This window comes from Hesperophylax consimilis, chromosome 17 (genome assembly GCF_061612785.1).
Source record: "Hesperophylax consimilis isolate HC1 chromosome 17, BYU_Hcon_1.0, whole genome shotgun sequence".
In the NCBI taxonomy this organism is placed as follows: domain Eukaryota; kingdom Metazoa; phylum Arthropoda; class Insecta; order Trichoptera; family Limnephilidae; genus Hesperophylax; species Hesperophylax consimilis.
This window is the reverse complement of record NC_142852.1, coordinates 14,733,701-14,877,879: the sequence shown is the minus strand read 5'-3', so window position 1 is coordinate 14,877,879 and position 144,179 is coordinate 14,733,701. Positions and strand designations below refer to the sequence as shown.

The 144,179-nt window shown below is 35.9% G+C and overlaps 2 protein-coding genes and 2 long non-coding RNA genes across 7 annotated transcripts; 1 reads left to right on the top strand and 3 right to left on the bottom strand.

Moving 5' to 3' along the window:
* Window positions 1–17,921: 17,921 nt before the first annotated feature.
* Window positions 17,922–20,531, bottom strand: LOC149416071 (uncharacterized). 2 transcript variants are annotated; one of them, XM_089641550.1, is made up of 3 exons: window positions 20,178–20,531; window positions 19,861–20,035; window positions 17,922–19,022 (listed from the first exon to the last, which is right to left on the bottom strand). In XM_089641550.1, the coding sequence occupies exons 2-3, from the start codon at window positions 19,994–19,996 to the stop codon at window positions 18,130–18,132; spliced, it is 1,029 nt and encodes a 342-aa protein (XP_089497676.1). In that variant the 5' UTR covers window positions 19,997–20,035; window positions 20,178–20,531; the 3' UTR covers window positions 17,922–18,129. The 2 variants fall into 2 exon arrangements, with proteins under 2 accessions (XP_089497676.1, XP_089497677.1); XM_089641551.1 differs by having other exon boundaries at window positions 19,921–20,035.
* Window positions 20,532–29,063: 8,532 nt separating this feature from the next.
* On the bottom strand, window positions 29,064–86,503 carry LOC149416070 (uncharacterized). Of its 3 annotated transcripts, none has more exons than XM_089641549.1 (12): window positions 86,078–86,503; window positions 66,172–67,755; window positions 65,196–65,417; window positions 63,387–63,480; window positions 57,791–57,906; window positions 56,019–56,183; window positions 46,104–46,268; window positions 42,256–42,429; window positions 40,554–40,668; window positions 39,036–40,030; window positions 38,243–38,338; window positions 29,064–31,499 (listed from the first exon to the last, which is right to left on the bottom strand). In XM_089641549.1, exons 2-12 carry the CDS (start codon window positions 67,747–67,749, stop codon window positions 31,329–31,331), a joined length of 3,891 nt encoding a protein of 1,296 aa, XP_089497675.1. In that variant the 5' UTR covers window positions 67,750–67,755; window positions 86,078–86,503; the 3' UTR covers window positions 29,064–31,328. The 3 variants fall into 3 exon arrangements, with proteins under 3 accessions (XP_089497675.1, XP_089497674.1, XP_089497673.1); XM_089641548.1 differs by lacking the exon at window positions 86,078–86,503 and adding an exon at window positions 84,125–84,195; XM_089641547.1 differs by lacking the exon at window positions 86,078–86,503 and adding an exon at window positions 67,898–68,008.
* Window positions 86,504–90,887: 4,384 nt separating this feature from the next.
* Window positions 90,888–93,912, top strand: LOC149416069 (uncharacterized). Its single transcript, XR_016303516.1, has 2 exons — window positions 90,888–91,238; window positions 92,980–93,912. It is a non-coding gene; the product is annotated as an uncharacterized LOC149416069 (long non-coding RNA).
* Window positions 93,913–124,305: 30,393 nt separating this feature from the next.
* Window positions 124,306–133,657, bottom strand: LOC149416068 (uncharacterized). The gene is made up of 4 exons (XR_016303633.1): window positions 133,602–133,657; window positions 132,021–132,141; window positions 126,258–126,453; window positions 124,306–125,109 (listed from the first exon to the last, which is right to left on the bottom strand). It is a non-coding gene; the product is annotated as an uncharacterized LOC149416068 (long non-coding RNA).
* Window positions 133,658–144,179: the final 10,522 nt, after the last annotated feature.

Below are 144,179 nucleotides of genomic sequence, written 5' to 3'. Positions count from 1 at the left end.
CCCACCATGAAATTAAATTTATTTTTCTCTAGCCACCCCCCCCCCACGAAATTTTTATTTTCACGTAAAAACATCAATTTTAAACATGTCCCACCTAATAGCTAATTCGGCTACTTTATGTATGAGAAACGGCGATATTAGGTCAAGATCCGTTGGCAACACTGAATTACTGAACGGAAATTTCCGAACGTTTGCGTCGGCACAAACAAAATGTATGCAAGAGCTGCGTTCCACATGACGTCATTAGGTTTTTTCCATTCGGTTTCTCCGAACGCCCCGGCTTGCATTCGGAACGTGCGTAAGGAATTTGTTCCGTTCGGAACTAAAACGAACGTGTGCGGCAGTTAATGTATTTTCTACTGATTCCGTGCATTCGGATGTCCGAATACGGAAAACGAATTCGGAAATCGAATACGGAAAACGTATGTATGCGGCCAGCCTTATGATTATTACCAGCATGCACATTCTTTTTCCGTGTTCAATAGGAGGCAGTACTATCCAGAAACACGCACGGGTTTGTTACGCTAATTCTCTTTCTAAACTCGTGTTCAATAGTAGGCGCGCGTTAGTCACACATTGAATGAGGACTGTACAATTCCTATTTCAAATTATTACTAATAAACAATGTCTTAAGGCTGGCCGCATACATACGTTTTCCGTATTCGATTTACCAATTCGTTTTCCGTATTCGGAATTCCGTGAGACTAGCGCAAACGTTCGTTTTTCTTCATTCGGAATGTATAAACGTCAGAACCAGTATTGCCAACAAGGGCGATATGTCGCCATTTAGGCTACTCAGAGCGAGAATCGGTGCCGAAAAAATCCAAAAGGCGACTGGTCGCCAATTAAGCTACTTCAAAAACATCAATTTTAAACATGTCCCGAAATTCTCTAGCCACCCCCCCCCCCCCTTATGTGTGAGAAACGGCGATATTAGGTCAAGATCCGTTGGCAACACTGAATTACGAATGGAAATTTCCGTACGTTTGCGTCGGCACAAACAAACTGTATGCAATAGCTGCGTTCCACATGACGTCATTAGGTTTTTTCCATTCGTTTTCTCCGAACGCGCCGGCTGGCATTCGGAACGTGCGTAAGGAATTTGTTCTGTTCGGAACTAAAACGAACGTGTGCGGCAGTTAATGTATTTTCTACTGATTCCGTGCATTCGGATGTCCGAATACGGAAAACGAATTCGGAAATCGAATACGAAAAACGTATGTATGCGGCCAGCCTTAACCGCGCTGCGAAATAATTAGCAACATTACATTTTGGCTGACTGACGCATGCTGCATCGCTTGTGTTTCCTGGCAAAATGACAGTTTGAATTTGTGATTTGTTATGTGTTATCAAATCATGTTTTGGTTTACATTTTTTACTCTACAACAATGCACTATTACATTAGTATAATATTTATAAATTATTATTTTCCGCCTTTATGTCCGGGTTAAATCTTCTCCACAGGAAAAACTAAACCCTTCCACACACTTTTCCACAAATGATCATCAAGTCAATCCACATTATGCAAGTGCATTATATAAGCAAAATAAATACCAAACAATACAAGAACAACACGTCAACTCACTAGAGATCAAATGGGAAAATAATTCACCGACTCCAGATATTTTCATATTAGAGGGTTCGGCTCGGTAGAACTCCTAACTGGACCTATAAATCCTACTGATCCCTCAGTATAAATGTTTAAAAGTCTTTCGTAATGTTAAAGTGTCATGTTGTGAATTTATTTATTTATCGGAAAAGTGAGGTTATTTCTCACGTATTATTTTCCAAGTGACTTTTACAGCGTGAATTTAGTCTTCCATGAAAGTCAGTTTTTTTGTTGTTCTCTCAGAATTATGTTATAATTTTTAATTGTATGAACGAGCTAAAAAGTAAAGTCACTATTTTCAACAAGGTTTCCTAAAGAAAAGGAATGTTATTTTTGCAAATTTCGTAATCTCTACAATTTTAAGATTTTTGGAGTAAAAATATATATTGTGGTTTATTTATTTTTGCTACTTTGTCATATTTGAAATTAAAATATTCCAATTTATAAATACAAAAATCTGAAAGGTCAATTAAACTAGGAAGTAATAGAAAGAGTAAATAGGAAGTAATAGACTAATATAGAAATATATAGCACATTTAAAATACCTTCGAAATGTTCCAAAAATTGATGAGAAATTATTATTATTTCAAGGTTGTACAACAGACATGTCGAAAAAAATCTCCCAGGTTTTCGCCAAAACTCCCCAGATTCGAAAAATTCGGTACTTCAACCTTGAAAAACAGGCAAAAGTGAAAATATTGTGTTAAAACAGGCGCAACAGCTATGAACGAGCAGGCGGGGGAGAGATTTTTTCAATTGTAAATAATGTTTTATTTCGTAATATTTTGACTTACAATAAAGTAATGGATCAAAAATAAATCTTCCCACAAAACTTTTATAAACTTATTTATCTTAACGAGTGGCGGCTCGTGACTTTTGGGTGTTCTAGAGTGCTATTATTACAAAAAATGGCATTATCAATGTTGTAGCTGAAAAAGATTTTTTTTTTCGGAAAATCGTATTTTGTGTAAAAATTTTCAGGAATACCGCGCGGCGCACGACTAAACTGAAATTTCCTCAAAATCAAATTATCGAAAAAAAAATTAAAAAATCGTTTTCAGCTACAACACCAATAATGCCATTTTTGTATTATTAGCACTCTAGAACACCCAAAAGTCACGAGCCGCCACTGCTTACAACTTCACAGACGTAAATATCTTTCAAGATAAGCTTAATGGTGCTGCCACACGCAAAGCTCACATCAACAGATAATATAAAGCACAATAGCGCTCGCCATACAATCCCATACAGACCCGACACACGTAAAAAGATAACGCGCTATAAGTGTGGTTCTGAACTTCGCTAACCGAATTTATTTTACGTAACCGCTCCCGACGCGATATTTGAAAAGTTATGCGTCCCCCTCTCCGCCGTAAAAAGGAGAGGGGGTCATTTTAATTACGGAGCTACCAACTAAGTTCCGTGTTCCCTTTGACAGCCATGACATAAGCAGCCTAATAATGCATTTCTTATTTATTATGTTAGCTCATATCGTCATGTGTGCTAGTAAATTTAGAAACATAAAAAAAAAACTTTATTTGGCAAACATACTTAACATAAATATATTTAAAATATAAATATAATCAATATTTGAATTTGAAGTAAACAAATTTTCGCCCTTTCAAAATTAATCATATTTTTAATCTCAGTATGTTTATATGGTAATATCATTCGGTTTTTTGATAAAAGTTGGACGGCTTGGACGAAAGTTGATCTTATTTTACAATAATTTATTATATGTCGCTTTCGTCGATCGGCGTGCGAACTGCGAATTTTCTGATTCGACGGAGAGGTTATGTCAGGTTATGTGAAAATGCGCTATTTACGCGCAGATTGTTTAAAATCTAAAAAGTTTATAAATAGCATTTATAATTATATAGTTGGCGGCATCATCATCTGAGGATGAGCTGTCCAACAGATCCAGCAATAGGCGACAAGTATCATCCATTTCGAAAACGTGCTCAAGCTGTCAGTAAGTAAAGTTGTCACTTTGACAGATGAAATTATGTTCCTCGGCCGCTCTCGCATTCAACTGACCCCCTCTCCTACCATAGGATGAAATATTTGATAGCGTCGTGTGTCGGTAGAAAAGATGATGCGCTGTACATTAACTTTTGATGTGAGCTTTGCGTGTGGCAGCACCATTACACTATATGGTCGGGCATTTTACCGCCAAATCGGGGGCGGGTGTTTTTTTAAATTTTAGCGTTAAAATTAGACTTTCCTCAAAATATTCATATCTTATGATCTATTTGATATTTTTCGATGAAACTTTCAGTGTTTTACTTTAAAAAGATTTCTCTATTTCTTTACTTAGCAATATAGGTATGTGTAATTCATTTTTTTATTAACAAAAACTTTCTGCTTCCTTGGGAATCATAGAAAAAAAAGTATTTCACAATCGAAATTTACTCACACAAAATTACAAGATTATTTAGAAATTTTCAATACATATAAAAAAAACTATAACCTAATAGTGCTTCAATGTGTGATAGCGTTCGAAACACTTTCCTTTATGCAGGGGCACATTGCAAAACTTGCACATGTACCGCGTTTCACTGCGTAGTTTGTATTGATAGGTAGATAGATCGGGTACCGCCGACAATAGAAAACACATGACCCCGCACCCTTTTAGAACCCCTTGTTTACAAGTTTCCCACTCCTTACCGCTTTGCGCAACAAAACGAGTAAACTCGTCTCCTGCGTCTTACTGTTTTTACAGCCTTTTTAGGCGTATGACGAGTTTTATCGTTTCCCGCAAAGAATGTGTTAAAATGCAAAAAATGTCCATTTTCTATTCGCTATGAGAGAGATTTACGTCCGTCAGTAGGAGCCCTTGCAAAATATGCCAGATAGCTACATTAGTTTATGAAAACGTTGTAAATCCAACATGCAATATTCCCTAAACACAATCCATTCCAGACAAACAGCTACGTTTATTCGCAACAGCCTATAACACATCGCTCGCAGACGACCACTTAACAAAATGCATGATTACACAAAACTCTCTTCCTCAAAATCCCTAGATTCTTTATTTAAAATAAAAACTCCCTTTGAAGTTCGAAATCCCCCAAATCTGGGAACTTCTCCCCAGACATACCTACACTGTCAACAAATAAAAAACATCCCCGTATAAATAATGTATATCTTGAATACAATTTTCACCACGTTGATTAGTAAGGCTGTGAGGTGGGTGGATTATGGGCTATGGCTGTGAATGTATATGTGATGCTTAGGTCAGTTTTTATAATTTGATTTCGGTACCAGAAAGTACTCTAAAACGTCCTTATTTTAATGCTATAAGTACAGGCGATTTAGATTGATAAAATTGTTACCCATATAATCTAGTTAATCAACAATTAATTTTTATTCTAAAGTGATTTTCTAATTTGACATAGGCACTTCTAGCACTAAGCCTTAGATATATCATTTTTCAGTATGGATATTCCTTCATATATGTCCAATCTACATAATTTATGTATAAAAATTATTGTTTTTTGTTTGTCCCGTACTCGTTCCTATACCATATATCCGATTTCGTTGAAAATTTTAAAGTTTGTTCTTATTAGTGCCAGGAGTGTTTTGCCCTCCGATGGGCAATGTTATTTTACTCCTTTGGATGGGCAATGTGGCCTGACCAGGCCATATAAGAGATGTAGGGCTTTCAAACTAGTTTTAGTTACTATTCAGTATGTCCTTGGCTTTCGTTCTGAGTGCCCGCGCTTAGAAAAATTAACCCTTTCAGACCCTGCGATAAAATGGATGTCCAGCCGATATGTCCCAATTTATTATCACCAATTATAACAAAAAAGGACAGGTACACATTATTTATGTGTAATTTGTATGACTATTCGATTTGCAACAATGCATTTTTATAATTCAAGGATATAGATTGGTAATATATGTATAAAATTTGTGAATATTTGTGTTGAACGGTTTTATTTACGCTGTGGTCAATGGTTAAACAGCATGTCAAAGTAAACAATACATCCTTCAAAATAAGTGAAGCAAACGACTCATGCAAGAAGGTATCGAAAAAGTTACGCCAGAGCATTGGAGTAACTTTGTTCGACATATTAATGGTATTGAAAAAAAAATTGTAACCATTGTATACGCCGGATTTAATTTAATATGATGACAACTGACAAACATTAGAATTGCCAACGTAAATACAAAAAATTGAGTGAAAATTATATATGCCGTACCCGATGGACCACCTTTTATATATGTTTATAACGGGGCAAACACCCTGTTTGCGCGTACAGTACCAACGATGGCAAGTCCCTTTTCCATCAGAATTCTGGCCAAGTCAAGTAACTTAACAAAGTTATCGGAGTATACTGCTCATGTCAGCTAACTGGAACTCCACTCGTGCATCTTGAATTACTTCACGATCAGCATTTTAAAGTTTTCCGGTGTAAATTTGACATCTAAGTGGTTAGTTAGTATCTGAATCGCAGACCCACCAAGACCTTGACGCCAAATTCGATGGCCTGTCCAGGCCAAGTGGTACAGTCCTTGAAGTTTTTCTTTTAATTTTCAAACTCATCGGTAATATTGTATAGTATATTGATACAGCTTGCCAAAAAGTCAACGGAAAAAAGAAAATCACTTTTTAAAATTAAAATGGCTTGGACAGGCCACATTGACAGTTGGAAGGTTAAATCGTGGTTTCAATGGTAGAAGCTCGAGAAAGACGCATTATCTCTACACTGGAATGAGATACGGAGTTGAATTGACGTCGAAATAATTTTTATTTTTTTTACATTATTTTGATATTTATTTATTTATTTTGTAAGAAACAAACAGCTTTTATATAACATACAATAATAGATATAAATATACAAGTTAACTGAAGTCAAGCCACAGAAGTTTCTTATGTTAAAGTGCATTAGAAATGAAGTTTTAGTATCTTAAAATTAATTTGGTGTTAAAGGAAGGGGAGAGGAAGAGGAAAATAGGAAGAGGATAGGAGATGCTCCCGATACATTCCATACTCTCATATTAATAATCGATCGTACGCATTACTTCATATCGATATTTCTTTAGGTTATTACCAAAAATATCAATGCTGTAAAATTTTGTATTATATTGTGCACATATACGAGGAATTGGGGAATTTTTCCGAATGTTTGTTCTACACGAGGATAGATAAAATAAATCAGATTGTCGGATTATCAGACAAAGAGACGATTGAGGTCCTCTTGAAATTTAATGCAGTCGTTGATTGATTTAATTACTAAGTATATTTTTTTATCATCTGCATATGCTAGGTAATTAGCACGTAAAAACATTTGTGAATATCGTATATATACTCTTTAAATAATAATGGGCCTAAATGAGAACCTTGAGGTACACCGGAGGGCACAGAGAAGAAGCTGGACTTTGTTCCCTCAACTAAGACACTTTGAAGTCTATTCCAAAGCTATGAAGTGAGCCACCGGAGTAAGTCACCATGGATGCCTAATTGTTTTAATTTTTGAATTAGAATGAAATGGTTTACCTTATCGACGGCCTTAGAGTAATCAGTGTTGATTACATCGACTTGGTTTCTATTGTCCATATTGCACGTTAAATATTCCGTAAAATTTACCAAGTTTGTTAGTACTGATCTTTTTTGAAGAAATCCGTGTTGTTGGTTTTGTATATTACGAACAATTGTTGTGTAAATTTGATTGTAAACAATTCTCTCAAAAAGTTTACTAAATACCGTGAGTATTGAGAATGGGCGGTAATTTTCAATGTTAATTTTTGACCCTGTTTTATGAATAGGGATTATAATAGCTTCTTTACTTTGTGGGAAATTTACCTTCTTTTAGTGACATTATAAATATGTTAGTTAAAGGGTAAGAAAGATTTGTGGCACATTTTTTGATGAAATATGGCGAGATACCGTCACTACCCTTACTAACATCTAAATTTTTCAGGTATTTATTGATCATTAGATTGTAAATATTTATGTAACCAATCGGAGAATCATTATTTACATAAGTAGAACTATCGATTGTGCTGATATTGTTCGTACCCATATCGCTTACGTAGGTGGACTGAAAGTGTTTAGAGAATAATTGACATACTGCCAGTTGTTTTACTTGTGTTTTTAGCGTAATTCCAGAGTTGTTTATTATTATTCTGAATATTAGATTCAACTAAACATATATATTTATTATAGCAATGCTTCTGTAGGTGTTTTTGTTGTGTACGTTTGATAGCGAACTCTATGTAATCTATTGGATTATTAGAGGATTTCCATTTTAATGTAATTAACAACAGTAAAAATGTGGATTTCATGATAGTACGTCGAGCGAATGGTTGAAACAGTCGGGGATGCCCGAGGAAGGCATGAATGAAATAATTATTTGAGATTATTTTAAGAAAGAAGTGTAACGATAATGTATGATTTGATCAAGTGAAACAAATAATTGTTCAAAATAGAATAATATTATTTCCACCTTAAAAATGCACCCAGTTGTCAAGTACACCAGAATTCACAACTTCGAAACTTTAACACAAATCATTCATAAGTCTCCGAGCTACGCCGGGTATAGGTCAGCTAGTGTGTTGTTAATAATTGTGTGTTCAAATTATTTAATTTTTTTATCACGAGCAACAATTTACAACATTATTAATGTGAAGTATTCCATAATAAGTAGGTCGTGCGTGCGTGCTTAGGTCGTATATAAGATAACCAATTATCCATAATTACACTCATTTCAAATTTATCGTCAATGGTCATTTTCACGTTTAGTATTTTCTTTCAGGTGTTTGTAAGTTACCACAATGTCCAGAGTACCTCAGATTCTTCTACACACCATGGAAACGGGCACGTGTGTTACTTATTTGTTTTGAATATCACGCCCAGCTGGGTTAATTATTATTATTTTATTTAAACAAGGAACATCTAAATAAGCATAACTTCAAAAAACAAAACATTTCAACATGCACATGGCCCTAAAAAGCCCTTGACAGAGTATTTGTGTGATTTTGTACGAATGGCATTGAAGCCAAATCTAGGGTGAGAGGAAATTGCACATGGCCCTAAAAAACGTGGACAGAGTATTTGTGTGATTTTGTATGAATGGCATTGAAGCCAAATCTACGGTGAGAGGAAATTGCACATGGCCCTTAAATGTTCTGGACAGCTGTTTACGCTTTACAAATCTCAAGCACGCACCACAATTGAATTTAGGAGCCACCTCTAGGCTGGAACCCCACAATGCTTGATAAACCCACTTGATTCTGTGCAAAGGAGAGCGATCCGTCTGATTGATAATCCATTGTTAACAGGTCGATTGTCATCTATAATTCACAGACGCAATGCGGATATTCTGAGTCTGGTCTGCAGGTATTTTAATAGAGCTTGCTATTTTATTAGAACCTGGTCTACAGGTATTTTAATTGAGCCTGCTCTATGAAGCCAGCAGCATTGATCCCCGGTTCACCGGTGCGCGTACATAAAACTCGACTGACACGAGCGGAACACCCGTTCTCAGTCGATGTTGGCTCCATGAGAACAGGCTGTTCCTTCGACTTTTAGCAACATGGAACGTATGTGGAACAAGCTACTGGCATCTGTTTTTCCTCCTTCATATAATCCAGGCCTCTTCAAGACCTGCATTAATAAATCACTTCCTACAGCCCCTACATCAACTCGCCTCAGTCATTGTTCCTCTGTCTGAACGCTGTACAGGCAAGGTTACTTTTTTGACACTTTTTTGTGAAACTTACAATATTTTAAAGCATTTCATAAGATCCTTACATCATTGTTAGCTATTTTTATGTGATAGATCATTGTTTGGTATTTTCATGTGATACTTACATCATTGTTAGGTATTTCTATGTGATAGATCATTGTTTGGTATTTTCATGTGATACTTACATCATTGTTAGGTATTTCTATGTGATAGATCATTGTTTGGTATTTTCATGTGATACTTACATCATTGTTAGGTATTTTTTATGTGATACATCAATGTTTGGTATTTTCATGTGATACTTAGGTACTTAATTGTGAGGTATTTCTATGTATTAAATCATTGTTTGGTATTTTCATGTGATACTTAGGTACTTAATTGTGAGGTATTTCTATGTATTAAATCATTGTTTGGTATTTTCATGTGATACTTGTATAATTTTTAGTTATTTCTGTGTGACACATCATTGTTAGGTATTTTTATGTAATACTTACATCAATTTTAGGTATTTTTACGTAATTCTTTTTTATTTATTGTTTAATGTGAAACCGCACAAGAGTCCCAACTGCTCTCAAACGTCTGGAGCCAGTGAGAATATAGCATCCCAATTGGGGTATGTTTTGAGGCTGAAGGGGGAGTGAGGAGGGAAATTAGATGGAGAAGACGAACATTGTGAAGTACCTTGCTATTCATAACGGGTATCCAAACATGGCTAAAGACATTTCAAGCAATGTTTCAATTCTGAATGATGGTCTTACACCAACGGTGATACCGAGTGTCTTCCACTATATATTTTTAAATATGAGAAAATTGTGAAATAACACAAATTAATCAAATAAAATTTACTTGCGCACGCCAGGATTTGAACCCGCGACCTCCGGCTTGCTGGTCGAGAGCCGTGCCCTGTGGCAGTCAAAACATCGTTTTTAGTTATTTTTATGTGATACTTAACATATTAATTGCCTACATAATGTTAATGAATTCCGCTAGAACTAGTAATCGTTCCTTGTCACTTATCACCGTCAGCATTCTGTTCAAATTTTAAATCAAATGGGTACAATAAGATTGGCGGAAATTTAGCTGGGAATTACCTATTCAGTTCTGGACATTACACTAAACATTGCAAAAGTCATTTCTAACAACTTTCCGAATGTGAAAGGTGACGTCTTGCAAGGGCGATACTGAGAGGAATCTACTCAGAAACGATACGCAAATATTCTATGTTGTGCTGTGGATGCTCCGAATCCCTTGCATTTTAGAGTTAAAAAAATTTGGGCTTCTAGCCGTAAACAGCAATACTGCAATTTTAATATTTCTACGGTGACCCACGTCTACAATATAATTATTAATAAATAAAAGTTTGCTTACCTGAACATTTCAACTTATTTTTTTACTAAAAAACTGTTTACTATAGCGTGGAACAGTCGACTTTGTCAGAAAATATACAACTTAAATAAAATACACAACTTTGTCAGAAAATGGCGCGTAATGAAACCGTCACTTTGGGTCGGATTTATAAAATATCTATGCTAAATAGCTTATACATTACAGTGACAATAAGAAACATTATTTTGTTCTCTTTCTGACATAAAAAAATCACAAGTATTCGCATGAGAGGAAGAGAGATATCTAACTTTTACTAATGTAAGATCGCTGAGGGACATTACAGGCTACCTCCACTCGTAACGGATGATGATGATTTGGGACTATTTGGGCCTCGTAATAAACAACGGGTTAGTGTGATTTTTTTTTACAAAAACCGTGCTGTAAAAAATCATACAAATATTATTAATATAAGACATCATGTATATTATCGTCCCGTTGCTTTGTACGCACAACGAACGACACTATACAAACAGCGCGTGCGATTCTAAATACACACACATTCTCAAATACTGCGAAACGCGTAAAAAACACTGGGTGGTGTGGATTAAACCGTATCCAATAATGCTAACGTACGTTCTTTCCGCGCATGCGTACCCGCAAGCATAGACTAAATGAGTATTTCTCAAAAAAAGTGTACATTTTGGAAAAATAAAGTGTGCCTACAAACAGTTCAAAAATTTCACATGTTTTTAATTAATCATACAAAAAAAATATGCACCATTTTGTAGAATAAATATTAGGCTTTAAAATATCGAAAAATAAACATTACAATCGTATCAATTCGCAAACATTTTAATTTTTTTTTAAATATCGATTTTTACCTTCCATACAAAATAAAATTGCCACCCTACCCACTTCATTTGTTTATACTTCATAAAATGCGATAATAACGTTATAATATGTGATTTTTTGTAAGTTTTAGGGTCTTAATTAAATGTAGTTTCTGTAAAAAGGTAATTTTCTATGGGGTTTCATAATAAATTAATAATTTATGCACAAAAAACAAAATGAGACATCACCATTTACTTTTTAGTAACTACTCTTTAGTTACGTTTTATTAGTACTTCCACCGTAATTTTTTAACCCATTTGTAAAATTTAACATGGGCAACACTAGCCTCTTTCTGATTAATTGTTGGTCTGACTTCTCCGCCATAACATTAATTGTTAAAATCAGTAATAACGTGTTTCTTTAGTGGGACCACTATTTCGTAACAGAAAATATTTTAGCCTTTTTTCACAAAACGGTAAGTCTTTTTCTACTCATCTTTTTGTAACATGTGCGGTACGAACATTGCTAAGCTTACATATTAACACTTTTAAATTTTATCAAACCATTGACTTTTTATAACATAAATTCTTATTACAATTTCGTAACGTTTGTTATGAATTTCGTAACGTAACGAAAAAGTTCAATGTAAAGCTGAGTGTACACAGTTACAACGTGATTAAGAAAAGTAAGTATATTGTAAGTGTGTCTAGCATTTTTATGAAAGTCTTATGTAAGTTTAGTAATAATGTAATATATTATGCACAATGCACAAATATACATATGTATTTAGATATAATAGGAAAAAAATAAATATTATTATACCATAGAGCAGATCTGTTGATGGCGCTGGAAAGTAGGTAGGTTGTAATACATAGGATGCGCTGGAAATTCCTGATGGTCAATGGCAGAGCAGGTGTCGTCGGACTTGTATGTTTTATCATCGCGATTATATGGCATTATACATAATGACAAGTACTTGAAGATCAAGCTGAGCCGTCCAATACTGGTTTTATTTTAAATAAGCGTGAGGCACTCATACACACTATCCGTTCTACAGGCGCTCTATACAATATTTATAAGTGCCTTAAGTTTTTTATAAAAGCTTATTTAAATATAAATTTATTTTTATTTACTCTGATAAAACCATAACTACAGCATAATTTTTTTTAAGGAATGCCCCCAAAAACCAATGCCAAAAAGCAAAACGCTTACAGAGAAAGACTGAAAAAGGAAAATACAAATAAATATGAGGAAATCCGAATTAAGCATTTAACAAAAGTTATAGAAAATATCAAAAATAAAAAAATAAATTCTTACAGAAGAAGAAAAAGAAGAGCTACGGGCAAAGTGGAGACAAGCCAATGATAAAAGAGCTGAAAGAAAGAAAAAGGCTAATCCTACGACACAAGACAATAATACATTTGAACGTAGAAAAAATAATAAAAAAATCCTAAAGGAAAGACTACAAAAGCTGACTGAAGAAAATACTCGATTAAAAAGTCGAAATAAGAATTTAAGACAGTGCTGTAATCGGATGAAAAGGCAAGTGAATATTCTGAAAATATTATTGCATAAACAAACTAAGACTAATAATGATGCTATTCCCATTGAAACTGGATTATATAATAAATCGGAGATGTTATAATAGGAAATAATAATGCCATAGAAAATAACACTGATACTGAAAATATGTGAAAATATAGTGAAAATGAAGATTCTAACAAAATCAAAGATAAACCATGTGGAGTGACTATCTTAAAAACGAAAAACTGGAAAATATTCATACAAAAAAGAAAGTGGTTTGTAAGGGCCTTATCTCTAAATCTCTATCACTAAATGACTATATTCATGCGCCAAAGCGGAGTGATAAACCAAAGACTGAAAAACTGACCAAATGTGTCTCGGAAAGATTTCAATTATTATAAAGATGAGGAAGAAATTTATAAAACGCTAATGGATAGTGATTCAAACTAAATAATTGTATGTTATTAATTTTTTAATAGTTTAAACAGTGCCTGTTCTTTAATTTCTTAAGATTTGTTGAATATTGTGTTAGGTACTTCAATTTGGGAGCTGATAATTTGATTAAAAAACATTTATTTATACTCCCTTGTTTTTTTTTAAACCCCTTTGGTATAACAAAATACAAATATTTGGGTCGTGAGTTTATGTATGTTTGTAGTATGTACAATAAATAAAAAAAAGTAAAGGATAATTACTTACATTTAAAAAAGACGACAACTAATTAAATTGAATAAATAATAAAAAAAGTAAAATAAAATTTGCCATTGTGTAAACAAGCCTTATGTTTACTATTTAGTTACGTCTTATGACTATTTCGTAACACTATTTCGTAACTACATTTTCGTTACGTACATTTATTTTGAGAAATACTCATATACGACTAGACACGGCATAACCATTGAAAAATAACCCAAACACAATTTTGGTTTGGTTCACGTGCACATTAATGAAAAGGTGTAAGCCTTGTGTTGCAATGCGAAATGGGCGCTGTAAAATTGCGTTTTACCTTTTGTTGGTCTCGAGTTAAGCTATTTTGCTTGTCAGCTATGCTGGGCAAGTTAATTTTTTCAATCACAACAATAACCCAGTTCCAAATATTTTAGACTGTAGCTATCGCGGACTATATTTTAGAAAATGTAATCAGCTATCTGAATACAAAAAAAAACCTAAGTACCTTACAGATATGTTGTAGGCAGTGTATTAACAAATGTGAAAAATACAACGAGATTAATTTATTTGCTGGTAAAATTCCTGACGTCACATGAATAACACACCCACAAGGAATCCACCAATAGGGTGATTCATGTTAATTATTATCACGTGGGGAGCATACAAATATCACGCAACCAATGCTTGATAATTATTGATGTATTAGTCGTCTAGCGTTGACACGCATTGACACGCGCGACAACTCAAGTGTGTGTGATTTATTTGGTCGGTGCATTTTGCTAATCAGGGTTGTATTAAGTCGTTATTGCCTTTCGGGTAATATCTGCTTCGCCTTTTCGATTTTGTGCAGAAGAATTGATAGAAATAAATTTGCGTCATTTAATGAATTCATTTATTTTAAGTGTATTTTCGCTTAGGTTTCCCCACAAACCGGAAAAAATGGAGAAATGGTTAGAAACAATACGGATTAAATTATGTGACAATAACTGGGTACCATCAGCAGGAAACCGCGTTTGCTCTAATAATTTTCACGCCAAACATATTTATCCAACTGCAAGAGGCCTCCGAGGTGTAGACTGCAAAGCTTTACCTGTTTTTTCGGTAATTATTTTGGTTGATTTTTGTCTGAAAACTTAAGCAAGTTTATTATGGATTGATCAGGTTTTAATTGATAATGTCGTTGTTTTCAGGCTGATATTGGACAGTTGCTGTCCACCATGGCTACAGGTCCTGCAAATAGAGATACCGTCATTGTTTCTTCTCGAACAGGACTGGTTCTCGATCCTGCTGAAACTTATTTTGTAATCGAAAAGCCGGTTGTTCCTTTACCAGAATTGCAACAACCGATGTGCGCAGAGGCGGATTTGCAGTCTTGGCCGCCCTAGGCCCCAGACCATGTAGCCGCCCCTTTCTCAGTAACCATCATACGTGTTGCGAGGGCGGCTGCGGGGCGTGGGGGCGCGCTGTGTGCTGTGTGTGAACACGCTCTTGCATATCGCTATTTCGTACGTAGAATATTTAGGTACTTAGGAAGAAATTTCTTGTTATCATCTGTGTCTTTTTTTTTTTTTGATAAGTAAATTGGTTTAACCGGTAATAAATCATTTTAACTTGGGAGGGGGTAAAATAGAATCATATTCATAAGTCGTCAAAACGTGGCTTAACCACAGTTTGAAAATGGCCTTGAAAGCCGAAACAGCTGTAACAATAACAAAAACCAAAAAATACTTGCAGAACTTAATAATTATATTACTAAATTTGATTTTAATTAAATTTTTAAAAAATTAAATGGAGTTCTACCAATTAAACGCAAAAAAATAAAAATAATAATGTGTCTTTTTTGTCACGATTGGACGCCCCTAATATCTGGCCGCCCTAGGCCCGGGCCTACGTAGGCCTAAGGTCAAATCCGCCTCTGGATGTGCGTGAATGTCGTAAATAATACGTAAAATCCTATTTAACGGGCGTAAATAAATAAATAAGTATAAATTGTGATCATGTAATTTCCAACCCCCTTACCGCTTACCAATACGCTCTCTGAAGCTCTGTCCTCATCATTGTTGCTTATTCATTTGCGAACCGGAACGCGAACCGAACTACGAAGATATATTAGGTTGCTTCGTTTCTTTCCCATAAGTCGTGGTTCAGCTCGCTTGTGAACACGCAACATTTTATGATTTATCTCTCTCTTTATGTTAATCTTACATTATCTTTAATGTAAAGTCGTTTAGTACTTACCTAAGTTAGTTTTCAATAATGCTATCTTGAAGAAGGTTGAGAAACTAGCTGACCAAAACTAATTGACACAATGTCTTAATTCTAACAAAGTGGTTGAAGAAAAAATAACTTTTAATTGAATGATAGTAGTATAATTATTAAATGATACGTAGTGTTGTTCTAGTCTCTATAATTTTTATGTTACTGTTAATTTTTTAACTAATATTATTTTATATTCATCAGCTTTAATTATTTTGTATAATTTTCGATAGCTTACTAGATATATTCTGTTTTAAAATGCTTAAAACCAAATTAAATTAAATTATGTCAAGTCACAAAGTGATTGCTTTCTTCAATAATTATATACTATTGAAATTCTATATATACTATAGTAAATTTAAAAAAAACCTATGCACAATAATAAAAATGTAAAAGTTTTTGGTTCTATAGGACCTGTATAGAATTCAAAAACCAAAATAAATTATTTATCAATTCTTTCCTAATTCAGACCTTATTCAGCACATAAAATTTGCTGTAAGTGTTAGTTTCTTTTTGGCTTTATGTCCATATTACAACACCTCTGACAACAAATTCTCCGTGGTTTCGCTTACGAGTTTGAACGCTTGTACAAGGGGTTTAAACAGAGTTGGGTTGTTAAGTTCATCTCCATATTTGTGAGGTACTCTATGTGGGGTCATTTTAAAAATGAATTTAGCTAGACAGGGCTAATCTAGTATAATACATCAATGCCCGCAAGCCAATATCTTTGTCAACTTTATACGATATTAATGACAGCATTCAACGTACAAAAACCTATTTAATTCTCATATATTATGTATAATGGACAGAATCGTATAATCTATTACTAATCCATTGGATTGATGCGCGCGCTGCTTTGACAGTTTGCTTTGAGCTTGAATACTGAAGTCGAATTCTTATTGAATATTATTAACCTGCGATTTACTTTTTAATCATAATTTAAATAAATAAAAATGAATACCCAAAATAAGATGGATACTTCGCCAACGTGTTCTAAATGACAATAGTGAATTGTGTGGTTGTATAATTGAATCATTAATGCGAAAAAGTTTTGTGCCTCGGCAATACTGGAAATATTGAGTTATGAAGCTTAACGGATTTAAAGAGATAATTTTAGACGGTACCTTAATGTTTTGTTCGTGGGCTAGAGTCTAGATGTGCATATTTGATTATTGTTATTTAAAATATAAGTAATGAAAAAATTCACAGTGTATCTTTAAATGCAAATAGAGACTTTGTTGAGAGATTTTTGCCATCTTTTCACCATTTTCGCTCAATTATTATCGTTTTCTTAATATTAGCGAGCTTCCTCTAATATTCGTATTTACATATCTTCCTTTCAAACCATCTTTAAACGTTTATTACGAGCTCTTAGTCGATGTAATGTAGTTTTTTTAAGAGTAACGTTGTGGTACACAGTAGTGAATGGTGGAAGAAGTCAGATACGCCTGAGAAAGACATAAGCAATAGCGAAGCACTGCGGGGTCCACTTATATATAATTGTTAAATATACTGTTTTGTTAAATACAATGTATTAGTTTAAAAAAGAAATCGGTTTGGTTCGTCAGTTTAGAAATTTCACCTTTGTATAAACCAACTTAGTTGTAATTTTGTTTTTGATTTCCTTTAATAATAAATAAGTAATTTTACTTGAAAAGATGAAAATATAGAATAGAAAAAGAAAAATTTAGAATTTGAAAAGTAAAAAATGAATAACTTATTTTAATTATGTGTTGACAAATGAGTTTATGGTGTTATAGGTTTAATTCCTCGCCTAGCTAAGTACTCCATCATTGCACAATGAACATCTGTCTCTTATAATGATGGTTTGGGGAGTTATCATGTGTATTGTCAGTTTGTGTTTTGTTGGGAAAAAATTTCGGAATATAATTATGTCGATACGAATGTATTCAAATAAATAAATTTGTAATCTAGTTTTTTTTTTTCTTTAAAATATATTGGAAAATTACGTAAAGTATGTACATTCTTTACATTTTATTTTGGGGGGTAAATAAAAGGTTGACCTGTTTTAATATTAGAAACGTTACCATTATATATTTTGAAACTAAATAACATAAACTTGAAAAAGACTGTACGTTATAAACCTATGCAAAGTTTATTCAAAATCAACAAATGAATATAAAAATATTTAAATACTGCAAAACATTTGCAGCAACGGAATGGTTTTCTTGCTTTTTATAAAAGTGATTGTTGTGAAAATTAAGAACTGCCTTTGGAACCTTTTAACAATTTCTCTTCAGCATGTTCACGTTCGTGCTTTAACATTGTTGACTTCTGGGAACACGAAAAACTGCATTCAGAGCATGAGAATGGCTTTACAGCACTATGAGTTCTCATGTGCCTTTTCAGCAAAGTAGAAGTGGTATATGATAAATTGCATTCGGAACACGGAAAAGGTTTTTCTCCAGAGTGAATAAACATATGTTTTTGTATCGAGGACTTTTGGGAACATGAATAATTGCATACTGAACATGCAAATGGTTTGACTCCGCTATGAATCAACAAGTGTCTATTCAAGTGCGACTTTTGAGCACATGAATAGTTGCATTCAGGACACGAGAATGGTTTTTCTCTGGAGTGCGTCAGAAAGTGGTTTTTAAGATAAACCTTTTGTGAACATGAATATTCGCAGTACGAACACGAGAAAGGTTTTTTTCCCGAATGATTCTGTATATGTTTCTTTAAGCTTGACTTGTGTGAACAATTATAGCTACATTCTGTGCAAGAGAATGGTTTTTCTCCGCTGTGAGTCATCATATGTTCTTTTAAGCTTGACTTTTGAGAAGTGATATAGCTGCAGCTGGAACATGAAAAAGGTTTTTCTCCACTGTGAATAAGAAGGTGTTTCTTTAAGCTTGACATCTGTAAACACGAATAGCCGCAGATTGAACATGAGAACGGTTTTTCTCCGCTATGAGTCAGCGTGTGTATCTTTAATGTTGACTTGTTTGAACATAAATAGCTGCAGTTGGGACAAGCGATGTTTTTTTCAGCAGGTGGACCTTTTAAAGTAATATTCTTCCTAGTGAAGTTGGTTGGAAAGTCTTCCTTAGGATTTTCAATTTCTGTCTTAACGATTCCATCAGTTCCCTCTGTAATTAGAAAGCAAACATTAAAATGTTATAAAATGCACCAAATATTTTGTTGTAACCACTAAACTTATCGCGGTAACGGTAATAATAACTGTTCTGACGAAGAATAAAGAGCCAATTAGGAACATTTACAGTTTTCTCATATAACTGATTAGAGATCTGCCAACTTTGAATGGTAGCCACAAATAATCCGAAAATTAGATGCGAGAAAGCTTTCAAACACAAAAATATATTGTACTCGCGTGTAATATCAAAAATTATTTTAGGATTACAGTGACTGCACATTGAAAAACAGGCTCAACCCAAAGCATTCGGTGAAAATATGTGATTTTAACAGTATTGTAAACCTTCCATAAATCAGAAAATCATTTTGATAAACTTACGTATTCCACTTACTGCAAAATACGCCCAAATTATCGAAGTAACACTTTTCGTTTCAACATAATTAAAACAAGAAACCATTATTTAGTCCGGGGGAGATGAAAAAAACATGCGCAACATAGTTGAGTAGGTTCTTAATTTGGGTTATTTAAACATTTTTGCGAACACTGTTGCCAATTTTGAACTTTGATTTAATTGAAAAAATTGAAGTGTAATGCATATTTTACCATCTCACCCGACATTAACAGTTGTTTTTTGTAATAACTACTTTGAAACGATGTGTTATTTAAATAATTTGAGCCTATTAGGTAAGTGGAGTACGAAAATTTAAAAATTTAAACTCATCACTAATTGCCTTATTAATAAACTTGTTTTAAATTATACACAACTGATTATTAGCGGTGCAAAATTAAAATCACAAATGAGTTTTAATATTAGTAATCTACTAATTAGTAACCTGCGATTTGGTTCCCTTGCTCGAAACATTCCACTTTTATCTCCGGAACGACTATATTACCGATCTCTGTGATATATTCATCATATACTCCTGGTTCTGTCTTGATGGTGGGAACATCAGTGTTTATGAAATCCATAGCGCCGCGGAAAATCAACTTCAATAATTCAATAAGTATCTGAAACACAAGTAATAACGTACAAATGAAAGGTATTTCTCCTTTATTAGGGCCCTAGTAGTCGTAAAACGAAAACGATGTAAAAAAAACTGCAATTGCAGTTTTATTTTCGATGAAATTTTGCTGTATAAAAGTTATTTACCAAATTTTATATGGCCCGAGACTACATCAGAATGTTTTATTAAAGAAATTAGGATATATTCAGGGCATTACGGTGTGAATAAAAGCAGGCACCAAACAAAATGAACGTCAAACCAAAATAAACGTGGTTAAATGACGACATAAACCATAAACTTGTCTGATACATAATTTATCTATGGAATTGCCAATTCTTAAGCCTGGTGTACACAATAGAAAACATTTTAGCGCAATTAGGAACTATGACAAAACGTTAAATGTTATTGTTTAAAATTTTTCTTCAAGTTTTGGGTTTAGGTATTATTTTTTTCAAAGGTAGTTTCAATCAAATTAAATTTAGTGGGCGCTGTGAGTGTTGTTGTTGTTTTACTTTTTTCAACATCTAGCAAATTTTTTATTAAATCATAAATATATCATTTTTTAACTATCTAGTTGATATGTCCTTAGGTATATACATGACTTGAATTCACAGAAAGACCAAAGTAAACACGTGCGCCAGCATTTGTCTCTGTAATGCCACACGCAGATGGAGGCGGCAGTTCGGATATTATTAGACCTTAAATATTTACTGAATAGTTTCGCCGGTCCCGCAATAAAAAAATAGAAAGCCAACTTAGAAATACACCCATTAGTCGGCAGATTTAGCTCTAGACCCTCATCAAGTAGTAATTCTGAAATGGGTGTATCGTTAAGCCAGCGACCCGGCAATAAAAAAACCTTCGCCCAAGGCTAGGCTAAATTGTAATTGTTTGAAGGTCATATTTAAAAACGTAATTTTAAAATATTTAACATTAAGTATAAATCTAGATGTAAAAGTAATTGTCAACTTAGATTAGAAATTTAATTGCACCCAGATATTAATTAAGTGTATGCATGCATAATGTTAGATACTTAAATATATATTAAGATTTTGAACCGTAAGTTAATCAGAATCAGCCAGACAGCGCAATCTAGCGGTGAGAATGGCGATGCCAGCGCCACGGACTCAGACAACGTACCGAAGTGGTGTAAAGCGGAACCACTTTAGTTCCAGCACCCCACGACAGGCGCGCTACGGTCGCCGGATTGCGCAGCTGACAACAGATTTCAGTCCTCAACAGTTGATTTTTTGGCACCCGACAGTCATCATCACGCCCCCCCCCTTGGGGCGGTCGCCGAGGCGCTTCCACCCAGTAAGTTGCCCTCTCGGCAGTCACGATCTCGCCTAGTTCTCGACAGTTCCCATTCCGCACTCGACAGTCATCATCTTGGGAGTCATCATCCTGCTCTCCCCCTTGGAGCGGCGCCGAGGCTCTTCCGACCAGGGAGCTGCCCTATCAGAAGTTACCGTCTCGCCTCCGCCGAGAAACTTCCTGTTCTCCCCCTTGGAGCGGCGCTACCAGGAAGCTGTCCTCTCAGGAGTCGCTGCCTGCCGACTCCGCCCTTCGGAGCCTTGGCCCAGGCTGAACTAATTCCGCCCTTCGGATCCAACCCAAGTTGCCGCTTGTGTGTTGTCAGTGATAAGTGCGAACGTGGAGATCCGCGGTTCCAGATAAGAAGTATAATTTAAGACTATTATTAATCCTAGATTAAGACTAACCCTTCTTTATACATTTTATTAAATAAATTTTAAGAGTGTTTTGTAACTAAGTAACTTCTGTTTTTACTCGTTCCTCCTTTTCTTTAACTTGAATAGTATTAATATTAAAATCCCCTTGAGTAGAGTAATAACATAGTTTAATTGTAGAACTCCATTTCGAGATTGCAACAATAACATTTGGCTGTCATCAGTTGTTTTGTTTTGCTCCATCTAAAATTAATTTTTTACCATTCTTTTTTGTTTTCTGGCAAAAAAAAAGTGTAGTGTGTTGTGCCTTGAGGTTTCTTCTCCCTCCTGATCTTCCAGGAGTCACTTTTCGCTGCTGATTTCCAGATATTTATAAACTTTTTTTTTTTCTGTCATTTTTCATACTATTATTGTAGTTGTTTACTGTTGTGAATAATGGAGGAAGATTTCCCTCCTGGACCCCCTACAAAGCCCCCAGATCCCTCTCCAGACCCCCCAGACGGGGAAAATGTAGAAATTTCTGACAGTGATTCTGTCATCTTGACTTCTACCAAAAAAAGGAAATTTACTCCTTCTTCCCCAATAAAACTTGACTCGCCTTCGACTTCACTGTCCCCACCAGCACTTTCTCAACTTCCTCCAACAAACTTTTATTCTCCTCATTCCCGTGGCCCATTCATAGCATACGCCCAAAAAACTGAGCAAGGAAAAACCATCCACCCTCTTGAATTTGGCAAATTCCTATCAAATAGCAAGAATCTTTCAATCAAACCTGGAGGTGTAAAAGCCGAGGGTCGCTTCCGAATCTCCGTCGAATTCCTCTCAGGGCCAGCTGCCAACAGTTTCATCAAAAATATCTTCATTTCATCTAATTCAAAGTTCAAGGCATATATCCCTACTTTCAATGTCACTCGCATGGGCCTGGTCAGAGGTATCTCGACCGATCTGTCCATCCAAGAAATTCTGTCTTCACTTTCAACCCCCCAACACATTGGCAATCCCATAAAAGCCAGGAGGCTAAATTACAAGGACTCCTCTGAGGGTATAATTACCTGGAAGCCCTCCCAATCTGTTGTTATCACCTTTGAAGGTCAATCTCTTCCCTCCCATATATATTTATTCTTCAACTCATTACCAGTTGAAATGTATACATATCCCACCACTCAATGTTTCAATTGCTGCCGTTTTGGTCATACCAAAGCTGCATGCAGATCTCAACCCAGATGTTTTAAATGTGGAGAAAACCACGCAGCTGACCAATGTCCTTCTTCCTCCTCACCTAAATGTTTTAACTGCTCAGGCTCACATACAGCTATCAACACATCTTGCCCAGAACAATCTCGCCAAAAAAATATTAAAATTTCTATGGCCTCTCAGAACTTGTCTTTTCTGCAGGCTTCTAAATTATTCCCGCCTGTCAAAAAATCATTTGCTGAGGCTTTATCCAGCAACTCCTCATCCAACCCTCTTCCCTCCACTACAACAACTTCTTCTCGTTCAACTAAATTCACATACAAAAACGCTATCTCTAAACCGGCTCCTGGATACGATCAGCAACAACACAACTCACTGCTCTTAAATCCCAATGGTTCACCTCTTTCAAATGCCACAAATGGGTGTGCAAATAATTATAATCCGTCCTCAATGAACTCTCTTAAACTTTCTGAAAAACTCTCCCAAGACAATTCTTCATTTATCCAAACTCTTATTATTCTTCTAATTGACCTTATTTCTTCTCAAACTAATCTACCGTCCAACGCTGCTACTATTATTTCCACATTAAAATCATTTATTCAAAATGGCTCTTCAGGATGTCAGAATACTTCAGTGGAATAGCCGAAGTGCTATTTCTAACAAATCTGATCTCCTTAACCTATTAAATTCCAACTTTATTTCTTTGGCTGCTATCTCGGAGACTTGGTTTACTCCATCCACCCACTTTAATGTGGGAGGGTATTCCTGTCTCCGCGACGATCGCCCGGAAGGTTCGGGCGGCGGTGCTGCCCTTTTTATTAAAAAATCCATATCATTTTCCCCAATAAATAATATCAAACCCCCCAATGCTGACTTCCAAATGGTTGCAGCTAAAATAAAGGACACATCCTTTATTTCAGTCTATCTTCCCCCAACAGCCCACTTCAATAAACAAACTTGGTTGCAAATTGTAAGTCAACTAAGCCCTCCTTTCTTTATATTAGGCGATTTTAATGCCCATTCCCCCGTCTGGGGTTCTGCTTTCTCCGACCGAGATGGTCGAAGTGTGATGGATTTCCTAGATCAATCCAACCTTTTCCTTTTGAATGACGGATCTCCTACTAGGATCTCACGCCCCAGCACAAACCCCAGTGCAGTGGATCTCTCGATATGTTCTACTAGTCTGGCTTCTCTCTCCTCGTGGGTGGTGTCCCCCGACCCTTGCTCCAGTGATCATTTCCCGATCATCATTACTTATCAAACTTCTTTCCAATCGGACAAGTCTCATATTTCGACAAAGATTAAAACGAAACACACCAAATGGGATGAATTTAACTCTCATATGGACAAGTTCCTACTAAATTCACCCGCCACCGATATATTTTCCGTCAAAGATGATTATAATAACTTCAAATCAATGCTCATAACTGCAATAAATAAATCAAATCCTCCCCCTAAAACTAAATCTCTCAAAAAACTCCCTCCAACTCCCTGGTGGGATGAGGAATGTTCCAAAGTAGTAAGAATTCGGAAAGCTAAATCTCTTTCCTATCGTTACAATATGACTATGGAGAACTATCTTATATACAAAAACGCTGAATCCAATGCCAAAAGGGTATTGAGGTCAAAAAAAAGATCCGGGTGGTACAACTTTTGCAGTTCAGTATCTCCGAACACTCCAATTTCGGAAGTTTGGTCTATGATCCGAAGATTTCGATCCTCCTTCAGTTCACCATCTCCTCGAGCGTCCCATTCTAAATGGATAGATGAATTCTTGGACAAAATTGCCCCCCCTTCTGTTCCTAACTTAGATGAAATAACGCCCATTTATAATACTCCCATGTCTAATCATTGGCTAGACTCTCCATTCACCTTAATTGAGCTAAAAAATGGTTTATCAACAGTCAAGGACTCATCTCCAGGCAGAGATGGTATACCTTACAGCATAATCAAAAATAGTAATGATAATGTTCTAAACCACTTCTTAAGCATCTTAAATAAAATCTTCCAGACTGGTATAATGCCTGATGACTGGAGTTCTCAAATAATCATCCCTATTTTAAAAACAAACAAATCTCCAAATTTTGGATCCAACTACAGGCCAATCGCTCTTTCATCCACCCTCAGTAAACTTTATGAAAAATTAATTAAAAACCGATTAGAATTTTTTGTCGAGAGTAAACAGCTTCTCTCTCCATCTCAATTTGGGTTTAGGAAAAAAAAATCCACTCAGGATAACCTTGCCATCATCAGCACTGATATTAATTTATCAATTTCCAAACAGGAAGTTTGTCTTGCCGTCTTTATAGATATAGAAGGCGCCTTTGACAATGTTTCCATCCCAATCCTGAAAAAAAAACTTCTAGGCCTTGGCCTTCCCCCCATGTTTGTCCAATCAATTATTAATCTATTTCTAGATAGAAAAATTTTCATTGAACTTCCAGATATTTCTCCTCAAAGTAGGTCTATTTGGAAGGGTTTACCACAAGGCGATGTATTGTCCCCCTTACTGTATAATATATACACATATGATATGCATGCCACTATTCCCCCACAAATAAAAATTATCGAGTTCGCAGATGACATAGCTTTCTTCTTATCATCCAAAATCATCCCTCTTGCCGTCAAATATCTTAACGAAGCCATGAATGCCCTTTGCACATGGCTCACGTTACATGGTCTTGAACTTTCAATCCAAAAGACTCAGTGTGTCACCTTCTCAAACCGCCATAAAAACCCCCCCGTTCAAATTTTATTTAAAAATTCTCCAATCTCCAACGCTTCTGAAGTAAAATTTTTGGGAGTAACATTTGATAGGAAACTTAAATGGTCTTCCCATATTAATAATTTAGTTACTAAATGCGAAAAAAATTTAAATATCATCAGATCATTATCTGGCGTTTGGTGGGGAGCTCACCCTACTTGCATTAAGTTGCTTTACAATGCACTTATTCGAAGCCATCTCGACTATGCCTGCCCACTTTTTAGTACTGCCTCAAAAAATGTACTTAATAAATTAGACAAAATTCAATCTAAATCTTTGCGAATAATAACTGGAGCGATGCAATCGTCACCCATCAATTCCCTTCAAGTAGAATGTTCTGATCCTCCTCTTTATTTAAGGCGTCAACTATTTGCTGACAAATTTGTTCTTAAATGTTTAAATTCTAAATGTCATCAGGTTATCCCCAGCGTCTCGTTGTTCATTGACTCAAACCATTCATCTACAATCAGAGCTTCAACTAAACCTATTCCTGACATCTGTAAAAATTTTAAGTCTCTCTCAGAGCTCCACATCATCCAAAATGATCTACTTCCCTTATACAAACTAAAATATAGTCACGTCACCCTATCCCCAACAATATTAGAAGGGATCGGAATCTTTAAAAGTCATTCCAATCTCCCGGCCCGAACTGTCAATAATATGTTCAATGACATTATTTTATCTAAATGGCCCAACTTTTCTCTTTTATTTACTGATGGATCCAAATCTCCCGACTCTCCTAACTGTGGTATAGGTATTAACGTTTACCACAATAATTCTAATGATAGAATATTTCATTCAATTTCAAATCAATTTTCAATATTTTCAGCTGAGTGCATTGCAATAATAGAATCTCTCAAATATATAATCAAAAATAATTTTGAACATTCCCTCGTTCTCTCTGACTCTCTCAGTTCCCTCCAAAAACTTAAATCCAGTCCTCTTCTTCATCCTGATGATCATTTTGTATGCCTTATTCGAGTGATGATAGCATCCATTCAAAGCTCTGGTAAATCTGTAACTCTGATTTGGATTCCTGGACATGTTGGTATCATGGGTAATGATATTGCGGATGCCTTGGCAAAACAAGGAGCGTCCAACCCTGTTGTTACCCTCGTAAACCACATTCCCTTATCTGACATTTTTTCCATCATCAAAGAAAGATCCCGCAATGTTTGGTCAGAGTATTGGCACATTGCTAGTCAATCCAAGGGAGCCTGCTATGCCTCAATACAAAGGACTATACCATCAAAACCGTGGTTTCAGCAATTCCCTCATTTTTCCAAAAAAGAAATTTCTTCACTCATTCGAATGAGGATCGGTCATTGTTCCGTTCCTTCCCATCTTTTTAAAATTCACGTCCTTGACTCCCCAGATTGTACATTCTGTGATCTAGAAGTGGGAACTTTAGATCACATATTTTTTGGTTGTCCCTCTCTAAACAAATATCCTCTCTTCTATCAAGCCTTAACTAAAATTGCCTCCCCTCCATTCAACATTTCATCTCTTTTAAGTCTGAACTCGACTCCAATTTTCATTATAATTTTGAAATTTGCCTATTTAAATAAAATTAATATTTAAATTCACCTTTCAATACACCTTTCTCAATAATTTTAAATGATGGCCAAGAACACCCTTGAAGGGTGAAAGCCAGAAATAATGGAAAAAAAAAAAAAACTCCATTTCGACTTTTTTCGAATTAATGTCCGGGTTAAATCTTCCCCACAGGAAAAACTAAACCCTTCCACACACTTTTCCACAAATGATCATCTAGTCCAGGGGTGTCAAACTGGATATTCTTAAGGGCCGTTTATAACATTTGGCGTGTGTAAGCGGGCCGGACTCAATATTTAAAAAATAAAACCCATACTTAATTGTTAAAATCTTTATTTAGTTAGATACCTATTTCTTATAAATTCAGTAAGTTAAAAAGAAGGGTAACAAGGTAAATTATCTTGAGCCGGACACCTGACTTCTCTTGTTTTTGACAAGTTCATTGATGTCGGGTGTCATATTCGTCGTAGTTACTTTTAGAATCGATTGGAGATTTTCATCCGTAAGCCGTGAGCGATGTTTGTTTTCATTTATTTTCATAACGGAAAACATCTGCTCGCATAAATACGTACTACCAAACATACACAGGATACGTGCCGCATGATTTCTTATACTTGGATAGTTATTCAAACTCTTGAAATATTGTGTATAAAATGTAGTAACATTAACTTCCTTAAATTTATCCTTTACAATGCTGTCGCATTGGAGATCTATAAATTCCATTTGCAAATGAATTGGTGCCAGTGCAGCATCAAAAGTAAATGGATTGTTGAAAAGTGGGAATTCCATTTTATGCATTTTGCGAAAATCTTCAAAACGACTGTTAAATTCTGTGATCAGATTCAGCAAAAGTTGAGAATACTCATCCAATTTTGTCTGGTTCACTGTGCCAAATGATTTCACGTGAGGGAAATGATTGAGTGTTTGGTTTTTTATGTGAATTTCCCACAGTTTTAATTTTGTTTCGAAGGCTTGTTAATGCGAATACATTTGAGTGACGATCAAGTCTTTACCCTGTAACTTTATATTGAGGTCATTCATGTGTTTTGTCACATCTACCAAAAATGCACAATCAAGCCACCAGTCGTTGTCATAATCAATTGGCTTGCCTTTTTCTAACATGAAAGCTTGAATAGGGTCACGTAACTCAAAAAATCTTTCCAAAACTGCCCCTCGACTGAGCCAACGAACTTCCGTGAAATAAGGTACATCGGAATACTTTTCGTCCAAATCTTGTAAAAATTGCCTGAACTGCCTGTGATTTAGACCTCTGCTCCTTATAAAATTTACTATTTTAATTACCGGTTGCATGACATGGTCCATTTTTACGTTATTGTTTACGTTTTTGCGACATTATGCCACGTACCAATATTAGAACTTGAATGAACAACAAACTATGAGTACGTAAGTAATATAAACACTCGACGCGACCGCTCGCGGCTCGATGCTTGTGGTGCGGGGTCGGGGGGGAGGGGGCGTCGTGAGTACGAGTCGTGCACCAGACCAGCGCCACCAGCCGGCGAAAGAGAAAAGGTTACGCTCACGCTCGGTGCACGGCGCACCGCGTCCGATGCGCGCGTCTCTTGAAATTACACTGTAAATCAATCGCTTGCAATTTTGAACACGCGTAGGCATCGACTGTCCTCCGCGACATAATATTGTCACGTGGTAGCGAGCCGTAATGATGGGACCTGAGTGCCGCATACGGCTCGCGGGCCGTATTGATAGGGTCCGAGGGCCGCATGCGGCCCGCGGGCCGTATCTTTGACACCCCTGATCTAGTCAATGCACATTATGCAAGTGCATTTTATAAGCATTATAAGTACAAAAAAATAGAAGAACAAATACTAAGATTATTATTAAATGTATAAAAATAGTTCATTTTTAAACAAGTTCTGTTGTTTTATTATTACGGGTCCTACAGAAGAAGTTCTTTATTTTTGTTAGATTTTGAACAAACAAACATTAACATTTTTATTTATATTAATTTCAGACAGTATTACAATAAAACATTATATTTATGCTGATGGCAATGAATATATTCAAGAATTTTACTATTTTCAATAGTCCCAACTGCCCTGAGATTGCGATATACTCAGAACACGTAAATAATTTTCCTTCGAATTTTGCAACATATAATTGTGGTCTGCAGCAAGAATTTTATAGCGCACTCAAAACACGAGAATGGTTTCCTTCGAATTGCCTCGGCAGATGAGTCCGCAATTCGAATTTTATAATTGCATTTGGACCACACTAAAACAGTGAATCTGCATATTTTGATTTTATTGAATTTTCAGTACATACAACCCACGGGATGGACGTTCCTCGCCGAATTATTAGAGAAATGAAAAACTTTTTTTTTTTGGACAATTCTGGTTTAATTTTTTTTTCACATGGTGTAAATTTAATTTATTTTATTTCTTTCAGATAAAACACACAGCACACCAAACAAACAGTTCAATGAAATCAAATAATAATTCGAAAACAATCAATTTTTGCTTAGTGTAAAATAGTGTTTTTATTTATTTAAGGAACACAAGTGCTTTCTTTACCCATCAGCTGTGATCACTAAACATAGGTAAAGCCATTGAGAACACCGCATAAAAGTACTAACTGCTCTCAATTCCCTGGAGCCAATGTAGCTATGGCATCCGCAATTGGCATTGTTGTAAGGTTGATTGAGTTGAAAGAAAGGAGATGGGGAAGAGAAAGGTTGACAAGTAACTAACTATTCAGATCTGATCATCAAACATAGCTAAAGCCATATCAAGCAGTACCAGAAGGCTTCATCCAAATATTATATAAAGAACAGTTTCCAGTGTGGGTTTGTTTTTTATACAAATATATAGTTTTATTCAGAGATTGATGAAATTTTGCACACTTAACCTTCAAAACAAGAGGAAGGTCACTGTTTACAAAAGGTTTGTAAGGTCAATTTTTAAAGCCCAGGCGATGCCGGGAGCTAGTAAAGGAAAAAAAAATATTATTTTATGTAATTAATTTATTAAAATTGGTGTTAGAATGGAACAAAAAATATATTTATATATACAAGATAATTATTACGTATTAGTGCGTTTTTTCTGTTATCAGAATAAGAAAGATTTTAAACAATTCTCATCTGATATATATTATAATCTATGGTTTTAGAACTTCTTTGTTAATTTTATTATAGTTACCTGACTGGTTTTTCTAATTTTTTGTTTCCAATTTTTTTGCTGTGAGATGGAAAAACTAGCAATTAGCGTTCACTGAAACAGCACATACTTGATATTGTGTGTATTGATGCATATGTGAACACTTCACACAGTGATTCCTTTCATAACGTCACAGAGTCACAATCGGTGGACAAAAGCCGCTACTTTTAGTGCAGCCCCAAGATGTTGGATAAGGTGTAAATATGCACAACTTTGTGGATAATGTCTTTCGTTATGCAAATAACTGGCGTATTAATGAGTGGGAGAGAACTTACGAAGCTCTTAGAACAGAAAGAAATCGACATACGATCCATAGGCTTAATTAATTTGTCTAAGACGTCTAATCAATTGATTCCGTACCAGCATCGAGAAACAAAAGATACTAGCTTTGACTAAATTGATCGATTGCGGACGTTTTCTCCTGTACTCGAGTGTTAGTGCCCGCACAAAGCCGAGAGGAAGAAGAAGAAAAATCACATAACGGACGTGTTATCGTGCTAAGATTGATGGATTCAAAAAATGTGACAATTTGAGACAATTCTAGCTGAGAAGAAGTATCTAAGCCATCCGAAATCCTGCAGTGCCCGCGCAAAGCCGAGAAGAAGAAAATCACATAACAGACGTGTTGTCACGCTATGATTGATGGATATCAAATAATGTGACGATTTGAAATAATTCTACCTGAGATGTATCTATTACGTTTCAGCTTTTGGAGGATTTGTCACATAACGGACGTGTCGTCGTACTAAAATGGACATTAAACGATGCGACATTTTGAGAAAAACCCAACCAATACGAAGTAACCATGTTATCCAAGAATCAAGTAAAACACTCGGATTCTCGGTCCGTTTCAGCTTTTGAACAAATTGTCACATAACGGACGTGTTATCTTGTTATGATGGCTCAGCCCCGGTGGGGGAAGGCCTGCGTGACGTGGCCCACTCCCTTGGCGTGCAGGGCCTGACGCAGCAGGAGTCCGGAACCGCTCCTCACATACTCGGGATGACGCAGGAAGCGGAACAGGACTGAGGCGCGCTCGCCGGCGCGTAGAACGGAGCTGGAAGATAGTATACCCTGAAATAAAAATAATTACAATTCTTCAAGACCAATTAATATAAATTAATATGATCATCAAATCGACAATCAACGCTGTTTTAAATTTTGACATTTGAACAGTCTTCGTTTAACACCTACTCAGCTTTTGAACAAATTGAATTAATTAATTTTAAGCACACAGAACTATATATATCATCATAAAGATGCACTATTCCTGTATAAAGTAGTTAACAACAATATTCAATGCCCAGAGTTGCTAAACAAGATTCCATTCAATGTACCTGCGCGTTCAACACGCTCTTGTGTCCTGTTCAGGGTTGATCAAAGCAAAACAAACTCTTAGCAGAATTTTTGCCTGAACAAACTATGCAATAATTACAATAGCGTATTATCCAAGGTTGATATTTTCAGTTGCGAACTTACCAAATACAAGAGGTCCATAAAAGAATATTTCTCTGATGGTTTGTGAATAATGTTTATGTCTCTATTGTTTATATCTCTATTATGGTTTGATTTATATCTACAACCTCTCTCCATGGCTATAAATGTATTGTTTTGTAAATTTTTTGTTTTATATAATTTTTTGTTTTGTATAAATTTTTTAATTCATATTCCTTTCTCACAAATTTAAATAACTTATTCCACATTATGCTGTCTCAGTAGAGGTAAAGTCACAAGGAGGAAATCCATAATTGGTTTTATTTTATTATATAATACTTATGTACAAACTGATCAAATGTAAACTGTCGATTTCCCGAAAATGAATATATAAATAAATAAATATACTGACAAAGACCAAGATAATCGTCTATATCTATCTATATATTTATAGGAGTGCTGTGCTCTGCGGCGGGCGGGCTTCGTGGATTTGAATTTAAAACAAATCGACGGTCCCAAATAACAAAATCGGAAGTGCATGAAGTTTGTAGTTTTGCAGAACTGTTTAAAGTTTCCTTTCTGCATTTTTACTGTTTTTGAGATCAAGAAATATAGTGTTGTTTGATATTTTGCATTAATTTATTTAATTGGAGAAATATATTATCAAAAACAGTAAAAATGCAGAAACGAAACTTTCAATAGCTCTACTGCAAAACTACAAAGTTGCACATCCGATTTTGTTCTTTGGGACCGTCGCGATCTGCGTTTTATTCAGAGACTGATGAAATTTTGCACACTTGACCTTCAAAAGAAGAGGAACGTCACAGTCTACATGAAATTTTGAAAAACCACCACGATCCTCGATTCACACCCCCAAAGCTTTGATATGATGCTTCTTGTTGAAATTTTGCAGACGTTATATCCACTCAAGTAAATTACAACTGCCTGATGAAAGAATTAAAATTATTAAAACTCTCAGATAGAAGAGTTGTTTCCGATTTGACTTTTAATTTTTAAAATTGTTAATGCAATTATAGACAGCCCTGATTTACTGAGCCTAATCAACTTCAGCGTACCAACTAGAACTGCTCAATCAAATATTATATAAAATTGCAACAAAAATATCAGGACTGCTGGTACCTAGCATCGTTATGCCTTTAATAATTTTTTCCGACTTTATGTCCGGGTTAAATCTTCCCCAAAGGAAAAACTAAACCCTTCCACACACTTTTCCACAAATGATCATCTAGTCAATCAACATTATGCAAGTGCATTATATAAGCTAAATAAATACAAAACAATACAAGAACAACACGTCAACTCACCAGAGATCAAATGGGAAAATAATTCACCGACTCCAGATATTTTCATATCAGAGGGTTCGGCTCGGTAGAACTTCTAACAGGGCCTATAAATCCTACTGATCCCTCAATAAAAATATTTAAAAAAACTTTCATAATCCTACATGTATTTAAAATGACTGATTTTTACATATAAATTTTGTGACAGATCTAATACGCCTAAATTTTGAATGAGAGAGCTAGATATAATGCCAGTAGCCGAAATAACAAAAGGTAATATTTTTATAGTCTGAGAATGCCAAATTCTTTTAATTTCATTTCCTAAGTCTGTTTATTTTCTTATTTTTTCACTAACAGATTTTTGAATATTACAGGAATTTGGAATAGCGACATCAATGATATAAGTTATTTTTTCAATTTTGTCATGTAAAACTATATCGGGTCTATTATGACTAATCGTTCGGTCTGTTAGTATAGTTTTATAATAATATATTTTATAAAATTCATTTTCTAAAAATGAATTTGGTTCGTATTTATAATATGGTACTACATTACGGCAGTCAATCAAGTTATGTTTAGTTACCAAACTTTGGTGAATTATTTTTAAAATTTGATTATGCCTAAATGTATACTCGGACGGTGCTAATACAGAACATCCCGATATAATATGTTCTATAGTTTCCGGAAAAGCCAAACATTTTCTACATAAATCATCAATTCGATTTGTATCTTTAATATACTTACCTTTCCTTTTGATTTCCTTGATGAATATTATTGCTGTCCACTAATTCCTACCTCCCAGTTTAGTTGAAAATCACAAATCATCCTGTCAACACCTAAACTGTGTCTGATTACGGAGCCCCTCCTTGTTCCACCGTGTCGAAACTGTAAAGCCATCATGAGCTCGCGAGTTTGTGGTGGTAAAGAAAAGTGCATTGTATTTGAACCAGCGCATTTGAGAAAAGCGGAAGAAAAACAGAAACGCTAAGTCGGAATTCCAATCCTCTTCTAGCCGCCGTACAACGGTACCTTGATATTATATAGTAGTCATTTAGATCCTTGCTTGTATCTAGATTGTGTAGATTGCAGTTGGCAACACTTTCGCAGAAATACTAGATGTGTTCAACTGCACGGAACAAAGTTACAAGAAGGCTATAATAATATATCTCAATAATTAATCATCGAAGAAGTACATATGAAATTCTAATAAAAAAAAATTCTGTGTCTTGTTCTATTTCATGATTCATTTAGATTTATTAATATTTGTATCTTTTTCTTCAATGATATATTACATTGATAATAATAATAATAATAATTTTCAGACTATAAAAATATTACCATTTGTCATTTCGGCTACTGGCATTATTAGATCCATCAAAGAATTCATATATAAAAATGCAAAAATCTGTCATTTTAAATACATGTAGGATTACGAAAGATTTTTTAAATATTTATGTTGAGGGATCAGTAGGATTTATAGGCCCTGTTAGGAGTTCTACCGAGCCGAACCCTCTGATATGAAAATATCTGGAGTCAGAGAATTATTTTCCCATTTGATCTCTGGTGAGTTGACGTGTTGTTCTTGTATTGTTTTGTATTTCTTATGCTTATATAATGCACTTGCATAATGTGGATTGACTGGATGATCATTTGTGGAAAAGTGTGTGGAAGGGTTTAGTTTTCCTGTGGGGAAGATTTAACCTGGACGTAAAGTCGGAAAAGAAAAAAATTTTGATGATTTGTATAGCGCCGTTTTTGTGCAAAATCACCTCAAGGGTGATGAGTAGGATCCGGAATCGCGGTGGCTTTTCCAGTGCTGTACTCAAGGGAAAAATAATTACCTACTTATGAAACGATGATGTAGTGCAATATCTGGAATCATGGTTTTAAATATGTCTACTCTTGTCGGTGCTTTCAAAAATATTTTTTTAACACAGGAAATAAGATCATCCACTTTCTTATATTTATCCCGCACAGTTGAAGCGACTAGATTTAGTGAATGAGCCAAACAGGTAAAGTGTATCATATTGGGAAACACATCTTTAAGTTCGCATCCGGCTTTTAGCATATAAGGAGCAGAGTCTGTTGTTAAAATTAAAAGTTTTTCGAAATTATTAACTGCAGATTCGTGCCACAAAAAAATTAAACTGTTTTTTACAAAATCCTTTATGGTTTCGGCATTGGTTTTTGGTAAAACCTTGCTAGCAATCAAATATGACCAAGTTACAATGTCTCCTAGTGGTTTTACGACCAGATTAGCTATATTGCGTCCAAACTTATCGGTCGTTTCATCAACTGTCGCCCATATATATGAATGTCCTAATTTTTTTCTGATATCGTTAATTTCACTACAAAACACTTTATTTAAATACACTTTTCGGAGAGTAGATTCACTCGGAAGATCCATAGTCGAACATTTACAACACAAATATTTCGAAAAAAAAAGACGGAGATTAAAATTGTCTAGTTTTGTCCATGGAATATTAGAACATATTAAAAACATAGCTAAATCAAAATAGAAATCTGTTTTACACTTATCATTTGTCTTCATTATCAAATGATTTCTGCTTGAAACGTGCTTAGTTACTGAATATTTTTTTAATTGTTTTAAAGAAATATCACACTCGTCACAATAAATCACCCCACGATCAAATTTTAGCTCAGGATGGGGTTTTATCCACTTATTTATTAGATTAATTGAAGGTACTATAAACGCGGCCATGGTGCTGATTGATGAATACTAATTCGTAACTAACTTCTAAAAAATGAAATATTTCCTATCGGCTTGTCGTTTAACAATATTTGTTTTAAAGTAAGACATACCGATTTACCATTACCTATTGTCTCTTTTCTTTCTCATATTTTGTTCATTGAATAGAAAAAGACGAAATTATTATTATCGATTGCCAACGTGGTACGATAAACAAAAGTATCGGATTTCATATTTCCTGGGCCGAGCTTCAGTTAACAAGTCAAGTAAAGTCATTTTTACCACAAAAAGGACAAAGAGCAGTACGTCACATAATATTATTTTAGTGTGATTGATATAAACCTTTCCACATAAACTCAAATTTTGTATACCGTAGTTGAATCACAGTACTGGCTTACATAGTGATACCAACAAGGAAACTGTATTGTCTTTTATTAATATTGTTTAAATTTAATTTTAACCTTGATTTCATATTTTCAATATATATAAAAATCAATATATGTTTGGATGTCTGATCTTTGGCAATTTGTTGTTCACACACCTGGAAAGGTTTCTATGTACCTAAAAGTGAGTTCTGGCAACATAAAATTTGTGCATAAAATCCATTGTTTCCTATCCGATTGCAAAGAAACTTTGGTGAGTTATTGTGTGGATGCAAGAGAAGGTTTCTATATATAATGGTGAGCTCTGGTGTTTTGAAATTTGTATAAAATTCCCTTATTTCGTATATTATTCATCTGATTGCGATAAAACTTTGGCGAGTTGTTGTGCAAGTTGTTGTGCACACGCCTGGGAAGGTTTCTATACATAAAAGTGAGCTCTGGCGTTATTAAGTGTGTATAATTTTTTTTTCATATACCATTCTTCCAATATCAATGAAACTTTGGCCAGTTGTGTGGATGCTAGGAAAGGTTTCTGTAAATAATGGTGAGCTCTGCGTTATGAAATTTTGATCAAAATTCTCTTTTTTCTATATCATTCATCCTATTGTGATGAAACTTTGTTAAATTTTAGTGTTGTGCGCGATTAGTGTCGAAACAAGCAGGGCGAGAAGGGAAGGGAATAAGAATAATAACATGACATTTATATAGCGCACTTCTGTGTTATTTCACTTCAAGTGGAATGTTTTAGTTTCTTCACCACCTAGGATTCTTGCTGCAGAGTCTGCATCGTCTATTTTTGTGTCACCTGTTCCTATACTTCATTTTACTTAACTTAACTTCACTCTATTTTTGTAATATTTATATTTTCTGTAATACCTGCATCAACTGTAAAGCGCCCCTCTCACGAAAGCGGCGCTATACAAATTATCCAATAAATAATAATATTCCCCGTATGAAAATTAATTTCTTTAAAAAATAATGTAAAATTGAGAATTTGTTCAGACCAAGCCTCTAGTATGTATACTACATGCAGCTGCAAAAGGACAGTATGTTTAAAACGAATTTAACCCGTTGAATAACGATAATTTAATTGTTTTGCCTTTAATAATGAGCGGCCCTGGAATTCTTCAAAAAGCCACCGCGATTCCGGATCCTAGTGATGAGTATAAACATAAGTATAAATTAAAAGAAAAAGTTGTTCCCCAATAATAATTAAGGTTATCACGATATTATTTTTCTGCATTGAGTTTCTATATAATTTAAATGGAAAATTTAACTTCACTAAACTAAATTATCACACGTTTTTAAAAGTCCGTATGGGCGTATAGTATAAATGAATAAATATAAAATAAAAGGAAAATTACGGTCTATGTCTGATTTAGAAAAACTCCTGGGACTTCGGCTAGTATTATGTATACAGGGTGTATCGGCACGTACCCGACAAACTTTAACCAGCTATTCCTTAGCACATTTGGAGTAAAAAATGTTATGGGCACTTTGCTGTCCGGTAACATTTTTTTTTAATAAAAAAATTATTATTCATATTTTCACCACATGTCACCAATGTTTTATCCTTTGTCAAAGTTTGAAAACCCGTCTGGCAATATTTTGTTTGAGTTTCGTTGAATAATGTACGTACGTACCTACGTTGGCGCGCTTTTACATTCACAACGAAATGGCACGGCACCATTCGTCTCATTTTTAACTATTATTATTTCGTGTGTACGAAAGAGCGTGGACACTTTTTGACACACTTGCTAATAACAGCTGTTGAACACGAGAAACAATGCAAATGACAGTGACGGAGTGTGGATTTTTTATATATTTTTTGTTTTTAATGGAAAAAAAATATTACCGGACAGCAAAGCGCCCATAACATTTTTTACTCCAAATGTGCTGAGGAATAGCTGGTTAAAGTTTGTCGGGTACTTGCTGATACACCCTGTATATTAGTGTGTTTATTTGACGTGAATAAATAAAGTTACATACCTCAATGACGGCAGTCTGCCTGATGCTCCCAATATGCACGGTGGCCTGGAAGCCGGGATAGATAGCCGTAGAATTGTGTAACACCGTCACACTGGCCTGGAAATAGTCAAACAAAGACAATTACATAAGGTCCTTTCAAATATTGTCACATTTCAATTAAGACTGATTTTCAGTGCGTTACACTTTTGAACAAGTTGCGATAGTCAAATAATCACAATTTGGTCAAAAGCTGAAACGGACTAAGAGTTTTTGAAAAGCTCTATTTGCCGATAATTCTAACGGTAATGACATAATATGATATGATAACTGCCGATTCTCGGCATGTTTCAGCGTTTAATAGAATATCGATCAGCTGTCGGCGTAAAGATCACGCTTGAAGGCTGATCAAAATTTTATCAAAAGCTGAAATGGGCCGAGAATCAGTAGTTAACATGGGGATGCACAAATGTCGCAATCGTCAACATTTTTGAATATTCAAATGATAACATCGCCCGTTAACTGCCGATTCTTGACCCATTTCAGCAATGAATCAAATCCTGACAGCAGTCAGCATAAAGATCACGCTTGAAGGCTGATCAAAATTTTATCAAAGGCTGAAATGGGCAGAGAACGAGGGATGCACAAATGTCACAAAGCAGGAATCGGCACCATTTTTTTTACTTTTTGACAATTTCCACTTCAAATAATAAGAGCGCTCATTAACCGTCGATTTTCGACCCATTACAGCATTTGATCAAAGTTGTATCAGTCAAGTATAAAAGACAGCATAATGCAACAACAATAAAAATCTCACCTGAAAAATGAAACACCCTCTAGGATCATCAGGATCCTCTTCAAACAGATCATCTGAATCATCATTGCTTCTGTTCTCCTCATCGGAGATCTTATCGTCTCCCTCCAACACACACTCCTGACCTGCGACCGCACTGTTTCCATCCCACTCGCTCTTCCCAGCAATTTCCACAGTTAAAACATCCTCGTCAACTCCCACCGGTTTGGTGAATCTGGCCGCATAACTGCTGAGAGGAGACAATTTGTCTATCTGACCCAATTTAACGGGATTTTTTAAGTTTGTGCCGACATCCAACGACTTTTTGCAGTCGATATCGTTGATAATTCTTTCGATTTCATCGTCGCAAAATCGTAAGTTCTCAACATTAGATTTTAATTTCGATTTTTTCAACGCAACATCTTCTTGTTTTGCCGATACTACGTTTGTATCCGTTGATTTTTTATGAAGTCCATTTAAATTTGCCGCTGAATCTACGCTTTTACTGTTGCAATGAACATTTTCAACGTTCGCTAATCGTTTGCGCATTTTTTTAAAAGCTTTCGGTGATACTTTTTCACTGTTCCAAGCCCCGTCGGATAAGATCTTGTCTCTAGAAAGCTGGCATTGCTCATTTGCAGCTCGTACGCGATTGGTCGGTTTGCATTCCCGTCGCGTCTGATTGGTCGACGCATCTGTCACATGATCGGTTGCTGCATCCCGATTGGTCGATGCATCTGTCACATGATCGGTCGCCTCTTCCTGATTGGTCGATGTTTTTTCGGGCAGTTTTGTTGTTTTTGAGTTGTAACGAGTACGGTCGGTATTGTCGGAGTGTTGGGGAGTCTGACGATAGCGTTCGGGGACTCCGAGGAGGACCATGCCCTGGCGGAGGCCCGGGATGGGACCGGAGAGGCCTAGAGAGGCAGCCTGACCCGCTCGGACCACCCGGCAAGGCGCTTTGTTCCTGTGGAGGGAGTCGACGCGAATGGGGACGAATTCTCCGCTATCAAGAGGACCTGAAACAATGCATAGATTAACTTGGGTTCCAGATGTGAAGACACATGAGTCTGAACTGATCGGAACTAGTATGGGGTATTTTTTGGTGCTGGAGGGAGTGGGAAGGGGAAAGAAGATGGGGCAGGGAAAGAGGAAGGTTTGAATCGCCACAAAATACATGAAATAACCGTTGACTCTATGCAGAAACATGTAGTCCGCTTGATAGATCTGCTATATTAATAAACGGATTGCAATCTTTAGAGCACAGGCGTCGGGTGGGAATGCTGTCTTTATTCTACCAGTATTTCAATGGAAGATGCTTCGAAGAACTAGCGTCATTGATCTCTTTGGCACCGGTGCACAGTTCTTGAGATCAACAGCTCGGCTGTGGAATTATTTGACGGATTCTGTGTTACTTACCTTTTACAACATAGGTCCTCAAAAAGACCCTTCACACAGAAGTCACGAGAATCAAGTAGATGACCGCACTCCCGGCCCGTCTCTCGCTCCAGCAACAGTCTTAGAGAAAGATAGTCCACCTACCTATGAGCAGCTTGGTCTTCTCCGTGATGACCCCCTTGGTGAGCAGGCCGGCCACCACCGGCCCGCTGGAGTCACCCACTTTAAAGGTTTCGTCCACCTGAAACTCCACCGGTTCCTGCAAGCCAAACAGACCTTTATTGCAAATTGGATGACGGCCTCCGTCGTCAAGGGGTAAAGCTCTCGACTAGCAAGCTGAAGGGCCGCGGGTTTCGAATCTCATTAAATTTTATTTGATTAATTTGTGTTATTTTCACACTCATACTATCAGTATCACCCTTGTGTAAGACCACCATTCTGAATTGAAACGTTGCTTGAAATGGATTTGGCTGTGATTGGTGACCAGATCTGAATAGCCAGGTACTTCCCCACTTTCCTCTTTCCCATCTCCTTCACCGCCCAGTGAAGGCATATAATTGCTTGCTTGATATGCAACAAATTGGAATCCAATGGTAGTAACTTGGCAGAGTAATGCAAACCACAATAGCTCTTATTGTTCAAGTAAATAAGATACATAATCACTCGATATGATTTGTGATTTTCACGGTCAAAAGTATTATAGTGATTTATTTTTGGGGTATTATGCCATGTTGCGCTAACTCCTTCTTTTCTACCAGCCAACGTTTCGGACAGCATTACAGTGTGCACTATAAGGAACAGAATTTTTTTTATTTTTTTTATATTAACTCCACACAGGAGACCCTGAAGAAAATAATTTCCCTCAGGGCCTATGTCATCTTTGGGGATGCTGTGTGAAGGGTCTTTTTGTGGAGAGGAAGGAGTGAACATGGGTCTTGAAGAGTCCCATGTTGTAGGAGGGAGGAAACACAGAGGCCGGCAGTTTGTTCCACAGCCGAGCTGTTGAACTTAAGAACGAATCGTAGAAGCGACCCGTTCTCATGTGACAAATGTCAACCGTGTACAAATGTTGGGCGCGCGTTTGGCGTGTATCCCGACTACGCACCGGTGCCGAAGGGATCAATGACGCTAGTTCCTCAGAGCATCTTCCATTGTAATACCGATAGAACAAGGACAGCATACCTACCTGACGCCTGTGCTCTAAAGATTGCAGTCCGTTTGTTAAGATTGGGGAATCTATCAAACGGACCGCCCGTTTTTGCACAGAGTCAAGGGTTTTTTTCAGGTATTTAGGGGCTCCGGACCAGAGATGGCTGCCAAATTCGACAGTAGGGCAGTAGGTAAACCTTGTATGATCTCCAAAAGAATATCAGAACACTATCGAAAATGTAAACTCGGCCACCTGACAAATCGGCAATTGCCTAGCATTGACTTGAAATCGGCTATTACTTTAGATTTGTTCCTGAAATTTTGGGAAGACCAAAAACAAATGCACGCCTAATTGCGGAGGCAATTGAAATTCATAAAATTCCCATTAATATTAAAAAATTGACAGCTACACCAAAACTAAACACAAAAAACCATCTTAAATTATAATGTATTACCAGCTCTTAGAGCATTGGAGTTGGCAAAATGATATCTTTACACATCTGCCCTGATGATGGACATTGAATACTGACCGAACCGTTGGCTAAAAAGGCATAATACCCCAAAAATAAATCACCACAATATATAATCACCTGTTTAGTATCCATTTGACTTATGCTGAATCCAAAAGGCATAACTTGGCAAAGTATCACAAACTATATTGACATTTATTGCACTAGTAAATAAGGCACACAATCACCTGCTCGGTTTCGCTGCTGACGACGGCATTGGGCGCCAGGAACAGAAACCAGCGCAGGGCGTCCAGGCCCTGCCCCGTCACGCTGGACACCGGGAAGATGGGCACCGCCAGTCGACTGGAAATGTTGCTGGCGGCGAGCACCACATCGTCACGGGTGCTGACCCACAGGGGAAGCTGAAATCAGATCAAATTATTACTGATGAACCACTGACATCCGAAGAGATGGACGCTTTCACATAATATGAATAGTAAAAATTATATATTATTTGTTACGCATAGCTAAATTGCCTCAGTAACAACCTTTTGTATTTGTTAAGTGATAAATTAAAGATTTCCACTGACTCAATACAATTATTTCCCTTCATAAGTATTCTGGGCAATGAGGAATACATATGGTAGTTAGTTCCAGAATTGCTACACTGAAATAAATCCCGACTTCTAGTATTAAAACTCCGAAAGCTTTTCAATGCAAGCAATTCCAGACTATCAAATGCATAATTTAGAATTTTATATAGAAAAGTCAGTGAAAATCCTCCTGTCTCTATGAAAAATAGGTATAAAAATGAAAATTTATAAAATAATTTTTATTTTTCACAAATACATAGTAGTTTTATAAATAATTTTAAATGATAATGAATAAAAAAAATACGGAGATATGATCCATCAAGCATGAACCTCTTTTGAAAATTCTCGCGGATGCTGTATTAATCTCTATCAGGCATCGTCTGAAGAATAAAAAATTCTTATTTAAAAAGGTAACAGCTAAGATGTTGTCGAAGGAGAAAAAAGGATTTTTATCAAAATTTTGAGTTTAAAAAAATTAAAACTTAAGAATGTGACACCTAATCATAAAAACCCTCGGTTACATTGAATATAATATTATAAAGAACTAGCTGTACCCCGCCACGCATTGCTGTGGATCTGTCTGTCTGTGCAGATAGAGAAACAATAGCGAGCGTTGCTTTTAACAGATGGTGCAGTTTTTTAAAGCATGTTTGTCCAACAGATGGCGCTGTTGTTAAAAAAAGCATGTTTTTATCTGTCAAAGGTGCATCTATATAATATAGGTATATAAAAACACACACGTATTCGAAAGCAACGTTGGGTCAAAAATTTCAAAGAAATGGGTGAGGAACTTTCGGACATTAAAATTTGTATTTATATTTGTGTGGTAACGTAATTACCATACGGTACGTTGTAGAGTGTTAGGGATCTATTTCTATAATACTATCCACTGACCCTTTGTGGTTGGCTGCACATTTGTTTGAACTTTCATTACTCCACGCATTATACTTCTCACAAGCTTTACAAGATCAAGAACTTTTCCTGTGTATGATATAAGAGTAGAAACGCCTAAAAGGGATGAGAAACCACATTTCATCGGAATTCCATTCCTTAAAATGGTGAGTTCTACTGCATTATTCCATTATTTTGCCTGTTAAACAGCAGTTTTCATGGACAATTCACAAATACTTTTTGCAGCAGTAGTAACGAGTAATGAAAAAAACAAAAAAATCATTTTTGAATAAACAACATCAATGATGTAGGATTTTTAAAACCAAGCACTCTATCACACTCAATAGTCACGAGCCGCCACTGATTACAACTGGTTCACATTCAGCACAAATCACTTTTGTTTTAAAACTAAGACCACAAAGAGAAGCTGAGCTAATATCACAGCTTTATATCACCGCCGCACACTTTATCGTATACTTTAGCACTTCACTTATAGCAGAAAAAACTGATTAATCGTTACCCGAAAGATGCGTCCACATCAAAAACAACGGTTTCTCGGCTGTTTAATTTTTTGACTGATGTATTTTAGCTGGTGCTTTCTCTCCTTAAATTGAATAAAAAATTATCAGGTATCCTTTTTTCCTGCTCCTACAAGGAAGTCCAAATGCTTATCATGCTTATCATCTACAACTTATTTAGTCAAAAAAATATTATTTTGTAAAAATCTCGTGGTGGTGTAACCCCTTAACTCCTCCAGTTTTTTAGGGTCATATACGACCGGGCGTCCATATTTTATAAAAGTTTTTTTTTTTTTTTCTATCATGCGGTAATACCGAATGTTTTGACGTTAGAAAGAAAAATAATAACTCTTTACAATTTGCCTTAGATGTACTTTTCAGCTACAAACGAAAAATTGCGCCGGAGTGTGCGTAAGGCATTATTATTGCTTTTGGATCATTTGAAATGGACCGGGTGGTCCTAGAACTAACACCCGCTACCCCCCCTTCCCGCGCTTTACAGCTGGTAACAGAACAGCTGTGATTTGTTTACTTTAAAGAAATATTATGAACAAATACCTCACATGTAGACTTAATTCAGTACATTATCTATATTTCTTGATGAACGATCTGCCCGTACTTTTGGAAGACGTTGATTTACGTACAAGACGTGAAATGTGGTTTCAACAGGATGGAGCACCACCACATTTCGGACTGACCGTTCGTCAATACCTAGACGAACAATACCCAGATAGTTGGATTGGACGTGAGAGTCATTCGCCATTGCCGGCGCGGTCTCTAGACTCGACGCCGTTAGATTTTTTCTTTTGGGGTACGATGAAGGAAAAAGTTTACGCCAAAGAAGTGAATACTGTCGAAGAACTCCGGTTACGTATTCACGAAGCTGCAGATGAAATACGCAACAACGTACGAGTTGTAAATAATATCACTTTACGTTTACATACTTGCATGCAAGCTGAAGGTGGACATTTTGAAAATCTGTTAACCCTTAAATGCATACTATTGCAAAACTGCAACATACCGTTCAAACCACCTTTAACTCTTTGGTGTATACTTAATGCATGCCGTTTTAGAATTATCAAGTTCACGGTAATATATTTTATCGAGTGGAATCACCTTTTTTTTCTTTCGCGAATGTCAAATGTCACTTTTTCTTTAACAAAGTGAAGATTCTCGAAAATTGGTTGGAGGTTAGAATTACAGTTTTGTTTTGCTGTTATTATTTTGATTTTATTAGGTAAGTAGATACAATAATACAATACTTTTATGTAATAACTCGTATTTTTCCGGTACACTTATTAGTTTTGAGAAATTTTTTTAGGTTTTTTATTTTTTTTTCATACGTAAATTATTCATATTAATTTTTATTAAATAAATGGTGTTGTAAACCTGCAACAATTTTTTTTTTAATCAAATATCATTAAAAAATTACAAAAAAATAAAATTCTTTATATTTCCTTGCATATGCATGTAAATATCTACAAAATATTTTTTTTCCAGAAAAATAAATAAATCATGCATTTAAGGGTTAAATTAGTAAAAAAGCAAAGACATAAGTTAAGTGTTTAATAAGTTATTAATATTTTTATCGTTTAAAGTGTAAATTCGTATTATTATTTTAGTGCAGTTCTCTTTGTTCTTCGAATTTTGTTTAAAACATCGTAAAACGGACGATTTTGAAGCGCATTGTTATAACTTCGAACTCTCGGTTTACGCGTCACTGGCAAATAATAAACAACGTCACCAGTCTCGCGTTCGACAAGCACACAGCAAATTTATCGGGTAAGTGTGTACCTCCACTTGCTGGAATTTCAGAAAAAGTTTTTTTTTTTTTTTGCTCCTACCATCATGTAGAATCACCTCACGAAGTTACTGCACCTTGATCCCGGACACCCTGTATAGCGCATTTGAAATACACATAAAACATTGCAAACTGAACAAATGTGTTGAAATTACTGCTTATTCATTTTATTTGTGCGGCTCTTTCATGAACGACAAATTGCTAATTTCAACTAGTCAAAATGACAGTGGATTTTGATAATTCTTGAATAATCTAGCGCAGGATCGCTGACAGAGCACTGAATAGTAAATTACCTTCCTGCAGCCCACTGCGGCCAGCTCCTGTCTGAGTCGCTGCTCTACGGGCAAGTGCGAGGTGCAGTCTGTCTTGGTGACCACCACGAAGAACGGCAGGTCGAGGGCCCCCACTAGAGCCAGGTGCTCGAGGGTCATTCGGTTCACGCCGGCAGTCGCGGACACCTGGAATCAATCAAAAGTTTTAATGTTTTGATCGGGGGCAGCTGTACCGTAAGGTCAAATGGGCATTGACCACTCAAAATTACAAGACGAACAATACTTCATATAAAAAACTAACTAACTTTTGTGGAAAATACTCTTAGGACGGGTTGTTTCGGAGAATTTGAACAATTCATCAAATTACAACGTTCATTTTTAAGTTCTGTGGAAGTATTTTTCAAGTTCTGTTTTTATTTCAGTTTTGTCAAGCAACTAGCCTACAATGATATAATAACAGAACTTGAATATGACTTTCACAGAACCCGAAGATGAACGTTGAAATTTGATGAATTGTTCAAATTCTCCGAAACAACCCGTCCTTAGTATTTTCCTTGGTGAAAGACCGTCCTTCATTGGGGAAGCTAGTCTCACTGGCTCCAGACGTTTGGGAGCAGTTGGGACTCTTGTGCGGTATTCACATTTAAAATTTAATTGCCACACAGCTCTGTTTTGGCACACGCTCCTTGTTTAATTCACATTCATAAATTGTCTCACACAAACTCTTTCGTTATTCCGACATTTGACATGACCCGACTCAAGAATTTGATTCACTTGATTGTGCCATGTCTATCTCGATAACTGTCAATAATGTGCTTGTCTATCGTTAACATTTGCTGTGATAACTTTAATTCTACATCTGCTTCTATGCTTCCACAATATGGAATCCTCAATATAAGGTATACATAGATTTAGTAGAAAGTATACAGAATAAATTTTCGAAACATTTACTCAAGAAATACAACAATACTACAAATAATATGTAAGATTTACAAAAAAGACGCACATTGTCAGACCTGTTGTTTCTACATAATCTGCTAAATAATAAAATAGATAGTCCCGAATTGATATCCGTAATTGGTTTAAATGTTCCAACGAGGCGTACCAGGCACACTACACTATTTCATATTGAAGCCAACAATACCAATGCAGCAAACAATTCAGTTATTACTCGCGCAATCACAACATACACCCATCACGAAAAATTACTACATTTAGACATCTTTCATGATTCCTTTCTAACATACAAAACTAACTTATTAAATTTCTTAGCATGACATAATTCAAAAATATTTTCACATCATTTTTCAAAACTACTATTTATTAACAGTAAATTACAATTCGTGAGCTTATTATAATTCTTGTTTTCAATTCATTTATTATTTATTATTTTTATTATCATCCACACACTTCCTTCCTTTTATAACAATCTCAGGCGAAATTACGTAATGATATTTTATGGACATACGTAATAGGTACTACAACTATGTAATAACTAAAAATATCTAATTGTATCTAAATGTACTGTGTATGTCTTAACAAATAAATAAATAAATAAAAATCTCCGTAGAATAAAAATGAACATAAGAAATGCCATACATTGTGATCCAAATATTTGTCCAATGGGATGGAGATCTGTGGTTATCAGAAGGTTGCGTGTTCAAATCACTGTGGTTATCTTGGTGTACAAATAAAAATCTCTCCAACTCTGATACAGCGTTTATTGATAAATCAAAAATCGATTTTACAGTCGCAAATTTTACGCGTTTACTATTTACAATACTATAGAATGCGGGCAAAACTAGGTCAAGTTTCCGTAGCGCGATAGTACTTGGCCGGCGGTTTGGAGACTGAATACTGATTGCTCGCTGCGTCGGGCTTATTTATACAATACAGCCGGCGGCGGCAGTAGGTAGGTGGAATTGCAACTAAATCGGAGACACTCGCTCAGTCTGGGTCTTTCGGGAACTTTCGGCAGCGTAGCGATTATGCATAGGCGGTAGGCTCGAACCTTCTGGCGAGTTGTCGTAATGTGCCAGACCGACTGCGACGTATTGTCGTAGGTAGGCCGCGTTGTTTTGTTTACGATTTGAGCTGTCAGTAGTAACTCGAAAGTAGGTACTTGTAGAAAGGTAGGTTACCTAAGTAGGTCGAGCTGTTTATTATTAATGAGACAATTCTAGATTGTTTCTCTCAACGCCACAGATCTACGGATATGTCAGGCGAGTGTATGTGAGACAGAGCGCTGGGCTAGTGGGCTAAATGAAACATTAGTTTCCATTCAAATTTATGTGGAAGGCACTTCAAGTTTTATTTTATGTTCTTCATAAGATGGTTACGCACCAATATATTACGGAGAAGATTACAAATTTGAGGTAAATGTAAGTATAAAAGGTGATAGGGGCAGTGTTACTATTCTGTGACATGGGTCAAAAGATAATTGCAGAACTATCTGTAAATGACGCTGAAAATGTCAATGGTCAATGCAGCATCGTTGAGTCACTCTTTTCATTGGCGCATTCTGATAGGCAGAAGCCCTCGTTTTCGGAATATAAAACAAGTGCAAGGGAGATCCCACCAGTATACTTGTAAAGCACATATAAGTTAAGGCGATGCCATACGTAGTAATGCAAAATCATGTGTTTTTGGTTTGAAAATTTGGCCGCCTAGAAATGTTTCAGATGCTTTAATTAAATACTGCGAGTAGAATACATCTTGGCCTTTGAAATAATCGAGTATTTATTAGATAAGTCTTTTTATAAGCCGAGAAAAAAATAATGTAAAGGCCTATGAAAACTGCTTTAAAGTTCAAAAACTCCTACTTACAAACCCATTTTCGGTTTATGATTTTATTGTATAATGTGGCAAATTAAGTTATTTATAAAATGATCGAAAAAAATTAAATATTTATGCCTGAACATCCACAAAATAAAATAAAAGGCACTTTTTGGCCATGTTTTTTTCTTGCATAAATCAAAACAGGCGGATGGTGTTAAGCGGGAATTTAAACCTTATCGCCATCTACGTAAGGGTTGTTATTGATAGCGGCTCAATTTAAAATACTACACGACGTAGTGCATCGCCTTAACATCTTTCAATATAGGTGGATTAAGGTACAATTCCAGAGATTCGGTTTAAAAAAATATTTATCTTCTTGCTTCTAAGGTGTTTAAATCGAGCATTCGTGTTGGGTATATGAAAGACAAAATGGTGTGATTTGATGGAAAACAGCTGTCAAAAACGTCTAAAACTACCTTTCGTACGCCATTCCCAGACTTGATATTTTTTATCTCCAAATAGTATAAAAACAAAGTCACTATCTGCGTCTGTCTGTTTGTGCGCTTATTTCTTCTAAACCACGCAACGGATTGTGATAGGGTTTTCACTATCATTTAGAGAATTTCTTCCGGAAGGTTTACATAAATAATATGTACATATTTTTTTAAATTATTATGTGCATCTATATTTTTTTGGCTTTGCCTGTCTCACTAGGAAATCCTGTGCCGAGACAGACTACTTTACAAATATTTTATAATATTAAAATAAAGTACATTTTTCAATAACGCAAAAACATTTGACAAAAATTTTCAGGTTGGTAAGTAGAGGTAACAATAATGAGATAGAGGATTATATTTGGGTGAGGTGACTAATTATTGCACAACCTTTTTCGATGATCCATTGTTTGATCAGGATTTTATATTTGTAAAGGTGCCTGTAAACGATCAAATTTGTTTGTCAAATTTTACGTTTGCTCGTCACGTGTTTGATGAGCAAGGCCTGGCAAGGCCGCAAACGTTCAAATGAAGTTTGTCAAATATTAGTTCATTTATTTACAGCTTTCGCCGGGAATTGTCTTTTGACGTTTATTGTATCCGGTCTGAATTGTTTTTGATTGTTCTGATTTTTTTTTTCACGTCTTCTTCCGTAATATTGGCGCGAAATACTTTTAATAAATCCGTTATTGTTTTTATTCCTATGTTTCTTTTATTCTTGTCCATATAGTCCCTGCATTTTACTTTCCACAGTTGCGGCAGATCGCGATATATGGATATAAAATGTAATAAAAAGTCTCTTTCACTTATAACATTCGATGACGCAGCACTCTCCATAGTGATGGCAACACGAAACTGACGTTTGTTTGATAAACACCCCCGCAAACGTTCAAACATGTTGTCAAATATCGTTCAAACTTTCCGTCAATCAGAATTTCTGACAAACACGTCAAACACGTAGTTTGTTTGACAAGCACATCAAACAAGGCCGCAGACGTTCAAATAATTTGACAAACACGTAAATTTGACAAACAAATTTGATCGTTTACAGGCACCTTTAATATTATTTGATTGTCTTGTTTTTTCAGGTAGGTTATTTATTTATTTATTACACGCCCTAGTGAGCTTTTCTTTAAAAAAAAAAAAAAAATACAAGCATTTTTTATCAGAGTAAACACTTAAAAATTAATACAATAAAGAATAATGTAAACATAATGGCAAAAATGAATCCTCACGCATATAATTGAATTTAAAAGATTCAACAAAACAAAATAGTAGAAGCGGAGAAGTTATATGGGTACATAGGTCTATTTGTGTCTAGAAGAATAAAAGTGATAGAATATACAACATTTATACTGATTAGTTTTCAAATGAAATATATCACCCAGATCAGAATATTTGTTTCCGAGATTGTGAAGTCTCGGAATCGGACAATTTTGGTAAGCTAGTGTCCTGGTGTTATTGAAGTAAAAAGGTAAGAAATGTCGGCATGATTTTTTGTGAACATGGATATTGATACATTGAAGTAATTCGGGACAGTCAATTTTAAAATGTAGTACAGTAAAACTCGCTTAAGAAGTTCCCACCTAAGAAGTTTTCACGCTTAAGAAGTTTTGATTTTTGGTCCCTTGAAAATTCCATACAAAAAACACGATTTTTTCCCACATAAGAAGTTTTAGAGCTAAAACTGCGTCCCGCTTAAGAGGTTTTAGAAATCCGGCTGTAAAATCAACACAAACGAAATATTGTGTCGCAAAATATCTAAAATGAACCTTTTTCCAAGTCATAAATTGAAAGACGTTGAATGAAACCCATACCTAGTACCTGAGACCATAAAACCCTTTGTCGGCCGCCGGGCCGTAAGCCGTAACCTGCCGTAACCAATAAATAAACCAAATACCCCGTCTCCTAATCCCCTAACTAGGTAAAATAGCAATGGAACGAATAAACAATGCGGAATTATGTAACAAATATGCAAGCGTCTTTAAGGCCGAAATAACATGAAAGATTATATTAAACTCAACCTTAATGACAACGTGGGCTACATCTACATTTGCATACATTTGACGCCTCCTTCAATAATCTTCCCTTTGATAATGAACATAGAGATGTTTCGTAATATTATTGTATAAAATTTTTATTCCATCGAATTTGTAAAACACGAAAAACTTTTGATAATCTATCGGATCACGGTAAATACGGAATATTTCACCTTTAAATACATAACAACATGATTATATGGCGGGGGAGATGGTAAAATATGCATTATAATTACGTTTTTTTCATTCAAACATCAAAAATTGCCGTGCACACTGTTTCATCTGACATTTGTCGTAAATTAAGTTTGAAGGTTAGGAAATACATATGCATAAATTTAAAATGTAGATTGAAACGCATGATAACTAGAAGATGTATATATATATTTTTGACCGCTTGGATCATATGAGCTTGTTTTCACGACAATTTAACGTAGGTAGACATAGGAATGACGTATGCCCCGGACTCGAGTTATTAAATGGCTAAAATTGAATCCCACTTAAGAAGTTTTCCCACTTAAGAAGTTTTTTTTCTCCGGTCCCTTGGAAAACTTCTTAAGAGAGTTTCACTGTATTCTTTGTAACAGTATTAAATCTGTGCTTATTCTTCTTTCTGAAAGTTTCAATAGAGACATTTTATTCAAGAGGTAATTGTAATTTATGTTTTGTATAGGAATATGCAATTTATAATTTATAAACCTTAGAAACTTCCGTTGAATCTTTTCAATGTTATCTGAATGAATATTGAAAAATGGAAACCATAGCGTAGAGTTATACTCAAGTTGGCATCTGATAAGGGTTTTATATAACATAATAAATGTTCCTAAATTATTGAAATCTTTTGCAGCTCTCAAAACAAAGCCAAGAGTCTTTAGGGCCTTGTTGATAATATTATTAATATGACATACAAAGGTGAGTTTACTGTCGAACATAATGCCTAGATCAATAATTTTATCAACACAAATTAACCCTTGAGACGTTGTTGATTTGCACGGATCGAACCTTCTACAAGCTTCCATTTTTTCAAAGACAATAACAAGCACTATTTCGTTCTCTTTCTGACATAAAAGAAATAATTAATTTTTAGATGAGAGGAAGAGAGATATATGCATTTTAATAATGTGCGGTCGTTCTGGGACAAATATGGTCTTAGGAGAGTATAATGCGCGCACGGCATTTGGGACTGTTTGGGTCTTAGAAGGTCCCAAGGGTTAAATTTTCATCATTTAATGAATATTGAAAAAAAATAGGATTACTGATTTTGGAAAAATGAATGGACTGGCATTTATTTATGTTTAATGCTAATTTATTGATTGAGCACCATTCAAAAAGATATCTCAAGTTAGTTTGAAGTGTAATACAATCATTAATGTAATCAGACGCAATGTATTTGAAATTTCTTTGACCAAATGTTGTGTCTGTATGAGTTGTTTGGTTTTGTGCCTCGTGTTTACAATATTTTGAGTATTTTCATAAAATGTATGTGTTTTATTTTTAAACAGATGAGTTAAGATAGTATTTGTGTAAATTTGTCGAATATCTAATACATGGAATTTGTAGAACATATCTGCAGTACTTGTTATTAAGGGAACTTTAAGAATAACTTTCATAATTAATTTTTGTGCCTTCGATAATGAATCTATAGCTGATAGTGCTGCAACTCCCCATGCGATTATTCCATACTCAACGATAGATTGACAAAGAGAGTAATAAACAATTTTATAAATAATATTAAATAATTTATTTTAAAAATATATTTTCAGGCACTACATTGCTAACACTGGCTAAACCTTATGAGATACATCAAAATAATGTACTACGGAATTGTATACCTTAAAAAGGCCTACAGAAAAGTAGTGGATGGTATATGTATATCTCCTAAGGATAACGCCTAGTAATGCCGGGTACACGTAAGCTAGTAATCAAATAAGACTATTTTTTTCATAATTAATGTAGACATTCGACCATAATAAATAAATCACTGATACACAATAAAACCAACATTTACACTTACTTCGATATCTCCATAGACATATGAATATTAGTAGACCTGCCTTAAGTGATTAAAAGCGTATTATCCCCACTCCCCATACCGGTTCCATTGGAGCCGGCTGTGCTCGCGTATGGCCTCAAGTGAAATTTGAAAACGTGACGTCATCATTCTTGTGCGAACTATGGTCGAGGCATCATCGGTTCATTTTACGAAATAACACGGCAAAATATTGACTCGTACTATGAAAACTTGTAAAAATAGATGTGAAAAAGAGAATAAACCCAATTGTTGTATTACATTCCATATATAAGCTTTATTTTAAGCTTATTCACACCGTATTATATGGATCAGTTTTAGAAACATATACTATCACATCACAATGTAGCGATTCTCAAGTGTGCTCATCGTTGTTTACTGGGGTAAGTAAATTATGAAACATTTGTAAAAGTGTCTTAACTAAATACTCTGAAACTAACTACGACTCTGCAAACAGAAGAAATTTACTTTGCCGAATTTGGACTTCGCAAATTAGTTCATAACGTGGCGAGTAATTTGCGCTCCCATGTAAAAATGTCTATTCATTCAAAAGCAGATTTTACTTTTAAGAAGTAAATGGTGATATTATAATGCGAGATGCCTATTTACTGTCAGATTGATTTATTGACGAATCACAGTCAGCCTTACTCTCTTCGTTCTTCAACAGTTGATTTTACCCCTCGCCATTATCTTCTCGTCTATTAATTCCTATGTCTGTGGATATCTCACTAATAATGATGTTAGACAATATTTTTCATTTAAAATAACACTGTACGGCAATACGCGATTATAACGCATGTTTAATATTATAATGAATAAGTTTGTGAATGAACAACTACCGCTAACTAGCGACGAAAGAGTGCAGAAGTTTTGATTGACAGTTGGGAAATTTCGCTGGGTCTATAACAAGCTCTTAACCTTTCCCTTACTGTGCTAAAAAAAGACACGCGTTCCGGTGCTGTGTAGTCAATACACATCTCAAAATAAGCGAATTCATATATATTATAGCTAATCGATTATGTTTATTATATTTTATATCAAAAGTGATAATAATTGTAATTTAATTGCTGAAAACATGAAATAACCATCGGCAGATGCTAAAGAAATGTGCGAGGGGTCCACATCTAACGAAGGTTCGCGGCCAACTGGCTGGCGGCTGGCACAAACACAGCTGTGCGGTCGTAGGTAATGTTAATGTTAATCATGAACATGTCTCATGTTCCCGCATAGCGAATTAAAGCGGTACATCAATAGCGTGTCATTTTCTTGCACACTCTTCGCGTATTAGTATTACACGTTGATTGTATTGGTGTATTTGTTCCCGATTTTTAACAAAAAACTCTGATTTTTAATTGAATTTGAAAAATATGTAATATATTATTTTTTTAATTCAGTGCATAAATGTATAACGGAGGAATACCTAAAATCTGAACCCAGAATATATTATATTAATAGAGTTATTAAAGTTATTAGAAGCAATGTGTAGTAGATATGTAAACACACCACAGATAAGGAAAGGTTAACAACAAGGATGGATACATTAAAGGATAGTATGTATATTCCCTCATATACAGGTAATACACCAACCTCTTTTGTACTTTTTCTATTTCTAGGATATGGTTTTGTTCCGAAGGGTCCCAAATAAAGGGTTTGGAGGATTGTGATTATCGCCAATTTAAATGGGTTGTAGGCTGAATGATTCTGTGGTTCTCAACAGAGTTGACATTGCGTTTGGGTCCCACCCAGGCGTAGTGTGTTCAATTCCTCGGCTGGCCAAGTCCTCCATCACAATACAAGCGATATTTTCCACTTACTGTGGTGGTAGTAGGAGATTTTCAAATTTTGTCAGGTTATTCGAAACCCGGGAATGTTTGTCTTTCTTTAAAAAAAAAAAAAGTTTTTATTTTAACAAAACTCACGTCACAATAATTTTATGAACAAAACAGATTGCGTGCGTTAGAGGAGATTTAGAGCGAAACCGGCGGCTAGACCACTGGAGAGAGAATGAAATATTTGCCGAGCGAGGTATCGCGCGCAGGCTTACAGTGATACCAGTCTCACATGAATGTAGGTAAAAGTAATGTTGTTATTATTTTCGGGAGACGTAAACTCCCTATAATTTTAAAAGGGCTTCATAAGTTCTCTGTATTGCGAATAAGTTAGTAAATGATTTCGCATTACGAAGAACAAATCCGTTTTGTTGGCGTGGTAGTCAATGTCAGATATGTGAGATTCTATTGTATCTCCATAACTAAGAGACCTGGAACACTGAAATTTGCACGGGCTTCATAAGTTCTCTGTATTGCGAATAAGTTAGTAAATGATTTCGCATTACGAAGAACAAATCCGTTTTGTTGGCGTGGTAGTCAATGTCAGATATGTGAGATTCTATTGTATCTCCATAACTAAGAGACCTGGAACACTGAAATTTGCACGGGCTTCATAAGTTCTCTGTATTGCGAATAAGTTAGTAAATGATTTCGCATTACGAAGAACAAATCCGTTTTGTTGGCGTGGTAGTCAATGTCAGATATGTGAGATTCTATTGTATCTCCATAACTAAGAGACCTGGAACACTGAAATTTGCACGGCAACTCACCACGAGCATGGCGAGATGCGGAGAATACCCAGTCAGACCCTGGACCGTGGTCTTGAGGTACTTCCTGTGGCCGGCCAGGTCGATGAAGGACACCAGCTTGGAGCTCTTCTCCAATATCTCCTCGGGCGTGATGAGGTCGCTGTAGGCATAGTTGATTGGACGCCCCTGGAAAACACAATAATAAAAAAACGTTAACACTCTAATCACCAAGCTCCAGATCTTTGAAACACCAAAATTTTGCATATCGGCCATAAAGGCGAACTTCCATCCGTCGGTGATTTTTATGGACTATCTATTGCCCCCCTAGTAAGCGTTCGAAGATGGTTCAAAAGGAAGATATGTAAATACGATTGTTAGAGGAAGCGCGCTAATATTAAAAAACGATAATAATTAAGCGAAAATGGTGAAAATATTTAAAAAACACAAATCGTTTGAAATAGAGCAAAAATCTCTCGACAAAAACTTTAGTTACCTTTAACGATACACTGTGATTTTTTTCATGCCTATAACATATTAAATAACAGAACAAAACGAGTTTTAAAAAATTTTCGGAGCTTACTTTGAGATTTTTTTCTATCGAGGGAATTTCATATAATTAAAGTTTCGGCATAAATATTATCTTAAAAAATAACATATATTTTTTTGGAACTTAAAAACTTAAAGAGTTAACGAGAAACTTGTCGTAAATCGGTATAAAGTCAAAGTAAAGCAATGAAAAGTGATGAAACAAAAACTAGGATAAATAGTTTACATAGACAACTATTAAACCTAGTTTTTGTTTCGTCACTTTTAATGACTCTTTATCACTCTTCAAAGGTGTGTTGAATTTTCATTTCGACGAAATATAGTGGAACCGTTTAAGGCGATGCCATACGTAGTAATGCAAAATCATGTGTTTTTGGTTTGAAAATTTGGTCGCCTAGAAATGTTTCAGTTAAATACTGCAAGTAGAATACATCTTGGCCTTTGAAACAATCGAGTATTTTTTACATAAGTCTTTTTATAAGCCCAGAAAAAAAAAAATTTATGAGGCCAATAAAAACTGCTTTAAAGTTCAAAATCTCCTACTTACGAACCCATTTTCGGTTATGATTTTATTGTTTAATGTGGCAAATTGAGTTATTTATAAAATGATCGGAAATTTTTTTGATATTTACGCCTGAACATCCACAAAATAAAATAAAAGGCACTTTTTGGCCATGTTTTTTTCTTGCCTAAATCAAAACAGCTGGATGGTGTTAAGCGGGAATTTAAGCCTTATCGCCATCTACGTAAGGAGTGTTATTGATGGAGGCTCGATTCAAAATATTACAAGACATATGGCATCGCCTTAAGATGCCTGTACCAGTAAGATAAGTATATTATTTATTTATTTTACATATTTAGTATTATCTTCTTCATCAATTAAATAATATCAATATACAAAACAAATCTATTTAAAATCTTTTATCTCAGAACGTTCTCCACCGATTGTTTTGAAATTTCGAGACAATTTTGCATTAGAATACGCGTGTGTTTTTATATAAATATATTATATTATAGAGGTAAAAACATCTGTTGGATGTAAAAGCAACACACACTATTGTTTCTGAGCCACAGCAAAGTGTGGCGGGGTACAGCTATTAAATAAATGTAAAAAAACTTTTTATTAATCTGTGGACTTTCGAGCTGTGTGATTTAAGATGTGCGCTTCACTTTTTACGACCGTGTTTGGCGTTCGTTGGAGATTTATACGATAGAAATTGAACCCCTACGGTTCGAATAACACTCACCTGAGCATCGAAGCCAAGAGCTTCGTGTGACACAGAGCTGGTGCGTCCGGTGCGCACTTCGTGCAGGTGGCGAAACATGTTCAACCGCGCACTGCCTCTGCCATTGTCCAGTTCGCCTGGAATTAAAAATACAATATGTAACATTAAAAAAGTAAGTAAAAAAAAAAAATAATAAATTATACACGATCATAGACATATGAATATTAGTAGACCTGCCCTAAGTGATTAAAAGCGTATTATTCCCCACTCCCCATACCGGTTCCATTGGAGCCGGCTGTGCTCGCGTATGGCCTCAAGTGAATTTAGAAAACGTGACGTCATCATTCTTGTGCGAACTATGGTCGAGGCATCATCGGTTCATTTTACGAAATAACACGGCACAATGGTGGCTTGTGGTATGAAAACTTATAAAAATAGATGTGAAAAAGAGAATAAACCCAATTGTCGTATTACATTCCATATATAAGCATTATTTTACTTTATTTTAAGCATATTCACATCGTATAATATGGATCAGTTGTAGAAACATATACTATCACATCGAGATACGTCTGGACGCGAAACACAAAGCTGGTTGGTTGCTGGGAAGTAAATTATGAACATTTATAAAAGTGTCTTAACTAAATACGTAAACGAAATATTCGACTCTGAAAATAGAAGAAATTTATTTTGTCGAATTTGGACTTCGCAAATTTGTTCATAACGTGGCGAGTAATTTGCGCTCCCATGTAAAAATGTCTTTTCATTCAAAAGCAGATTTTACTAAATGGTGATATTATAATGCGAGATGCCTATATACTGTCAGATTGATTTATTGACGAATCACAGTCAGCTTTACCCCCTTCGTTCTTCAACAGTTGATTTTACCCCTCATCTTTAATTTCTAGTCTATATATTCATATGTCTGTGTACACGATACATGCTTTCCTTGTGGAAACTATATATCGGAACCCGTATGGAAAATAATTCTTATGATGATCATTATTTTCATATTTTGATGTGATTTCATACGAATTTGCAGTTATAGTTGCCATTAACTGCTTAAGGACCATGTCCGAGTATAAAAAATCTGAGATAACTCGGGCAAACTACCTGCAGAAAAGACCACTAACAAATATACACTAATAAATTGTGATGTTTGGTAATAAGTTGGGTTTTCAAGCGACAGATGACACCAGTCATAAAGCTTACTCCAGAGTCCGACAGATGTCGCTAGAGTGTAGCAATTGCCTGTGGGGTATTATTGCCAGACAACAAGCTTCTAAAAACAGAGAATTACCAACCCTCGAGAATGAACAGTGTAGCTAAATCCAGACATATTTATTGTAACGTAAATAAACGCAATTATAGTAAAGAACCTTTTACTTTATCAAAGAGTTCCCAACACAGAAATCTGCAAGTAAGCAGAGATATAACATAAATAAATTCGATTTGTGGTATGTGGAAGCGAGAGAAAAGATAGCTGCTAAGTTTTAAACGAGTAACAACTCCCGTATCTCCCAATCATATATATAACTACTTTGTTAAATCACATTTCTTCTGTGATTGACATTTTCAATTTGAACCAAAGAGAATTTAAGACGGCGATAAGCATACTATTTAACAAATCTGGTTAATCAGATAGTATTGATGTATTTACCCATGCAAATAAATGTATGTACTAACTTCTTATAAACTGTAATTTATAAACTGTTATTTGTGAAATGTAAATGGAATATACTGTTTTTCACAATAAATCAATAAAAATAAAAATAAATCATAAAATCTCCGCAAATCCGGTGACATCACGCGTTGTTAGTACTGCGCAGTGTTTTGAGTGGTGAAGTTGAGTATTGTTTTTGGTTGATTAATTAACACACTTCAGGCGGGTATCTTTTGCGCCGGCGGATCGCTGGTGACGGGCGAAAATAAAGGTTCAGCGCGAATTATATTAATTTGTTTTAAATCGCTATATCTTCGAAAATATTATAATAATATAATATAATATAATATAACCTAACCTAACCTAACCTAACTCAGCATACCCAAGTTATAAAATGACTAACCGAAAAATGACTTATTTCGTTAATTTTCAAACGCATTGTGTTTCGTGACGCTGAATTGTTTTAACGTTTTTTTCGCTCCAACCAATAAGGAGGCTAGGATTCAAATTTTACTGGTTTGAATCTGCGCAGTGTTGCTTTGAGTTGCGAAAACGTCATCTAATGACAGTTGACAAAAACACCTTTCCGAGAAAACAACCGATGTGTCAATTCGATTTTTAGCCGGAGTTATAATTAGTTCAATCTCATACGAGAGAGTGCCTGCGAATTCCTCCACCATACGAGCGCTACAAAAAGAACCATATCATCGAACATCACAACCAACTCTTCCGTAAGTCACATTTGCGAATACCTATCTTTTTAGTTCAGCAAACGGAGTGTTAATTTACATAGGCACATACCTGCCTAGATTATAACCATTATAATCTAACCCATGTGTCGTTAGTCTACGCGATTATCGCATACATTGCTTATCAAGTGTCAGGTATTTAATAATAAAAGGTCCCTTTGTTGAAATACCGATGTAAACGAAAGAAGCATTGTATTGCGATTTGATAATTATGTAAATAAAGGCGCAAAGGTAAAAATACCCTTCCCGTCCATAAGCAACTATTGACCGAACGGGTAGAAATACCTTTCCCGTCCGAAGTGTGAAAATGAATTTTAAAAAATATATATATATATATATAAATAAAAACTACGATTACACTATGCAACATAGTATCAACTTTCAATCCCATTTTGGTCCCGTAATGGCTCTTACGACGGACTACTCCCCGACTTCTTGTACCTTTCAAACTACTCTCCAAACACTCCTAGCACTAATAAGAACAAACTTTAAAATTTACAGCGATATCGGACGACTTCTTTATTGAATTGTCATATATTAAGATATACGAGGCTGGTCTGTAAAGTTTCCGACCTCAACGCAAAAACTAATTGCTAAACAACACCAAGTAGTGTTAGACGACCGCCGAATTAAAGTGAGAGCAGAGGTTATTAAAATGTCCAAAGAATGTGTCTGTCGCATATTAAATCAAGATTTAGACATGAGAAAACTGTCCGCGCGTTGGGTGCCGCGTTTGCTCACGTTAGACCAAAAACGTGTTCGAATGAACATTTTCAACGCTCTGTTGGCGCAGTTTAGGCGCAATAAATCCGTGTATTGGCGCCGATTAATTACAGATGAAACTTGGATACACCATTATACGCCCAAAACAAAAATACAGTCAAAACAGTGGACTGCAAAGGGGGAACCGGCTCCAAAAAAAGCAAAAACTGTTTTCTCGGCTGGGTAAGTGATGGCGATGGTATAGTCATGGAGTTATCTTAATTGATTATCTTCAAAGAGGAAAAACTATTACAGGAGCATACTACGCATCATTACTTGACAAGCTGAAGGCAGAAATTTCGGAAAAAACAGCCACATTTGCAGAAAAAGAAAATAATGTTTCACCAAGGCAATGCGCCGTCTCACACCTCAGCGGTTGCCACGAATTACGGTTTGAACTGCTTGACCATCCGCCTTTCTCACCAGATCTAGCCCCAAGTGACTTATTTTTGTTCCCTAATCTAAAAACTGCGCTCAGAGGACAGAAATAATAAACATATAGATGACGGTGATTTTACGGCGGCAATATTTATTGATCTAAAGAAGGCGTTTGACACGGTGGATCATAACGTAGTGATCGAAAAACTGAAGCATTTGGGTATTGTTGGTACACCTCTGGAGCTTTTCCGATCTTACTTATCAAATCGCTTTTCGGCAGTAGAATTTGGAGGAGAAATGAGTGAATTAGGTAAAATAACATGTGGGGTACCACAAGGATCAATTCTTGGACCGTTGCTATTCCTAATCTACGTGAATGACATAACAAAGTGGGGTATTAAAGGAACTATACAACTTTATGCTGACGATACGGTAATTTTTAACAATAAACTGAACCTAGCGGAGCTTGAAACGGAGATGAATGCTGATATTTCCCATCTCACAAACTGGTTGAGAATAAACAAACTAACTCTTAACGTAAAAAAAACCCATTATATACTTTTCGGTAACAAGAAAAATTTCAGCCTCGATATTAAAATTGGAGACAACTGCCTCGAAAAGAAAATGAACACAAAATATTTGGGTCTGATCGTAGATTCCCAACTCTTGTGGGATCTCCATATAAATCATATAAAAGAGAAAATGACCCCTATAACTGGTGTACTATATAGGCTTCAAGGATTACTACCCATTCCTTTACTAACTTCAGTATACTATGCCATGGTACATTCACACCTTTCCTATCTCTGCTGTATCTGGGGTTTTGCCTCAAAGAAATTGATAGCTGACCTGCAGGTGGTTCAAAACCGAGCTCTCAGAAATGTGTTTGAACTTCCATGGGACACTCATGTTAGGGACATCTATTCAGTTTCTGGTATCCTTCCAATTACAATCCTTCCTAAATATGAAATCACAAGCACCATCCTACAAATTACCCAAAAATCAACTTACACCAACATCAAGCCACTTTACAATCAAGACATCAACAACCACAATACTCGAAATAACAATAAAATCCACATTCCTCAAACACACACTACAAAATATGGGTTAAAATCACTGAACTATATTGCCTATACACTATATAATTCGCTTCCAGATATGTACAAACACATCCACTATAATAAAAAATTGCAAAGCAATGCTTTAAAAGAATATTTTTTAACTACATTTAAAAATGAAAATATGTAACTGTGTTGTCATTTCTTGTTGTATCTTATCCATGTTTTTCTTTTTTCTTTCTGTACTTGTTTTCTATTGTTGTTTGTTCTACTTAACGTGTCATTATTTTAATTTTTAATTTTTATGCTGTATTGAATGTGAAACTTATATTTGATATCAAAATACCGTTGTAAAATTGTACCTACTACCTCCTAGATATGAATTTTAAGTTCCTCCTGCCCTAAAATGAGTTCTGTAACTCATCGGGATTGCTCTAGCAAGAAATAAACACAATAAAAAAAAAAATAACAATTTTTTTTTTTTTGTCAAATGAGGATGCAATCACCTTTGTGAACAATTATTTTGCAGAGAAAAACGCCAAGTACTATTTGGACGGGTTAGAGAGATGGGAGCATCGCTGGGAGAAGAGTGTAGAGTTACAAGGAGACTATGTAGAAAAATAAATAAAAAAATTCTTGTTTCATTCTTACCGATTTGAAAATTCTTATTTCATTGTTCACCGAATGCTTTCAAATTTTGACACAACGTTGCATTCGAATATGCATGTGTTTTTATACACCTACATTATATAGATGTCACCTGTGACAGGTAAAAACAAGCTTTTTTTGAAAAATAGCGCCATCTGTTGGATATACATGCTTTTTTTTAAGAATGGCACAATCTGTTGGACATAAAAGCAACACGCGCTATTGTATCTCTATCTGCACAGACAGAATGAGCCACAGCAATGCGTGGCGGGGTACAGCCAGTATTTAACATAAAGGTGTTGTTCACAATTAGTCATAGTATCAGTATATTATGTTTACTAAATTATTTTAAATACCTTGGGTCAAGACTCCTACAAGCGTAGATTTGCCCGCATCATTTGAACCCATCACCGCCACACGCACCTCAATGTTGTGCTGATCATCTGGTATCTGAAAGTATTTATAAATAATTATTTATTAACGCATTTTCGACGGGAAGGGTATAATTTCCTTTGACGCAGGTCCGACTTAGCGGTAAGACAATCTGATAGATTATTATCTAAATGCCTGTAGAGTTTAGGATTGTTGTAAACAGAAGTGGCGCCATCTGTTATTTTCAAAAAGAACTGTTGAAGTTTTCAACAGTTCTTTTCCTTTTTATCTGCTAGATTTATATATGAATATTGTAAACCAATCTCTTTGTAAGGGCCCCAAGTATATGTCTAATAAGAATATTTTATCAAAAGGAAACTATATTAATTAAACCGTTGGGCCACGACAAAATAATATATCAGGTCATTGAATATTCCCGCTTTACATTCAATTTCAAATAGATTCGCTGTTTTATAACAGATTAAGTTAGCAAACATAGATTAAGCTTTTCCTGTAAGAGAGCGAGATTTTTTTAATTCAAAAATTTTAATTGCATTTAAATTTTTGATGTTAGTAATATCAAAATAACTGAATTAATCAGATATTAATAATAAAATAAAAATTACATTATTAACCGTTCAGGCTAATTTGTTTCGCTTTTGAGAACAACTCATACGATCTCACAGAAATCATTGTATCTCCCTTACTGTTGTGGTGAAAAATATGATGTAAATGGTGTTAGAAAGAGAAAACTCCACGCTTTATATTCAAATCTAGAAATAAACGAAAGAATTAAAATGTGCATCTTTATGACACCAAACGTTCCAAACGCAATTTGAAAAAAAATTATGAAACGACAAAAAAATGAGGTGACAACGTTTGTAATACATTTGTCTAATAAAATGCCTGTGTTTTTATATATCTTTTCGTTTAATCTTAATATAATTTTAATCAGTAATTTTAGTTACAAAAAATGTAAGGTTAGCCATTAAAATTTTTTTTTTAAAGGTTATTTCTAAGCTCAAATTATTTAAAAAGCTCCTTTGAAGAAATTAGTTGAAGAAATCACTTAATGGAACACCTCTAAAAGCAGTGACATTACAACAAGACGAGTTACCATATCACAGGACTTGAAATGGGAACCACACATCGCTGGAATTGTGAAAAGAGCAAATTCACTAACATATCTAATCAGGAAAACCTTCCTTGACCTAACACCGGACATGATGTTAAAAATATATAAAACATATGTGCGACCTCTCCTGGAATATGCTTTCCAAATATGGAGTCCTTACTTCGCAAAGGATATAAATCTGTTAGAGAGAGTACAGAGACAAAATACCAAGAGCTCTGAAAGGTCTACGATACGAAGATAGACTCAAGGAACTAAGATTACCAACCTTACAAGAAAGAAGAGAAAGGGGTGACTTGATCGAGACTTTCATCTGGACATTACAGTTGCCCTAGCATCCAACAAATCTTCACTACTAATAAAAATATAAATTACCAAAACGCCTTTTGCATCTAATCCTAGAAAACACTTCCTTGCAAATAGAGTAGTGGATGCTTGGAACAAACTCCCACAACATGTCATCGATGCAACAAATATAAATCAATTCAAAGCTCTATTGGATTCACATTTGGAGAGAAGAAAGGACTTAGTTCAAACTTAAAACAACTCAATTACTGTCATACTTGTTGTGGAATCAGATATGAGCGCATCAGCAGAATGCTGCCTGCTCATTACATAATAATAACAATTTTAATTGCCATCTGAATAAATGACAACTTACTTTTCTGACAAGTACCTCAGCGCCAAGTCTAGGCGGCACCGCGCCAGCTATGGGCAGCACGGCCAGCAGTGCGCACTGCGCGCCCAGCCGGTGCGCCATGGCCCGCAGCGTGCGCAGTGAAGCGCGGAGTCTGCGCGCCGGCAGACCGCGCACACGGCCGCAGTCACGCACTCCGATGCCGTACACCGCCTCGCCGCGCCCCTCTCGCAGGCGCCATTTCATCTGGGGATGATAAAATGATTTACTTTAAATAACTTTTTTACTTAAACATATCATCATTTCGTCTCTCTGTAAATTTATTTGTATGTTTTATTATAGTAGGAACCTACCTGCCTAAAGAATGTTTGAAAACAGAATTGTCATTAAGGCGATGCACTACGTAGTAATGCAAAATCATGTGTTTTTGGTTTGAAAATTTGGTCGTCTAGAAATGTGTCAGATGCTTTAATTAAATACTGCAAGTAGAATACATCTTGGCCTTTGAAATAATCGAGAATTTTTTCGATAAGTCTTTTTATAAGCCCAGAAAAAAATAATGTATAAGGCCTATGAAAACTGTTTTATAGCTCAAAATCTCCTACTTACGAACCCATTTTCGGTTAAGATTTTATTGTATAATGTGGAAAATTAAGTTATATATAAAATGATCGGAAAAAAATTATATATTTATGCCTGAACATCCACAAAATAATATAAAAGGCACTTTTTGGCCGTGTTTTTTTCTTGCATAAATCAAAACAGGTGGATGGTGTTAAGCGGGAATTGAAACCTTATCGCCATCTACGTAAGGGGTGTTATTGATAGCGGCTCGATTTAAAATATTACACGATGTAGTGAATAATTGAATTAAATTATATGGTTTATGATTAAAATCTCGTTCGCCAGCGTATCCTTGAGGATTACAGAGGTAAGTATTCTGTGGAATCTACTTATGGTAGATTATGTACTGTTTGTGTTTTTAAGTGATAATAATTACCTGAGTCACAAGATGTTCAAATCTCTGCTTCGTCGGATTCACAAGTTTCAACTTATACTCCACATTGCCAATCTGAGGCTCAGGCGGCAACAAAACTCCATCATCCTTCCTGTGTCTCCCATCGTCAGAATCCTCGAAATCAACATCGTCAGACCCACTGCCACTGCTTTCAGACTCATCAAAATCATCCGAACAGTCCAGATCGTAATTCTCATCGAAGATCCGCTGCAATGAGTCACGTTCGGCCGATTCTGCATCGGACATATCCGAATGTACAAATAAGCCGGCGTCTGTTATGGAGCCAGAAAACAGGCTTCGTTTGCTTTCTGATGTGGTTTCCGTCAGGAAACTGCATAAGTTCGACGGTATCTCCCACGTGTGTGCGGGGCTGTCAGAAATCACTATATTATCATCGAACGACACGCTACAACGCATTCCGTCAGCTTGCAGTTCGAAATCAAATGGTTCTGTTTTTCTACGACTTCTTTTTGTACCGTCGTGCTTTTTGGGACGATCATCAAACTTATTGACATTCACGCCGATCTTTACAGCGTCTTGTTTAACCTCCTTTTCATTGTTTAAAACGCATTTCGTTTCTTCTATTTTAGACTCGTCCACATCATTATTTGAATCATTCTTACCGAAAGTAAATCGACTTTTATATGCGTCGAGTTGAATATTATTATCTCTGTTTTCGTTGTTTAAAACACACTTTCTTTCGTCTATTTTAGACTCATCTACAACATTTTTAGCGTCATTTCTACCAAAAGTAAATCTACTTTTATAAGCGTCGAGTTGAATGTTATTCTCTCCGTTTTGAACGAGCGACAAATTCGTGGCTTCTTTAGTAGACTTCGGAGAAACCACAACAGATTTCGGCAATACGTTAATGACCTGAATATCTTCGTCTTCATCTCCAGACATATCTAACCAGCTACGATTGTTATTATCGACTTTTTTCATGACTTTTACCCTGTTATAAGCGGCTCTCTCGTCTTTAATTCCAACTAATTTGGCGCCGATATTTGCATCATCGTCACGACTATTTGCAATGAGATCAGGCTTCCTAAATCGAAAATCACAGCCGATTTTAGGTGGACTACACCTTACTCTATACACAGAAGACTTACTGTCATAGTTAATACTATTCTTATCATCTTTAGCCATCGTACTAATGACATTCTGTGCTCCAATTTCACTTATGTTAGAATTAATACAAGTTTTATCAACGCCCTTTGTTAAATGATCAGATTTTTCTAATAAAATTTGACTATTTTCTGCCGCTTCGGCAATACCACTATTAATACTGCTGCGAATAGAGGTCCTTTTTCGATGCCTTCCTCGTTTTCTCTTCTTCTTTTTGATATGTTCCGTGGTGCCTTCCATGTTTACCGGAGTTGTTGAACGTCTATTTTCAATTTTATCTATGTTGGATTTAAGCAGAGTCGTCTGTCTTTCTTTCGCTTTTTCTATGTGGAATTTGCTGGGTGCTGATCTGGTCTCCTCTAAGAGATTATTTCTTTGTAGGAAGTTTTGCAAGCTGTTGTCGCACGGGAGCCGGAATGCCGAATTATCCATTAAGTTCTGAAAGAAAGAATAAAACAGGTCAAAATAAATATTAGAACAAAACATCTACAATGCTAGAGCGGATGAACTGAGAAAGGAGTGTAATTAGAATATTAGTAGATTTTTATCTCATCACACACAAATAAGAAATAACATTCACAAAGTTCTTCGGCAAGAATTGAAACATTTAATGGCGCTGTTTCAAAAAAGCAAGCTTGTCCAATAGATTACGCTGTTTTTCAAAACAAAGCAATCAGAAGGTGAGTGTTAAATTCCCGTCGGCGGTGATTATTTTTTTCGGAAGAATCATTTATTATCAATTTATTATGTTTTTGATTTGGTGCTCAGTGAACCGCCAAACATTTAATGAAGCGGCCACGCCTGGTAGGGTAGGTACCAGCACTCCATTGTGGACTGCTAGCTTAGCTCATTTGTAAACGTTTAGCACACGTGAATGATGATTTCGTTTTCTTTGTTTGTTTTTCGTTTGACATATTGGGATTTGGATCTCGGCCAAAATATTTGAGAATCGTCCATTGACATTGACGTTTCGACCTCCAAAAGTACTAAATCTAATGAAAGATGTCACAGAACAGGGCAAGATGCCTAGAATTCTGTCATTTTCTCATCTGTTTTGATTCTAAAACTCCCACACATTTAGCATTATGACGCAAGTAAGACTTTTTGTATTTGTTTTTGTTTGGTTCGAGTATAATCAATTCAAAAATAATTTATTTTTTTACATCACTAACTAAAGTGTACCCATTGTTGCTAAGGGACTTTTTTGGGTAAAGTTTTTAGGTTATCAATTCTTAGAGTACCTGACAAACTGAGTGCATTTTTAAGATGAAAATACATAGTATTATTGTAATAAGTATTTGTTCCACTTGATCGTGTCCTGTTTTCCTCGGGGGTCCTAAACTTCTTCAACTATCCACTTTTTTCCCGTTAAAAACTACATTATATTGACTATAATTTGACTCCATTATCTTATCGGACTCCGTATCTGACACCAGTGCAGAGATATGAAGTCTTCCTCGGGCGTCCCCGACCTCTTCTCTCATTCAAACCAATCTCCAAACACTCCTGACACTAATAAGAACACACTTTGAAATTTTCAACGCAATCGGTTCAGTAGTTTTTGAGTCTATAGGAGACAAACGAAGAAACATTTTTTTTTATATATATAGATCAGGGCTTCCCAAACTTTTTTCAACTGTGACGCCCTTGGGAAGTTGCCATATTTTTGCGACGCCCCTCCCCCCCCTGGTGACTAAAAATCTAAGTCCCCCGCCGCTCATTTGTACCAAGCGTAGTATTTTGAAGCCCCCCCCCCCCCCCCCTGAACGGGTCACGTAGTATGGGTACGTTACCTAATAACAATTTGTCAGAAAAACTCAAAATAGTATCTTTATTTTTTATTAGAAAATAAAGTACACAACACAAAAACAAAAAATTGAAGCAAACAAAAAAGATAAAAAAGCAATTTTTTTCTTTGGTATTAATGAAAAGGATGTGCTTGCTTTTCTGAGCATAGTTTCTCAAAACGAGGTTGAATTTTCGAAATCGCCACTCTCGTCTCTGCCTCTAAATTTATTTTTGATCTGTACTTATTCTTAATTACTGCAACTGCAGAGAAACCTGTCTCACACAAGTATGATGTCGCAAAAGGTAATAAAACCCTCTCTGCAGTGCTGATGATGCTGATCAACACAGACAGCCAACCTATTAGCGTCTCCCACACGCACACTTCAGAGCGGCCGAGTCCCGCGCCACTTGAGGCGCAGAAAAGTAAAGACCGATAGGTTCACAGCGCAGTTCACTGTGAGACTTTTCTGCGTAGCGGCCTGAAGTGGCACGGGACTCGGCCGCTCCGAAGTGTGCGTGTGGAAGACGCTATAAAGATTGCCTCACGACGCCCCTGGGATGATCCCGCGGCGCCCCGGGGCGTCGCGACTCACAGTTAGGGAAGCCCTGATATAGATAATGAATTTGAACCCTTTGTTTATACGTTATATTGGCTCTGTGCAGAAACGAGCCGGTCCGTCCGTTTAATGGATTCCCCTACCTTAACTATCCTGCAGCCAAGTGGGGGAGTAGGTAGTACCCAAAATTACTATTCTCCTTATATTAGCTTAAATACAGGGTTTTCCAATAAGAGGTGTTATTTTGATATTCAATCCTAAAAGATCAATGGTTTTGTTGCTTGTGTGGCATGTAGCGCCGTCTTGTTGAAAGTAAACTTTGTCCAGATCAATACCATCCGATTCTGGCCATAAAAAATCATTTATCATCTCTCAATAGCGCAATTCATTCACCATAACTGTTGCTCCAGCCTCATTTTCGAAAAAGTAAGGTCCAATGACTCGGCCGGACCATAAACCGCACCAAACAGTCACACGTTGAGGATAGAGAGGTTTTTCAACAATAACTCTTGGGTTTTCCGAGCCCCAGATGCGACAATTTTGCTTGTTGACGAAGTCACCGAGGTGGAAATGGGCCTCATCACTCAAGATGATTTGCATTTGATTCACTCAAGTGTATTTTAATAATTGCAATGCGTTGTTGAAGCGTGTATCGTTCCATTTTTATTAATGGCGTAGTTTCTACTTGTCAAATGTCAAAAAATGACAGCTTCAAAAGTAACATCTACCGAAATAGCGGGCTATTCAAAATAACACCTCTTATTGGAAAACCCTGTAATTGACATATCATTTTAGTATTTTACATATTCCTGCGCAAATACATAAGTTACCATTAATAATTGGGATTTATATAGTTTAAAAGCCCGTAAAGACAGAAAAATGCATGGGGTTGTCAGAAGACGCACTTGGTTACAGACGTTTTGTTTGGCATCTTGGCCTGTCAAGAGTTAACAAACGTATTGCAATCTTTAGAGCATAGGCGTCAGGTCTGAATGCTGACCTTGTTCTACTGGTATTTCAACGGAAGATGGTCTGGGGAATTAGCGTCATTGATCCCTTCGGCACTGGTGCATAGTTGGGAAACACGCCAAATGCGCACCCAACATGTGTAAACAGATGACATTTATCTACAATGTCTCTTTAAGACCCAAATGAAATAATTATAAAAATTAAAAAAAAAAAAAAAAAATTTAAAAGGAAACATGTAGCAAACAACCTCTTAGGGTTGGTAATAATAATTCAAATTAATGTGGTTTTTGGCGTTTAGTTTTAGTGTGGCCATCATGTACCGGATACCGAGAACGATCAAGTCTAGCCTCGTAGCCTATATTTAATATTAACAAGTTTTTGTGGATTTCAATTAGGCTTGCTGATATAAACACGCACTTTACGACTATCTACGCACCTGCCCCGATGATGTACACTGTAAAGCTGTTCGAAACGTAGGCAAAAGATTGCGATAGCGCAACATGGCATAACAAGCCAAAAGTAATACTGAAATTAATATATCAATATTTACAGTGACTTAATCTACACATAATTAAATGATGTCAACTTTTTAAAATAACTTAATGTCATCAGTTTAACGACCTCCGCGATGAATAAAAATAACAACATCGTTATTTCATCGAGCACAGTAAAATCGTGAAAGGTTTTTGAACTTGAAAATATTTTAATTAGTTGCCATGACTTTGTTTGGAGAGGTAATATACATTAATTTGGAGAATATTTTATAAAAAATTGTTGTCTTTCCATAAACACATTTCAATTGAATGTTTTTTTGTTGTTGTTTAACAAAAAGCATCACCAACTAAGCACAGCGGCGCCCCACCTTTGTTTCTATCAACACACCAAATGCACATCTTTCATTGCATAGCCTCTTCGATAGTCAGTCCTGTCTGATTGAAGATCCGTTGTTAACAGACCGATTGCTATCTCTAATGCGCAGACGCAATGAAGGCATGCAGAGTATGTTCTACAGATATTTAAGCATTGATTCCCTGTCGACAGACACAAGTGGAACATTCTGTCGGATACATGCGAACGGATCGTACACCATGCAAAGTCAACTTGCATGTGAAAGCTTTTGGCATCGATTTTTTCTTTATCTACAACACCTACCTTAGCGCGACAACGCTGCGCATGCAGACGGCAATATAGTTCCTCTGTCTTGACACCGTACAGACAGGGGAGCTCTTGTGAGGTGTAACAATAACAAATAAATAAATTTAAAACCTTTATGAATTTCCGAACAAAATTCACTTAACGTTGGGTATACCTACCATGATTTACAAATAAAAAATGTTGACACATACATAAACTATTACTTTGACAGTTTTAGTTGTGTGTTGACATTGTTAAAACAGCTGTTCGTGACTCTTAGCAGTCAAACCAGATAGCTTATCTAATAGTAAATAAATATACGATAACGTGACAATTCTTCGTTTATCTTGCATACATTACTGTATGATTATATCAGCGGATTAATAAAATGATAAGTCTCCGTTATCTGTACTGATGTGAAAAAACTGACGTTGCCAATTTGCATGAGGCCTTTCGATAGCGATGATCGTTCATGAACCAGCCGCACATTGGAGCTTGCTTTTTTTTATGAGCCTTATTCGTACGATTCCCGGTAGACCGTACAACGGCTCAATTGAACGGTTACTCTTTTTTTTCAAGGAGATATTTTAGAAAAAGAGCGCCGTTAAAATTATAAGTATTAATTGTTCTTCAACATATGTATCTACACCTACTAACTGTCTAGCATCTTATTTCCGTCGTAGTACGAGGCGATTATTGGTATCAGGAGACGTACGATCATTCATACGCTTACGCTAGGGAAGTGGGAGCCGTATCGAAACGACCGTACCGGGGGAGCTGAATCGGGGGAATCATTTCGGGAAATCTCAGTATGCTCATTGCTCACACGTTCTGAGCTCACGGCTCCCGTTCAATTGAACCATCGTTCAATTGAGCCTTCATTCAATAGAGCCGCCGTTCAATTGAGACATTATTTTTCCGCTCTTAATAAAATGAGCCATGACCCATCGCTACTTTCGACTCCTAGGCCCCAAATAGGCTCATAAAACAGTTCATCTGCTTGGAAATGAATTTGAATATTTGAAAATGAATCAATTAAGACGTCATATAATTAATTTATGATTGTAGTTTTCTTCTACTTCACAAATTAATTAAAAATAATATATATGTACTTGATATATTAATGTACAGCGGCATGTTCTAGAATTGAAGATACTTTTAGTATCGCCCTGGTGAACAACCAATCAGAACAAATAGGATGCTTTTTTTAAACATATAAATTAATAGTTCTCACTGACTCCAGACAGAGCGGTTTTGACTCTTGTGAGGTATTTAAGTACATTAAAAAAATTTTAATCACCAAAAGTAAGGAAAATTTGCACTCACTTCTGGCCAGAGATGTGCAAAATGGGTACCCAAAACCATTTGAAATGCAAAATGGAAATGGGTCAAAACTTTTCCATTTGAAAATGCAAAATGCAAAATGGTTTTTAGAAAAGCATTTCAAATGCAAAATGCAAAATACCTATTTTCAAAATGCAAAATGGTTTCTCAGGTCAAACAATTAAAATAGTTATAGAATTTTTAAACAGTTTTGTCATTTAATAATGGACATCAATGTAGAATAAACATATTACATGATGGAAAATCAAAAAATGCCACAACTACGGATTATGAACCACAAAAAATTTGCGCGGGACAAATGTTGCTAACGTAAAAATATAGAAACTGCTATCTAACATTTAATATTACAGCGTCATGGCCCCATGTTCAGTATTTTTTGTAATGGTATCACTCAATTGCCAGGGCTCCTACCAGGGAGCAACTTGACAAATGTAAATTATCTCTCATAGCGAGGTTGAGGACCGACTGATATTTGGGGCTTATGAAAAAAAGATGAGTGGAGATAGTAGGAAGAATGTTGCAAAAAAGCATTTAAAATGGAAATGCATTGAGAAAAGCATTTAAAATGCAAAATGAAAAATACCCATTTTGCATTTTGCATTTCCATTTGAAATGGATTTATTTGAAATAAAGTACATCTCTGCTTCTGGCACATGGATACGCTCAACACATTTGATTGTAAAGCTGTACCAAATATATTTTTTGAACTCGACAAAAAAAGAATTTTAAATTATAATTTTTACAGCAGATAAAATAAATCATTTTTCTTTATTTCGATTAACATTTTAACCACCGTACTAATAAACATGTTTTAAATTTTACACAACTACCAAACAAGTATTTACCCTATATTAATGGATTTTGTTTATAAGTTGCGTAAAATTTAACACAAGTTTATTATTAAGGCCCTTGGTTTATAATGCAGGGTTTTCCAATAAGAGGTGTTATTTTGATATTTAATTGTAAAAGATCAATGGTTTCGTTGCTTGTGTGGCACGTAGCGCCGTCTTGTTGAAAGTAAACGTTGTCCAGATCAATACCATCCAATTCCGGCCATAAAAATCATTAATCAACTCTTTATAGTGCAATCCATTCACTGTAACTATTGCTCCAGCCTCATTTACGAAAAAGTAAGGTCCCATGACTCCGCCGGACCATAAACCGCACCAAACAGTCACACTTTGAGGATAGAGAGGCTTTTCAACAATAACTCTTGGGTTTTCCGAGCCCCAGATGCGACAATCTTGCTTGTTGACGAAGCCACCGAGGTGGAAATGGGCCTCATCACTCAAGATGATTTCCATTTAATTCACTCAAGTGAATTTTAATAATTTCAATGCGTTGTTGAAGCGTGTATCGTTCCATTTTTATTAATGGCGTAGTTTCTACTTGTCAAATGTCAAAAAATGACAGCTTCAAAAGTAACATCTACCGAAATAGCGGGCTATTCAAAATAACACCTCTTATTGGAAAAACCTGTACATACCAATAATATTGAATTTCCTTGAGGGTATTTTTATACCTAATCGCGGTAATATATTTATCACCTTTAAAGATTAATTTATGCGGATTCAAATGCGATAAAGGCCATATAACATGAAGTATTTATTTCATCATTAAAATAATGGATATAAATCAATAAAAATTCAACCTGCTTATGTGTGAGCTCTCAAAACTTGAAAAGTAGTTGACCGATATCGCTAATAATTTCAAAGTTTGTTCTTATTAGTGCCAGGAGTGTTTAGAGAGTGATTTTAATGTAAGAAAAAGTCGGGGACGCACGAGGAATACTTAACGCATTATTTCTGCACTGGCGGTGTCAGATACGGAGTCCAAAAAGTTTATACGAACAAAGGCATAATGTTCTATACCTTTATCAGAATCTTAAAATTTTCTCAGTAAGATCAATTCTGTGGTATAAAATTATATTTCAGCATATGAATAGCCCTATATACATAAATAGACTGGACCACACTTACAATACTCGTTTTACGTTAAATGAAGGACTAATTGTACCTAAGCATTTAAACAAATATGGACAAAGACCACTGGACTACATGATACCTAGTTGCTTAAATATGTTACCTGCTGAAATAAAAAAATGTACAAATGTAAAAACAAATATTATGTTGAAAAATTGGCTCGCTGAAAGAAATAGTTTGTATTAGAGTCTAATACAAACTATAGGTAGATACTATCACTGTTGTGTACAGAGGCGGATTTGCAGTATTGGCCGCCCTAGGCCCTAAGGCCCCAGACCATGTAGCCGCCCCTTTCTCAGTACCCATCATATTGACCAGGAGTATCCAAACTTTTCAGTAAGTTCCTAGGGTCAAAACCGTTTTAATTTTCCTGCCATTATCATTCATGGTTCATGTTTACGTCTGCCCACCTGCTGCGTGGCGGGCCGGATCGAGAGAGACTGGGTGAGGGAGGCCTTTTGACCTTTCCAGCCGGACTATTGGAGGGATGTATTCATACGTATGTCACTCCTGGACACACTTATCCCCAGATTCCTACCCACCCCTCATACATTTTCCTTTTCAGAACTTCCTATCCTTCCCTTCCTTAAAAAGACCCTCCACACAGCATCACCTAAGATGACATAGGTCGTGAGGGAAAATATTTTCCTCAAAGCCTCCTGTGTGGAATTAATGTAAAAAAATACGCTTGCTGAATTCGCTAGTTCAATTACTGTATATAATTGTCGATTGTCGCAGGCCGGATTGATGACATTGGCGGGCCGTTGTTTGGAGACCCCTGATATAGACTATAGACTACATAATGAATTTACTTTATTGACAACTTTTATCGAAATCGATTCAGAAATTTATTTATTTATTATAGCTTTTGTAAGGTGATTAAGAGCGTGTTCACACAGAGCTATAATATGCGTGGGATGGCGTATTTCGGCATATCGCTCGCCGTACATTCCAAATTGGAAAGTATGGCGAGCGATATGCTGAAATACGCCATCCCACGCATATTATAGCTCTGTGTGTGAACACGCTATTATGCATAACAATACCTAACGCGGTTCAGTCACTAGCGCAACTGAATGGATTGGAAATACGCGAGCGGGCGAGCGACGGAGCATGATAGGTGTGGCGAGGGCGGCTGCGGGGCGTGGAGGCGCGCTGTGTGCTGTGTGTGAACACGCTCTTGTATATCGCTATTTCGTACGTAGAATATTTAGGTACTTAGGAAGTAATTTCTTGTTATCATCTGTGACTTTTTTGTCACGATTGGCCGCCCCTAATATCTGGCCGCCCTAGGCCCGGGCCTACATAGGCCTAAGGGAAAATCCGCCTCTGGTTGTGTATATGTTTTTATATTTTTAAAACAAATTTTTATTTTTTATTGTTATCACTGTTGTCATTAAGTAAAATAAGTTTTATCTTTTTTTTAATATTTTTTATGTGAAAAGTTGCCATCGACAAACTATTGAAAAGTAGTTTATTGGAACTTTTCTGTATTTTTTTAAATTTTATTATTTAATGTAATATATATTTTTGTCTTGCTTTCTTTAAATAAAAAAATAAATAAGATATGGAGTGGAATTAATAAGGATAACGTCGAACGAAGAAAGATATCTCTGCATCGTAATGAGATAGGGAAATCGAATTAAAGTCGACGTAATGTAGTTTTTTAACAGTAATATTGTGGTATCGCATCTTCGGACCGGTTCTAGAAAATGGATTTTGGCGCAGACGTTATAACAATGAGCTCTATACTCTGTTTAAGGAGCTAAACGTCACAAAGTTCATGTCACTGGGAAGACTTCGGTGGCTAGGTCATGTGGAGAGAATGACCGAGCATCAAGAACCAAAGTCCCTGCTGAGCTCAAGACCGATAGGGAGAAGGAGCCTGGGAAGGCCAAGGTTAAGATGGAGCGACAACGTCCTCAAAGATTTGTCTGCCTTGGAGCTTCGAAACTGGAGAGAGCTGGCGCGGGACCGAGATGAGTGGAGGAAGACTCTTGAGGAGGCCAAGACCCACCAGGGGTTGTAGAGCCAAAAGCGATGATGAATATTGTGGTATACAGTAGTGAATGGTGGGAGAAGTCGGAGACGACGCTCGAGAAAGACATTAGCAGTAGCGAAGCGTTGCCGTCAATCCTTGCCGGGACCAAAGCTTCCAGTTGAATTGAGCTACTTAAATTTGGTTAATTTTATCGATCTTATTCTCTCAGGTTCTATGTCATCTTTGTTGCTGTGTGCAGAATCTTTCTTGTGGAAAGGAAGTAGTGAACTTGGGTTTTGAAGAGACCCATGTTTTGGGAGGGAGGAAACACAGAAGACTGCCAATTGTTACACAACCGAGCTGTTGTACTCAAGAACGAGTCACAGAAACGACCCGTTTTCATGTGGCAAATATCAATTTTTTAACAAATTTTAGGCCCGCGTTTGGAAGTATCAATGACGCCGATTCCTCGGAGCATCTTCCATTGAAATACCGGTAGAACAATCACAGCATTCCCACCCGACCTCCGTTCGTTAAAATAAGAGAATCTATCAAACAGACTGCCGATTTTTGCACAGAGTTGGTTGCCAAATTCAAACGGGGGGCGCACTTGCGTATAGTACAAGATTAGCAGTTGTGTACTATTTGCAGTATCTGCGTTCCCTGTGCAGTGTACAATATGCAAACTTCTTCAAATTAACTAATGTATTTCAATTTATAAATTATTAAACCCATCCTAATTATTTTTCTTTTATTTCATAGGTCAACTGGTAGTGTGTTTGTCCCGGATTTTCAATGTTTTTCAATTTCCAATGATGCTAAAACTTCAGTAAGGCCTTGCGCGCACCACGATTTTCTGTACAACGATAATTTTGTCGCAGAAATGCAACGTATGAGTTAGTAAGTATGTGCGCGCATATACGACAAATAAATAGTTGCTATTTTAAAATTGTGATTTGTCACATTTTTCCGCGACAGCGCGCGACGCGATTGTCGCAAAATAAAATTATAGCATTTGAAGTTATATGGACACCCGCGCACTGCGATTTAAAATCGCTACCTGACAACCTTTCTTCAGCTGAGATTGCATTCCGCCATCTAGTTTTATTGTATGCAATTTGAGGTCCAACAATTCTTAATAGTTTGTCAAATGTCTGAATCGTCATTCTATAATAGCCAAAGAATTTTTTTGGATATTGTCGAAGATCATTGTATTTCAGATAAAAGAAACCTTTAACATATCTTTCTGCTGTAAAAGGATGAGTCCAGTATTTATGTGTTCTTTTATTCCTCCTCTTCCGAAGAAGCAAAACAATACAAGCAATTTGTACGAAATCCATGTTGAGAATGAACAATTATCGCAATTTTTCATCGCGATGCGCGCAGTATTATTTTTGCGATTTATTATAGCACGATTTTAAAATAGTGTCGCAAAAAATACAATCGTGGTGCGCGCTAGGCCTAAGTTAATCCTGTAATTCAATTATTTATACCTGAAGTTAATTATATTTATATTAGTGAACTTTAATACGAATTAGTCACTTATGTAAATTAATATTTTATATAAAGAGAGAGCCTTGAAATAATTGCAAGCCTATAAAATGAATATCTTTCTTACGAGGCAACATATTAACTCCGTTATAATGTTCATTATAAGTTATTTAACTAACTGACTGCTTGCTTCATTCACATTCATGCTTACCCTTCTATTATTCTGACTATTGACGCAAGCTCAAGTATCTGGTTCACTTGTTGTGTCTTCCTTGCGCAAGGCTTATCACCGGAGTATCTAAATAATCCCACATTTCAGAGCATCTCAAAAATCTGCACTGGCTCAAATGTCCTGAAAGAATCCAGTTCAAGGTATGCTGGATGGTATTTAAGTCACTTAACGGAATGGCTCCGGCTTATTTATCAGAATTGTGTATACCAGAAGATTCCAATTCCCGACAGTCAACCCTTAGGTCAGCAACGTCATCAGCTATCGGAAGGTTGAAGGAACCAAAGCGCACACCAGATACTAAGTTCGGTGAGCGTGCTTTCGCCGTGTCAGGACCTAAAGCCTGGAATGGACTGCCACATGATTTGAGAATGATCGCAGACTCGACAGAATTTAGGTCTAAACTTAAAACGCACCTTTTCAGACAGTCGTATCCATAATTTCAGAAACCTCCACTTTCACAGTTGACGGCAATTTAAATTAGATTACCTGTAATATTCAAAAATCTGTTAGTGAAAAAATAAGAAAATACACAGATTTAGGAAATGAAATAAAAAGAATTTGGCATTCTCAGACTATAAAAATATTACCATTCGTTATTTCGGCTACTGGCACTATACCTAGCTCTCTAATTAAAAATGTAGGCGTATTAGATCTATCAAAAAAATCATATATAAAGATGCAAAAGTCGGTCATTTTGAATACATGTAGGATAACAAAAGATTTTTTAAATATTTATGTTGAGGGATCAGTAGGATTTATAGGCCCTGTTAGAAGTTCTACCGAGCCGAACCCTCTGATATGAAAATATCTGGAGACGGTGAATTATTTTCCCATTTGATCTCTGGTGAGTTGACGTGTTGTTCTTGTATTGTTTTGTATTTATTTTGCTTATATAATGCACTTACATAATGTTGATTGACTAGATGATCATTTGTGGAAAAGTGAGTGGAAGGGTTAAGTTTTTCCTTTGGGGAAGATTTAACCCGGACAACTAAATCGGAAGTTAAAAAAAAAAAAAACAATTTGTAGGCTTTTAGACAGTTAAAATACATTTAAATTAAAATAAAAACTATAGCAGACTTAAGATCATGCGACGACCAGTGTTTTTTGATATAGTGTCCTCTGCGTGCAGTTCTATCTTTTATAAGCATAAACTTTTTAATATAAGTGTGTTTGTCGGAAGTGACTTGCCAGGTAAGTATGTTTTGGTATCTTTTCTAAATAACAAATGTAGATCCTAGGAAATAAATTGTACAGCGCCCTTGAGGTGATTTTTCACAAAAACGGCGCTCTACAAATTATCCAATTATTATTATTATTATTATTATTATTATTATCTCTCATCATCTTTGCAATTCTCCACATTTCTGACACAATCATATGTGACTTTATCACTCATATGCTTCAGGGAACTCATTTCTACAGCATTAATTCTACTTTCATCTCTGCCAGTTCCATGCCTTGCCATAAATCAGGGTAGGTACCAGCACTCCATTGTGGAATGCTAGCTTCGTTTCTTTGGACAATTTTTTGTTAACGCCAACTGCGTTCAGTCCTCCATTAATGGAGTTACCTGCATTTCCCCTTGTTTCAATATCTCTGTCAGCCTTCCCATCTCTCTAGAACATACTTCCTAAATACGCAAACTCATCCACCTGTTCCAAGTATTCCTCATTCACACCTATATTGCACGCAGTTTTCACACTCCCTCTTTCAAACACCATGACTTAAGACTTACTTACATTCATCATTAACTATTCCTCATATAAGTATTCCTCAGCAACAACTGTATTGCGTATGTGTGAGGTATTTAGTTATTTTATACGCACGTTACTGTGGCTCAATCCGTCCGTGCAAATAGAGAAACAATAGCGCTTGTTGCTTTTACATCCAACAGATAGCGCTGTTTTTAAAAATAGTATGTTTTTACCTGTCACTGGTGACAAAAAAGCATACTTTTACCTGTCACAGGTGACATCTATACAGGGTGTATCGGCACGTACCCGACAAACTTTAATCAGCTATTCCTTAGCACATTTGTAGTAAAAAATGTTATGGGCACTTTGCTGTCCGGTAACATTTTTTTTTAATAAAAAATTTACTATTCATATTTTCACCACATGTCACCAATGTTTTATCCTTTGTCAAAGTTTGAAAACCCATCTGGCAATATTTTGTTAGAGTTTCGTTGAATAATGTACTTACGTACCTACGTTGGCGCGCTTTTACAATCACAACGAAATGGCACGGCAACATTCGTCTCATTTTTAGCTATTATTATTTAGTGTGTACGAAAGAGCGAGGACACTTTTTGACACACTTGCTAATAACAGCTGTTGAACACGAAAAACAATGCAAATGACAGTGACGGAGTGTGGATTTTTTATTTATTTTTTGTTTTTAATGGAAAAAAAAAAATTACCGGACAGCAAAGTGCCCATAACATTTTTTACTCCAAATGTGCTAAGGAATAGCTGGTTAAAGTTTGTCGGGTACTTGCCGATACACCCTGTATAATATAGGTATTTAAAAACACACTACTATTCTAATGCAACATTGTGCTATAATTTCATAGCTTTCGGTGAAGAAATTTATGAGATTTAGGACGGTTTGTTTCTGAGAATTTAAGCAATTTATCAAATTTAAAGTTTTGTGAAAGATTTTTTCAAGTTCTGTTTTTATTTCAGTTCTGTCAAGGAACTAACCTATAATGATATAATAACAGAATTTGAAGATGACTTTCACAGAACCCGAAAATGAACGTTGAAATTTGATGAATTGTTCAAATTTTCCGAAACAACCTGTCCTTAATATCTTGAGAAACTTGTAGGGTAAATTATAGGGAGTTTACATCTCCCGAAAATAATACCAACATTACTTTTACCCACATTTATGTTAGACTGGTAACACTGTAAACCTGCGCGCGATACCACGCGTGACAAATATTTAATTCTCGCTCCAGTGGTATAGCCGTCGGTTTAGCCCTAAATCTCCTCTAACGTACGCAATCTGTTTTGTTCATGAAATTATTGTAACGTGAGTTTTGTTAAAATAAAAACTAAATTGAAAATATTCGAATCCTCATTTTTACACACCAAGAGTAATCACGCTACCTTGGATTCTACGGATTGAAGAACCACAGAATCATTCAGCCAACAACCAATTTAAATTGGCGATAATCACAATGCAGAAACGGGCGGTCCGTTTGATAGATTCCCCAATCTTAACAAACGGACTGCAATCTTTAGAGCACAGGCGTCAGGTAGGTATGCTGTCCTTGTTCTATCGGTATTACAATGGAAGATGCTCTGAGGAACTAGCGTCATTGATCCCTTCGGCACCGGTGCGTAGCCGGGATACACGCCAAACGCGCGCCCAACATGTGTACATGGTTGACATTTGTCACATGAGAACGGGTCGCTTCTACGATTCGTTCTTAAGTTCAACAGCTCGGCTGTGGAACGAACTGCCGGCCTCTGTGTTTCCTCCCTCCTACAACATGGGACTTTTCAAGACCCATGTTCACTCCTTCCTCTCCACAAAAAGACCCTCCACACAGCATCCCCAGGGATTTTCTTCAGGGCCTCCTGTGTGGAGTTAATATATAAAAAAAAATCCTCCCTAAACTGAACATATAGGATTTTATTTATATAGATAATTAGATATGAAAACATTAACGTCATTGAATATTAAAAATAAACGTAATCATCTTAGGGCATCAGCGGTAAAATTGTGATTCATAGCTATTATCTTAAATAAATTGTACATTGCAAAATTCTTTGCGTAGATTTGACCGCTATTGCGACATGCTGATAATTTGGGTGTACTTATGTATTTTTATTTATTTATTCAAACGCCATAAAATGGCTTTTTTACAATACAGTGATAATCGAATTATAAGTGTACAGTGGTAAACAGGATAATAATAGCAATAAATTAAAGAACAATTAATGTGTGCACAAAAACACTATTGCAAGTGATGCAGTTATTCAAAAGAAATACATACCAGTGTAACAATAGTTGAACTAATACAGGGTTTTCCAATAAGAGGTGTTATTTTGAATAGCCCGCTATTTCGGTAGATGTTACTTTTGAAGATGCCATTTTTTGACATTTGACAAGTAGAAACTACGCCATTAATAAAAATGGAACGATACACGCTTCAACAACGCATTGAAATTATTAAAATTCACTTGAGTGAATCAAATTCAAATCATCTTGAGTGATGAGGCCCATTTCCACCTCGGTGGCTTCGTCAACAAGCAAAATTGTCGCATCTGGGGCTCGGAAAACCCAAGAGTTATTGTTGAAAAGCCTCTCTATCCTCAACGTGTGACTGTTTGGTGCGGTTTATGGTCCGGCGGAGTCATCACGGAGGCCATCAAAAGGTTAGTTTTTTCATCACTTTTAATGACTTTACATCACTTTTTAAAGGTGTGTTGAGTTATCATGGAACCAGATTCACCATTTTTCCGTTTTTACTACGAGTTTCCGTACACCGTGTATAAAAACATATCATATACAGTGTTTCTAGATTACAATTTCAGTCTGTTTTTGATGAAATGAAAAGGTTCCATTATTTCATTAAGATGTTAGACAACCTAAGATAGGATAGGTAGAAAAAGATTGCGAAGAAAAAGTAATTAAAAACTAGAACATTCCGATAATTAGAAATGTAAATAGACCAAATAAAATACATTCTAAAATGAATACGAAAAAAAACAATTAAAATTAGACTTTAGGGACATCATAAATAGAGTCTATATTGCCGTGGCAAAAAAATATCAATGCAAGTAATAGATTGAATATATTATTAACGTCATGTTATTACAACAACTTTAATAATTAAAGAAAAAGTGTAAACAAAAATAAACCTTACGGTTATAATTAATACAGGCTATATTAGCGTGGCAATATTTTGGCGGCGAAATATTCAATGAACTAATGAGTTATTTAACGACTAAAATACGTTTTTTTCATGATTTTTATACAAATATAACTTAATTAAACATATAAACATTGTAAAATAAACCAATTAAGTCTATTTTAGTAAGACAAAAGCGAAAAAAGATTTATTGTTTTAAATAAAAAATTCGATTATTAAAACCATTAAAAAAACGCCGAAAAATAAACCTTACGGACATTACGGACCTTACAAAGGCTATATTCGCTCGGCAAATTTCTGACAGTGAAAGAAACACGAACAAAAGATCGTTCAAATGACTAAAATACCACTAATATTTAATGATTTTAATGTAAATAATACATAATTACACATTGATAATCATTAATTTATAGTTAAATATGATAATATCTATTTAAAACTCACTTTTTAAACATGGCAGCTGTTTACTACATGAGATTGTTTGAACTCGCACAGCGAACAACTGAAAACTGGACTGAAATAATCGCAAATGAGAATGATACCAAACCATGTACCTACCACAGTATCAATATCAGATAGAAATGTATTGCGGGCGTGTCACTGTGCCCGAACTAACTAACTAACCATCACGTCATTGGGGTAGGCAGAGAATACAGACCGCCAAACGACTCGGAATTGACACACACTCCTTGCCTCATTCACATTCATACATCGCCTCATACAAACTCGGGCGATCAAGCATTTGGTACACTTGATCGTACCATGCCTTCCTCAGACGTCGCCGATTTCTTCTAGCATTCACATTCGTGTCATATATTCTTCTTACACTCCTTTCTTCGTTCTCCACATTTCTCATGGTTTTATCACACATACGCCTTAGGAATCTCATTTCCACAGCATTCAGTCTACTTTCATCCTTTCGCTGATAGTTCCATTCCTCACCACCACACATCAGGGTAGGTAACAGCACTCCATTGTGGATTGCTAGCTTCGCTTCTTTGGACAATTTGCTAGCGCCAACTGCGTTCAGTCCTCCATGAATGGAATTACCCGCATTTACCCTTTTTTCAAAATCTCTGTCAGCCTTCCCATCTCTCTAGAATATACTTCCTAAATACACAAACACATCCACCTGCTCAAAGTATTGATCATTCACAATTTTGCACACGAAATTGGTCAAACACACTCTCAAGTTTTTTTTTTAACAGATTATTAACCAGCATCTAAACCGTGAAAAATCCCGGGATAGAGGCGTTATTACATGCTAATATCTCGTCGAAACGGTGTACCACTATTATCACGCGAGTAGCAGTGCGCGGGAACCGAATTCGGTAGTTTCCGGTCGTTCGGTGTTAGAGGTAAAACTGGACTTAATAGAGGTAAAAAATTGGAACAGTTTTTTTTCGGTTCGAAGTCAAGGGGATCGTCTGAATTCCCGACAAATCAGTTCCAATTTTGAAAATGACAATAATTAAAATAATCTTCCGTTAAAAATAGTAAATTATTATTTTTTTATAATGAAGTTTAAATTTAAAGCAAAACTTTTAATCGAAATTTACAGACTGAAATACAGCACTGAAATAAGCACGTTTAATTGCATCAGTCTGACTGGGTTACATGGTTTAACACAAGTAAGCCTTCTAAAGCATTCGAATTACTTGTAACCTTCATGCCTCACAGCCAATCATTAGGGTTGTTATCAACATTCCATTACGGACTGTTAGCCACGATTCTAGAATTCGAAAGGTTGCTTTGATATAGCAAATTGTTGACTCAGTTTTCTGTTCAAAAAGGATATGATCACACTTCTAGGAATTATCATTACGTTCAGTGTGTTTTACGACAACACAATATTACGTAATGCAATGCAATACTGCCAAAAATAAAAACAAACAAATTTTGTTAAACTTGTTCTCGTTCACACATCGTCTAGTCTCAAATTTTATTGTTATTCTAAATTTGATGAGACCCTATTAAATTATTAATCCTCTTCTTGAACGTGCCATGTTTTACTCAGGTGTACTCGACTTACTGCCATTCACTTTCGCATATTATATTGGGGATACCACTGACTCAAGGACAGTTAGAACTCTTTTGCAGCACAAAAAAGACAGAAGGTAGTAGGGAGGGAAAGAAGATGAGGACGACAGAGGTTGGGAAGTATCTAGCAATTCAGAACTAGTCGTCAAAGACCGCTAAAGCCATTTCGGTAAACTTTTACCCACAACTACTGTTATTTTTACGATTTTTTAATAAAAAAACATTCTATTTAATATTAAATTCGTAAATACTAATATAATTACGCGAAAATGTGTATTCAAATCGGTAGTTTTAGGTAAAAGTTTACCGTTAAAACTAATAATGATACAATTTTAATAATTTGAAACGTTGTCTTACATTTGAACGAGTTTTAAAATTAAACTTTTCACTGTTGTTTATTTATGACAGAAAATTTTTAACACATATTTGGTTTATGTCACATTTTAAGGTTATTATTATTATTATTTCAACACTCGAGGCTTGCTCGTTCTATAATTAACACAAACATTAACAATAATGATTATTTATACTTATTTGATCTTTATTATTTGTTATTATTATGAATCAAGTCAAAACACTGCCAAATTTCAATTTCGTATGAGGAAAAAATATCGTTGAAATTCTTCTGGATAAACGACACGAAATTTGCAACCGACGAGTAAAATCTTGCGCGATTATTCAGTCATTAATTGATGCGTAATCCGCCGCGGTCGTTGCCCGCATTGTGCAATATTAGAATAAAGTTTTGCAACAACTTGACAGCAGGCCCGGCGATTTCGTCAGCCATTTTAATTCTGCTGAGGATCAGTCTTGCCAAGCTTAAAAATAGAATATGTTGGTAAAAAAATAAAAAAAGTTGGGAAAAATTCCCTAGTTTAAAAAAATGTAATTTTGCCGAAAATAAGGACAAGCTTTATATGCACATTTTATTTCAAAAACACTTTGTATCAGTTAGGTAATAATGAGAAATAAGTTTTTTAGTTTCCGCAAAAGGAAAATCTTACATTTTAGTAGTCATTTTGTTAAAATGCGGATAATTCGACATTTTTTCTTTGCGCCATGTCTTGATATAATAATGTTTTATTTGTTTATTTCTTATTTAAGCCCAACAAACTATGTCATGATCGTATGTTAATATTTTGGGTTACTCCTCCAGCGTTTAAGGGTCATATATTATGACCATGCGTCCATCTTTTATAAAAGTATATATCTTTTTCTATCATGAGGAAATACCTAATTTTTTTGACAAAAGAAAAATAACAATTCTTTTCAGTATGCCTAAAATATTAATAATGGAATCCATTAAAAGATAAATTTAATAATTCATATTTCACACCGCCATCGTAACAATTGATTAAACTTAATTTTTATAACGAGATAAAAGTTTTCTTATATATTCTTTAGAAAAAATTTTTTTAAAATAAAGACTTCTCTCGATTTTTTTGATTGGAGTAAAAATGTGGTTAGCGTTTTTGAAAACATTTTTCACGTTTGATATTAAAATTTTATTACTTAGAAATAGAAATAATTATTTTAAATTCATATACCGGAAAGATAATTTTATTTATTTTTAATATCAGTGTTTGTTTTTACGGAATCTTCAAAAATAAGATGTACGTAGCGCATTTCAAATGCACAGAAAACTTTGCAAACTTAACAAAAATGATGGAAGTACCAAAGAGGGTTAAATAAGAGAAGAAATCTGACTTGAAAACTTTCGCATCAATAACCTGGTTACTAAGTAAACAATCGGTTTTAATTTCAACGAATTGTGTACAATGCGTTATTTCCATGTCCGAAAACTGAAAAACTTATTCCTCATTATCATCTAACTACCACAAAGTGTTTTCTAAGTGCTTAATGTGTCCAACTATCCATATATGAATAAAAATATGAATGTTCGCTTGTTTAAAAGCTTATACCCCGAAAAGTTCTTCACCAAGTATGGGGGTGCTATTGATTTATTTATTGACTCCATTTATATAATTGAGCATAATCTATACCAACATTTTGTCGAATCCTACAATTTAGAGTAGCGTTGGTAAATTAGTTTTAATGATTTGTCTTACATGAAGTGTTGTTGTAATTTCTTTTGTACTTTATGTTACTCTTACGTTTTACTAATATTGCTTCATATTTAGTTTAGTTTTATTTTTTATTTAGTTTTTTTTTAAAATTATTTCTTAATATTTTCTCAGTATATTTGTAATCAAAATTTTACAATTGTGCATTTTGTACCTTCTTTACAATGGATTACATCTATTTACTGTCAGTATCTCCTGTATAATACAAATATTATCATGTACACTGCATCATGTATCACTTTTATGTCAAAGCCTTTTTAGGCATATATATAAATACATAAATTCAAATACGTGTGTGTGTTCATGTACTTATATTATATATATTTATGACACCTGTGACAACTAAAAAAATGTTTAAATAAGCGCCATCTATTGGACAAACGTGCTTTTTTGAAAAAAAAAGCGCCATCTGTTGGACGTAAAAACAACCCGCGGCATTGTTTATTCACTTGCACAGGAAGACTGAGCCACAGCAACGCGTGGAGGTGTACAGCTAATATGATAATATATCTTTTTTTTTTAAAGTGACGAACACTTTTGACGACCTGTTTTTATTATAATTTCAATATGACTGTGCATAAAAAAGGTGGTTTGTCATCGATAAAAGAACCTCATGTTGATATTTATGTATTTACGTATATATAATATACTTAAATAAGAAAACTGTCAAGTAGGAACTATGAATATGGGAGGAACTGGAAATAGTTTTGACAAATATAATTATACTTGCAACACCGGCCCCAATCTGACAGCTCTGCTGCGCAGGGTTGTCAATTCGTAGAGAATTCCCCAAATCGCAGGGAATTTAAACCGATTGGGTATTTTGTGGGTGAACCTTGATGTGGGAAAAGTCAAGTACCTAAAAAGCCCTGGACAGAGCATTAGTGCGATTTTGTATGAATGGCATTGAAGCCGAATCTAGGGTGAGAGAAATGTAGGCATGTATCTTGAATGACTTACGTTTGAACTGATTTAAATTCAAAGCGGTGCATTATGAACCATTATTATTTTATTTGTGTGTTGTTAATGCAGTTATAATGGCTTATGATTTTTTTTGGTATTTGATGAGAAATGGAATGAGATATTATATCTTTAAAAACAGAGAAGAGATGGAATGAGATATTATATCTTTAAAAACAGAGAAGACATGGAATGACATCTTAAAAAAATTATGGCATTTTTCATGCATCAACCCAACTCACTTTGCTGTGTCTAATATTCAATTGTTCTCAAATAGCTATGTCCAGGGCTTTGTAGATTCTTTGGAAAAAATGCGGGGATTCTGTATATATATATGAGAACTGACATATTGAATAACGATTAATGATAAACGTTTTTTTGATTATCCAACAATATCACAATTATTGGAAGAGAAGATGAACTATAATTCTGTCTTCTTTAGAAACAAATTTCTAGTTTTAAAACCTGAACAAAAGAAAAAACCGAAAATGACCTTTAATTAAAAATAAACACAAATTTCAACAAAATTTTGTTTAATTTCGGAGGTAGAATTATTATAAAAGTACTTGTGGGGAATTCGATTGTATATTTCATTTCAGTGGTACAACAGTTCGGTCGTACACAGTTTCGTATAGTGCACTGCCTCGAGTATCGAGTATTGTTCTACATTTCCTACCCAAAGTACCTCGCCCGAACGGGCGGGTGTCTAAGAAAGAACATGGATGACATTCTGTAAATTATCACATTTGTTAAAGATTCATGAATAAAACTGAGTTCGTAAAACAACCTAAAGAAACTAGAAGAACAAAATTATAATATAAAATTGTATACTATAAAAAAATGGAATTTTGTGGGGATTTTGAAAATCTTTTGCGGGTATTTCAGAAAATTTGCATTGGCAACCTAGTCAATTACTGTCAGACTCAGCACAAGGGTTGCCAATTTATATGTTCTAAAATACCCACATTATAGATGTTCGAACTCCCCACAAAATTCACACGAGTTCCTTTACATCCAAAATTAAACATACTATTGAAATTAGCATTTTTAAATAATAATTTTCTCCATCATTCAGGCTAAAAACATAAATCTGTTGATATTAAATTAAAAACACTTTTCTAAACATAAAATTTCCTGCGAAAGAAAATGAAATTATAGTAACAAATTATTATAATACATAATTAGTGGCCTGAAATCTCCATACAAATTGAAAATATCTCCCGAGTAAAAATAAATGCCGCCGACGGGAATTGAACTCCTACTCGGGATATATTTTCAATTTGTATGGATATTTCAGGCGACTAATTATTACTTATAATAATTATTTATCCTTTGTGCTATGCATAAAAAACCTTTTCTTATAAACATTAGTTTATCATTAAAAAAATAAGACATTATAGTACATACTCACAGTGACTGTAAAATTATTTTTCAACATGGTTGTATAACCAAAAAATACTTTTATTCAGAATCGTCGCATTTCTAACTTCTCCAGACTTAAAGAAATATCATTTTTCCTTTTGCCACTAATTCCTTAATAATATGTATCAATGATAATAGAGGGTAAAATAGTAAATGAAAAATCAATGTCCAGTGTTTAGAGTATGGAGTCATCTGCATACAAGTGTGTTTATGTGCTTGGTCGGTATGTTTTCTGTATTTATTTGTAAATGGTAATTTTGAATGGAGTCTGGGAACTCGTAATATATGTAGATGTGTTCAACTGCACGGAATATAGTTACAATAAGGCTAAAATAACATATCTCAGTAAAAATTACAATTATGGTTAGCTTAATACTTTTATTTTGCATTATCAATATATAAGATTAAAAGAAAATTGAACTTTTTATTACTGTTCCACAGAATTATTATGTACGTGTTTGTAAAAGCCCATTTGAGCGTAAAATATATATTTTATTTTTTAAAAAATGTGCAAGTCTATTGACGTGATTTTTTACAAAAAACGGCGCAATGTTATGTATCCAATTATTATTAGTATTCATGCAACCACAAAAAGGTTCTCTCCCCAAATTCTTGAAAAATCTTAAAAATTCCCCGAAATTTGGGTAATTCCCAACGAATTGGCAACCCTGGAGAAAGTTAGGAAGTTTGAAGGAAAACGGAGTGGTATATTTATGGAAAACGGTGTGATGTTTAGTTTAGTTGTGAGTTAGATTTTTATTATATGACAGCAGTTGTCTTAAAAAAACGACAGCTTTCCGAATACATACTGCCTAATCCTTCCGTTGTTTAGGCAACACGTATTCTTCAGTCCAATTAGCAAGTAGTCTTACTGTGACTCGTTTGCTCTAATAGTAGTTCCATGGATCTCTCTGACACAGTCATTGTGACCATCAAGACGGAACCAGGGCCCCGAGGAGCAGACGGAGGGGGGTCGCCGTACATCGATATAGATCTCCCGAATGTTACCGAGGATTACCTGGAGTACTCCGAGAGTGTTGAGAGAATGGAAGGTAGGAATTCCATAAACTTACGGCAGTATATATGTCATCCTAACTATCAATTATATGTCATGAAGTATTTTACTGTTGTTATTTTAGTACGAGAAAATCAAATATATCAAAATAATACCTTTGTACAAAGAAGCTGTGAAATTTTAGATGTAACGTTATTTAACAAACTCCCACCCAGTATCAGATCGTAAACTCTGGTCCGCAATCAATAGGATAAGGTTCGTTCTTCCACAGGCTGTGCCTGTGCCCACATGATGCCCACCTGGTGGGTCCTTAAAGACTCGGCTCAGTGTGAATGCGGTGCGGTGCAGACGACCAAACGTGTGGTCGAAGAATTCCCGCTGAATTCATTCCACGGCGGGATTGATGAGGTCCACAGGGCGACGCCTGAGGCCCTAGACTGGCTTATTGACTTAGTTTCAATTCAATTCAATTTAATTCAATTATGTTTATTCATTTCAAAAACATTACAAAATTGTTAATTTCAATGCGTTTTTTAAATATTTTTACAATTAGAATTCAGATTAATATTAACAGTGTGTATATCAACTATACCAGTGATAATAGAGCTTGCCTTTTAAAGGAAGCTTCATTGATGCTAAAAATGTCAATATCCGAATTGATTCTGTTCAACAGGAATATTGCTCTCCCCACAGGCATGACCTGCAGGCAAGTTAGTTCTGCAGGCCAGGAGATAAAATAGTCTATGTTGTCGGTGACGGAGATAACCATCGGGAACATAGAAATGAATGCTCTCCATGATGACCGAATTTTCAAACCATCCACGAATCAGTCTAAAGAAATGTGTAGCAATGCGCACATCTCTCCTGACCCGTAGATAGTTCATTCCGAGTATACCCAAAAGAAAGTCAGTGGGATAGAGCCACGGGTAGTAGCCATATTCCCTCATGTAGAGAAATCTCAAGAATTTCTTCTGAACTCTCTCCAACATGAGAGAATACTTTACCTGGTGTGGACTCCAAATCACCGACCCACTTTCAAGTGTACTCCTTACTAAGGAATTAAATAAAACTATAAGCACCCGGTTATCTCTAAAATTCCTTGCAGTGCGTAGAACAAAGCCCAGAATTCTCAGTGAAGTGCTACATGCCGTCTCAATATGAGCATGAAATGTCAGCCTACTATCAAACATGATTCCAAAATCCTTCATTGTCGAGACACGTTTTAAACTTCGGGCGTTCATTGTATACCGGTAATACCAGGTATGACTCGCCCTAGTGAATGACAAAATTAAACATTTAGAAGCATTAAACTCAATCCGATTTATTTTACTCCATTCAACAATTCTATCAATGTGTGACTGGAGATGTTCCCCTCTGACCTTATATGGTATATATAGACTATAGGTTGATGCTAAAGTATAGGTTAAATGTATAAATTAAGTTTTAATATGCCCTTGAGGTGATTTTCTCACAAAAACGGCGCTATAGAAAAAATAACAGTATTATTCTAATAATCGTACAAATTATTCTTTCAAATGTTGTAATTTTACACTTTCTGGATTAATTGATTTTTTCTTTTTTTTTAATAATAATATTCATGTTATAATGGTACAGTGACGAAATTGAACATTGAAGAAATGTGAAAAAAATATCACACAAACAACACTCTTTTATTATGTTTTTTTGTCACCGTTCTGTTTATGTCGTTAAAAATTATAATTAATCATTTGTAAACTGGTCTAATACAATCTTTTTAATTATTTTTTTTCTTTTCGCAGAACTTTTTAAGAATGATGGCGACGTGAAAAAATAATCTCGTTCCAGAAAAGATGCTAAGAAGAAAGTTAAAAATTTGCACCCCGTTTCATGTTCTGATTGCAATTTTACATCTTCATATAAATCCCAACTAAATAAACACATGCTTACGCATTCTACCGAAAAAACGTTCTCATGTTCTGAATGCAATTATAGCTGTGTTAGTAAATCGTACTTAAATACTCACTTATTAAAGCATTTCGGAGAAGTATTGCGTTGTTCAGAATGCAGTTTTACTTGTCATGAAAAATCAAAATTAAATAGGCATAAATTGATGCACTCCGGAGCAAAACCATTTAAGTGTTCAGAGTGTGCTTACTCAAGTTCACGAAAGTCACACTTGAAGTCTCACATGCTTATGCACTCGGGGGAAAAATTGTTCGGTTGTTCGGAATGTGATTTTACATGTACCTTTAAAGCAAGCTTGAAGATTCACATGATGACGCACTCCGGAGAAAAACCGTTTTCCTGTTCCAAATGCAGTTATATCTGTTCTCAAAAGTCAAACATGAACCGTCACATGCTTAAGCACTCCGGAGTGAAAAAATTTGCTTGTCCGGAATGTAATTATGCATGCTTCGAAAAGTCACATTTGATGTCTCACATTCGGAAACACTCCGGAGAAAAACCCTTCGGATGCTTGGAATGTGATTTTTCGAGTTATTTCAAAGGAAGTCTAAAGTCTCATATGATGATCCACTCTGGAGAAAAACCATTTTCCTGTTCCAAATGTATTTATGTTTGTTCTCAAAAGTCTAATTTGACGCGTCACATGCTGAAGCACTGCTGAGAAATATCATTTGCGCGTCTCTAATGCCGTCGTTCGAATTTTCAAAATTAGAATTTAAAGTTTCACGTGATAAATATATAAAACAATGTAAAAATCTAATTTATAATAAAACAATCATAATTATTTTTTTGCTATGCCACGGCACAAACAGATAAAAGTGATTTAATGTTTATTTTTTAATTAATTTTAATAACCATTTAAATGTAACTGTCAGCCCAATTCTAAGTATGTTACTCATTACGTCTCTTCTCCCACACTTCCCTCCCCACCTCTCTTCTCCATTTTTTCTTGATAAATTGTGTATATATATGTGTACTCCTGTATTTGATAGCAATAGTTTTATAACAGTCGTGATGATGGTACGGAGGTACCGAAACCGGTAGACAATGAAAATATATAAATAAAGTCACTTAAAACCAAGTATTTTTGTTCCATTCATTTAAAATGTGAAGTCACAATATGTTTGCTTCTTGGGAAAAATTAAAACGAGGTTGTCATTCCATTTAAAAATACGGCTGCCCCGGGAACCATTTGATAACCAACACCCCTGCCATAGGTCACGAGGTTTTTTACGTTTGGTATCTTAGCAGGGGTGCTCGGGTTTATAGGGTGAGGTTTTTATTTATTTATGAAACACATGGTATTTTAATTGAAATTTACAAGGCATATTGATACACTGAAAATCCGCATTCCCCTAACAAACACTACGAAATATGGAATAAAATATCTTAACTATATTGCCTACACACTCTATAACTCTCTTTCAGATATGTAAAAAAAAACAGCCAGAATAATCCGAAAATTCAAAGTACAAAAGGCCTTAAAAAATATTTTTAAAAACATATTAAAACGAAAAAACGTAATTCTTGTCGTGTCCTACTTTGTTTTGTTTCTTTATCTCTTTTTCTATCCCCTGTATTTGTAATCGAGCATAATCTCTTTTTACCAATGTATTAGTGGGTAAATACATTCCTCTAAATTCCTACCTTGGCTCTGTGCTTATTTGTATATCCTTGTATGTTTCTTTTTTTTTGTTTCTTCTTGTTTGTTCTAATTAAGCTCCCCTTTTCTATTTGTGTACTGTTTTGTATGTGAAACTTATAATTATGATTTTTTATTTATTTTTTTCTTTGTGTGCACCTATTTTTTTTTTTTTTTTTTTTTTTTTTTTTTTTTTTATTGAATAAATAGTTAATACATAATATCAAAAACAAGTCCTGCTAAGCCGATTGAATTGGCTTGTCAACAGGTGCTTAAAGTTAGTTTCAAATACATTTTTTAAAGTTATAATTTACATCTTACATCTACAGAATTAACAATTTTTTCATACAATATTTCATACATATTAAAATAAATATTTTTTTTCCGATAGCCAATTTTTCACCATATATTTAACCTTATTCATAGATTTACATTGCTTTATAGTGTCAGGTAATAAATTAAATATCTTCGGTATGTTGTATTCAAACGTTCTCTGTCCGTATTTATTATTAAATTTCGGAACTATTAACCCGTCATTGCGCGTGAATCTAGTACTGTATTTATGTTCTAATTTTTCTTTATGCTGCGGGGTAAATATATACTGAATTATGATTTTTTGCCATAGTATAGCCTTAACAGGTAAAATTTTGGCACTCTGAAACAGCAACGGTGTATTATGTCTCTGTTTAAAAATATTAGGAACGACTAGTAATTTTACAATTGCGTTTTGTACAACTTGGACTTGTTTCAGATTGGTTATACTAGTATTTCCCCATATGGTTAATCCATATCTTATAATAGATTCTGCCATTGACATATAAATTATTTTAAGTGTTTCAATTGATAGGAAAAAATTTAATGTGTACATTCTGCCAGCAATTGATCTGAGTCTTTTACAGGTTTTTTTAATATGTTTGTCCCATTTGAAAAAGCAATCTACTGTAACACCAAGATAGACATATTCTGTAACTAATTCTAAGCTTTCACATTTACAATTAGTCGGGATATTTTTATGGATGCAATTAAAACTATGAGAAATAATATTAGGATTAAATTGAAATCTGGCATTAGGTGATCTTATATGCATAACTTTGGTTTTTTTAGCATTTATTAATAGTCCTGCATCATGTGACCATTTACAAAGTTGATTAAAGTCAATTTGCATGAGTTCAATTGCAATTTTTAGATCTTTATGTGATATGACCAATGCCGTATCATCTGCAAATACAAAATGTTTAACAAAAGAGAAAAGTTTTTTCATTATAGTTACATAAATTATATATAGTGTAGGTCCCAATATGGAACCTTGTGGAACTCCTGCAGATACATTCTTTGTTTTACTAAAAGTATTATTTATTTTGGTACATATTTTTCTATTTCTAAGATAATCTTTAAATAAATTTAACACATTTCCTCTTATTCCAATTTTTTCTAAGGTTTCTAGCAGTTTTTTAGAGTTAATTGTGTCAAAAGCTTTAGAGTTATCGATAAATAACACAATAACATGTAATTTATTATTTAATTGATTATTTATGTAATTGGAAAAATCTTGCAGTAATTTTTCAGTATTTTTTTTTCTTTGAAAGCCATATTGATTTGGATCTATGATAGCGAATTTTTCAATGTAATTATTTAATTTATTTGATATGATGTTGATATCAAAATACCAATGTAAAATTGTACCTATTAACTACCACCTATGTATTGTAAGTTCCCCTCGTCCTACAATGAATTTTGTAACTCATCGGGATTGCTCTAGCAAGAAATAATAAAAAAAAAAACAAAAAAGGGGGTGGTAATTATTCTTTTTAATTTTTTTCCAATATAATTTTTTAAATTTACAATTTAATATTAGGTACTGTAACAATCGTTAACATATCCCCCGCCACTAGCTCAGAATAATACTCAAATATATTGTTGCATACTTACCTCCTCAGTCGTATGTTCTGCCTTCTCACCAATTCGCATTGCTTGGGTGGACAAGGGAGGTGAATTTAATTAATAACATCTATTAATTATGAGTCGCTATTATAATTAGGTTCGTCAAGTTTTAATACTAAATCAAAATTATACTTAGATCTACTTACATCTATAACTTAACTAGTTATCATATGGTTCGGGTTGCTTCTTCACTATTCACATCGTCATTGTTCACTGTAGCTACACTGTTGTCGCTGAGTTGGTTCTGTGCGTTGGCCTTTGTAAGGCCGAAGTCCTAGGTGGCAGTTTCTGCAGTTCTGCTACTCCCGGCTGCGTCTGATCACCGCACTTTCTTCACCTGACGTCTAGCATTACGGCGCTGGGCGGACGATAACTATTCTTGCAAATCACTTTCTCTAACTCGACTGTTACTTCTTCATCCACCGCCCAGCACCACACCGCTGGGCGGGTAACGCGTACTTCACCACCACTCCTATCTCGGTCTCCTCTCTCTCCCGCCTCGATCTTGACTGTCTTCGTTCCTGAGCTCGTAGGACCTGTCGCTCTACCCCGCACTTCTCACTTCTCTCCTTACAACCCACGTCTTTCAACACTTTCTTCGTCTTTGGGCGCACACTGCGGGATATACTCAGTTTAACTATTTTAATTTATTTGTGACGAAATTTGATTCGTCACAGTATTCATTAAACAACAAAAATTAAATCCATTAATTTCTTAGAACAGGCACTGCGTAGTTAGAAACTAATGTTGACTAGGCCATAATGTATTAACTCCTGTTTTTTCCTCGACGTCCGTTACACTTTTCATTTTTTAATGGCTTTGTGAATATATCCAATATCCTATAATATATTATTTGGCCTAATATGTTACTTATAAATTTCATGTCTGTGCGTTTGCCCACCTATTGCGTGGCGGGCCGAATCGAGAGACAGGACGAGGGAGACTTTTTGATCTCTCCAGCCGGATTCTTTCGGCCCACCCCCTTGCTTGGGAGGGATGGAATCATACGCCTCATACTTTTTTCATGTCCAGACTTTCCTCTCCCTCCTTTCCAAAAAAGCCCTTCCAAACAGTATTCTTAAAAATGACAAAGGTCGGAAGTAAATTTTGTGTGAAACTAATGTTAAAAAAAATACTAATTGTTTCAAATGCCATAAATTAGGATTGGGAACAGAAGTCTTAAAAATTGTTGAAAGAAGCGAAGTTAGAAGTCCACAATGGAGTGCCGGTACCTACCCTGATATAGGGCAGTGAGGCATGGAACTATCAGAGGAAGATGCAAGTAGACTGAATGCTGTAGAATTGAGATCCCTGAGGTAACTATGTATGAGAAATATGATGATCCGCAAAGAATGTAAGGCCGATCTAAGCGTAATGAGTAAGATTAAGAAAGAAACGCTTAGATTGTTTGGGCATGTAGAGCGATTGAGGGAAGAAAGGAGTGTAAGGAGAATATACGATGCAAATGTGAATGGTAGTAGAAAACGGGGACGCCCGAGGAAGACATGGCACGACCAAGTGAATCAGATACTTGAGTCGGGCCATGTCAAGAGTCAGAATAATAGAAGAGTATGTATGAGACGATGTATGCATGTGAATGAGGTAAGGAGTGTGTGCCAAGACCGAGTTGTTTGGCGGTCCGTCCTCTCTGCCTACCCCTGCGGGGAAACAGCATGATGGTTAGTTAGTGGAAAAGAAGTCTTGATTTCAGCTATGGATTAATATGGAGTTATGACGCCAGTTTGCGGAAGAGGGTATATTATACCCCGTTTTTTCAAAGACTCATGTTGGAGATGATTTAAAACAGCCAATTCACCATTTTTCTTTTCGGGCCGCATTCCTACGTTTGCAATCTTACAATCATACCATTTCCTTTTATTCTTATGGTCCGGGGTGGATTTAAACAATAATAATACACTTTTCACCATCACGCATTTTATGTGAGAAATTCTTCTGCGTCGGTTATTAAATACAAAATATTTTAAATACCCAACAGACTGTGTCCATTTACAATGCATAGGAAATATAGGGTTTTCCAATAAGAGGTGTTATTTTGATATTCAAAGAAACTTTTCCCGTAAAAGATCAATGGTTTCGTTGCTTGTGTGGCACGTAGCGCCGTCTTGTTGAAAGTAAACGTTGTCCAGATCATTACCATCCAATTCCGGCCATAAAAAATCATTAATCATCTCTCGATAGCGCAATCCATTCACCGTAACTGTTGCTCCAGCCTCTTTTTCAAAAAGTAAGGTCCAATGACTCCGCCGGACCATAAACCGCACCAAACAGTCACACGTTGAGGATAGAGAGGCTTTTCAACAATAACTCTCGGTTTTTCCGAGCCCAAGATGCGACAATTTTGTTTGTTGACGAAGCCACCGAGGTGGAAATGGGCCTCATAACTCAAGATGATTTTTGATGGAATTCCGAATCATTTTTACGCATTTCAAGGACCCAATCAGCAAAGACACATTCCATTTTTCATCAGATCAGAAAAACTCATTCCATTTTTATTAATGGCGTAGTTTCTACTTGTCAAATGTCAAAAAATGACAGCTTCAAAAGTAACATCTACCAAAATAGCCGGCTATTCAAAATAACACCTGTTATTGAAAAACCCTGTACAAACTACACATTTAAATTTAAGAATCATTAAAATAAAATAAAACATTAATAATTAAGAAACATAACATAAGTAATGGGAAAGATTTTGTATAGGTCCCATTTGCTAAAAAATAAATGTCACCCTAGCTGTCATTATTATCTACTTTGTTTTCTCTTGGGAAGTATGATTAATGATTAGTTATTGTTCAAATAATGTTACAGCATACTGTCAAATATCCATCCATCTGGTAACTCATCATTTACATATTTTTTCTTTCTTTTTGAAATATATTGTGTTTGTATGTGGTATTACTTTAAATTTGTAATTACTCTATGTTTGCTTCATTCAAATGTAAATTGTTAACCTCGATACAGTCCTAGTGAAGTAGATTTTTATGAGAAAAATCATAATTTATGTATAGTGTGATAAAATAAATACAAATAAAATAAATGGGTAATGTATGAGATTTAAATGCCCCTTGAATCAATGATTGAATTGCCAGTGCATGTATATGTTTGCAACGGTAGTGCATATCTTTGCGTCGGTATTGCATATTTTTGCGTCGATAGTACATATTATGCTTTTATTTGCTATTGTAGGTACATGTTTGTTTCGGTAGTAAATATATAATTGCGTCGGTAGTGCATTTTTTTACATTGGTAGTATATATTTTTGCGACGGTAGTTCATATTTATTTTTGTATAGATTAATTTGTACATTTCCATGTTAATTTTAAGTTTTTCTTTTATTCTTTCTGTAAAATGATTATTCAATAAATATCATAAAAAAATGTTTATTTATAAACAAGTTGTGCTGTCTAATAATTATTACGCGTGACAGCTGTTTCACCTTCTAAGGAATAGTTTTATTTTATAAATAAGCAGTGTATTATAAATTTACTGAAAATAAAAAGTATATTTTCGCGTTGATAGTGCATATTTTGGTATTTTGACAGTGTATATGTTTGCTTTGGTAGTGCATATTATGTTTGCATTGGTATTACTTAAAAAATATGTTTTAGCGAAGGCAGTTTCAATAAAAGACAACATAAATTTCATTTTTAAAAGTAGTTTATTGATATATATAAAAACATAGGAAACAGAACACTAAAAAAAATTAAAAACCTTAAATTTAAATTATGCCTTAGTTTTATTTTATGGAATTGTAATGAAGAAACATTGAACACTGCGGAAAAATATTTTAAAGAAAATTTTATCAAAAAAAACTGTTTACACATTTTTTGATCTACAACTGCACAAGAGTCCCAAATGCTCCCAACCGTTTGGAGCCAGTAAGACTATGGCATCCCCAATTGGGGTATGCTGTGCGGCTGAAGGTAGAGGGGAGGGGGAGGAGATGAGGAGGAAGAAGGTAAGGAAGTATATGCGTATTCAGACCTGGTCACCAAACACGATCAAAGCCATTTCAAGCAATGATTCAATTCTCTGAATGGTGGTCTCACACCATGGCGATACTGAGAGTAACTTCCAGTCTGGACCGTGTTAATATACTAAATATTATTTTAAATTAGTTATTTGTGAAATAATAAAAATTATTAAAATTTACTTGCGCACGCCGGGATTTGAACCCGCGATCTACAGCTTGCTAGTCGATAGCCTTACCTTTAGACCACGGAGGCCGTCTACTGAATTAATCTTAAAAATAACCTATATAACACTCATTTTCCATAAGTGATAATTTACTCTCTAAACATGCACATAATATCAAGTCTAATTAAAAAATTACATTATTTTAGAAATATTTCACCTACTAACATTAACTAAACATGTAATATAAATATGTTTACTAATTACTTATAAATAACTACAATGATGTACTGTGTACTTCTCTTCCTACCACAAGCTAACGCTTCCATGGAAGATAAGTATTCAAATCTCATAACATGTAGAAACCTAATGTAAATACTATTTTTAATTTTACATGTAATTATGTTTTTTCTTTGATTAAAAAATAATATTTGACATGAGATAGTATATTATATTTCACATTTCATCTTACTACCACCAAAGTAAGCGGAAAATGTTGCTTGTGTTGTGATAAAGGACTTAGCCAGCCGAGAGATTAAACACACTACGACTGGGTGGGACCCAAATGAGGTGCCGACTGAGCCACTACCGGTCAATATCTCTTAAATACAGATAAAATTATATTAAATATGTCGATATTTGAGGTGAATTTATTTTCAAGTAAATGAAGGCGAGAAATGGGTGCATGTATATGGTAGTTAGTCCCGGATTCATGGTTGTAGTATAATATTATTTTTCTGGTTGGGTCATTTTGTTCTTTAAAGTCGATGAGATGCTGGACTTCACAACAGTATAGTCATTTAATTTTCTTCTATTTTTAGGGAATGTGTACTAGAATGTATGATTTATGTTTTAAATCAAATTTGTACTCAAATCAATGTTATAAAGCCATGTTTGATGTAGCACTGTGAGATAATCTATTGACAAATAAATGTTTAATCATTATTATTAGTGGTTAAAATTGATACTTATCATTTAAGGTACAGAGTATTAGCTAATATTAAACTTAATAGTGAGCGTTAAGGGAGGGAAAAAATAAATTAAAACAGTTCTGTCTCAAACCAATAACCGTTTCACCTAAATACAGATTTCTACTACAAGTAACTTACTGTACTACCGACAAGAATACTAGGTACATTGTGAATTATATATATCAGCAAATTCATTTCAGTAAATCGATCTATTTTACTTTAAAACACCAAAGGAGTTAGATCTCCTAAAAGCGGTTCCTTCAGAAAAACACTAAGTTCGTGTTGGCATAACTCTTACACTCTATCAGAATAATAATGAGTTATGTACAAAGTAAATAAAATAAAAAGTTAATTTTTGGGGAATTATGTCGTGTCGCGCTATCTCCATCTTTAGCCAACGTTTTGGACAGCATTACAGTGTCTGTCATGAGGGCAGATGTGTAATGAAGATGATGGACAGTGTAAAGCTGTCCAAAACGTTGGTTGAAAAAGGAGGCAGTGCAACACGGGAATACTTAAAAAATAAATCATTATAATACTTTTGGCCGTGAAAATATCGAATTATATATAAAAAAAAACGTGTTTTGTATTGCAACATGCGATTAGACCAGAAAATATGGTCCCTCGAGCCGGATATATGGTCAAATTTAAAACTTATCATTTTGGGCGATTACAGCCGGAATGTGAGAAAGTACTGCGACGTTCGGGGCCGGTGTTGAACAAGCGCAAATTGCTAAGGAAGATTATTAGGACACAGCTGCTATGTAAGTTGATACTTGAAAAGGTTTAGCTTAAAACGTATTATATGTGTGGTCAATTATTAATGTGAGACAGCATATGATTTACTAAACTAACCTTTCGTACACATGTATAGTTACATTCGGAACATGAAATAGGTTTTTCTGCAGAATGTCTAAACATGTGACGTCTTAAAAGTCTCTTTTCAGAACAAACATAGTGGCAGTTGGAACATGAAAAGGGTTTTTCTCGGGTATGGGTAAGCATGTGACGTTTTAAAGTTCCCTTTTCAGAAAATGTATTTGTGCATTCCATACATGCATAAGGTTTTTCACCAGTATGGGTAAGCATGTGACGATTTAAATGTCCTTTTCGGGAACATAAATAGCTGCAATAAGAACATGAATAAGGTTTTTCTCCAGTATGGGTAAGCATGTGACGTTTTAAATGTCTCTTTTCCGAACATAAATAGTCACAGTCCGAACATGAGAAAGGTTTTTCTCCAGAATGGGTAAGCAAGTGACGTGTTAAAGTTCCCATTCGAGAACATGAATAGGTGCAGTGAGTACATGAAAAAGGTTTTTCTCCAGTATGGGTTAGCATGTGACGGTTTAAAGTTCCCATTCGAGGACATGAATAGCTGCATTCGGGACATCTGTAAGGTTTTTCTCCAGTATGGGTAAGAATGTGACTTTTTAAATCTTCATTTAGTGAACATGAATAGTCACAGTAGGAACATGAATAGGGTTTTACTCCGGTATGGGTAAGTAAGTGACGTGTTAAAATTAGCATTCGAGAACAAGAATAGTTGCAGTACGAACATGAAAAAGGTTTTTCTCCAGTATGGGTTAGCATATGACGGTTTAAAGTTCCTTTCCGTGAACATGAATAGCTGCAGTCAGAACATGAAAAAGGTTTTTCTCCAGTATGGGTAAGAATATGACTTTTTAAATGTTGATTTTGTGAACATGAATAGTCACAGTATGAACATGAAAATGGTTTTTCTCCAGGATGCGTCTCCATGTTCGTTATTAAATCTGAAAAATACGTCAGAAAAGCTCAATAAGTAGGTATTTACAATGTAAAAATAGATATTAAAAGGAATTCAGAAAAAAAAAAGATTTTACCTGTCTTCTGGGTAAAACTATCAGAATACTCTAAGCATTCGTCTGAAACATCCTGTTGTTTTATGTCAGTATCCGTATAAGGAATCCTCCCTCCACTTTCTTCTGGGGGTTCTGATTCTGTCTTGATGATAACATTCTCCAGAGCAATGCTATCTGGAATAAAAACACAACAATTGATGTCAGTACACGTCGAGAATTACATAAAAAATACGATCAATACTGAAAAACTAAGTACCTGCGGTAGCTTAGCCGAGGTATGGCTGTGCGACCGTTTTCTCACTAATCTTAATTTTTGATTTGGGGCCAAAATAACCAATCGAATTGAATGTATGTTTTTTCATAAAAATAGTACGAACGTGATCAATTTTATTTTAAATTATAAAGTATACGCTTTTAAAGAATAAGTTTTTTTGTATATGAAATATGAAGCCTTCAAATAATAAAAAAAATATTATGAAAGGTATGACATGAGATTTTCACGGCCAAAAGTATTATAGTGATTTATTTTTGAAGTATTCCCATGTATTGCTATGCAGTCCGAAAAGTTGGCTAAAGAAGGAGGTAGCGCTACACGGCATAATACCCCAAAAACAAATCACTATAACATTATGAAAACTTAAGCATATGTAAGATTGTGATATGTCGTTAGTGACATTTACTAAAAAGTGATGAATTGATTTGATTCTAAATGCATCAAAATTTAAAACGAAAATATCAGTGACCTCATTTCATTGGGAAGTCTGTGAATAATAGTCGATCAATGACAGAACTAAACACAAAGTTACTGTTGTGAAACAATATGTTCCATCTAGTGTGTTTCGGAGGTACAAGTAATATCAACAAATTAAAAACATCAGAGTAATCCAATCTAGTATTATATAATAAAATAAAACCAATTATGGATTTGTGACTTTACCTCTACTAAGACAGCATAATATGGAATAATTAAATTAAATTTCGATAAATTGAGTATTTTTTCGTACATTCACATAATTGATATAATTTTGAAATTTATAAAGAGTAAAAATTTGTTTTGATTTTTGTATGAATTATATTCAACCTGACTACTAACCAGATGTGAATAAGAATTATACTCGGCTAATAACAAAAGATGTTTATAAAAATTAAATTTAACCTGACTACTAACCAGAGATGAGTATAAGAATTACATTCAACTTGACTACTAATAAGAGACGTGCATAGGAATTATATAGTTTTAAGGTTATTGAAGTCTTTTGGAGTCAAAGATAATACTACAGTAGTTTTTGCACAACCTGCTATGTTAATGTAGTGAGGATTAAGTAATTAATCAATTTGGGAGGCGGATTTGTATTCCGCCGTCCAAGGAACCATTTATTGGATAACCAACACCCTTGCCAAAAGTTAACGCAAGTGGTTAGCTAAGTTTGATGACTTAGCAGGGGTGCCCAGGTTCATTGGTTGAGGTGTGATCAGGAGGCGCTTGACCACCTGCTGCGTGGCATGCCAGATCTCTCGACCCATCGCCTTGTGCCGTAGGGGGTGCGATATATGCATACGTCAATTGAGCTATGTTATGAAGCTGAAGGTGTTGGGGAGGGGAAGGAGACAAAGAAGAGGAAGGCGGGTGGGTGCCTAGCTATTCCGATCTGGTCACCAAAAACGGCAAAAGCTATTGAAAGCAACGATCCAATTCTGAACGGTGGTCCATTCTGCAACGTGCCGGAAGTATACTATATATTATTTTAAATGAATAAATTGTGAAATAACACAAATTCAACAAATAAAATATACTTGCGCACGCCGGGATTTGAACCCGCGACCTCCATTTTGCTACTCGAGAGCCTCACTTCTCGACCGCGGAGGCCGTCAAAGATACCTGTAAAGCAATATTTGAAAGCTAAAACGAAAAGGCGACAAGATGGTACGTAGAAAGCAAGCAGCTGTTCTGACTGCGTCCATCTGAATCACCGTTGTGATATAGGCATTCTACTCACTAGTTGGCTGAACACCCCCGGCATACTCCGTGTTTAACTGAGGGAGGTCGTCGTTTAGATCCGAATACGGTATTTCGGCTGCGTCTTCCTTCTCGGACTTAAGTACCGTCTGGGTGGCAATACTTCTTGGGTTGGCGAGATCCATGGTACTGCTAACTATAATTGGTCTCAGTTCCAAATAAAGTAGACCTGAACAAAACATCAAATATTTGTAAAAAATCATTTAATTTGTGGCTTGCCAAATTGCCAAATGGCTTGCTACAACATAAACACGCAAACTTCTTTTAAACCTATTTATTGTATCATGTCTTCACGGGTTTAAGAAGTGCCCTTCCCTCATTAGGAGAATATTAAAAATACCATAATTATTCGAACGATGGCTACCTATATTTAGGTCTTATTGCTATAGGTCTAGAGCCATGACTGTTAAAATTTCGGCAGACGGTTTTTGCAAATTTATTTTGAAATTCCCGCAAATAAATGACGTACTAACTAACTAGCTTGATCAGTTTCTATCAATTTTCTAGAGACGGCAGTAGTAGCTCTTTCCTCGTATTTTGATTTGGCCATCATTTAAAATTATGTAGAAATGAAAGGTGAATTTAGATATTAATTTTATTTAAACAGGCAAATGTCAAAATTATAATGAAAATTGAAGTCGAGTTCACACTTAGAAGGGATGAGATGTTGAGTGGAGGAGAGGCAATTTTAGATAAGGCTTAATAGAAGAGAGGATATTTGTTTAGAGAGGGACAGCCAAAAAATGTGTGATCTAAAGTTCCCACTTCTAGACCACAGAATGTACAATCTGGGGAGTCAACGACGAGAATTTTAAAAAGATGGGAAGGAACGGAACAATGTCCGATCCTCATTCGAATGAGTAAAGAAATTTCTGTTTGGAAAAATGGGAGAGTTGCTGAATAAATTTGATGAGATAGTCCTTTGTATTGAGGCATAGCAGGCTACCTTGGATTGACTAGCAATGTGCCAATACTATGCCCAAAAATTGCGGGATCTATCTTTGATGATGGAATAAATGTCAGATAGGGGAATGTGGTTTACGAGGGTAACAACAGGGTTGGACGCTCCTTGTTTTGCCAAGGCATCCGGATTTGAACAAAAAAACAGACGAAGTAACTAACTAACCATCTCGGTGTTTCCCCGCAGGGGTAGGCAGAGAGGACGGACCGCTAAACAACTCGGTCTTGGCAGACACTCCTGGCGTCATTCACATTCATACATCGTCTCGTAACTACTCTTCTATTTTTCTGACTCTTGACATGGCTCGACTCAAGTATCTGATTCACTTGATCGTGCCATGTCTTCCTTGGGCGTTCCTGACTTCTGCTACTATTCAAATTCAGATAATATATTCTCCTTTTACTTTTTTCTTCCCTCATTCGTATGCCCAAACCATCTAAGCTTAAAATCGGATCCTTCCCAAACAAAATAAAACTTGCACCGGTTATCCCAATTTATAAAAGTGGCGCTACATGAAATATTGAAAATTATAGGCCAACTTAATTGATGTCTTGTCGAAAATCATTACAAATTGTTAAAAGTAGACTTGTCTCACATCTGGAAACCCAAGAGATTTTTTCGCCTTATCATTTTGGGTCCTATACCAGGTCGATACTGAGAGTGTCTTCCACTCCGTAACGTGCTACAAATTAAACTATTTAAACAATTGAATTGTAAAAAAAACACAAATCAATCCAATAAAATTTAGTTTCGCAAGCCGGGATATGAACCCGCGACTTTCGGCTTGCTAATCGAGAGCTTTACTCTCTTACCCCTCGACTATGGAGGCCTTCGAAGTACTCCCGGCTGGGGTGGTACATTCGTATCGTATATAACATAAAAGATTTTTCCTTCGGCGTTCCATAACAACTAACCTTCTCGAATACTCCCAGTACATCTGAGATAACATCGAAAAACGTTTACAGGTTAATGCCATCTACACGGATTTTTGCAAGGCATTTGACCAGTTAAATCAATCATTACTCATCAAGCTTGCAAAGTTTGGCATAAATTTTAATTCTTTGAAATGGTTCGAAAATTACATTACAGAAAGAAAACTGCAAGTAGTTATAGGAGGGTACTCCGCGGATCTTTTTACTGTAACGTTGGGACTTCCGCAGGGCTCGCATCTTGGACCTTTGCTGTTTTTTATCTTTATGAATGACATAGTTTTAAGAATAAAAACATCAAAATATCTCCTGTTTGCCGATAACCTCAAGTTGTACAAAAAATTACATCATTAGAAGATTGCACCGATTTCACACTTCATGAATGGTGCACACTAAATGATTTATATTTTAATAAAAACTAAAGTGCTGTAATTTCATTCAAAAAGAACAATAATAAATTCTCAAACACATATCACATTAACGATATCCCTTTACCAAACACAACTTCAATGAAAGACTTGGGACCGACATTTGACTCAACACTTAGCTTCAATAAAAATGTAGACACAATTTCAAAAAGTGCGTCATAAGTATTAGGATTAACGCTAAGAATCACAAATTGGTTTAAAAGTGCGGAATTAACTTTGACATTATATAAATCAATTGTACGAAGTATTCTCGAATACGCATCAGCAATTTGGTCTCCCAATTATGAGATTCATAATTATAGGATTGAATCAATACAAAGGAAACTAACCCGTGTAATTGCTTATCGTGAAGGTTTATCTGGTCAACATATAATGACCGTTAATTTTGCACTCACTGACAGCCATACGTAAACTTTCTGATGTATTGCTTCTACACTAAAATTATACATGCATCAGTTGATACACCAAGCATTTTATCCCAAATTAACATCAATATACCATCAAGAAAATCAACAAGGAGGATGAAATACATTTTCTTTATAAAAACCTACCACAAAAAAACAGGATATTTTTCCCCTGTACCGCGAACATTAAGAAATTAAAACACTACATATGGCTCTAATAATTAAATAGACATTTTTAATAACCAATTTGAACACTTAAAAAAAGGTTTACCATTAATCATATGAAGCTGATATTGTGATGTAGACCTTTATTTAAAGATAAGCAATATTGTACCTACCAAATCAGTGTCTCACCAGTACAGGTGTGGCAAAAACAAATCGTTTATGAACGTATTTGTATTTAACTTTTAACCATTCTTATTTGACATTTACTTCTGCATATTTAGCTAATTCATTTTGTTACTATTTTGTTATTACTATAATTTTTGTTACTATAATTTTGTTACTATTATGTATTTAAACATCCATGTATATAAATTTGTGGGCACCATGCCTGTTTTATGCACTCAAATAAAATAAAATAAAAATAAAAATGTAGTTTTCATAAATAATTTCCTTGTCCAAATATAAAAATTTAATAATTGACATTGGACTTTTTAGATCTACTAAATTACATCGTACCTTCAATAAATTGAACCAGTATAAAAATGTCCAACGTCAATTTAATATTTTTGGTAAATATACAGAAAACAGGAACACGTTTAATACGCACAGTTTATTTTAAAAATAATTTGTAGGAGTTAGATAATAAAGAGAAATATTTCAGTTTAAATAATGCATTTTAATAGTTATTTCGTTAAAATTAAAACCAATTTCTATTTGGCGGCCATTGTCATTAATGTCAAAGTTGCAAGGTTAGTTTTTTCCTTCTCTTATTTAAACCAAAATATGGACCTATTATAACCTTCAAAAGGGTTCTTATGTTGTCAGTTTGAGTTTAGTAACAAAAAATATTATGTCAAAACACGGCGTGAAGAAAAGGCGTCAAATTATATTTTTTTTATGAAATCTCTTAATAGCATAAAAGAAAGTCGCTCTCTGATCAATCAGTCTGTCTATCAACAGATTTTGATAGGGTGTTCAGCATTATTTAGAGAATTTCTTCCGGAACGTTTTTATATATATAATATTATATGCATATTATATATATATTAAGAGTGTAGAGAAAATTCACACAAGGTACACGTCGGCTAGCTACTAAAATGCATTGTTTTCCATTTAAGATAATATAAATACTTCTCATTATAATCTAAATGATACACAGTTGTTTTTCTATTAATACTGCGTATTAACCACGTCTTTATTTACAGTATATTAACCATATTTTAAAATAAAAACACATATAAAATATAAAAAATGCTTTGAACTGTTCAGAATAACCAAATTTAACAGAAAATACATTTCTATTTCTAGAGATTCTTAACTTTTCAAAACACAGAAAGCTTCAAACTGCATTTGACGAAAATCGATAATTTTGACATTGAACCTTTTAGCATTGAGCCAAATATATTAAGACGCGGATGCTGTAAAAACTGATCAATCAAGTATTAAGTGAAATATTTTTACAATACACAAGCACTAAAATGAGCTTAAGTTTTATACAGTCAATATAGCAATATCTACTCACGTACTAGGCGCAGCGCAGCTGTCAATTCCAAAGCGATTAATAAATGTCACTAGAAAAGTAGAACCGCTTGAATTTTAAAAGCTATGTAATGGTTATTGAAATAATCTCAAATCGAATTGATTTAACACAGAAATTATCGTGTAGTTTTTACACAATCTTCGAATGACGGAGCAACAACCAGCGCGTGACAAGGTTTCAAGGTTAGGAATGCTTAGGAAGCAAAGGAGACGCCGAAATTTGACATTTCACATTTCCATAGACAACGGATAATTAAAGAAAATAGTTCTTACTGCTATATAACCTTGAATATAATTTAATTAACTATATAACTGTTATTGAGAAATACATGCAGTTGATTTAATTTTGAAATGAAATTTGTTTGTAGTTTAACAATAACAAAACGTTGTTCTTTTGTATTGCGATTCATTTTTAATAACCTCAATGACAGCAGATGACAACTGTCAAACATTAGAGTTGCCATGCAAAAAAATAATGGAAATTTAAAATTTAAAATCCGGCGTAACCGATGGATCACCAATTACTATGTATAAGCAGAAAGGCATTAAGATACAAATAATTAAACTCCCCTAGCCTGAAGCTCAGTTATTCTGTTCGTCGGTTATTTAGCTATGTCGGCTATGGTCGTATTGGTGGTTATGGATATTTGACAGGCTACTGCGAGTCACATCACGTGAGCAACTCGAAACCGTTCGGATCATGACAAAAAGGGAAAGTTCTATACGGGCTGTATTTATATCTTTTCCTTTAGAGAAGCAAAACGAGATGCAATATAGTTCGTATTATTGTCGGGCGAAAACCAAGGCAATAACCACTGAAAAAACTATAACCTGCCACCACCCACTCATGGATTTGAAAATACTGTGGGGAATTGGGGAATGAATTAGTGTTTTCTCTGAAATTCTCTAGCCACTCCCCCCCATGGATTTGAAAATTTTATGTGGAGAAGTAGAATATTTGAAAATATTGTGGGTAATCTGTAATAATCTGAATAGAATACTGAACAATCGAGATTACCTCATACATACAAATCCATTCCTTAATCTAGGGAAATTTCAGTCTGAAAATCAATATAAGGAAAACAGGGAGCCTAACCAAAATAGAACAGATCGGAAGTTGTTTACAGGACAAAAAAGTTTGGGGAGATCTGATTTTATATTATCTAGTAAATGTGAAATGTGCCGATTATTTTTATAATACGTTTGAATTAATATTTATTATGATTATTTTTAATTATGTTTGCGAATGTACATGCGCAAAGAAACCATTAATCATATTGTTACTTGTAAAAAAGTGTTTTTTCCTAAAATAATATAATAAGCGCCCGAAGTTTATGAACAATTTTAAGGTTCCCCCAGTAAACGAAAGAAAACCAAGCCTTACAACTCGAGCCGCCAAGAGGCGCTAGTATAGTGTAGAGCATACTGCCATCATAATGCATGGGAAGTGTCAGTATCTGGTCTGCGCTTTGGTTCTTTCAACCTTCCTATAGCTAAGATAAGTAAGTGGGATGAATCCACAACTGAAATTTTATCAATTCATTCTGATCACAAATCTCGTTTTTACTTGAGAGCTAATTCTTGCGTGAGTTCAATTTAAATTCAATTAGTTTATTCCTTTAAAAACATGACAAAATTACATTTTAATTCGTTTTTAAGTACATTTTTAATATGCTATTACATAATAAGTTAGCGGTTTATCAACTATACCAGCATCAATAGAGCTTGCCTTTTAAAAGAAGCTTCACCGATGCTAAATATGTCGATATCCGAATTGATTCTGTCCAACAGCAAGACTGCTCTCCCCACCGGCATAACCACTGGCAAGTTAGTCCTGCAGGCCGGGAGATAAAACAGCCTGTGCTGTCGGTGACGGAGATAACCATCAGGAACATAGAGACTAATACTCTCCATGATAGTCGGATTTTCAAACCATCCACGAATCAGTTTAAAGAAGTGTGATACAATATGCACATCTCTTCTGACCCGTAGATGGTTCATACCGAGCATGCCCAAGAGAAAGTCAATAGGATAGAGACACGGGTAGTAGCCATACTCCCTCAGGTAGAGGAATCTCAGAAATTCCTAACTTTAATAAAACTACACCCATAACACTAAAATGGTTTCCTCCGATTTTTGGAGCACATAGTCTGAACTAGGGTTATATAACTGCACTTCAAACACGGGAATGGTTTCCTTCTTAGATGCGTATCGGCGTACGCGAGTCCCTGTTTAATTAGCATTCTGTTCGTAATTTATTTTTGAATAGTATTAAACGAAGTCGATATCGGCGTCTGTCTGTTTATGTGCTTAATTCTTATAAACTAAGTAACGGATTTTGATAAGGTATTCACTATCATTCCGATAATTTCTTCTTATATTTATAGAAAGTAGAGAAAAGTCAAGCAACACCGGGTACACATCAGCTAGTTATTACATATTTTCTTCTTGTCTTTCTAGTAATGTAGGTGCATACGTAAGTACGATGTATGGATGTGAATGAGGCAAGGAGTGTGTGTCAAGACGGAGTTGTTTGGTGGTCCGTCCTCTCTGCCTACCTCTACGGGGAAACGGCGTGATGGCTAGTTAGTTAGGTCGCATTGAACACAGTTGTGCATTTGAGCACGCCATAGCTCAAATTACAGAACAGTGGTCGCTCAGTCTGATTTGCAACAACGGCCGCTACCAAAATGAATAGCGTGATTTAAAAGCATTAGTACTTACCCAAAATTATCACTTAGAAAATTTACTGCGTTAAACAGAGTGCGGGATATTATGTAGAATTAGAGATTGCAAACAGGATGAAACAAACGTGCGTCCGTTAGTCATCGCCGTTAACCATAGAAAAACCACCACATTTAGTCACACATAGACAATAACAAAGTCATAGACAATTATTATATTATATGAATATCAATATGTGCGTAAGTACTGAAGTATTTCATCACTTTTGTACACTTTGCAATGTTCTCTGTGTATTTTCAATTGTAATTTTCCGTAAAAACAAATGACACTGATTTAGAAATGACATAAAATTTTCTTTCCGGTGTATCCATTGAAACATAACAATTTCTAAATTTTAATATCGAACGTGAAAAATGTTTTGCAAAACGCTAACCAAACTTTTATTTATTTTTTGACACCAATCGTAGAAAAATTTAGAGAACTCGTTCTAAATCTTTTTATTTGTAAAATCATATGGAATCACCCCCCGAAGTTAGCGCACTTTTCCCCCGGACGCCCTGTATAACAAGTGTGCTCCTGTAAAACCATTCACTTACTAGTAGGTACATACAACAATACTCATTGTCCACCGTACAACCATGTATACTAGGTCATGTTGTATGCTTGAAACTCGCGCAACGCTGGGTGTATGGAACAAATATTCTAAAATATTCTGCTTTAGAATGAAAATATATTCTTAGTTGGTTCTTTCCCCTGGAAAATAAATAAAACAAAATTATCGCTAAATGTTTAATGCATCTGACTGAATAACATTGGATCGTTCAGATAACCTTTGCTCGTGAAGTACAACAAAAATTAAAATTCATAAATCTTTTTTGCTTCCCATGTTTAGTAAAGGATTAACCTCAAAATGTAATTGACATGAGTGTCTCTCACGGCAAATACAAATAAAAAAATATAAATAAAGTCATTAGAATAACATACTTTTAAAAATATTTTTTTGGTAAAATATATTTCTAATTTTTCAATAATGTAAGTAAAACATGTGTGTAAAATATCTAAATTATATCAATTTGCAAGTGCGTAAATAAATAGACAAATTGGGGGATTTTCGTCACAAAACGCGTCTTAGAATATTATAAATTATAATTTTATTTGAAGTAAAATTAAAAATCTGTAAACTGCCAATGATAGATAATTTATTATATTACAATATTGGTCTTAAATTTTAAAATTTAAAATTTAAAAAAGGGCCTTGACCAAAGGTACAATAATTTTGTGTGGCCCTGAAACCGGAAGCATGAAAGTGATAAAATCGAAAGATGGAAAAATGTTGACGAATGAGGAAAAAATAAAAGAGAGATGGATGAAGTATTTCGAGGAAGTCTTTGAAAGCGAAGTGAGTGACAGTGATTCTAGCGGCGAATAAGATATGAATGATGATGGACTGAATGTTACCGAAATTAGCATGGATGAGATAGAAAGATCAATTAAGTGTATGAAGAATGGTAAGGCTGTCGGTTTCGACAATATTGCTGCTGAATATTTTAAAGGAGGTAGCCGTATAATTCTCACATGGTTGTGCAATCTTTTTAACCAGTGTTTAAAGGAAGGTTACACGCCTTTAGATTGGAGAAAGGCAGTGATTATGCCATTATACAAAGGCAAAGGGTCACGTATAGAATGTGGGAATCATAGGGCTATTAGCCTGCTAAGTTCAGTTGGCAAGCTGTATGGTAGAATTTTGATTGAAAGAGTAAGAAAGGAAACAAAGGATAAAATATGGGATGTGCAAGGTGCTTTTATGAGTGGAAGGGGGCGCATGGACCAGATCTTCTCATTGCGTATGCTCACTGAGAAGTTTCTGGCAAAAAACAGAAACTTTTCTGTGCCTTTGTATATTTACAAAAAGCATACGACCGAGTCGACAGGAAAAAGCTATGGAAGGTGTTGTCCAAGTATGGAGTGAATGCGAATCTGACTCAGGCAATTGCGTCTCTGTATGAGGGAAGCGTTGCATGTGTTAGGGTGAACGGTGGTTTTACGGGGTGGTTTGATATCACGAAAGGTGTTAAACAAGGCTGCTTAATGTCACCGTGGTTATTCAATCTATACATGGATAATTGTATGCAAGAATTGAAAGAGGTGGGATTGGGCGCGAATTTGAGTAATCTTAAAGTATGTTGCCTGTTATATGCTGATGATGCGGTGCTGATTGCTAATAGTATGGATGATCTGCAGTCTTTCGTGTCTAGGATGAACGAAGTATGCGTGAAGAATGAGTTAATGATGAATGTAAGTAAGTCTAAAGTAATGGTGTTTGAAAGAGAAAGTACGAAAACAGTGTGCAATATAGCTGTGAATGAGGAATACTTGGAGCAGGTGGATGAATTTGTGTATTTAGGAAGCATGTTTACGAGAGATGGGAAGGCTGACAGAGATATTGAAAGAAGAGTAAATGCAGGTAACTCCATTATTGGAGGACTGAACGCAGTTGGCGCTAACAAAAAATTGTCCAAAGAAGCGAAGTTAGCAGTCCACAATGGAGTGCTGGTACCTACCCTGATGTATGGAAGTGAGGCATGGTACTGGCAAAGAAAGGATGAAAGTAGATTGAATGCTGTTGAAATGAGATCCCTGAGGCGTATGTGTGGTAAAACCATGTATGATCGTGTGAGGAATGTGGATATCCGAAAAGAGTGCAAGGCTGATGTAAGCGTAATGAGTAAGATCAAGAAAGGGACGCTTAGATGGTTTGGGCATGTAGAGCGAATGAGCGAAGAAAGGAGTGTAAGGAGAATATACGATGCAAATGTGAATGGAAGCAGAAGTCGGAGACGCCCGAGGAAGACATGGCACGACTAAGTGAATCAGATACTTGTATGAGACGATGTATGAATGTGAATGAGGCAAGGAGTGTGTGCCAAGACCGAGTTGTTTGGCGGTCTGTCCTCTCTGCCTACCCCTGCGGGGAAACGGCGTGATGGTTAGTTAGTTAGTTAATTAGATACGTCTAGAATTCGAATTAAAATTACCAATTTTCTGGTGTGTCTAAAGTATGGCTCATTTATAAATCAAATTTATATTGTTGGATTAATTCTCTGTAAAGTTTCTTTTCTTTTGATAGCTTCTTGCGTCCTAAAGTACAGTGTATTGTACAAGTGTTGTTCTTTTTTTCCTGACAATGTTATTAATATTTTTACGCTGACCACACTTTTCATAGACAAATAGTATATATTTCTTCCGTCAGGATTTGTCAGCTGTGGCATTGATCACAAAATTATTATTTAAAACTTGTTTCAAAGTCTTGCAAAGTGCATTATTTCAAAATGGCGCCCGGTTTCTCGTCTCGCCGGGTAAGTTATTTAATTTCTTTTGAAATATGGAATGTTTAATGATATTTAGATGTAATAGAGTTATGAAAGTAACATATTTACTTGTTAGATTATACATTATGTTTATATTGATTGTAAAGTAATCCAATTTGTCAAAACAATAGTAGGTACATTGTAGTGTACCTCGGGTCAGTATTGTGACGTTTCATATTTGTTTTGTTCTTACAGTTCGGTTTCTGAATGACGATGATATTCCGAACATCCTCCTTGGGAGCGATTTTGAAGTGTCCTACGGTGAAGAGTCAGATGTTGACAGTTTGTATGTCTTTGAAATTCCGGAAGCAACCTCTCCACTAGGTACCTCTGAATGAACCACCAGAGGATCTCTTCGAAGAGGAAGAAATAATGGATAGGCAGTCCAGACTTTTGCCATGGCTTTCAAAAGTGTGAGTATTTTAGTAATATTGAAGAGTAGAGTTAATTAGCTAAGGAATATATATTATTCCCATATCATTGAACTATGTGACACCTTCTATCAATTGTATGTAAACCACAAGAGTTCACATCCTACGAGTAGCTATTTGTGTTGTTCCCTGATATTTTATTCAATTAATGTCCTTATAATTTTTGTTTTACTGTTATAGAATGCCAACTGTAGGACCAGCCTCGGAAAAAATTCTCAAAACCGAAAGAGACTCTTCCAAAAATGTCATGAAACTGCTGTTCGAGTACCTGGACCTTCAGTTTTGGGAACTAGTGGCGGAGCAGACCAACTGAAATTCAATTCAGGAACGGCAGCATAGGTCCGTTAATACGAATTTCAGGGAATTGATTAACTATTAAAACTGTACCTAATAATAATTCCTGCATCATTTACACAGATAGATTTTTTACAAGCTTAAAGCTTGCAGAAATGTTGTTAGTTGAAAAAATATTCATAACAGGTACAGAACAAACAAACAGGATTGGAGATGTTGTGAAGAAGCTGAAACTTGACAAAGATCTGGCGCGGGGAAGTTGGGATGAGAAGGTACGCCAAGATGACAAAGTGTGTGTCGTCAAATGGAAAGACAACAAGTCTGTACTTCTCTCAACTTCTGCAAGGAGCTCCCCTTTGGTGACTTGTAAATGATGGTCAAAGGAGGAATGTAGAAAAATTGACATTCCTTAGCTAGCCATCGTAAAAAAATATAATAACTCAAAGGGGGGAATAGATCCCTGCGATAGGCTCATTGCCTATTACCGTACGGCAATGCGTACCTGCAAATGGCCCGTAAAAGTGTTAAATCACTTTATAGATTTAATAATAGTCAATTGTTGGCTAATGTACCGGAGGAATTGTGCTTCTAAGGGAGTTATAGCACAAGATAAGATGGGACTTTTGGCCTTTAGGATGCGGGTAGCCATTGCCATGATCCACTACCAAGGTGGTGATATAGATTTCACCCCACGATCGGGCAGAGGCAGACCTAGAAATGCCTCCCCATCACCTCAATGTGAGCCAGAACCTCCGAAGAAGCACATAAAGGTTATTCCTCAACCTATTCCCGAGGTACGTCTTGATAACGTAGGAAATCTTCCACATTTTCAAGACGAAGCGAATGCCTCAAAATATCGATTTCCTAGATGCAATTCTAGGTTTAAAGTTATTTGTATTAAATGTTATATATTTTTATGTATAAAGAATTGTTTTGAAATGTATCATACTGTTAAATTTTAAGATATGCACCAATTTTATAAATTTATAATATAAATCCTAATTTTATGTAGAAAATTAAAGTTTTTTTTTAAGTTACGTGTTTTTATCATTTTTTAATATACTTTAAATGTCTTAGGATATCTTATATGTCCTAAAATTAGTTAAATTATTGTTTTTATTTGTAATTTCAGACTCTTGTAGTACTGAATTGCATACTAGGAAAATATTTTTTTTCGCTACGTTGTGACCTGAGGTGCACTATAGTGTACCTCCTGTAATTAATAAACTATGTATTAAAAATATGCTTCTTTTACCCTTATAATAAAGAATAAAACAATTTTTTTTTTGGTGTTTGGTTAAGCCTCGGGTCTCAAGAGGTTATAATTAAGGTTCCATCATTCCGGCCATCAAAACATATTGGGGCTATTGGAAAACTCTGCCTTGCCTCTCCCTATTTTTTGTACATTTACCATCTGTATCAAAATGTTTACTCGTTTTTTTGTTTTGTTCTCCGCGAAGCTTACTTTTGTTAATAACTGGAATATTATGTCTGAGGATCCATATCTATTACAAGTTTGATGGGGATACACATGACGCTATATGTATCAGAACGTTTTAAATAACTCCATATCGTTAGCCATACAATCCATTACAGACCTGTCACACCTGACAGATGATGTCTTCTACGTGTGGGTGTGGCTACGATGATGCACCGTGATCTGCTAGCCAGGCGAAATGTGAAAATGGTCAGACCCCCTACTGCAGGAGAGGGTCGGATCGCATACAAAGCAATGATATTCCACGGCAGCTCCCCAATTGATCTGACCCCCTCTTCTAAGAAAGATTATAGCGGAGTTTGACACCTCAAAATATAATCTGCATAGACCACTCCCAAATAAGCGTTTTTTTTAAATAACAATCTAGTTAATCATTGAGATTGGACATGCCCTGAGACTATTTTTATTATTATTATTGTAATATTTCATGATGCCAGAGTATTTGTAAAGATGTTTTTTACAATAAATAGTGACGTAATAGGTTATAGTGGATTCGGATGTTTCATATTTCGTTGATAACTTGACAATGGCGGCATATTGACAAGCGATAATATTCTTTTAACAAAATCAAGTTTTTAGTTAGAAATCTTGTCGTTCAATAAAAGTATCAACTAGAATTGAAATGTCTGATCCGCTATTAAACACGAACAGTTATGAAGTCAGAGATAATGTGTAAATTATCTTTTAAATGCTAAAAATATTGTATTATTATGTGGGTTTTTTAGGTCCGTGTTTTATTTTAGGGCCAGCGGCTATTGCTAGTTCAGACAATTTGGTAGGCGGGAATGGGTACCGCCGCCCTGGGAACCATTTATTGGATGACCAACACCTCTGCCACAGGTCACCCCAAGTGGTTCGCTACGTTTGGTGACTTAGCAGGGGTGCCCGGGTTCATGGGTTAAGGTTTGCCCAGGTCTTGGTGGCGGGTGCGTCGGCCCACCTTCTGCGTGGCGGGCCGGTTGGGAGATGCTGGTTGAGGGAGACCCTTTACAACCGGTTACCGCTGTCCGGGCCGCTCGATAGTACAGGGGCCCGACCCTCAGGCTCACGACTAAGGGTGGGCTGCCCCATCAGCGAGTGAAAAAACCCCGCCACTGCTGTTGTGCCGGTTCGTGACCGGAGGGGACCCAGCAGCAGCGTTTGGAGCGCATTGGATGCCCTCTCCAGCCGGACTCTCCCGGCCTTTCGCCTAGCAGCGCAGTGGGTGGGCTGGAACCAAACGCTCATCACTCCTGGACAGCCTGAACCCCATATTCCTACCCACCCCTCACATCTTTCCATTCCAGACCTTCCTTTCACTTCATACCCTTAAAAACAAAAAAAAACAGAAAAAAAAAAAAAATTAAAATCATGAATATACATAAAAACAAACATAACATCTTTACAGCGGCGAGTAGCAGGCGTCCCCGGTGCGGGCCAAAACTGTTGGTAAATTTTGCCAACATTCGCGGCCTGCACACAAATTTAAATTCCGTCCATCACCATCTTTTGTCCCAACGTCCCAACCTTCTTTTCCTATCCGAAACTCAGATAGCCGAGCCGCCAGACTCCTCCTATCTGGACTGCCCGGGCTTTACCCTCGCAAGCAAATTCCGACTGAAAGGAGGAGTCTGCCTCTATAGTCGAGCTGACGTCAACTGTGTGCGACTATTGAGTCTGGAAAACTCCAGATTCGACGTAATGTGGGTGCGCGTCAATCTTGCCAGTACGGCAAGATTCTACGCATGTCTATACCGCTCACCGAACCATAGCGAATCAGACACTTCCGAGCTCTTCAAACATTTGAGCGATACTATTGATGATCTCTTGCCCCGCTACCCTTCGGCCGAGTTTGTTGTTCTGGGGGACTTCAACGTTCATAACGAACCATGGTTGAAGTTCTCAGGCCCAACGGACTCGGCTGGCCGACAGGCGGAATCCTTTGCCATTTGCTACGGATTAGAGCAATTGGTTCAGGAGCCTACAAGGGTTCCTGATGTCCAGACTCACCGCTCCAATCTGTTAGACCTATTCTTAACTACTGTGCCACACGGTTATAAGATTGACGTCACAGCGCCTCTGGGATCATCTGACCACTGCCTAGTGACGACATCAATCCCCGTTAGCCTCAGACCAACCAATGAGAGGCTGAGGAGAAAAGTGTGGCACTATAGGTCAGCAGATTGGTTCGGTATGCGGGCCCATTTCAATGCTTTTACGTGGTCAGCTGTTTGTTTTCGGACTTCGGACCCTTCAAGATGTGCCCAGGAGATTGGTGAAGTCATCAAATCGGCGATGGATGGCTTCATACAATCGACTACTAAAGAAACTGGTGTGGGCTCAAAGCCGTGGTTCAGTCGACAATGCTCCGAAGCAGTTCGACGAAAAAACGCGGCTTACCGAGCCTACAACACATCTCGAACGCCCGAAAACAGATCAGCATACAACAAATCGGCAAAGGAATGCAAGAGAATCATCAATAGGTCAAAATTCGAACACGACCTGCAGATCAGCAAAAAGCTGGCTGCGTGCCCGCATGGGAACAGAGCATTCTGGTCGCTTGCGGGCTCAATAGGTCGAAATTTTTGCAAACCCAGTTTGCCACCTCTTACCAGACCTGACGGCTCACTAGCAAACACCGCCACCGAAAAGGCAAACCTTTTAGGGAAAATGTTTGAAGACCCAAACGGTCGCACTAGACATATCCAAGGCCTTTGACCGGGTCTGGCACCGAGGACTTGTCAACAAATTGCATTCTTACGGACTTCCCGCATCCCTGTGTACGTGGATTGCTGACTTTTTAAGGGATAGGTCGATTCAGGTGGTTGCTGACGGTTTCACCTCTTCCTCGCACTCCATAAATGCTGGCGTCCCACAGGGATCGGTTCTGTCTCCGACTTTGTTTTTGTTGCACATCAATGACCTTTTGACATGTGCACCGATTCACTGTTACGCGGATGACAGTACAGTTCATGATAGCTTTTTGTTTGACAAGCCCCCAAAGGGCACACAAACTCCAACGGCTCGGAGGGCTTTGAAGCAGAGAATGGACGGTTATCTCGAGAGTATTTCCTCCTGGGGTAAAAATAATCTCGTCGAATTTAATGTTTCAAAGACTTTCCTGTCTGATTACGTCTAAAAGGGATCCAAATGATAATCTAGTCTCCTTCAACGGAAGCAATCTTCCGAACAGGCCTTCCATTGATATGCTTGGTGTAACTATAAGTGACCAGCTCAGGTACGGGGGCTCCATCGAAGCTAGAGTAAAGTTGGCCTCTCAGAAGCTGGGCGTACTGTACAGGGCCCGCAGATACTTTAATAGTACACAACTGCTCACCCTGTACAAATCGCAAGTGCGCCCTACTGTCGAATTTGGCAGCCATCTCTGGTCTGGAGCCCCAAAATACCTGAAAAAAACCCTTGACTCTGTGCAGAAACGGGCGGTCCGTTTGATAGATTCCCCAATCTTAACAAACGGACTGCAATCTTTAGAGCACAGGCGTCAGGTAGGTATGCTGTCCTTGTTCTATCAGTATTACAATGGAAGATGCTCTGAGGAACTAGCGTCATTGATCCCTTCGGCACCGGTGCGTAGTCGGGATACACGCCAAACGCGCGCCCAACATTTGTACACAGTTGACACTTGTCACATGAGAACGGGTCGCTTCTACGATTCGTTCTTAAGTTCAACAGCTCGGCTGTGGAACGAACTGCCGGCCTCTGTGTTTCCTCCCTCCTACAACATGGGACTCTTCAAGACCCATGTTCACTCCTTCCTCTCCACAAAAAGACCCTCCACACAGCATCCCCAAAGATGACATAGGCCCTGAGGGAAATTATTTTCTTCAGGGCCTCCTGTGTGGAGTAAATATAAAAAAAAAAAAAAAAAAGACTTTTCAGTTCCAGTTGATCAACTTTTATTAACAAAAATCAAACAAAATTTCGTTCACGCGTTTCAATTTAAATCGAACCGAAATTGTCAATCATGATGGCGTCAACTGAAACTCTATAATTTCTGACATTTTGCAGAACGAGCTTGAGAATGTGTTGTTGAAAATGGGTCCCAAGAATAATTAAATTAGGTGCACATAATAACATGTTGAAAGAGATGACATTAGACTATTAGAAGAAACTGAAGGGTATCGAAGTCACTTACGAATTTCAGAAGAACCTGTTATATAAAATTCAAGAAAAATTTCAGTACTAGGATACTGTTATGCGATCAGCTATCCTGGCATAAACAAGATTACAAATAACATTGAGATATCCGACAACGGGAGACTCATTTTGATTTCATTACTTCTCCTAGTTTCTTCTTGTACTTACACGATTCTAATGGTTTTTATTAATATCCATAATCCGTGCTTTGTTCCCAACGACAGGGATGGCTTTGGTAGTATGAAAATGAATCAACGAGATAAATTCGATGGACTATGGAATGTTGAAATTTAAGGAGTTCCGGTATCAAGAAGTGAAAACCTTCAGGATATTATAATGAATGTATCCCGGAAGGTTGGGTACCAAATACAAAAAAGGAACGCCTTCTAACAAGTTACTTATGAAGAAAGCCAGGGAACTTAAAACTGAAAAATATAAAAATACTTGTGGACAAAAAGCTGTTACATATTTATGAGAAAAAATAACGGTTCTCCTGTTTTTAGAATTTCCTCTGAGACAGATATAAACAAAATAGTATTACTCTTTTCAAATACTCTAATGATTTCAGTTACACTGTTTAATCATAATCTTTTTTCTTTTAATTTTTTTTCGCATTCAGTATTTTTAAGTAGCATACACAATTAAAAACTATTCTTTGGTCTTTTAACTTCCAGTAACCAAATTACTTTTAATCAAGTTATGGCATATCATACCCCGTGTTAGGGGTCAAATTTACATCGTACACTTTTTTTCTACATAAATTGAACTTGCATTACTACTTTATTCAATGAAAATAGATTTTTTGTGATATTTTATTTATGTTTTACAATATGGCTTATTTAACCGTATATTATCAAAACATACGTGGATTGCGTACAAAAACGCACGACTTTCTTAGGGCTGTTCTAAATAATGACTTCGATGTTATCTGTATTTCAGAAGCTTGGCTTCTCGACAATATTCGTGATCGCGAGATATTTGACTACAGATATAATTTTTTTAGACGTGATAGAAACTGTAATCTCACAAGTCAAACATTGGGACGGGGTGTTCTTATTACCGTCCAGTCCAAACATAATGTTACTCATCAACCTAGCTGGTCCCCGTTCCCAGAACTTCCTCTCCTTCCTTTCCTTAAAAAATACCCTCCACACAGCATCCCTAAGGATGACATAGACCCTGAGTGAAATTATTTTCCTCAGGACTTTGTGTGTGTGGTAAATTAAAAAAAAAACAAATGAACTAAGAATATCGTAGTTTTACGCCAAAATGTAAAGTGAAAATAAATACGTATTTGTTTGAAACCGGTCAGGTTAAAAACAAATGAAGTTATAAACTTGTTTTGTTGCTTTATTAGTGAATTTGAGAAAGTATTCTAGTTTCAACTCCGTTTGGAATTCGATACCGGTCATTGAAATATATGGAGTTTTAGGAAAAGAAAAGTTATTAAAAAACATTTTTTTATTTTTATAATTAATAACAACAGGCAAAAGTAGTCACGCACAACTGCCTCAAGGCAGCTTGACTGCAGGTTCTACCATTTTTCTTTAATTTAATAAACGTAACACATAATCAAGATTTGTAACTAGCAGAAAATAACACGATTTCAAACTAACTAGGTATTTGAATTATTTGAAGATTAGTACATACGACATTAATTTATAAGACTAACAAATATTGTCCTCCTTCTAAAAAGCTCTTCGTTTTATCGCATATTATCTATCATCTATTTGTTTAATTTATTCTAAGTACAACTTGTCGCTTCTTCCATTACCCCCAACAAGTGAAAAATTCCTTTACTTGCTGTATTACTATTATCACCGTCAAATTTCAATATTCTCCTTCCAAAATCTGCTTAGAATGTTCCTGTTCAACAAAGATTCGAGGTCCGTTTTGCTGCGAAACACTTCAAACTTAATATCTTAAATAATTTGTGAGCACATAAAGTTACAATCCAAACATAAGAACAGTTTTTCTCCGAAAGAATTAACATTAACATCGTTAATTGAGACTTTTCTTCACATAAATAGTTGCATTCGGGCTAGGAGAATGGCATGTCAACATATGTCTCTTTAAAAGCGACCTGTCGGAACACGCATAGTTGCACTCTAAGCATGAGAATGGTTTTTCTCCACTGTGAGTCAGCATGTGTCTCTTTAAGTGCGTCTTTCTTGAACCAGCATAGTTGCACTCGGAACATGAGAAAGGTTTCTCCCCGGAGTGCGTAAGCATGTGTCGGTTCATCGTCGACTTGTCTGAAGAAGTGTAATTGCAGTCGGAACACGCGAATGGTTTTTCTCCGCTATGGGTAAGCAGGTGAGACGTTAAGTTTGACTTACTTGAACATGAATAGTTACAGCCGGGACACGAGAATGGTTTTTCTCCGCTGTGAGTGAGTAAATGTCTTTTGATGTTAGACATGGATTTAGTTGAATATTTGCAGTAGGGGCATGGAAATTTGCCAGATGATGAGCGAACCAGATCGAATTGCTTGTAACTATCACTAAAATCAAATTTGTGTCCGTTGTTTTCACTGATTTCCCTCGAAATGTGTGTTCCTGCAAAGAAAATACAAGATATAAAATAAATATATAGTAAGTTGTTATCCTTATAAATTAATAAACTCTGGGCATTTCTCTCGCTACTTACTATACACTATAGTTGCGCGTGAGGTCTTAAAATTGAATAGCCTTAAAATGTGTACCCTTCACCCCCCCTTTGCCCCTTGTACCCTTTCCTTGACCCGGGCCCAAAGACAAGGAGCATTGTTATCGTTGCATCTTACCGCGAACATTCGTGTCATCTTGAGTACCCGCATATGTTGAACTCGGCTGTGACTGTTTTTGGAGCACACATCGTCCAGTGAAACGTTTTACCCGCCGCAGTGAATTTCACTGTTTTTGTTTTATGTTAAGTGAGCGAATGTTAAAAGGGAATTGCAAGCTGATAAGTGAAAAGAAACCAGCGGCTAAGGAGAACGAGACCAGGGTAAGTCTTTGGCCTTTCCCACGCATTTTCCTCTTACAAACACTAAGGCAAAATTCAATTCGTTTTTGTTTGTCTTAGTCTTTATTGCACCACCGCATCCAACCCCGCACAATTGCGAACAAAGGATTTGGGCACCACCACACTATCAGTGTCGGTAGCTACGTGTGATTGTCTTAGCGGCTACAATAAATATCACTCGACAACGCGGGATCAAGCAATTTGGAAGGCGTGTTTGGGTACCGCCACTCCGGGAACCATTTATTGAATAACCAACACCTCTGCCATAGCCTCAAGTTGTACGCTGATTTTGGTAATTTTGCAGTTGTGCCTGGGTTCATCTCGTGGGGTGTGTTCAGGATACGCTTGCCCACCAGCTGCGTGGCTGCCAGATCGGGAGAGGCTAAATTGGGGACATCCTTTGACTTCTTCAACTGGTCCCTCGACCCATCGTCTTGCGCCGCAGTAGGAGGGATATATTCATATGTCAGTCACTCCTGGACACACTGATCTGTAGATTCTTACCCAACCCTCATACCTTTTACATTCCCAGAAATTCCTCTCCTTTTAAAAATACCCCACGAAACAGCATCGCCAGAGATCACAAAGGCTGTGAGGGAAATTATTTTTCCCAGCGCCTCCTATGTGGGGTAAATGCAAAAAAAAAATGTAGCAGCGATAAAATTACCCTGTGTTTCCAGGCATATAGTATCTTTCTTACCAGCAGCCTGGGCGATATTCCCAGAATTCTCCGAAAATTCAGTTTTTTTCTCCGTAAACAACGTTTCACTTTCGTTTTCTTCTATGTGTTCTGGTTCTACCTTGACGACGACACTTGCTGTGTTAGAAAGATCCATGGCGATACTGAAAGATCAAGCTGTGAAGCTCCGCAATTTGCCCCAGCTCATATAGAAGACCTGTAAAGGAACAAGAGATTAAAAAACAACATGTAAATACGTGCATGGACGGAGAAAATTTAATGTCTTTGAATTAGGTAAAATGGCTTATTACATTGAGAGGAACGGCTGCCCGGCCTATTTCATACAAAATTTAAATATGGATTATTGGCCGTAATACCCAACCAAACTGAATAATATTTTTTTTGATCAAAAGACAAAGTTAACATTTAGTATAGACATGTGAGAGTTTATTTATTTATATTTTAAATTAGAAAATATAGGCAATTCAAATTTGCGTAATTTTAGGTGCGACTTTGACTAACCTTTCCTTACACTCCACTCTTCGTTCATTCTCTCTACATTTCCAAACCATCTAAGCATACATTTCTTAATCTTACTAATCACACACATACGCCTCAGGGATCTCATGTCAACAACATTCAGTCTACTTTCATAATTTCTCTGCCAGTTCCATGCCTCACTTTCATACATCAGGGTAGGTACCAGCACTTCATTGTGGACTGCCAGCTTCGCTTCTTTGGACATTTTTTTGCTAACGCCAACTGCGTTCAGTCCTTCATTAATGGAGTTACCTGCATTTCCCCTTGTGTCAATATCTCTGTCAGGCTTCCCATCTCTCTAGAACATACTTCCTAAATACGCAAACTCATCCACCTGTTCCAAGTATTCCTCATTCACACCTATATTGCACGCAGTTTTCACACTCCCTCTTTCAAACACCATGACTTAAGACTTACTACATTCATCATTAACTCAGTCTTCATACATACTTCGTTCAACCTAGACACGAGAGACTGTAAATCTTCCATACTGTTAGCAATCAGTACCGCATCATCAACATACAAAAGACAACATTCTTGTTAGTTGCCTGTAGTTATTACAAAAATTGGCTCAGCCACTGTGTTGATATAATGCAATATAAAAAAAACCTTTTTTTGGGTAGAAAATTTAATTTATCTACTACAAATTTTTGCTTCAACTAAATTGATCCTTTGTTTTTTTAAATTTACGACCATCAAAATGCTTTTTTTAATAATTTTTATTTTATCAGTATAATTTATGGTAAAGAAAGAAAAAATATCATTTTAATTATTAACATTGAATAAATTGTTTTTTTTTTTATGGTCTATATTTTATAATTTAAAACAAATAAAATTTAAAAAAATGCACATGTCTATACTAGATATATGCTAAACCTTTGAATTAAGAAATTATTAACATTATTCCTTTTTATAATTTTTTGTTTTTTTTGTTTTTAACTTTGATACTTAGGATGGCAGACTCCATCCTCCTCCTATCTGGACTGCCCGGGCTTTACCCTCGCAAGCAAATTCCGACTCAAAGGAGGAGTCTGCCTCTATAGTCGAGCTGACGTCAACTGTGTACGACTATTGAGTCTGGAAAACTCCAGATTCGACGTAATGTGGGTGCGCGTCAATCTTGCCAGTACGGCAAGATTCTACGCATGTCTATACCGCTCACCGAACCATAGCGAATCAGACACTTCCGAGCTCATCAAACATTTGAGCGATACTATTGATGATCTCTTGCCCCGCTACCCTTCGGCCGAGTTTGTTGTTCTGGGGGACTTCAATGTTCATAACGAACCATGGTTGAAGTTCTCAGGCCCAACGGACTCGGCTGGCCGACAAGCGGAATCCTTTGCCATTTGCTACGGATTAGAGCAATTAGTTCAGGAGCCTACAAGGGTTCCTGATGTCCAGACTCACCGCTCCAATCTGTTAGACCTATTCTTAACTACTGTGCCACACGGTTATAAGATTGACGTCACAGCGCCTCTGGGATCATCTGACCACTGCCTAGTGACGACATCAATCCCCGTTAGCCTCAGACCAACCAATAAGAGACTGAGGAGAAAAGTGTGGCACTATAGGTCAGCAGATTGGTTCGGTATGCGGGCCCATTTCAACGCTTTTCCGTGGTCAGCTGTTTGTTTTCGGACTTCGGACCTTCAAGATGTGCCCAGGAGATTGGTGAAGTCATCAAATCGGCGATGGATGGCTTCATACAATCGACTACTAAAGAAACTGGTGTGGGCTCAAAGCCGTGGTTCAGTCGACAATGCTCTGAAGCAGTTCGACGAAAAAACGCGGCTTACCGAGCCTACAACACATCTCGAACGCCCGAAAGCAAATCAGCATACAACAAATCGGCGAAGGAATGCAAGAGAATCATTAATAGGTCAAAATTCGAACACGACCTGCAGATCAGCAAAAAGCTGGCTGCCTGCCCGCATGGCAGCAGAGCATTCTGGTCGCTTGCGGGCTCAATAGGTCGAAATTTTTGCAAACCCAGTTTGCCACCTCTTACCAGACCTGACGGCTCACTAGCAAACACCGCCACCGAAAAGGCTAACCTATTAGGGAAAATGTTTGCGGAAAACTCGACCCTCGACGACGGGGGTGCTGTTCCGCCGTCGGTTCCTCACTGCGGCTTCTATATGAAAAAGCTGAGGATCCGGCATCGGGATGTACTCCACGTCATACGGGGGCTCGATGTTAACAAAGCTAGTGGACCTGATGGAATACCTGCCCTGGTATTGCAGAGGTGTGCTGCGGAAATAGTTCCAGTTTTGACAAAGCTCTTCAAAATGTCCCTGAAGTGTGGCACTGTGCCCTCTGGTTGGAAAAAAGCGGTCATTCACCCTATTCCCAAGAAAGGTGACCGCTCCAACCCGGCCAACTACCGCCCCATAGCGATCACATCAGTTCTGTCCAAAGTGATGGAACGTGTGATCAACGACAAACTGCTCACATACCTCGAGAAGAACAAAATTATCAACGACCGTCAATACGGATTCCGGCGGAACCGCTCGTGCGGTGATCTTCTCGCGTATGTGACGCATGTTTGGGGGCGGTGCCTGGAACATCACGGTGAGACCCAAACGGTCGCACTAGACATATCCAAGGCCTTTGACCGGGTCTGGCACCGAGGACTTGTCAACAAATTGCATTCTTACGGACTTCCCGCATCCCTGTGCACGTGGATTGCTGACTTTTTAAGGGATAGGTCGATTCAGGCGGTTGCTGACTGTTTCACCTCTTCCTCACACTCCATAAATGCTGGCGTCCCACAGGGATCGGTTCTGTCTCCGACTTTGTTTTTGTTGCACATCAATGACCTTTTGACATGTGCACCGATTCATTGTTACGCGGATGACAGTACAGTTCATGATAGCTTTTTGTTTGATAAGCCCCCAAAGGGCACACAAACTCCAACGGCTCGGAGGGCTTTGAAGCAGAGAATGGACGGTTATCTCGAGAGTATTTCCTCCTGGGGTAAAAATAATCTCGTCGAATTTAATGTTTCAAAGACCCAATCCTGTTTGATTACGTCTAAAAGGGATCCAAATGATAATCTAGTCTCCTTCAACGGAAGCAATCTTCCGAACAGGCCTTCCATTGATATGCTTGGTGTAACTATAAGTGACCAGCTCAGGTACGGGGGCTCCATCGAAGCCAGAGTAAAGTTGGCCTCTCAGAAGCTGGGCGTACTGTACAGGGCCCGCAGATACTTTAATAGTACACAACTGCTCACCCTGTACAAATCGCAAGTGCGCCCTACTGTCGAATTTGGCAGCCATCTCTGGTCTGGAGCCCCAAAATACCTGAAAAAAACCCTTGACTCTGTGCAGAAACGGGCGGTCCGTTTGATAGATTCCCCAATCTTAACAAACGGACTGCAATCTTTAGAGTACAGGCGTCAGGTAGGTATGCTTTCCTTGTTCTATCGGTATTACAATGAAAGATGCTCTGAGGAACTAGCATCATTGATCCCTTCGGCACCGGTGCGTAGTCGGGATACACGCCAAACGCGCGCCCAACATTTGTACACAGTTGACACTTGTCACATGAGAACGGGTCGCTTCTACGATTCGTTCTTAAGTTCAACATCTCGGCTGTGGAACGAACTGCCGGCCTCTGTGTTTCCTCCCTCCTACAACATGGGACTCTTCAAGACCCATGTTCACTCCTTCCTCTACACAAAAAGACCCCCCACACAGCATCCCCAAAGATGACATAGGCCCTGAGGGAAATTATTTTCTTCAGGGCCTCCTGTGTGGAGTAAATATAAAAAAAATGGCAGAAAAATAAATTGATCTGTAATATTTTTACGAACTATGAATACCTATAATAAAGGTGTAGAAAATATTAATAAGTATGATAATATTGTACTGAAAATGTGCAATTTTAATATTTTATTCATAAATTAAAAAATTAAAAAACGCATATTCCGAAACGTTTACAACTGGATACAACGTCATTATGACATAGAAACCTCCACTGAGGGCTGACGTCAACACCGCCGAATACACAAATATAAATAAAATAATTATTTTTTAATGATAAACTAATCTTTATAAGACAAGGTTTATGCATAGCATAAAGGTTTAATAGTTTATCATTAACCTTTCCTTATCTGTGGTGTGTATTTACTACACATTACTTCTAATAACTTTAATAACTCTATAAATATAATAAATTCTGAGTTCAGATTTTAGGTATACATTTATGCACTGAAATAAAAAATAAAATATTACCTAGTTTTCAAATTCAATTAAAAATCAGAGATTTTTGTTAATAATCGGAAAACAAATACACCAATACAATCAACCATGTGATACTGCTACGCGAAGAGTGTGCGAGGAAATTACACGCTATTGATGTCCCGCTTTAGTTCGCTATGTGGGAACATGAGAAATTCATACGTCCGCAGTTGTATTTTGATTTGGACCATCGATACCTACGACCGCATAGCTGTGTGTGTGCTAGCCGCCAGCCAGTCGGTCACGGACCGTCGATGTGGACCACTCGCACGTTTCTTTAGCATCTGCCGATGGTTTTTTCATGTTTTCAGCAATTAAATTACAATTATTATTATAAAATATAAAAAAACATAAGCGATTAGCTATGAATATTCATATTTTTCCGATATTAAAACGCTTATTTTGAGATGTGTATTGACTACACAGCACCGGAACGCGTGGATTTTTTTAGCACAGTAAGGGAAAGGTTAAAAAATAATAATATTTGACAAAAATATTTCACCAATAAATGAAGATATCATATATCTTGACGCCATCTAGTGAGAAATTTAGCACTAACAAAGCCTTTCCTACAAAAATAAAGTTGATTGTTTACAGGCGGAAAAAAATAATAAGCTGTAATTGTTGATTGAGGTATTAGTACATATTGAATTATTTGGCGGGTTGGAAATAAGCCGATATAGCTCAGTGGTTACAGAGCACCTGACCGGACATTAGAAGGCACGGGTTCAATTCCCATTGGCGGCATTTATTTTTACTCGGGAGATATTTTCAATTTGTATTGGTATTTCAGGAGACTAATTATTGCTTATAATTACTTAGAAATAAAAATGTCGTTTTGGCGACAAACCAAATATGGCACATTTTAAATCGTTATAGAAAATTTATTCGTCAACATAAAAATATCACCATTTTCGTAATTTTTGACAACAAACAATGAATATACCCAATTAACAAGAAGGACAGATGATAATGAACAAATTCTTTGTATGCATACCTTCACACCTATCGTTGTTTCGCTTTCAATCCGTCGCAGTGTTTAATATTGGTATAGCTTTGGGGCTTATTCCACATCCTAAGGTCCTGTCTAGAAGATTGTCTTTCCTTCAAAGTATTACCTGGCAAGAAAGAAGACTTCAAAATAAACTACGTACTCAGAAGTGAGATGGTTAGTTTTACATACAAAGCTTTGGATACAAAGAATTGTTACTATCGTTGTCGAAATAACGAAACACATAATAAAATAATAGTCAATAACGATACGTAAATAGATGAAATATCTACATATAACAGTCTGCCTAGCATACAACGGAACATATTAGAAAGGGACAGCCATTCAAGGAATTCAGCCTTTCTGTGGTGGTAGTAGGAGATTTTCAAACATTGTTGGGTTATTCGTAACCTGGGAATGTTTGTCTTTCTTTTTTAAAAAAAAAAAAAAAAAAATGTGTACGGGTGAAACAGCTATATTATTTTGAAAGCCCGTCGTTTCTGAATGCGCCGGCCCACCGACGGGCGAGCGTGTAACAAAAATCCATGTGAATAACTGTATTTAAAGTGATTTTTTAACACATACAAATGGAAAGAAATTCCATAAGCTTTGTTTTTGCAAGTGAATGATTTGTGAAACTCTCATAAGCACAGGTAGGCATTTTTTTCGCAAAAAATATATCCGAGATTGACGTGTTCGTGGAAGCTGGTGACAGCTTGTCTTACCAATTAAATTATGTAAGATACTAAACACAGTTAATCTCAAAATGGACCTAGTACACTGAAACTATCAGTAATCTATATTCTCTTTTAATTCATATAAGGTTAAGAGTGACAGTAAGTAAAACAAAAGGAACAAGGCTATTAAAATGTTGGCAGCAAGCACGAATGTTACCATTTCAAGCAACGTTTCGATTCCAGGTTTCTTCCAAGTTAACGATATGTTTGTCTTATTTAAGCGTGTGTAGTTATGAACTTTAAAATTAAATTAAACATAATTCACTGCACGAAATACACGAAGGAGTTTGATAAGTTTGTCTATTTCATAAGTTTCCCTAGGAGATATCTGTGCTGAACAAAGTGACTCCAGATGCCGTCGACGGACTGATTAATCTCAGCATCCCCGTGTGATCTCAACTAACTTTCCTCCGATAGTGAAATTAAATAATTTATAATCATCCAATGAACAATCATTGGGAATAGTGGCAAGTATATTTTTTTTCTTTTAGACGAACGTTTTACATGAATTAAAGTCAAGTTCAAATTTTCATTTAAAAATTCAAATGAAAACAAGTGTTTTTAATAATTTAAAACTTATACTATACTATCTGTACCCTGCCACGCGTTGCTGTTGCTCAATCTATATATGCAGATGGAGGAATAATTGCGCATGTTGCTTTTACGAACAATAATGATTTAAAAACACACGCGTATTCGAATGCAACGTTGTATCAAAATTAAAAAGCAGTCATTGAAGAACTATCGGAGAATTAAGATTTTGAACAAACGAAGATTTTAATTTACATAGGAGATAGAATTTGATAGATGAATTTGGCGAAACGTATTAGAAATACAAACAACTGATTACCATCACGTAAGCAGAACAGTTTAGGTATTTGAAGACAGCTGTACAAAGCAAGTGACAGTCACGTCCGTAGATATACAACGTCAGGGCGTTTACTGTACATAGACAATAATGAGTTAATAGCATTAAAAAACAACTCACGATCATAGACTACAAGGATATGCTTTAACAATTTTAATAAGATCGTCGGTAGATACTGTCGTAAAATCAGGTACTCAGAAAAAGATAAAATAACAAAATGTTATGTTTGATCGTTTGTTTGGTATCTCCGAGGTTTTTGCAAAATCTCTTATTGAATGAAATTCCAGCTTAAACAAAACACTTTGACTTTTAAGAGGAATATGAAAGCTAAAAGTGTTTTTGTTCTTACTCCTTCCATAATAATAATCACGAAACTCAGATTGTATGTCATGTTAGTACGAGGCAAGGAATTGTTAAATAATACATTTGCCGTGCGCGGCGAACCTGCAATAGGTAGGAAGCGCCCAAAAAGATCTTGTTCCGTTAATGCTTCCGCACGCTTGCTAAAACCCCTTTCAACTGATAGACGCATACTGCCGGAGCTTTGTTAACAACTCAACAACTTTTGTAAACAGTAAACAATTCTCCAACTTTAAAGATTACTGATTAATATAATTACATCGTTTTTTTTTAAAGCTGCATTTAATTTTATGTTTTTTTTTATGTATTTGTAATCATTACAAACAACAGGAGTTTTACTAAGACGTAATATGTGTATTTAAGTCAATTTTGAGTCATTTAGTGATGTTTTATTTGTAAAAAAATGTATGTATTTACTATTTTCATGCACAAATCATTACAAAACAAACAAAAACTTCCGCATCTCCGATGTAACAGGTGAGAGGACGTCTTACCCGTTCTACGGGTTTATACACAGTTTCCTTTTGATAAAATATTCTTACACACAAAAGACAAGAAGTTGAAGAGTTGGTTCAAATTCATTAAATATATATATACATATAGTTGGAAGTTGGAACCCTTACAAAGAGATTGTTATAAAAAATAAGTATAAAATTATCGGACAGCAATATTTCATATCTCGCCATTCAAATAGGATCGGCGTAAGAGGTTAAACTGCTATAGGTAAGTGTTAATTATAATATTTAAAAAAAAAAAACAAAAAACCCCGAATTGCAAATAACCTGACAATATTTGAAAATCTCCTACTACCATCACAGTAAGCGAAAAATGTTGCTTGTGTCACGATGAAGGATTTACCCAGGCGATAAATTGAACTCACTACGCCGGGGTGAGACCCAGCCGCAATGCCAAATAAGCCATTGACCGGTCATACATATATTAAATATATTTACTATAACTATTATATTATATTTTTTTATAAAAATATGTGCTACAGAAGAAGACCTTATCGTCGCATTAATTCGTAGAATGCGTAACTCCCAAATGTAAAATTTTACAGGAGGCACAAAAAACCTCGTAGTGAAAAAAAATGAAAGACGGCTCATTCTTTTTATTTATGTTTCGAACATATAATATATTTCGAAATTTATTTTTAAAGTCTTTCAGGTTTATTGAAGATAATATAAGAATGACCCCCGATGAACCCAGGAACCGATGTTTTAAGAATAAAAAGCGCTGCTCTTGAGCTTTTTCAATACGGTTGTTTTAAGTTAATGGAATCTAGCATCAATAAATGTAATTCAAAGTACAAATACAGGTGATTTAAAAGTGCAGAGTGCGGAGCAGGAACTTCTTCATTTCATACTTATATTCGTATGAAATAAGGAAGTTACCGAACTGCACCCTGTAAATTATCACTTGAAGTTTACATCATGTCCGAATTGAAACTGAAAATTTGAGGAATCGAATGATTATTTAAAGGAAAGTTTAGTAGAAAAAGTGTAGTTAAAAGAGTACCGTAATTAGTAATTTGGTAGTTTCCGGCAAGGATGAATTTTAAGGTTAACGAGTTACGACAAGAGAAGGCGTTGTGAAAAGGCATAATCCTTCCTGTTCGCACGACATTTCAAAAGGAACTTGGATTCCGTACATCAATTTCAAACATCCTACATTTTTAATACATTTAATGAAACTTACTGGCTGTCCGACTACTATCTGAATATTGCAAACATTCCTTCTTTACATCTGGGTGGTCGAAATCTATTACCGAATACGACATTTCACCTTCGCCTTCTTCATAGGGCGCTGGTTCCGCCCTGATAGATATAGTATCTGGATTTTGTAGATCCATGGCACTGCTGCGGTATAGTAAGGCAATTGGTTTAACTTTCAAACATACCTGAAACAAAACATAAAAGGAACTCAAATTTGAATGAGTTTTTATGAATGGTTACGGTGTTAATATTCTTTCAAAACAATAAAGTCGTAGCAAAAACACATATTAGGAAAAAATGGTACAGATTGTGAACTTGAAGTTACGTGAAGACTACGGTTGAGAGAATCGTTATAAATCCTACGATAAATCTCTATTTATATAATTTATATACTCGTATATCTAAAGATAAATCGATATACCGCTTTTCCCAAAAATCGGTTATCTGTATATTTGTGATTTTTTTAATAATTACTTTCGAAATACTTATCTTAAAATAGGTTGACGTAAAATCGACAGTTTGAACGTTCGGCAGTATATAAACAAAACGCCCAATGATTGCTTAACTTAATTGGAATAAGGGCATTGGAATGAATATAAACAATCGTCCTTACCAATAACTATAACAAGTTGGGATGATAAATTTAACAGCGTGGGTTGAACCGGTACCCCCGAGACACTAGGAGGATCCAGGATGTATTGGTTAGACAGAATTTGGATACAGGAAGTAAAGACTGTAGGTGAAGTGTCATAAATTTATTTATTTATTTCATTTTATTAACGCCTAGAAGGCTTTTACATATACATGTTATGGGTTTTGTTGTTCAGTAGCATTATAAAATATTTTAATTACATAGCATAATAAATTGAGTATGAACTTACATAACAATGTGTAGGGTTATTGTTATGGTGTTATTATTTTATAAACATAAGCAAGCAAAGTTTATTGTACAAAGTACGTCGGTTGAATATTTTACAGAACATAGGTTAAACTAATACATAAACTTGAGAAAAATATAACAGATATAGGTAGGTAGTTAAGTAGATACAATTCAAGTATATAGTTACGGTGTTATTGGAATTTGGACAATGAGTTCGATAAGTTTATATAAATATAGTGTAGTTACAAGAGTACAATAATGTAAGTAGGTAATACACACAAGACAAGTAAGTTTGTTATTATTATTATAAAGATAAACACTACAGTTTGTTGTAAACCATCTTTGTAATCATCAATCTTTATTTTGCCCGATTGGGAATTTTACAAAACAAAGCTTAGTTAATGAAACAATAAAATATGCGTTTGAAAAAAAATTATGAATCTGTTACAAACATTCTAGTATACTGTATTTTAGTTTGTATACTGATTGGTGATGATAAACATCAATTGAGCTATACTTATTACCGAGTATGTGAAGTCTTTGAATAGGTGAGTTTTGAAAATAATTGTTAGCAGATATGGGAACATTATATAGAGCGGTCTGTCGAGTGTCGCGCGTAGGTACACGGAGCGATATAAGACTCGTCAAATCAATGGCGTCCAGTCTGCCATTCGAAATTTTGAAAAGAGATACTAAGTCGCACACTGTGCGTCTCAATGATAAATCGGTTAAATTTAGTAAGTTCATGAGGAAAGTGTAATTAAGATATTCGTTTGGAATTCCTAATTTATAATTAATAAATCGCAGAAATTTATGTTGCACTCTTTCAATTTTTAATTGGTGAATCTTATAAAATGGAGACCAGATTGTTGAGTTATACTCTAGATTACTTCTAACTAAACCAGTGAATAGCAGTTTGAAGGAATTTATTAATTTAAAATCTTTCGCTGTCCTTAATATAAAACCCAAACATTTCATGGCCTTGTTGGTTATTTCGTTTATATGAGGAACAAATGTTAGTTGCCTGTCAAAAATAATACCAAGATCCTTAATATTCTCAACTCTTTTTAGGAAAATGTTGTTGATGCTATATTGATGCGTAATGGGATTTTTGATTCGGGCAAAAGTTATCGTTTGACATTTATCAATATTGAGAAATAGTTCATTGTGGGTGCACCACTCTTGTAGCCTCACAAGATTAAATTGTAGTACGTAACAGTCATGAATATTTGTAATGGTTTTATAAATTTTGAGATCATCTGCAAATAAGAGAATCATGACTCCATCAAAAACCGTAGTTATATCATTGATAAACAATAAAAATAGTACTGGTCCTAAATGAGACCCCTGTGGGACGCCGGTAAAGACTTCGAACTGGTGTGAATAGTGTGAGTTGAGTTTAACACATATTTTTCTTTTATGCAGATAACTCTCAAACCATTTCAAAATATTCCCTGTTATTCCAAGGGCACTAAGTTTATGTATGAGAATTTTATGTGAGACTTTGTCGAATGCCTTACTAAAGTCAGTATACACTACGTCTGTTTGAAGACGCTTTTGCATTGTATTAAATAGGTATTCCTGATAGATCATCAAGTTTGTAAAAGTAGATCTTTTTGCCATGAAACCATGTTGACGATGTGAAATAACTTTGTTAATCTCAGGCGAGAGTTTAGAAAGCAGAGCAGATTCAAATAGTTTAGGGATTGACGATTGGATACATATAGGTCTATAGTTAGAGATATCTGATCTATTTCCTTTCTTAAAGATTGGAAATAGAAAACTGGTTTTCCATTTTTGTGGAAAGGTACCAATTTTTAGAGACAAGTTAAAAAGTTTAGTTAGAGGTAATGTTAAAACTGATAAGCATTTTGATAAGAAAATTGGAGGAATGTTATCGGGACCAGCCGATTTATTAATATCAAGGGATTTTAATTTAGTTCTAATATCGCTTTCTTTGAATATACATTGGCTAAAATCGATCTTGTTGTCATTGTTAGCTGTAGTTGTATCGAATAATGGAGAGTTGTTTGCAGTATCATAGACTTTGCTGAAAAATTCAGCAAACAGATTGACGACTTCTTGGGGGGTATCGGCCATTTTATTATCTAAATACATGTTTGACGGAATACTAGAGTCATTATTATTGAGCATGTTCGCAAATTTATAAATGTTCTGAGGATTAGCTGCTGCCAATTCTTCGCAGTTTTCGATACACCTTTTGTAACATAACTGGACATATTTTTAGTTGTCTTTCTTAGTTCACAAAATTTTACATAATCTTTAGGATCACGTGACGATTTATAAACTTTATGAGCAATTTTTTGTCTCTAATTATTTTAATAAGGTCGTTGCTAAACCATTTTGGGTAGTTGTGCACAGTGATTTTAGTGACGGGTACAAACAATTCAATTGCATTATTTAAAATTAAGTAAAATTTGTCTACCATTACATTTAGGTTTTCTTCAAAGTCAAGAAAGTTCCAGTCAGTAGACAATAGAAGATTTGTGATTTGCTTAAAATCAGCTTTGAAAAAGTTTAATTTTGTTGATGGAGATGGATTTTTTTCTATTTTTGAACTGTAGCATTCGATCGTTAAAGGAGGGTGATACTTGTCGATTGGGAGAATATCTTCAGCAGATGCGGATACTTTTACAGAAGAAGAATTGGAAAACACTAGATCGAGAAGACGAGCGTTAACATTGTAGACATAGTTTAACTGCCGGAGACTTAAAAAATTTGACATCTCGATTATATCATGGGAACCATGATTGATGTTGTCCGTGCATGAAGTTTTATTGTTTTCTGTGTCCCACGTTACATTAGGTAGATTGTAGTCTCCTGTTAATATCAAAGTGGCATCTGGAAATTTTCTTCGTATTGTTTCAGCTTCGAGGTAGTGGTCTTTGTATAATTGAGCATCAGAAGAAGGGGGTATATATAAGCAGCCAACAATAATTTTTTCCTTATTGGTAGACACCATGATGAATAGTTGTTCCAGATGAGTGTAGATGCATTTGAGTTTTCTTGAGTTGAATTTCTTATTTACGGATATTAACACACCACCTCCTCTAGTTTTATTGCTATTGCTTCTATCTTGTCTGTATAAATGTATCATTGTTCATACGTAACCATCCTCTAGATCAATGATACTCAACCTTTTTCTTCTGCGGGCCATATTCATATGTTTGTAAAGCTACGCGGGCCGCAACACTATACTGGTCAGTGTTTCCAACGGATCTTGGCCTAATGTCGCCGTTTTTCAAACATTAAGTAGCCGAATTTCAGTTGCAGTAATTCTGCCCACATATTCCCCACAAATATTCTATGTGAGCTTGATTCCCCCTTCTATTATTCGAAATCCATGGGAGGGGGGGGGGGGGGTTGTTAGAGAATTTCTGTAAAGCATAATTCCCCACAAAAAGAATTCAAGATGAGTGCTCCCCACAAAATATTTGAAATCCATGGGGGGTTGTTACAGAACTACTCTGAAAAAAAATTCCATCCAGCCAAAAACATCGTATGTGATTCCCCACAACAATTTTCGATATCCATTGGGAGGGGGGGGGTAGCTACGGAATTCCATTTCGATTTTAGATTGTATGACAAAAAATATCATGAAACCCACCACCCCGGTTTTTTTGGCAACACTGTGAATGTGACGCATTTAACTTTGGAGCTGTCGAAAATGTATGTGTTGCCACGAGCAAAATTATTTGCGCGCATATTTATTTTGTCTGTCATATCTTTGTTTTTTGGAGATAGATCTAGCGTGTTCAGTAGCAACACTCTTATACCAGATCTGATGTTGACACGACAACGACTATCCTCTTCGGTTTCAATGTCTGTACGTCAAAGTCGCAATTAATCCCAAATTAACGTGATATAGAATGCCAGATTTTGTAAACCATGTTCCTGATATTAAATGTATTGAGGGCCGCACGAAATAGCATGGCGGGCCGCAGGTTGAGTACGACTGCAGTCTAGATCGATATCTTCGGGTTTTTTGTAGGGGGAAATTTAGGGGAGTCGCTATATGCACAGCGACTAGTCGACAGGGGGCGTGGTCAACATATCCGAGCATACCCGAGCTGTTCCTAGTAAATTGTTTCCCACTGCCTGTGATGCAAAATCAGTGAAACGCGGTGGGCGGTGAAACGAAACGTCAGAAATCAACAGAAATGGCGTCTTTGAGTGCCGGTTTAGACCGTCTTTTAGAAGTTTTGTTAAGTAATTTCAAAAAGAATTCAGAGACGGGTGTTATCAGTGGTTACATTGACAATGAAGCATTTCTGTGTTCTGTGAACGCGTTGGGGCAGTCTTTTTCAACGAGAGACAGTATGAAAAAGAAGTTGGGAGGTAAGTTCTAAACCTTAGGGCCTAGGTCTAGGGTAGGACTTCCCATTTCTTCAGTTAATAAGCAGCTGCTGATATTTACGAGTTATTCGAAATTAACATTTCCAATGTTTCAGATGCAGTATACACGTTCTGCCCGCCTACAGTGGAGTTCTTTGAGATGCCATTTACATTCGGTATGAATGCGTACAGAGAATGCGCCCAAGGCCCCCGACTACACCGCCCAAATAACAGCAAGGAGAGAGTTGAGTTGGTATGTTAATACATCCTAGAACCACATCAGCTAGGCCTACTCCCCCTCGTCTTTCAATATTAGCATTGACAGAGCACCGAGGACTCAGTGGTCCAAGATTAAGGTCTATAACCCCAAAATAATCACCGTATCGTCGGTGATGTGTTTAAAAAAAAAATAAATGCGATGGGCCTGGGCCTAGGTAAGCTAGGACTAGATTACACCAGGGGCCTTCCTAATATGGCAGTTGGAGCTCCGTCTCATTTAGATTATCACGACAATCACACCAATCTGCGTAAAATAAGTTAACCATGGGCCATTTATTTGCCGCATAAATAATAGGCGTCTTATACGTATAAGCCTATTAGACCTTATACCTTGAATTGTTCTTTCAGGCTGATCACCCAAATCATAAGAAGAAGAGGTTCCGTGTTTTGGACTCCAAGAAGCTTGGTTGTCCCGCAATGATGAGTGTGAAACAAATAAAATATTTTCCATAATTTCCTGTTCCACCTCAAATTGCAGAAAGAGCAAAAACGAAGGTATGATAGTTTCTTTTCTCTGCTTATCCCTACATGGGCAAACACTTTATAACATTATTTTAATGTTTTCACTATAGTTAGATGCAGTGTTGTGTCAGATACAGATACAGATACTTGGCAAAATTTGTAGCTAGATACAGATACAAGATGCATTGTAAAATTGTATCTGTATCTAGATACATATACTTTTTAAAAGTATCTCACAGATACTCAGATACATTTCTTCAAATTTTGGGGGAAAACTTAAAAATATATATATCGAAAACAGCGATTACTTTAATTTCTTAAAGACGGTAGACGTAAACGCTTGTGATTATTTTACATATTTACACTTGCTTGTTTTATTCGTTGCCCAAAAAGATATTGGCAAATTGGCCTGCAAGCGGTGATAACATAAATGCATTAGGGGTCCTCGCGAGTACCCGAGTAGCATATTACTACCCGGGTACCCGACGTCCCTTGGATAAATAAAAAAATACGCTAACTATGTGCAACTTGATTAGGGTTCTGATGGAAAATTTTAACAAAATGAAATTATTCATTAATTTTATTATATTTTTTTATTTTTTAAATTCATTTTTTTATATAGGGGGGTACCCGGGTATTCTGTTACTCGGGTAAGGACCCCTAAAATGCATTATATAAACTGCTATAAAATATTATACACTAGATGGACATAGGTACCCACTAGCTGAATCTGTGAGAAAACTTTAAAATTAATTAGGGAAAATCGGTAAAAAAGTTCACTTCGAAAATAAAGTATCTGAAAGTATCTGAGGTGACAGATACTAGTAAAAATGTATCTAGATACAGTTATAGAAATATAGCTAGATACAGATACACAAAAAATGTATCTAAATACTACACAACACTGGTTAGATGCAAGGTTATACAAATACCGTTTTAGACAACACACATTTTTTAGAAGGAAATGTGATGGGAACATGTGGGACTTCCCGTCGCTTACTAAAACACATTTTCAACATTCTTATCTATTGAATTTTACTGTAAGGCCAATGGTAGATGTCAGCACAGTACCATGGCCGGACCTGATTCCCAGGGCCTCAACACTGCAAAATAGAAGGTGTGAAGCACACTTCCCTGTGCCCTTCAGGAAATCAGATATTTTTTTGTTGAAAATATTATATATTTTTTCTGACTACCAAACCAATAATTCCTGTTTTTGTAGGGTTCTGTTATTTTTATTTATAGTAAAACATTGTGGCTTGTTTTCAGATTCTGAAACAAGTGAAGGCAGCCCTTCATTCCACCAGCCCACCTAAATGTGTGCTACGTTATTACGTCTCGGCAACCGGAGAAGCGAGCCACAACCACAGCAGAGACGCGGCCAAGATAACCCAACAAATTCATCCTGAGCTGATACAGGAGATCAACGGGCTTGTTGAAGCTGGAGTTTCCTCAGTACGAGATATGTCTCTATTGTTGGAGCAATTTATTAAACATCAATTTCAGGATGGGGCAGAACCTGATCGGCTCAATTCAGGGTTTATCTGTCACGTTTTTAAAGGGGTTTGGTCCCTCAATGTTTATATTTCCTTTCTGTGGTTTAATGTATTATTTTCCATTAATAAAATAAATATTAATTAATTGCCCAACTTCCTTCATTGCTCACTTATCCTTTAACATGCTATATGGCATCCAAATTTTCACAGAGACTCCAAATAATGCTAGTTTTACTTTCCCAGGTGTACTGTTTTGTAATGTAAAAAGATTGGATAATTTGTGTGTATATAGGCCTAGTACGAATCTGTACAAAAGTTGAACATAGGGCCTACCACAAGTCTTTTATTGTCCAAAAGTTAATTATATTTGCAGGAATTAGAATGTGGTTGCCATACCAAACAGTCTTTCTTAACCTTTAACTATGGACGTCGGGTCTCAGAGGCCCAACCCCTTTCTTAATTTCTCGGAATAAACACCTTCCCTGCGCGTGCCATCCCCGCGCGTCTCAGTAGCTTCAGTTTTAGTTGTGTTATGACCAAGGAGGGAGAAGGTCGCGTCAACCGGCACTTATTACGTGAGTAATAATCATTTAAAATTTGATCAGGGCCTGGGAGACCCGTTGACTATAATTTCCATACAAATATACTCGGGCCTATGTGACCCGTCTACTATAATTTTCTTACATTTTAGTATTATAATCTTTTTTTTTTATTTGTTCTAGATTTAAGTGGAGTAAATGCTTACGTCTTGTTCAATCAGGAATAGGAAAAGAAAATAGAAAGAGGTGATTTTTGAAAACTTTAGCGCGGTCTCTAGTCCTGCCACATGCTCAAAGACGAGTTTTATGCACAAAGTTGCCTAGGGAATTGAGGTTGACAATTACTCGAATATTAGGTGCAGATGTGCCCCCAGCGGCAATACAGGCTGAAGAAGTTGGTCCTAAAAATCGTAAAATATGTAGATTTTGCCCATCAAAGCTCTCTAGATAGACAACCCATGCCTGTATTAACT

Coding starts and splice junctions, on each gene's coding strand:
- LOC149416071 (XM_089641550.1), bottom strand. CDS start 19,996: ATGGATTTCATAAACACTGATGTTCCCACCATCAAGACAGAACCAGGA. Junction 19,023..19,860: donor GCAAGGGAACCAAATCGCAG/GTTACTAATTAG, acceptor TTCTAATTACAG/AGGGAACTGATGGAATCGTT.
- LOC149416070 (XM_089641547.1), bottom strand. CDS start 67,924: ATGTTTCAATTCTTGCCGAAGAACTTT. Junction 46,269..56,018: donor CGCATCTCGCCATGCTCGTG/GTGAGTTGCCGT, acceptor GATTGATTCCAG/GTGTCCGCGACTGCCGGCGT. Junction 38,339..39,035: donor GAGGGTGTTTCATTTTTCAG/GTGAGATTTTTA, acceptor GACTATTTCCAG/GCCAGTGTGACGGTGTTACA.